Source organism: Cyprinodon tularosa, unplaced genomic scaffold, assembly GCF_016077235.1.
Source record: "Cyprinodon tularosa strain WSP-4 unplaced genomic scaffold, ASM1607723v1 ctg332, whole genome shotgun sequence".
Classification (NCBI taxonomy): Eukaryota; Metazoa; Chordata; class Actinopteri; order Cyprinodontiformes; family Cyprinodontidae; genus Cyprinodon; species Cyprinodon tularosa.
In genome coordinates, this window is record NW_024039044.1 from 2,383,593 (window position 1) to 2,527,771 (window position 144,179).

Consider the following 144,179-nt stretch of genomic DNA (forward strand, 5'->3'; position numbering starts at 1 on the left):
GACAGGCCAATCAAGACCAAAACTCCTGACCACAACGTTTGTTTTGATTCAATTAAACTCAGTCTATCTTAATTGAATTCTGGGCGAAAAAAAATATGTTCATCAAGTTAAATATATTCAAACATGATCAAAAACCATTTTAAACCGGTTAAAAAAGTTTTACATGTCCAACCCCCGCCCCCTCCAGTCCTAGCTCTGAAGCGCCTCTAGTGCTTATGACCAGTATCCCAGTTGAACGTTGCTGAAATTGAAAACTCGCGAGACTTTTTTTTATCCAATCAGAATCCAGCTGGAACCGCCGCCGATGGCTAAGTCAACACAGGAGAAAAACTTTTAGGTTGCATTGCAAGGAAAATATCCCAATTTTACCGATATTCCAAACGGTGAGTAATTTTGTTCAGTGTATTTCATTGAATGTTATATTTTAATTTTAATTACATAATTAATGTCAGCTGCTATTTTTTCTTTTTTTTGAGTTGACATTGCTTAAAGTTCTTAGCTAACTAATGACTAATATGGCGGCTAATATAATTTAGGCTAATCATCCTGGCGTTTGTCCAACGGTTTTTGTGGTTTTTAAATGTATTTTTTAACAAACTAATTTCTAAGTGCTTTTCGAGAAGATCTGCGGTAAAATGGGGAGAGAAAATTACGCTAAAGGAGATCCAGCGAAGAAGCAAAAAGCAACCAAACTGAAAAGGCTGAGTGAGAGCGCTGGTTCCGGTGCAGAGCCATTGAACAGGTGAGGGGTGTGTCGATCAATCAAAGAAAAGTACTTAAGCAACTTTTTTTTCTTTTTTAATAATTGCATTTAGATATTCAAATTGAAAGACTTGTAAATCATACGTCGGTTCAAAGTTTGAATTCAAATTAAAAAAATAATTATATGTTATCTTATGCCCTTTTTTAAATTCAAATATTTTTGCTCTAACAAGTACGAACTTGATCAAATAAGAGAATACAGGTGCATTTAAAAACATTTGGTCGTGTAAAAGCTCAGATTTTAAACGTTTTAATGTCAGGAAGGGAAACTTGTACACTAGGCTTTGTCTCCTGTAGCTTTATTGAAAATAGCCTAATCATTTAAAATACATACAAACTAACGACATTTGTTTTTGTTGAAAACCAGGATAGGGAAGATTAAAACAAACAACAACTATATTTGAACTGAAATTTGGAGATGTAGAAGGAATTTCTCAGCTTTTGGTGTGAGCTCCTTTTTTATGAAATACATCATTAGTGCAGTTTGGCCTGGATGCTGTCAGCCTTTGTGTTCTGGGATCCCTGGTTGCTTTAACAGCTGCCTATGAGTCATTGCATTGTTGTGTCATTGTGGACAATTCCCCATAGATTTGAAAAATCTTGTCGAGCATAATTTTTGTATTTATTTACTTTAAGCAGATGGAGATGGTGTTGTAGCTGTTTCATATTGCTGCCTGCTTGAGACGACCCACTAACTGTGCTGAAAGCAGAAGTTGTTGCCTTGGATATGAGGCTGTTGATAAGTGTGCACAATTCAGGCTTGTGAAAAACCTTGTGCTTAACCAGATGCTTCCTCAGATTTGAAATATTTTGGGCTCTGCTCTTGTACTTCACATATAATACAGCAAGTGTAATCTCGACTTCTATCATATGTATCTGTCTTCCTTTGCACTAATCTCGAGTATGAAAACCAACTTAAAAGCTTACTTTTCCAGAGTCCATTGTTGCTTGAGCTCTGGGGTTGGTCGGGGAACAGCAGCGAACCCGCCCTGGTGACAGTATGCTTCCCCCTGCCTGCCTTACCCGGCAAGAGGGGAAAACGTACCTTCACCAGGTCAGGTTCGGTCACTCTGTCCCCAGCCCCGGAGCTCACGGCTCGGTTCTGCTGCACTGTAGTCGACCAGATACCTGGATGATTTTGAAATTCCCCCCGGACATTTTTTTTAGGTATGAAAAGTAGGACATGCCTGGGAACAAGAGGATGTCTGGTTACCCTATTTAGAACTGAAGCAGCAAAAATGCACGAGCTATCCTTTCTATGCCTGTAACAATGGCAGCTATATTTGCAGTGGGTAAAAAGTAGTTTGAATTTATTTTGAAGTGAGAAAGTCCACCTGAAAACATCGTCAGTGCATTCAGTTCATCCAGATTACCATCCTGCCTTCAAATATTATTTCTGTCGGAGCTGCTCAGACCCCCGAACACCAGCAGTGCACTGTCACTGGGAATCCCATTCAACAGCAGCCTATGGCCCGGTCGCCTCCTCGCGGTTTGCCATGGTGGCTGGAAGGTGTTTTTCATGTATGTAATCCAAACTGCAGGCACCAGGATAATAAAAGTGAACATGTTTTACCGTCAGATTTCGGCATTTTAAGTTAATTTAGGCGTTAAACTGTTTTAGAGGAGTGATCATAGTGCTCTCCATCATCAGCGCTGCTGTTCATGTGTTTTGAAGGTGTGGTTCGAGGGGTGGTCTGAGGGGAGAGGCAAGATTTTTCCAAGATCTCCTACAGAACCCTTAAGACCACCATCAGCTGAACAAGGCAGGTGAACACGCTATAGCCCAGACAGCAGAGCAGAAGAGAAAAATAAATAAAAATAAATATCCTCCACACACAAACACACTGGCAATGCTGATAAAGCATCCTGGTGAGGATCCTGTGCTCATCCCTTTTTCTAAACTTGATAAAGCTTTCTGGAAGGCATGAATTACAAGAAACAAACATGTCAATTATATCAATCACTATTAAAAAATTCTATTCAAATGTTAATCAAACTGTTTTGTCAGATGACATGTTTGACATGGAGGCCCAACGTCACCAACGAGCCTAAATAAATCGATAGCTGTTTGAATTCTGGGTTACTATCTGTGATTAGTGTGGGTATTTTTTAACTAAACGCCCTCATGACAAGATTTCTTTTTTTTATTTTATTTTAGGAATAATAACATTGAAAATCTGAGAGCTGAGACCAAAACATAAATTGCATAATCATTGATGGTAACCTTAGAAAAGATCAGTGTGGATTATGTTGAATTGTTATTCCAACATTAGAGACTGGGGCACTATTATCAAATCAGTATCTCGGGTCATTGTAAGATGATTATGACTGTAGAGCAGCTCTCTACTAACGTATGCCTATGATGTTGCTCCAGCACATCCAACATCTGTTCTCTGTCACACATCAAGGCTAAGTTTTCATTCAGTGTTGCCTCTCATGCTGTTCAGATAGAGAGACAGATTAAATGTTTGAGTCTATGTACTTGAGAGCTGATAAATAAGATCATTTAAATGATGGCTTGTGCATGTGCTTCTAAGACACAAAGGGTAAGAGAGGAAATCCTTCACTGTTGGGGATGTCAAGAAGTCTGGTGGCATTAAGTGCTTGCATTCATTACAAACCATACAGTGTGTACTTCATCTTCATATGAATAAATTAATTCACTTTAATATCAAATGCATTTATTACCATGCATATATGAGCAGCCAAATGAAAGCAGAAGGATCTGTCATTGGCCTGTGTAATTGATGAGAGCAAAGAGATGAATAGACACCTGTATGCACCACTGGCACCACAGACTAGTCGGCATCTCGACGGCTTGCTTCACGTTATTTCACGCCACTCTGACTGAATTAGTGATGGTGATTTGTTGCAGAAATCTTTTTGAGCTTGTGTAAACTCTTTTATTGCCTTCGTCGAAGGTTTTAATTCAGCATTTAGCCAAATTTTCAAAAACTGCCCGACTAAAATGATCCAAAAAGAGAAGATGAGTCAGACATCAGTTAAAAAGATTTTTAGACCTTTTTTATTTTTAGCTAAAAAAATCAGTTAATTTTCAGTTCACTTTCTTCTAGCTTAGCATCAGATAGCAAAGTATAACCGTTGTATACTCAAAATAATGTATAATCGCTCTGCATCTGTGGCCAGCTAGAAGTTAGAGCACCAGCAAAAGCCAAAATTAGATGGGTTTTCTAATGTCTTTTAGTCAGTTACGTTATACAAACTATTTGCTTTGAGAAAGTTTCAATTAGTCAGAAAAAAACAATTCAGATTGGTTTTTGATTTCTTCTTTTTTCTTTATTTATTTACACTAAAAAAAATCTGGATTCAGTGTTGTTTCTCAAAAGGTGGGCATCTGTGGGTCAGGAGCAGTCATTATCTTGAACAAAGGTGTGTACCTTGGGGTACTTTCACACAGCAGGCTTTTTTTTAAAGTGGTTAGACGACACACAACTTTAAATTTTATAAAATCCTCTGTATTCTGTTATTTGACTGTGCAGAGCCTGCTTATAGCGGCTTACTTGCTTGAGTTGGACCATCGGTTTCGGTAGAGAGCATTTCTCCTTCAAAATAAAAGCATCTTTTTAGGAATAAAAGCAGTGTTCAGATAAGAGCAATGCAATACTGCATAGAATAACACTATGCTTGTTTCATTTACAGTTTAATTTCAGGCTAAATGAGCCCTGCGTGCCATTAAGATACCCTGGTCTGGTTTAGCGTTTGAATAACAACTTTTAATACATTACCAATTGTGTAAAAAGTAACTGCATTTTAAAAAAGAAAATTGTTTTTCTCATATTCTTCTTCTGTCTTGACATGCTGTCATGAAGCCCAAAGCCAACAAACTCCGAAGAGGACAAGAATGCCACGTCTGATAAGAAGGTAAAGCCCATTTTTTGCTCATTTCTGTTATTTGTACACTACAGTTGTGTTGATGGAGATTTCTATGTTGAGCTATTTCACCATACAGCTTTAAAGGGGGCTAGTCATGAATCATGACCTCACTCATTTCTACAGCAGTATATCCCTCTGAATACATAAGTCATCCGATTGAAATATCACAAGCTGTTGACTCGTTTCTATTTTACTTTTTGATTTTGCCTTATTAGTTGGTAAACAAAGTGCTTTGTGTAGCCGCGTACTTAGAATAGCTGCATTTCCATTGAACATCAAATTAGCCAAATTGTAATTACCTAAAAACCTAATATGCTTAATGAAAAAAAAAACAGAAAAACCAAAATTTTTTTTATTGTTTTTGCACTTTGATTGGGGGGTGTGTTCAGTTACGTGGATCTTCTTATATCTCAGACAACTGCAATGGAAACGCTTCTTTCGCATAATATGAGTCACATGATCTGCAACTGAACCTGCTGCCTTGTAAAAAGATGAAGACAGGAAGTAGTTTGAGGATGATGGTGCCCTATAAAGCAGTGGCTGAAATATGGATAAAGCTTATGTGTTACATCTGCAGCTGCCATGTTGTTTTCAGAGTTATAGCATGAACAAATGTTTTCACGTGCCATTTAGATTTTATTTATTTAAAGGTATTGTGGAGAATTTTTTTTTAAAGACCTGCCCTCTCCACTTTAAAAAAAAATGCACACGCAAACTCATGCACAAGCCCATTTCTCCTTGGGCACACCCTGTTTAAAATGTGTTGTGCTAATAGGTCATACAAGCTTACCGTGTCCACATACAGCGGGGACTATATAGTGGAACTTATAGCAAACAACAGCAGGTCCCATAGTACTTTGCGAAGGAAGCTCTCAGCAAAAAGCATTCTGGGATATCTCTGCCTCTACTGAGGCCTTTCTTTTCTTTTCATTCACTTCGTAGACACTTTTTCTCTTACGACCCTCGGCCATTTTCAAAGAACCGCTGGGAGAAAAGTGAGCCTCAATGACTGGCTGAAACCGTAGCTTGCCATATGCAGCTGAAAGTGCACATGTGCAGAAAAAGATGGCTAACGGGACGAGAACGGGACAGAGCACCGCTGGTATGTGGGGGTCTGAGCAGCTCCGACAGAAATAATATTGGAAGACAGGATGGTAATCTGGATGAACTGACTGCACTGATTAAGTTTTCAGGTGGATTTTCTCAAGTAAAAACATAATAAAACTACTTTATTCCCACTGATCACAGAAAATATCGCTGCCAGGCAAATAAAGGATAGAGTGGCTCCGACCAACGCGCATCAGAGCCACTTTTCGAAAGCTTCTTCAGCCGCGCGTCAGAAACTGCTACAAGCAGCAAAAACGAAGCAGCAGACGCGATTTTGTTGCTCCTGCTGCGTCCAGTGTGAACTCGGCATGATTCAGTCCGCTCTGGCTTTGCACTGCCCACTGGCTGCTGAGAGGAGTATGGTTGCGCGAGCTGCGGTCTGCTCTTCTTGCAGTCAAACACTGAGCAACTTTCTGGTCTTAAATTGTTTCCGTGCACGATGTATTGCATTGGCATCAGTCTTAATAAAGTGAAGCCACACTTTTGACCTGGGGGGCATTTTAAAGGGGTTCCACGACGCTCGCAACCAGTTCACAACAGATACACATGAACCCGGGCTGTAGGTGTGACCACCTATGTATTTTTCCTGGATGACGCAATCACGTTAAGTGTTACAGCCAATCACCGAAACTTGGCACCGAAAGATGAGGCATGTTTCGATACTCTGTAAAACCGAAGCATTTCGATCGGTAGCATAAAAGAACCGATGTTCGGTACCCAGCCCTAGTCATAATACTTGACTATGTCCCTTTAAAACAGCTACAACAGGGCCTCTTACTTGTTTCCACGTTTTACTCTGTATACTGCCATTAATAACTGATGAATGATTATTAGTCTGATTAATTGTTTCAACCCTAAACTCTACATCTATTTAGATCATTTTAACAAGAGTTTAATTTTTCCCTGTATGCTTCGAGTAAAAATACAGCAGTAATAAAACTGAAATGTAATAATATGGTTTGTATAGTGTTTGTCCGAAATTTGTGCACATGTAATACCTTTGTGACTTGCCTTGCAGACATCCTCTGAGCATTAATGCATTGTCTTTCTCGTAGGTCAAGACAATTAAGCTGGAAAGCCTGGAGCAAGTCTGCAGTTCCAGGTAGGGAATCATTTTTAACACTAGATGATGATATACTTTTAAAGGCCAACACAATAAGCTGCAAAGAGATCATGTTGCTGTTGTGCCAATCATCTCTTTCCCTTCTATGGTTCTTCTCCCTCCAGAGGTAAAGGAAATTGATTTTTATTTGGATGTTTAAGGACCATTTATAGATATATATATCGGCCTTTTCACTTTGTATAATGCGCTAAGCTGTCTCTACAACTTCATTTAACTCTGTGCTGAGGGAGAATATCTGTGACCTGTCACAGGGCTAATAAAAGAGAGTGCATGGTTTCAGTAGTTGAATACTCAGCAGGAATGGTGGCCCAGTGTCCGACCAGCTGAAGGCCTGCTGCGTCAAACATGACTCGCAGCAGTCCTCCTGTATAGTTGTTAATGGATAACTTGGAAGATGTTGATTTAACCCATCCCAGTCCGATAAGTGACATTTCAGATGAGATACCGGTCAGAGAAACAGTTTCCCTTCTGCTCTTTAGCACCTCAAAGGTTTGAGCTGCTAAATATTATGATTTTCTGGACTTTATTCATTAGAGGAAAGATACAATCTAGGGTTGTGATGCTGTAGAACTGATGGCTGTAAATGTCAGAATGGAAACTGTAACCCACACTACCTTCTGTAATGTTTTAGAGATGTTTGGTCAGTAGAACAGTTTGACAGAAAAATGTCACACCTTGACGATTTAGCCAGCGTATGCCTGACGTACCAGACTCTTCTAAAACTTTAGCATACGCTGAACTTTTTATGTTTTTTAGTATTCATAACGACTCTAGAACTTATGTCCAAAAACGGCCTAACGTATGCATTGCACATGGCAGCGTAATGCCCATGAAATGTAACAAGTCAGTGTCCTGAGAGGGGCAGCAAGGCACCCGGCCTGCATGAGTAGATTTCTTTGATTGCTGTATTAACCCAGCTTCTCTTTACCACCCACCAAAAAAAATGGATAAAAAGAAAGAAAAAGGGTTTGCAGTTGCAGCAAATTCAGCATCATGTCTGCCAAGGAGTTTGTTGGCCCTGGCCTTGAACGCAGTGAAGATCCATCACATTCACCTTCTCGCTCACCCTACGATGGTGTCATGGATTCTTGCTAACACCCCCTGTGTTGGGCCTTGACACAGTAAACTTGACTCCAAAATAATGAAAAAATCATGGAGGGCATGTCGACATCTTCAGGTTACGAATTTTATTTTATACCTCCCAAAAATAAGTGCAGAGCAGCAGGGAAAAATATAAAAAAAATAATATGGATACAAGTGTAGTATTTACATCCTTTCAAAAAAACAAAACACTTTTTTGTGCTGCACAGCAACGTTACCTTCTCTGTAACCAGGCCAGTCTGACCCAGCAGGGCCAGTAGCTCTTCTTTATAAATCCTAAGCCCCGCCCTAGAATTAGATCAGCAAACAATTGAGCATTGATTGTAATAATAATAAGAAAGAAAATTTAAATAAAAAAAACATCCCAAGAAAAAACAATATTGAATTCCTGCTTCCATTCTGAAGCTACTTTCTTTAGTTTTAAAAAAATACAATTAAGCTTCCCAGCGGAAAATCACTGACTTCCTTTATGGGGAAAAACGAACAAGAAAGAAAAACCCCGGAAGTACCCTGCCCACTTTCTCTCAAATGGCCCATTTGGTCGAAACAACGCTCCACGGGTAAGTGCAAACGTGTGTATTAGGGGTGGAACGATTCACAAAATCCACGGTTTGGTTCGATTCACGGTTTCTGGTCACGGTTTTCGGTTCGGTTCGATATATGTTGATTGTTACACCGAAATCCCATAAAAATTTATGAAATTAATGAAAAAATCCCCCAAAAAATAATGGATTGTAATTATTTTTAATGATCCGCGGAAACCCTAGATCATTTCCGTATGTTTTGCTGCTTTGAATTTAATCATCTCGCGCATGCTCTCTACCATCACCAAGGGACTTAGAGCGGAGCGGACAGGAGCCACAGTGGGGGCTGTATGCTTTGCTTTGAGCAGCCGGTCTGGAGCGCAGCGGGGCGGAGCGGGGGTTGCTGACGGAGTATGTGGGATTTCGGGGTTAGCATGACATGTTGGTCATGTTGCTGTTAGCATAAACAAAACGCGTTGCACAATGCTTGCACACTGTTGCACTTTTATCCACAACTTTCTTTCCGCCGTCATCGTAGGTCACTCTAAATGCAAAGCGGTCCCAAACAGCAGACCTATAAAGTGCTGCTGGCGCGTCTTCCAACTCCTGTTCTTTCCCCCTCGCCATTCAGACACAATTCTCTACAACCACTGATTTTTTTTCCCTGCTACACCCGTCTAAGCTGCTTCGCTTCTTCTTCTTCTTGTTTACTACTGATGGTTGGCTTTGGTCGCAGTACCGCCACCTTCTGCTCTGGAGTGTAAACGCTTCGCCTATGAGAAAAAGGAGCAGCGCATGAACCGAACGAAACACACGTGAATCAAACCGAGACAGTCGAACCGAACGGTTCGGACGGTTTTCATAAATCGTCCCATCCCTAGTGTGTATGTGTTTAACTGTATATGTAGGAGTTCTGATTAATGAGCATCACCAAGTGTGCATCCTTGGTCGTGCCACATCATACAAGAGGGTAATATAAGTAAGTAAAGCGATCCGGCTGTAACTGCCATACACGGAAAAGGACTCACAGATGAGTGGGTGTGTGCGCACGTGCGTTGCTCTGTGTGTGCGTGCATGCGTGTCAGCGGGGGGGACCGCGCTGCCCCGTCACAGGTGGGGATGAAGTCTGGTGGAGTACAGACAGTTTCCTCCTGTGAACCTCATTTTATTCCAAAACGCTGCCAATACACCAATATACAGTCGCTGTAAGTTAAAAACACGTTCAGCGGTCATCTGGAGCATCTCAAATATGTTGATATGCATTTAAGATAAGTTCTTTATAAGTTACGCATAAGTTATTCATATGTTTTGGATAAGCTACTTATAACTTATAAGACTTATGAGTAACTTACACTTAACGTATGTCAGCGATCAGATAACTTACATGTAACATATGCCCCACGTATGAGCATACACTGGCATACGTCGGCGCGTCAAGATTTCCCAACATACAATGTATGTCGACTTGCGCCAGCGTTTTTCCACATACTTCAGCGTGCCCATAACTTATCCAACATATGCCAGTGTTTTTTCCAGATTTTTCATACGTCAGGCATATGCTGTCTAAATCATCAAGATGAGACGGGGGCTTTAAGCAGCGCTCCCGTTTTCTTTTAATCACACTTTAGTGGAGCTGAAGTCCTTGTCATCAGAATGTACTCACTTTTAAAATGAGGTTGACAAAGGTAGAATATAGGGTGATATTTCATTTTTGTAATCCCCTGCTGAAGACTATTTGCTTTCAAGGACTCTTCTGCAAATGTTAAGAGCACTGACTTATTTGTAATTTCCTGGAGAAGAAAGGACTTATTAACACTGACACCTAATGGTGTCTTCTGGCTGCAACAGAAATCTTCGCTCATCATGGGAAGAGATGAGCAAAGGGGAGTTGCTCTTATCCACTGGACTTATATGCATTTAGCTGTTTGTTTGTAAGTCAAAACAAATCCATTTCAAATCAAGAAATGAAGGACGTGTTTTTTCAGTTTTGTTTGCTTTGAAAGTTTAATCAATCTAACTGCCCTTTTTTGGACAAAAATGATCTGGTGTTAGAGCTTCTGTCAGTAGGATCTGCTTTAACAATGATTGTGCACAAATTTTCGAATGGAAGCGATGTTTACCACTCTGCTCTGTTGCTCATCCACTATGACTGGCTTAGAAGGAAAAGGATTTGCACTAAAAAACATTTTTATTAGTCTTCAATTGTTTTTGTTTTTTTAAAACTGAGTCAGATTAGATGCATTCTCTACCTTTTTTTTCCTAGCAGGTTTATTTTTGTCTAAAAGAGTGTTATTTTCCTTGTTTTATATCTGCGCTCTTACTTTGGGTTGTGCAAACCAGATGCAGTCCAGAGAGAGGGAGAGAAAATCTGAATGGAGGCTCATTACCTTCCATCAGGAGCCCAGCTGTAGAGGTGCCATGGTTGCTGGTTTCCTCAGAAACAGTCCTGGGCAGTTCTGCCTTAGTGGCTCGTCATTTGTGTTCAGTAACCAATTTGGCGATTATTTGCGGCAGAACCTTAATATTTTCTCTCATATGACCCAATGCCTTAGCCTGGTCTGGCGTTATCATTACATATCTTCTCAACATGGGATGTCAAAGCGGGGTGACGCTGATTGTCTTTTTTTTTTTGCCCATTCCCATATGCATGGATTTGTTTTCCTTGCTTTCAAAATGTGTGATTGCAATTATTTTTAGGTAAATGCTGTAATTGTATAATTGCACAACTGTTTCCTGGTTAATCATCACAATTATGAGTAATTTACTGATTTGAAGTAAATCATTTTGTGCTTATTGTTTTTTATTTTATGCCATAATGTGCAATGAAATGTGTTTCATGGCTTGATGTCGCTAAAAGTCATGTTTTCAGATACTGATGTCAAGCAGCCATAAAGCTTTCTTTTGATATGAAAAATCAAATGTATGTGAAACGGTATCTTAGAAAGCATTTAAAACATTTTTCTAATAATAAAAAAATAGTCTCAGGGGAATAATTTTAATCACAGATAAATGGAAAACATTACTGGGCCTCCTGTTTAAAGCTAAAATGCTTTTAAAAGGTTAATGTTTTAACCCAAAGGTATAACAAATGTTAACTACAGAGTAACAATTGTAATTAGGGAGAGAAATTCCTTTTTTATCTCTGATCAGTGATGTGGTGAAACAAGACCCTCAGGATGAGGACTTTACTTCAAAGAAAAAAGGTTTGAAAAGGAAAAGGGTCAAAGATGAACCTTCAGAAGAACCTTTACAATCAGCTTCATCCCCTGTGTAAGTGATCCTCATCAAATATGATCTCTATTTAAACACGTTCATTGGTTACTGTACATGCAGTAACCTTTTTTTTTTTATCTTATTCCTTCAGCTTAAAGAGAAGCAATGGACACCTTAGTGATCAAAAAGGAAATAAAGGAGAAGCTCAGACAAAGAAATCCAAAAAGAAAACAGAAAAGGTAAACATAAGTCTTTCCTGGCAATCTTCCTCCATCTATAAACCTTAAAAAGATGAGGTGGTTGGTTGTAAGTGCAGGTCACAGCAGGAGTTTTTGAATCCACATCTTCAATGTTTATCTCTGCCCAGATGGTGAAGAAAGAGGAAGAAGAGCATCCATCCTCGAAAAAAGCCAAGAGGACAAAAGAAGAGATCGCAGAAGCGAGACAGCTGAAGATAAAAAAGAAGGAAGAGGAGGAGCAGAACCGCTGGAGATGGTTTTGAAATGCTGCCCTTTTCATCCTGCTTTGACACGTCTCCTTCCTTTTTTCATCATGTTGCTTTTTGTCAGGTGGGAGGAAGAGAAGTATGAAGATGGAGTAAAATGGAAGTTCTTGGAACACAATGGACCCTACTTCCCTCCTGAGTACCAGCCTCTTCCTGACAATGTTAACTTCTTCTACAAAGGTCAGTTCAGCGGAGAGAGTCTAAAAAGACTCAGACAGCCTTAAAGAACTTTCCCACAGGTCTTATTTTGTGACATAATACTCAATCATTTCTGAATTCACCAGTTATGATCATTACCTTCCAGTGACCTTTTCCTTTCCTAAAAGGGATCAGTAGGCCACCAATATGGGCTTTTTTACTCCAAGTGTCAGAATCAAGTGCTTTAAGTGTCTGAAATTGAGAGTTTTTCTGTCTCCTTGGTGTCTACATTTAGGAGGGGATAAGACGCCATCATAGCCTGGTGCCTAATCACAGTTGGGGGTGGGGGGTTTCATGTTTCTCCTACAGGAAGAATCAGATGTGTTTTTGGCAAAACCTTAAACTTTCTGATTTTTTTTTAAATAAATGCAGATACATTTTGAAGGAAAATCTGAAGAGCCTCTGATGTGTGTGTTGCCTTTTCTTTGGGCCTGGACCTGCAAAGGTTGTGGATGGAGTTAAGGGCAGCCCTGAAGATTCTCTGCAGATTCAATCTTCCCCAGCAGTTTTAGCAGGCCCTGTTTTTTTTTTTTTTAGAGATGAACCCAAACCATAGAGATGGTTGAACAAAAAAGGATTAAATATGATGGTGTAGGAGATGACCACCAGGTCCTGTGGAAGGTCACATTTACTGAGATCCTGCACGAAGTACAGTCTTCCTTGGATGTAAATTACAGAAGGTGTCAAGCCTTAAACGCATCCTGATGCTGGCTTTCTTCTGGAATCCTAAAATGTCTGTCGGATAGGGCAGCTTGAATCCAATAACATATCCTCCGCTTCTCTCACAATCCTCTGCAGGTTCTCCCTAATGTTAGCTACTGATTCTCTCCTGATCTCTTGTTGAATTACGTCATTGATATTTAAGCTTGCATCCTCTTCTGTTTTGGTTTCCATTATTTACATGCAGAGAGAACTTTGAGCTGTTCTCTTGCTCCATGAATAAGCCTTCTGCAGGTTAGGAGCTTCCATTTTCAGACTGATCGTGTCTCCAGGCTCCTTGATTTGTGCGCTGGTGGACTGTCATGTTAGAAGAGGAAGGGATCCTCACTTAACTGTTCACACATAGTAAGGAGCAATAGAACTCTCCCAACATGTCTTGGTCTGCTGAGGTGTTCAGGGTTCCTTGTATTAAAACTAAGGGGCTGAGCCCAGCTCCCAAAAAACAGACCCACACAATAATCCTCCCTCAAACGGTCAGAGAAGCGCTGCTCTTCTTCCAGCTGGCCTGGAACCTAAAAACTTGGGGAAAAAATGACATAACTCTAGCAATGCATTGTTCTGTCAGTATGGCTACTGTAGAAATGTGGGGCCAGAGTTGGTTAATTTGGCTTCAGAATAGATAAAGATAAAATAAAACATTAAGAAGACTAAAGACGCTTTCTGGCCTTATGAACACAAAATAAAATCCAAACTCTGTGCTGATTCTGATGTTGTACTTCATCTGGTTTGTTTAGTGAATCTCTCAGGCGATCGCTACTTCGACTTAGACTGACTTTGTCATTTTGTACACACAGAGTGTATACAAATCCTTCAGGAATCATCCTGAATCATCTGAGGGCAGATGCCTTAAGACTGTCCAACTAATACAGATAAGTCCATGGCCAATTCTGTAACAAAACATCTGGACTGTGTTCAGGCGTATTCAGCGCTGTCCAGACATCGGATCACTTATTTAGCCTGTTTGGGCCGACTGGCCACAATCGGGCAGACGGAGATGAAATTTTATCTTCTGTTTTTGTTCTGAATCTACAAAAATAAGTTTAAATCTAATAGACTTCAGAGAGTCTTTGAATATGAGACTTCAAAAAAACATTGGCTATTTTTTCCAATCTGACCCAGGCCACTTGGCTATGTGGTCCTGAATCCGATACGACTCAGATCTTTTCAAATGCGACCTGTGTCTGAACAGCCAGGTCGGATTCATCCGACCTGAACGTCATTAATACCCGTCAAGCGTCACTATTCTGTGTCTTGCTACGCAGAAGCAGCAAGAAAAACAACAACCATGGCAGATGATGATGCCAAGAGCAGTGTTTATGTTTAACCATATTGAAAAGATTGTGTTTTTATGGTTGGAAAAGATCGCTAGATCCGTTCCAGCGCTACCATCCATGTTTACTTCCGTAAACACAGAGCACGCTGGCCTGTGACACCATTGCGTCCTCTACTGCGCATGCAGGACACTTGCCTTGTATGACTGCAGTTCACACAGGAGATCACATACAAGTCGCATATATTTGGAAATATGAACAGCAACGCAAAAAAAAAAATTGGATTTCACAAAAAAATCGGAGTTGAGCATCAAGGCCTGCGGTCTGAACGTAGCCGTTGACTCTAACGTATTTCATACACCCCTAATTGTAAATACTTGAATCTTTAGGATACTGGGTGTATATGAGCTGAGACTGATTGTTTTTGCCGTGTTTAATCGTCTGACCACAATGCCATTTAATAGGAGGGTATTTGATCTGTTAATTCCTCTGTTTGTGCGTATATGGCTCCTTCCTGTTAGTAGGCCTGAGTGTCTTTAAATCTGCCTCTCTCACTCTAAAGGAGGTGAAGTAGCTGCCTCTGTATGCTGGATATTTTATTAGACCGTGAAATTCTAAAGGTTTGCATATGATTGAGAATAAAACCGGTTAAGCATATAAATGTAGCAAGAAGGTTGCAACAAACTAATCTTAAGATATTATGCATGATAATTCTTTAAAAGGTAATAAACGTACAGTTTTTATGTGTGTGCAGGTGAGAAGGTGAAGCTGAGCCCAGCAGCAGAAGAAGTGGCAGTTTTCTTTGCCCAGATGTTGGACCATGAATACACAACGAAGAAGGTGTTTCGTGAGAACTTCTTTAAGGACTGGAGGAAGGTATGGCCCAAAGATGGGACATTTATTTTGTTGTCAGTAGGTGTGTGGTTCCTGTCAGGCCCGATGGAACGTCTGCTGCTTTTAAAACAAGTTTGTTCCTAAAGTTCCTGATGAAACTCAGTGTGGTCATGGGGCATCTGAATTAAGCTATGCATTGGACACCAAAGGACATACACATGTAAATACATGACTGGAATGATTATGGAATGTCCAAGGCTTCTGTGAGGAAGTCTTCCTTATAGGGAGAATTTGGTGCCAAGCCTGGAAGCATATCATGCAGAATTAATTTTTGCGCTGCTTAGTGCTCAATGCTCTTGAAAATACGATTTATGTGAAAGCATTGATATGCTAATCCAGACAACTAGCTTCCCTGCATATGAACAAATCCAATTATAGAGTTTTATTATAGCCGGAAAAAAACCCTCCTCGCTTCACTACCCCCAGTGCCCGCCCCATTGTGGGTGTCATTCATGCTGACTGACTGCTTGTCCACACTGTCAGTATGGTTCCAGCTGGTTTTATATATGCTTAAAAAATATCAACTGCTAATCTCAGTGTAAATATATCTGAAGAGCCTTATTATGAGTATCACTGTTCATCATGGATGCTCAGATTCAAGTTCTCACATTAAAGTTTGGACTTTTCTGCAATGCCTTAACCAGTTTTGCTGTCATTTTTGCTGTGGTGCTGAATGGAGACCATTTTTATGTAACACTGCTCTCCTTTTCATTAGGTACGCTTTAATCCATTAAATCTGCCAAACTTTATTTAATGTTAAATGTTAAAACAAAAGTTTTAGTAAATTAATATTCCGCAAACAATTTACATTTTTGAGGAAAAAAAATATATCTTGCAAAAACACTAATTTAATGAGCTTCATGCTAATATCTGTTAACTGTATTATTTGCTTTTAGCTGCTTTAAAAAAATGTTAATTCATACAGTGCACTTGTTCCACCACCTTTTACATTATGGTGATGATTTATTCCCCCATTTCACCAACAGCCGGTTGAACTGGTGATAGAAGGCAGGATGGTAGAAAGATATAACCATGCTGTGTTTAAAGTCATTTAAAACCCCTTTTCCACTCTAATGTTCAGTTTGAGCATTAGCACAGTAAAATATTCTCCACTCACTTTTGATTACTTCACTGTAATCACTGTGATCTCTGAAACTATTTCTATTTAATCATAAGGATCTTTAGGAATAAACTGATGCTGTCTCTGTATTGATGGCCTGAGGTAGACCACTGTGATGTGTTGACCTACTGGGCAGAAGCCTTAAACTATGAGTCCAAACCCTTTGTCCTTAATGTTGCTCTTATTACATTTATTATTGGTCTGCATATAGACGTTAACCCTTCTGGTTATGGTCCATTTAGAGGCTTTATCATGTATAATGCTAAAGTTGCAGCTGCAGCAGTAAAATCATTTCCCATGAAGCTTATGAGGCACATTATGCATTATTACCATCAGTTAGTTTGAATGATTTAATATGGTAAAAAATTAATCAGTGCTGTTAGACCATATTCTTTATGCTGATTCTAATTTAAGAAGGAAATCACATCAGTTTAATACATTTTTGGCTGTTAGGAAATGACCCCTGAAGAGAAGTCACTGATTAAAGATCTTGAGAAGTGTGACTTCAGAGAAATCCATGCCATGCATAAAGCCAAGGTGGAAGCCAGGAAGAGCATGAGCAAAGAGGAGAAGCAGGTAACACAGATTCTTTTCACTCTTTTTCTAAAAATCTTTGAGGTTGTGTTTGAGGGGGGCCGATGGGACTCTTGGTCTCTTTACAGTTTGGACTCAATTACTTTTTTTTTTTAGGTTATAAAAGAAGCTAATCAGAAAATAGTGGAGGAATATGGCTATTGCCTGCTGGATCACCACAGGGAACGGATCGGAAATTTTAAGATTGAGCCTCCAGGTTTGTTTCGAGGAAGAGGAGAGCATCCCAAACAAGGAATGCTGAAGAAGAGAATCCAACCTGAAGATGTGATTATCAACTGTAGCAAGTGAGTCTATTTGTTTTTCCAGACAGGACAATGAAATGAAAGGTTTATAGATCAGCATTCTAAAACTATGGATTATCAGCTGCATGGTGGCACAGCTTGTAGCACTGCTGCCTTGCAGCAAGAAGGTTTGATCCACGGCCTGGTATTTGTGGGTTCTTTCCACTGTCTAAAAATGTCCCTGTTTGGGTGACTTATTGAGCCTGAATTGCCCTTAGATCTTAGTACAGTAGTAGCCAGTGAAAATTTCTCCACTTTCCTTGATGTGCCCTTAGCTGGTCCCCTACAATTCCTTTTTAAAACATCAATCTTTATACTAAAATATTCTTTCTGCCATGATTTGTGGACCTTAAGATCTAAAGATAGTCATCTCCTAGTCAGACCCCGTAATTCAGTAAAAGTGTGGATTTGAGTGAAAAAAAAAAATAGACAAGAGGGGTCACTCCAGTGTCTGAATTTTGTTGGGGGTTGGAGGGAAGTGGGCTGCCATTCAGCCGCCGTTTGACTGGGAAGGGCCATTTTGAATGGCTTTTACTGTATGTGCATGGTCATAAGTCTACCCTGTGATAAAGGGTATAGCCCTCTTTTCACACATAGACTGCTGTAGATCCTGACAGACAAGTGGTAGGTCAGTGGTTAGAGAAGCAGTTAAGGGAAAATAATCCTTTTTTTTTATTATTATTATTATTCCATGGATGTATACTGGCTGTAGTTCTTCCTGTGGATGTTTCAGCATACAGCTTTGAGGTTTTTCTGTGCTCCTGCTAGACCCCAATGGCGACTTGAGTTTTCAGCAACTTCTGTTTCCTTTCTTCTTGTCATGTTTTTAATTCAAAGCCATGGCACTAACGAGATCTACTTGATGTTATGTTGTGTTCAAACCGAAAGACATTCCAGCGACCTGAGCAAGCGATTTAAGTGTTATCCTTATGAAGAGGTGTGACCAAAACGCAGTTAAGCCACTGAGCCGCTTCTGGCGATGCAAGTAGTGTGATTATGGCGATGATAGCAAGGTGATGGAGACAGAAAACCTGCAATGAATGTGCAGCAACCGTCTTTGGAGTTGGAACTCCTGAACTTTTATGTCAAATAGTGTCACTGCTACCATTCAGCACTAGATGTGTCTATGAGCATATGTTGATATCTGGGTTGTTATTGAAGCAAGACTCAAACCTTAGCAGAAGAAACATAAACATTCTCAAAATGTTAATGCTAACACAGATGGATGGTTAATTATTTTACTGTTACCTGATATTTGTTTTTTCCCCCCCATGTCATTTAATTACTAACTGCAGTATGGAGCTTAATTGATACGCAACACTATTTAAAGGGAATTCTGTAATTGGTATTCTTATTATTAGAGATGAGGCTTTTTTTTCCTCAATCTTGCAGTTTCTTTCTCTCAAACACAAGGAATAATTGGGAGCAGAACATAATGATTAGTCTCTTTGTTTATTTCCCTTAAATTATATTTATTCACATTCCATATCTCCCCCACGTACCCCACACCCCCAATTAACCAGCACCCCTGCAGTTACTCTCCTGTGAGCAACCCAAGGGAAGCCAGCTCAGTTCAAGAATTACTCTCACTTAATGTTGTGTTTTGGCAGAGACTCTCGCACACCTGTACCACCCGCTGGTCACCACTGGAAGGAAGTTCGACATGACAACACAGTGACGTGGCTGGCCAGCTGGACTGAAAATATCCAAGGCTCCATTAAATACATTATGCTCAATGCAAACTCGAAGCTTAAGGTAGTCACCCAGCTGGAAATGATCTGTGTTATGATTCTAGATGTATGGCAGCAAGTAAACTTCTTTATTGGTTGTCAGGGAGGTCTATTTTCATACAGTTGATCACTCTTCATGAACTCTTTGGTGGATTTTAACACACCTGGATCGATTTCACTAAGCATTCTGCTCTCCACTGCTTCAACTTTACCCTGCATTTGTTTTTCTGTATTTATATCACAAATGCATCAAATTATTTTAGAATTTTTTTATAATACATACACATAGATGCATGCAAATGTACTGCATAATTCATTATTGGGAAGTTGAAGGAAAAGGATAAATTTTTATTTGTGAAGCTTTTTTTGTATCCCACCATGCTTCAAGACTTTAAAGAACCACATTTAGGTGCAGCTACAGCTGCAAGTCTTTTTTTCTTTCTCTACCAACTTTTATGTTGACAAATCTTTTCTGAAACAGGCTGAGCGCGTTAAGAAAGGATGGTATCAGATCATCATGTTACTTCATCTGTCATTTGTTACCATCATCTCCAATGAATTTAAATGTGTAGTTTGATTAGGGCATTATTTATTAACACCTAAATTGCTTTTATCTAAATGGTATCTGGCTGAATGTTTACAAAGATGGCCCTCTGCTAGTTCTCATCAGATCTGACCAACTTCGGTCTCTGCTACTTCTTCTCAGCTTCTTTCTGTCTTGGATCCTTGATTTTATTATACTGTTGGTAGATTTCATATAAAGATTTACTCTGAGGGTACAAAAGAAGCAAACGCTTCTGCTTTTTCTCCACTCCTTCATCTGAGCTGTCTTTGAAGTGGAGAAGTTGTCGCTCGGCTGTTAATCTCCATCATAATATGAACCACCCGTGGGGGCGGGGGAGATTCTTGGTCACATTTGATAAGCAGGAGCAAACTGTGCATGATAAGAATGTTATTAAAATTTTAGTCTTTGTTTCAATCTGCATTCATTCATGATATGATTATCATATAGAATGTTTTTAAGCTGCAGCTTTTTCATAACAAAGTTCTTTTTATTATCAGGGTGTCACCAGTTTTTATGTTTTCCCTCTTTCTCTATGCTGATTTCCATTTATTCTGCCGTATGGTTTAATTTTTCTCGTCCGCCTTCTGTGTCTTGCTCTCTTTTTGTGTACCGGGCCCTGTCTTCTCATTTTGTTTCTCTTCTCAACAAACCAAACGTGCAGGGAGAAAAGGACTGGGAGAAATACGAGGTTGCTCGGAAGCTAAAGTCATGTGTGGACAGCATTCGTAACCAGTACCTCCTGGATCTCAAGTCTAAAGAGATGGTCAAGAGGCAGAGGGCTGTGGCCCTGTACTTCATAGACAAGGTTTGCTTCCAGTTGCTTCACAGCAGTTGAAGAAAATTTTTCTTTGTCTGAATCACTTTAAGAACTTGTACTTGCTCTGTTCTTGATTCTTTGAAACTAGAGTAGATTAAAGTACATCAAATCTTTTGGACATACATTTCTCTGCTTGGGTTTCATGTAAATGTTGAACTTAAATCCTGTGCCCTGTAACAGCTGGCCCTGAGAGCTGGAAATGAGAAAGAGGAAGGAGAGACAGCGGATACCGTTGGCTGCTGCTCTCTTCGAGTGGAGCACATCACCCTGCACAATCAGCTGGATGGTAATGAGTGGGTGGTGGAGTTCGACTTCCTGGGTAAAGACTCCATTCGCTACTACAACAAGGTCCCAGTCATCAAGAAGGTAGATGTACACTTTACAAACGCACCCACATCCAGACATTCTTACACTCATGTGTTTGAAACTAGAATCAGGAGTAATTCTTGACATAAAACCAGATTTTGTTCTTTGAATTTGGAACAGTGTTTACAGTGACAGTTCAGTGCCAGGGTGGGCTTAAGTCCGGTTTCTGTCCTGGTTTTGTTAATGTATTTTGGAGATGGGCATTTCATTGTTCCCAAGGTTCTCTGATTGAAAGAAACTGACTGATTTTTAGAAAACTGGGTCATTATAGTGGGATAATGTTACACTCTGCCTCTTGAAATACCTTAAGTCTTTTTTTACATTGATAAGAAGTGATGAGGCTTAAACACTTCCCTGCAAAACTCAAACAATTATACGTAGAATGTAGGCCTGGGCAAAAAAAAACAATTAAATTAATTAAAATTTTTTGTTGTTGCGGGCGATTTAAAAAAAAAAATATTTTATTTTTTTTTAATAACTGTTGATTTTTGACTCCTGAGTTTCTGTAGCAGCAGTATTACTTTCAGATTGCAGTTTTGCAAGTGACGGCGTCTCACGAAACAGCAAACGACATCATAACTACAGCTGCGTGAGAAATTTGTTCTCAAAAAGGGAATAAAATAATCTTTTGTTTGAAACTACACGGCTTAAAATTCTCAGGTGTAGTGGCAAATTTTCAGTGTGCGGCAACTGTAGTTGGGTTTTTTTTTTCGGGAGTGGAAAATAAACTTGTCAACATGAGTTTCATAGCAGCGCCAGCGATAAAGCTGGATGCTCTGGTGACGTGTCTTTTGGTGCTTATCAGAATGCATTACTACCCAAACACAAGTTCAGTAGGAGGATGGGGGCAGTTGCATAAACGAGCTGCAGCCGAGGTAGCAGAAACAGCACTGAATAGAGGCTTGTAAACATTAGCAACACACAAGGTTCCCAGCAAGGGAGGGGGGATGGTGTGCTTATTTAGATGCTGTTGTATTAGAAGAAATGGGGTTGTGTATTGAAAGGCATATTTTAGGTCAGAAAAGGTTACCGGTCCAGATGGCTAACAAGCTAGCTGGTAACAGAAGAATGGCTGCCAATAGCGTGGCGCAGTAGTGAAAATGCCAGTCTCTCTGGGACGAGAAAACCCACACTAAACAACAACCCTCAGCTAAGAACCGGCTAGTTTTAGCTGAATCTTTTTTGCGCAAAGTATCGCATATGACAGGAAAGGAGCAGATTTGCTTTGCACATAGCCAAAAACATGGTGTCATGTTTGTACTTATTGCTTTCTTTAATAATTAGGGAGGAAAAAATTTGAATTAAATTGAATTAAAAAAAAAATCAGAGATTTTACTTTTGGGCCATATCCCCCAGCCCTAGCAGAATGTTATGACTAATGAGTAACAATTTCCATCACATTCCACAGAGTGTTCAGTCCCAGTTCACCTGACTGTGTCAGACTTTAAAGCTTTTGCTTTCAGCAAATCAGCAAATCAACACATTTCTAAACTTGATTTCTATAATAATTTCTGACTAGGGCTACACAACAGTTGAATATATATCACTATATAATTTTACTCAATGATGAAATGACAGTTTAACACATTTTCCTTATTTGTATAGAAGTTGAGGTCTATGAAAATGACATTTGTAACACATTTGCTACTTTATGGTGAAAATTAAACAAAGCTGGCCAAAGATAAAAGCTGCACCCTAATGTGCAGAACAAGGTGTACAGGTGTTCGAGGTCTGTAAGAACATACTGACAAAGAATACATTTTACTTTTATCCTACTTTAGAAAATGAGACCAGAAATACTGTCAGGTGAGTCCAGTCTATAGTAAAAAAGAGCTGGTGGCCAACATCCCCAAGTTTTTCTATAAAGGCTGCTTGAAGTCAACTGTGCCTCAGTTTTAATAAGGACCTTTGTTAGCCTGCCTGCAAAAGTCCTTTAAACAGGCTTGTGTTCTGGTAGCTGAGTGGTAGCCAGGCTTTTGAGCACATTATTATGACGCTAATGTAATGTTTGACACTTTCCTATAGGTCAAGGTTGGTTTGTGTAGATTTTCACACTTTTACACAAACCAGTCAGTCTTTTTTTTTTTTTTTTTCCCAGACTGACTGACCTTCATTTCTTAAAGTAATGATGGCCACTCGTTTTTCTTTACTTAGCTGCTTTTTTGTTGCCATTATAAAAATTCTAACAGTCTATTCAGTAGGACTGTCAGCTGTGTATCTCTGTGTGTGTGTGTGTGTGTGTGTGTGTGTGTGTGTGTGTGTGTGTGTGTGTGTGTGTGTGTGTGTGTGTGTGTGTGTGTGTGTGTGTGTGTGTGTGTGTGTGTGTGTGTATATATATATATATATATATATATATATACTCCATCTACATTTCCATATTTATTTTTTCTTAGGCTATTTTAATTGGTAATTTCATACTAAATTCAATTTGATGATAAAACATTTTGGTGTATCAAAAAAAGCAAAGAAATCAAAATGTATTAGGCAGCACTGTAAAGGGGTGATTAAGATGGATTTTTGTTTATGTTAAGCTCAGTTTTTTTCCTAAGGAGAAGTTAAATAGGTACATATTTGTAGCTTTACTGAGCCTGTTATGTCATCTGGTTCTGTGATGCCGTTCAGTTTTAGTAAAGTTTGTTTGCTCTATAGATATTTTCTATATCATTTTAAGTAAAATTATCCATATGGTATGAAATCCTTTAGCACTGTTATTTGATGAAAAAAATGATGTTTAGAATAAGAAGAGCAGGGGCTGCAATTACTTTAAAAAGGGCTTTTTATTATGAGTCAAGCTTCAAAAATACTCTCTCTAAGCTGACTTCAACCTGCCGTCTAAATGTCAAATCAGTCATGCAGGTTTCCACCCCCCCAAAATGATGCATGCTCCTCACAAAGAGTTAAACAGTCTTTCAGAACTATTTAGGGCTTGTTTTCACAGTGTAAGTACTAATGACAGCAAGCCTGTTCACGATTTCCCCGGTGCTTCAGATGTTTCAGAGTTCACAGAGCAAGTTAATAGCTTTTTGCTTAGCTTCATTTTACTTTACCCATCTTCCTCTTGCATTTCTTTCCATGAAAGATGGAGTAATAAGCTTTTCTGTGGCTCCATGGGAGTAAAATCACTGAAAAGTGGGAATAAAGTAATGTGGAGGCATTCATGTTTTAATCGTTTTTAGGTTCTTTACCCATTAAAACACATGCAGGTATGCAGCAAATGATCTAAGAAATTCTCTTGGCTGATTAAATTGCCTCTGTTTTGAAAATCAATAGTGTTTTCTTTAATACCTTATTTGAATAGGTTTCCTTTGCTGTTTTTACTCTTACTGAGAATAATGAATCAAACTCTGTGCAGGGAGGGGAGGTTTGATACAGAGCTGAAAACACAAACCTTGTTAACTTTATCTGCTGGAATTTTATCACGTGTTCTCTATAATTTCTTTGCTTCTTGAGAAATAGTCAATAAAAAAACATTACTCACAACTGTGGTGTTCCTGCCTGAAGAGAAAAATATGAAAAATGCTTAATTATTTTTTTAGTTTTTTTTATTTGATCCCAAACTCATAAACAGTCATCCTTTGTGTGGCTGTATGCTGCATAATGGAAATGAATAACCCCTGGTTTAGTGTCAGCCTGTGTTATCTTCTGTTCCAGAGATGGGAAAGAAATGTTAACACCTGACAGCCAAAGTGTTTTGTTTCTTGGCAGAACATATAATTATTAAAATGAGTGCATTCAGAAGCATCACATTTGCTGGAATTAATTAGTCTCTGCATATTTTAGCATCATCAATTCCCTGGTAAATCAGTGTGATTGCTGCTAAATGTCACTTGGAATAAAATGGAACAAAAATCATATGATGTAATTTCAATTTCTTACCCATCTTTCTCCTTAAAACCCTTGAAACTAATGCAGCAATCAGCCAAAATAATAAAACCACTGCTGGTAAACAAAGTAAAGTAAGAAAATAACATGGACCACCTTCTTCTTACCATGTTGTTCCTGGTAAGAAAACCTACAGTCTTTGCTTCGTGTTAACATTGTGACATATTTGATTTAACAATAGGGGGAAGATAAATTAGCTTTTTCTTATCATTAAACAACAAAAAAATAAACTAAAATATTTTATAATGCAGAGAAAATCTGCCATGCTATTTGAGAAAAACACAGAGGCTGAAAAAGAGTGTCCACTTTTTTATGACTGTACCAATATTAGGAGATTATTATAAGGTAACCCAGGAAGTGCACACAATGGACCACCAATAACATCAGGGGTGATTAATGGTTCAAATCCTGTATGGGGAAGTAACAATGGAGTGAATAATGAGCCATCAATAACTAACCGCTCTGCAGCTCAGTGAATTTGCCAGCTGAATACATATTGATATGGGCTGTGCAAGGGTTTCAAAGCAACAACCTACAGGGTTAATTACTGCATCTGAAATCATCAAATATTTGGAGGGGGGCGGGGGATCAGAACTAAAACACAGACATTTGAAGAGTGTAATGTTTCATAAGTACTGATGTAATAACTGGTATGTCTTTCTTTTGTCTGTATGACCTGAATGAAGACAGGAGGATCAATCAGGCATTTACTGGCGATTACCTCCCCCTGTCTTTGCTGGAACAGAGATCGTTAAAATCCCTTACATTTTCTTATCTTTAAGCTTGAATTTTTTAAATTTTGTTTGTACTAGTGTCTTTCATGTAAAAAGCAAGCTGACAAGAAATTGGAGTGAGGGAGGAAGACAGGTGGCAGAAGTTTTTATGCTGGGGCCAAACTATGTTGGCTGCATCTGCGACTAAAGCTACGTTCACACAGAACATGATTTTAGCAGCAAAAAAGCCTTTGCATGGGCGTACACATTAAGGTCAGATGAACCTCAACAATTGTCCAGTAAGCTGTGTAAATATACATATGATGCTTCTGCTGCTCCTGTGTTTAATGGGAGTGGCTTTTCTATATTTGCTTTGATAAGTGGGTTGATGTTTTTAAGTGAGAAAGTCCGCCTCAAAACATCGTCGGTGCAGTCAGTTCTTCAAGGTTATGATACTGCCTTAAAATATAATTTTGCTGTTGGAGCCACTCAAACCGCCGTGTGTCGGTGGTGCGCTGTCTCTGAGAATCCCCAGCAGCAGCAGCTGCTTCAGGCCAGTTGCCTCTTGGGAGTTTTCCCCCTACTGTTTGCAGGGGCTGGAAGTAGACGTTAGCATTTTTCTGGCATATGGTACAAACTGCCGGCACCAGTCAAATAAAAGTGAAAATATTTGCTGGCAGTTTTCGATATTTAAAGTCAATTTAAGGGATAATAAACAGCTTTAGTGGAGTAATCATAGTGCGCATCAGCAGTGCTGTATGTGTCACCCTGCCAGCCTCAGATCAGCTTCTGTGATTGGCTGATGTGGCGCATCGAGCTACAAAAATACAATTTTCCAACTCCAGCACCTGTTGCTTGTGAAGCACTTGACATGCATCAGAACCTCATGAGGCATTGCTTCAGCTACTCTAGACGTGCTGGAGGACTTTTTGATGCGCGTCAACCATAGACTTTGCATGTAAACCGGCTGCTCCTCCTGCTCAAATCGTGTTCGGTGTGAACGTAGCATAAGGGCTCCATACATGGCTTTCAAACTTCACCTACCTCTGCTTTACAGCTGCTCCTCAAATGCAGGAAACATTTATATTAGGAAGGACATAAATATTCACATTTTTATTTGATTAATTTATTAAAAAATTGGGGCTGCATTAATCCAAATTGTTTCACTTCAGGTCTGATTCCAATACTGGAATTTGGGAATTTATCTTCAGATGTTTGACCCAGTACCAGAACTCTCTTTGTTTTATTATCATTACTGTTCATGTTTCTTAAACTCCTTTATACAAGCAAGTATATTTGGGAATTAACACATATATAGCCTAAAAGGCAACCTTTTAATATAAGGTCAGAAAAGGAAATCATCAAAATAGTAATTGATAACAGAAAAGAGTTCCTCTTGAAAACAAAAATACAACTGTAAGGATTGAAAGCTGACTGTTATTTCGAAGACAGACTCAATGGGGTAAACGTTACTGCTCCAACTTAAATTTCTCATAGACATTGATTGAATAGATCTTTTCCTATGGATTGGACCCATTTTCGCTGATACTCTGTCCAGAATTTCCTTCACTTTGGGACTTAAACAGATATTAATATCAGATCACTGGATCTCTATTAAAAAGCCCAATGACTAAATCTATGTTTAACATTTTTTAATGAATGAAATGATCACCAGCCATCAATGAACCCGTTTTTTTTCCACCAAAACTTATCTGAGGCTCCTCTTTGTCGTCTTTCATGATTTATTTGTTCTGTGAACAACGAGGCCCACATCAGGTGTCTTTGTTCCCATTTTAGTTTTCCTGTTTTTTGATCAACAGATTAAAGGTCTAGAAAACCTGAATGTTTAATTCAATTCAGTTTATTTATATAGCGCCAATTCACAACACATGTCATCTCAAAGAACTGTACAGTTCAGCCAGATCATACAGTCAAATTGATTCAGTTTTCTATCGAAGGAAAACCAGCTGATTGCATCGACTCAATTACTCGATTGCAATCCCTCACACTAAGCATGCTTGTAGTGACAGTGGAGAGGTAAAACTCCCTTTTAACAGGAAGAAACCTCCAGCAGAACCAGACTCGGTGTGAGCAGCCATCTGCTGAGGCCTACTGGGGTTCAAGGAGACAGAAGCAGAGATACAAAAAGCAAGTGTAAAAGTCGGCCCTGTCCAGGAAAGGCAGCCAGGCAGACGAGCTCCGAGCCAGCTCCCATGCCAGAGGACGAAGAGAGAGAGTTTACTTGCCAACATGCAGACTTTCCATTTCCTCCCCCCTCTTTTCACTTAATATATGAAAAAGTTTCACTTCTTACAATGTTTCCTGTTGAAAATATGAAAATCTTTGTGTTGTTTCCCTGTTTTTATCCATTCACTCAATATGAAATTCATCAGATAAATTAAACATTTAATTTAGATGAAGACTCATAAGTTGTTTTTTTTTTTTGCTGTTTTCAGGTTTTCAAGAATGTAAACCTTTTCATGGAGAATAAGGAACCTGGAGACGAACTCTTTGATCGCCTAAATGTGAGCCTTTTCCTTGTTTTCTGTCCTTCAATCCGCTGCAGGTGTTTGGGAGTCCAAGCCTCAGTTAAAAGCTGACAGCTTCGACACTAAACACAAACTACAAGCAATAAACTGGTAAAAGAACATGTTTACCAGAAATACATTTAAATTGTTTGGAATAGTTGTTGGTTTTATATAAAGGACAAACTAAACTTCAGGACTGTTCAAGATGTGTAAAAAGTGCGAAACCTGTGAGACGTGTAAAGAGAAAATGTAAAAAGAAAAAAATGGGGAAGCAAAATAGAATTACATTTTTCTATCTTTCTATGGACAAAAAGCTGTGGTAAAGCAAAAAGCAGGGTCTAAATTGCCAGGTGCAGGAGATGAGTTTGAATGAGGATGAGCTGTTGGTGTGGAGAGATGAAAGGGCTTAAGCGAGGTAACGGGAGGTGAGGAGAAGAGCGAGAATATTAGAAGCAGAGAGACTGAAAGCAGGGAAGGAGTTTCAAAAGAGGCAGGGGATGGACTCTGGCAGATAAAAATGAAACTGTGAGGGGAAAAATTTACAGGGAACATGTTAGGTGGACGAATTTTCACACAAAATCTAACATCCTCTCTACGGCTCCTGTAGCTGCAGGCAGGTAGACCACACAGAGGGCAGTAAATGAACAGTTGGCTGAAGGTGAATGAAAGGTTCCTGAGGTTGTAGCATGTATTAAAAATCATGTCCCCATTAAAGACAAACAAATTCTGTCAACTCAAAGGTAGATTCTGGAGTTGGAGAGTTAATGTTCAGGCTTTCTTTTGCCGTTAAGATTTTATCCTGCCAAACACTTTCTTAAAAACATTTACTGACTTGATAAGATGTCAAACAGAGGAGGACCTGGAGGTCGGCTGTCTGGTTTTTAGACGGGGAGCAGCTCCATCCTGGTCAGATGAGGTTTACCATGACAGATTTTGTGATGTCAGCAATCATCTATCAAACATATCGGTGTAAATTGTAATGTGATAAAACTGGTGACTTACACTTTTTGTGAAAGCATTAAACTGTCTCAGGTCATAAACCTCCCTCTCCTTTTTGCTTAACCGCTTTGAGATCAGGAAGACCGCCCTGATCACAGAAGATCTTTCTCATTCCCTCCCTAGCTATTCTTGTCATGCAGAAGATTTAAAATCACTCTGGTATAGAAAACCACTTACAAAAAATCTTGTAGTTTTTTGCAATATAAAACATTGGCTGAAATAAAACATTGGCTGAAAGTGGGCCGCCATTCGGCTGGCGTTTGACTGGGAAGGACCATTTTGAATGTCTGCTGCTGTATTTGTATGGATATAAATTGTTATATTTTATACATTTTTGAAGTGATGTTTTAACTTTTGTATGTTTTTCTTCCTTGAAATTACCAATTCAACTTGGTAAATGAGCTACTGTAAATAAAAAATAATAGTTGGTGGAAAAACGTAGGTATCACCTTTAGCATTCAGTCAACAAGTGCAAATATTTTCCCTGTAAAGGACCTAAATAACATTTGCTTTTCACAAATCTTCTAAATTGGTTTTGCTTTACTTACTGCTAGATACATTTCTGCTACAGAGCTGAGCCACATTTACTTTGATAGATGCTGTTGTTAAAATCTGTGAGTAAAGCTTGAAGAGTAATAGTCTGTAAGCCTGGATCTATAACTGCTTTTATTAAACGTCCAGTTTCTTGCACAGATATGTGCTTCTAATAAGGTATAGTGGCTAAAAGCCTGGACAGCTCTGGGAATGATGGCGGTAGCTCCTGTGGAAACCATCTATTCTTTGCTAAACTGCAGGCGAATAAGTTCCATGTGCTGCATGCTGGACTCTTTCGTCACATCATCTGAGAAGGCTCTGCAAATAGCTGGAATGTGTCACAGTGGGTCCTGCAGATTGCCTATCAAACTGGCTGCAGGCTTAAAGTAGCAGCCACACACAGCAGCTTGACAGTTCTACCCTTTCCCACCAAAAATTTGCATTCAACAAAAATTTTTTATTTTTTTGTTGTTTTGTTTTAATATTAAAGGCTTCCTCAGTCTCGGCTTGTTACTGAAAGATTTCAGACTCACAGAGGCTTCTGATGAGCTAATCAGGACACTATAGGTTCACATTCAGAATGTTTTGCTCATCTGTTAATGCCTCCAAGGAATCCCAGCACAGGTCCATAGTGTGTTAGCCTGACGTAGTGCTACTCAATTCTAGTCAGAATATGAGTCTGATACTGCTCCATAGAGCTGTGATTATGGGGCGTGTTTCGAACCAACCAGGAAAAAAAAGGCCTCTGCACTCAATTGGATAGACCTACAACCAATAAGAGCAACGGAGTGCGTGACGTATGTTAAGCCAGGCACAGTTGTTGTCAACAAAAATCAAAGCGTGCAGTTGCACGCCTAGAATAAGAAGATGAGCCTTGATCGCGTTTCTCTGTTCATCTTTTAAAATTAATTTGCTGTCGATATCTTCTAGAACAGACCTAATAGCAGAATCTACACACCCCAACTCTCCAGCGGCAGCCATTGTTGTTGTCACCCATGCGCGCTTTGGTGACGTGGTTGATTACGTTACTGTTGATCATCTGTCCATCATCGTATAAAGCCCGCCCTGACAATTTGATTGGCCCGCCAGATATTGTGCGAGCATACTCGCGCTACTATTGAGCAATGCCAGACCGAACTTCCCGACCTCAAACGTTGTGGGCGGGACTAAGTTCGGAATGGCACCCAGGCTAATAGTGTGTTTCATGGCCAACCAAGTTACTCAGTGTCTCACCCAGCTGCTGGAATATATAAATGAAACATGAACAAAGACTCTTACCCCAACCCCTGTCAGTGGTTTAATCTGGCAGCACAGAGCTTAAGTTAAAACTTTGAGCTTTGTCTGGTAATTGTTCATGGTTGCTGTTTGACACACTTTTTAATGGCAACTTTTGTTGACGGAAATATGTTGTTGAATATGCTCTTCAGTTTTTAGAATCTCACCTTCAAGGAAGCGTTTTCCTGCTTTGGTGAGGTTTGCTGTTTTGGTTTGCACTTAATGACGTAACTTAAGTTGCACTGACAGCGCACAGGGAGAACTGTGTGCAGCGTTTAAACTCGCACACCAACACTCAGAACGTGTTTTCCACATGTTCGACTCTTAAAAGCGTGTGGTGTGTGTGAAGTCTGCTCCATCTCTGTCCTCACAACTTGAAAAGCAGTATGTAAATGAACCACACTTAAAAAAAATAGCTTTCCTACCTTGCCACACAATTTCCAGTGATGATTATGCTTAGCAGTGTGATGAACCTCAACCCCTGTTGTTTCCTGCATCTGTAAGCCCTGATTAGAGTATCGTGTCGTGTCCACTTCCCAAAAGCCGATTCTGTCAAGTTAATTCATCAAAGGCTGCCTTCTTCGCCTGACTCTCTGCAAACTTCCTGAATGCTACGGGCACCGCCATGTTGATTTGCTTGTTCACCTCTAAAGAGCAGCAGTACTGTAGATCGCCACCAGGAGGCGAGGAATCGTGCTAGCATGATGTGTAAATGGTCGTAAGGAACCAAACTCGCCACGGTTAAATGATCCAAGCTCGCCACGGTTAAATGATCCAAGCTTGGCACAGATGGGATTTCAGAGGGTCGTGTAAATGGGTCTAAAGACTTAAGACAAAGAATGTCCATTCTCGTGTGGGTGCATATTAAAAAATCTGCAGTAAAATAATAAAATGCAATATAGGCATTTCCGTAGAATTACAATTTCAGCTGTAATAAAATAAACAATAAAGTTGAACGTTTATTTTTAACGTTTTTATTTTATTTTATTATTTTTTTTAACATTTTCTGTTCGAACATATGACAATTTTTTCACCACAATTAGAATAATCACCTCCTCGCTATTAAGCTTTCACACGGCCACTGGAAATGGAAATGTAGTTCAATCCCAACTGCAGGTGACTGGGAGATCAGGATTTTACCACTCTGATCTTTGTGCCACCCACTTGAGTGCACAGTTGATGGGAAATGCTCTCTTCCTTAAGGCCAAACAATACAGTTTTTTGTACACTAGGGGAACCAAAATCAACCAAAACTGAAAGTTCTTTAAGACTGCTTTAAATGTTAATTTTATGTCTCTATTTTTTTGGTTTGATTTCGTAATCCCTGCCCCCATGTGGTACTTTCAGTATTTGCAAAAATTAACTTGATCGGATAAACAAAAAAGCCTCTTTGATTGGCCAGTTGGTGTGGTTCATGTACGTACCTTTTTTAAAAATTGTGAGCTGAGGCAAGAGGCTGAGCGAGCACAGAGACATTAGTGATCATCACATCTAGCTGCCACTTCACCCCACATCACATTCAGTTTTATTCCCGCTATAGTTGAAGCAATGTCACAAAGAGAAATGTTCAAATTTTATTTTATTTTTTTTGTTAATGAAGTGAAATTTTCTTTGCTGTATCTGCAGGTCCTCTGCACCCATTGAAATTTTGCTTTGCCCTGTTTGCAATTGGTGCGATTCGCTTCGCTGAAAATGCTTCCTTTACATCGCTGAGCATTAATTCACTCCTTTACACAAGGATAGAGTAAATCCCTCGGTTTGCTTTAACACTAAGTCTGAAAACACCATGAGGGTGTGGAGAGCATTTGAAAGTGCATCAATCAAAGATGATCTGTTGGTTGGCAGGGTTTTGACGAACTTGATCCTGTTTTATGTTTTAGTAATTTTACACACATATATTTCAATGAAGATTGTAATTGGATTGAAATATCTAAATAAATGATTTGCCTGGAGCAGTGGAGTATAACGGCTCACAAGGCTTTCCTTTTGAGTTTCATCACCATCTCTACACTCCATCTGTCTGACTGTGAACATCACACAACCATCCTGATATAAATTTGCATACTGGCAGCAGAGGAAGCCATCTTCCCTTTTTTAGATCCTCTAAACTGTGCTTGAGATTTGCACATTTGGATGGAAATTTGGCCAGTCAGTATGTTACATATTCGAATGGAAGATCAGGGTTTTTGTTGTTGTTGTTGTTTTTTTTTTTTAACTTTTCTTTGATAGCTACCTTGCGGTAAATTGTATGACGGACAAATCGGAGCAGCAGAAAATTATTTTCCTCACTAAAGGACTACTTTAATTTAATTATGTTCATATAGTAACATTTTTAAGTTTATCATCAATGATGCAGATTTATTCATCAGTCAACATTTAATTGGTTAATTTGTATAAACCTTACATAACGCTATGGTTATTATAATACAACTTTAGTTAAAGGCTTAAAAGTACATCTTATTTCCGCATCATAAAAAGGAAAAATCAAGCTCTGATATTTGCCTCATTGTAACATTTTAAAATATATTTTGTTTTTAAAAAAATCCCACATGGTTAGAAACCTGATGGAGCTTTGGAGATTTAAATGATTTGATTCTACTGCGCAAAGTCTCTGTGAAATCGTTGCTTATCAGAAAGAGGCTGCACTAATTATTAGCCATGATGTGGACGTGCAAACGGCTCATAGATGCATCCCTCTTAAAGCCAGCATTACTGACCATCACAGGACATTCTGTCAGTTTTACTTTATCCTCTACATTTTCATCAGCCACTACTTCCTTCGGCAGTTTAATCCAAATCATTCAGTTAGGATCTCTTGTTGTTTTTCCCCCCTCTGCGTGCTTTACACTTATGAGGATATTCTGTTTTTCTTATGATGGTGAATCGACGCAAACAGGATTGAAGTTTATTGGAGTAGCTTTAGAATATGAGCAGTTGATTTCTATCCAATCAACTGTTTACGTGGCCACAACAGCCCTTGTGGTACGTTGCTTAAAAGGTCCGGTGTATTTTATGCTGTACTATTGATGGGAAATGGGAATAGGAGGAAGGCCTCTGCTTACTAACGCCCTACAAGATGAAACACATGAAACACACACACTCTTTCTGCTGTGCCACACTTTTGCTGCTGTGCTTTGCACCTTGAGGACACTGTATCAGGGCAGTGGAGGCGCATGGCCTTTGGACTGGCTGACTCTCATTAGTACTGGCAGGGCAGAGTTTGGTTGCTCATTAGTGAGGCGGACATCCTGGTTAAGGTCTAGCTGTACGGACCCAGAACCTGAATGCCTCAGGATTATACAGATTACATGTAGAGATAAAAACATTTCTTGGCCAGGACATATTTATATGGACTGTATGAAATATTAGTTTTTTGTTGCATTATAACCAATTGTTCATTGTTATTTTGATTACATAAATGAAAATCAATTTTTATAATTTTTTTTTTATAGGAGTGGGAAACGTTCTTATTTTTGTTACATATCATATTTAGAACTTACAGATTAACCATGGCTTTGTGAGCTCTGATTGGTTAACTCTGAGCATTTCTGTTAGAGGCTCACCTGGGGATGTATTTTAAAGAAACGCCTCAAGACGGCTGCTTCTTTGACATCAGTGGACAATTGGAAAGGTTGTTAAGACTGTTTTCCAGGGTGCATGGAAATATCTGCTTTTGATTGATGATGCAAGTCTGTGGCCTTGGAGCTAAAAACCTACAGCCTGTCTCAAACTAACAATATTATATTTACTGCCTGAAACTTTGAATCTCATAAGAGATTGAATGGTTTGATTCAACTGATTAGTCATCTGATAGTGTTTTCTCTGATTTGGTCTATAAACCCATTTCCTGGTAAGGTTCTGCTGCATGATTTTAAATGGGCTCTGGGTCTTTGCTTTTTCCCCATCTCTCGGTTTCCCTCTTTACTTTAAAGTGTCCTTCTGAAATCCCTGATCAGAACCATCTTTACCTTCTGAAACTCCTACATATTACACATTTTATTAAGATTGTTCTTTATGTTTGTCCTCCAATAACAATGAGAGTTGTAAGCTTTATTTGCTATTAACTCAAAGCCAACACTTCTGCAGCACATGACCACATTGCCACCTAGTGGTGAACATAATTTTTGTCCAGTGGCTCTCAGATAAATGTTTGGTTCATCTCCTGTCCATTTGTCATAATTACAGACGAACCTTCTGAACAAACATCTGAGCTCTTTAATGCCAGGCCTGACTGCAAAGGTCTTTAGGACGTATAACGCCTCCATCACGCTGCAGCAGCAGCTCAAAGAGCTCACCAACAGTAAGTAGTTCATTCATTTTTGTTAAACAGGATAATCCTTCATGAAGAGCTCTATACTATAAACAGGCTCTGAAAGCATTGGCTCATATTCTCCAGGTCATTATCCCTCCAGCTCCAGCTTTCACTCAACTTCTGCACTTCAGATGTTTATTTTTAGCTTTTTTTCCTAGATATCTTACAGTCAGTCAGCGTTTTCTGCTCTGGCAGGATCATATTATCACTGCTGCCAGAACTGCACCTCAACCCGCCTCTTATCAAGGTGCCATTGACTGCCTCTTTTACTGATATCAGTTTTTAGATAGAAGTGTCACACTCATCTCACTCTGGATGGCCATGGAGCTGATATTCAGGCTGACGCCTGGGTGCACAGGAGCCCAGGAGAATTGGATGAACTTAATGGAAATACGAAGAAATAACCTCAAACGTAACACTCTCAAAACTACATGTACTGTATGCAGATACTGCGGGATGTGTTTATGTCTACTGGATTTATGTAACAATGTCAACAGTATGAGATGTAATTTGATCATAAAGCCACTTTAATTTAGTAGCTTTGATACCATCACCCTTCCTGCCTCCAGAGTCTGACAATGTGGCAGAGAAGCTGCTGTCCTACAACAGGGCAAACAGAGCAGTTGCTATTCTCTGTAACCACCAGAGGGCGCCACCGAAGACCTTTGAACAATCAATGGCTAACCTTCAGGCCAAGGTGAGTTCAACTCTGTTTTAGTTCAGTGGATATAATAAGTTTTATGCACAATATTTAAAGCCTCATTAATCAGATCCAGAAAACACATTTATTTATTAGCTTTTAAAGAGTTTAAGAAAACCAAACAGACCAACAGTCAGAAGATTTCTGTGAGATTCTGTGAGACTGAACTGTGGAATGAACAAGCTGCTCAAAATAACTGTTGATCATTAAGGCTGCTCAACCTGCTTCCTCTGGAGCATTCAGAGTAAAATGGGTCATTTCAGACGTCGTTCTTTGACTGTAGTTAGGAAAATAAATAAAGAATGAGTCTGGTTAGCTTAATATGGAAGAAATTGGAAAACTACAGTACCTTTCAAATTGTTCGAAGAGGATAAAAGAGGGTAAAGACAGCTCCAGGGTGAAAGCAAGGCAATATGTTTGTAGCACATTTCAGTTATGTACATAAAAAAGAAAGTAAAGATATGAGGCAGTGGCATAAAGGAAATACAAAAATTTAACTAATGATTTTTAGAAAGGCTACTCGAAAGAAAGAAGGAAACATTTTTAATGTTATTTGAGATTTAGAGTGGGAAGTGGGATGTTGGAGTTATTCCTGAAATGGTTAATTATGACTTTAGTTATGCATGATTGTAAGCTAAGAACATGTGCGTTCACCACAAGGGAGTCTTGATTTAAATAAGTTTCCCTACTAGAGCTACATTATTGAAATATTAGCACATATTAGCAATATTAGTTGAAGGGAACATCTTAGGCTTAAAAGTAACGTCGACTCTTACTTTGGAGTGATTAAACAAGCTACAAATAGATTTTAAGCCACAGTAGACTGGAGAGCACTGTTGCTCAGGCATTATGGTATGGCAACATTTTTCAAAAAATCACTTGCCACAGATTAGGAATCAGTTTGAGTACACAAACACTAGTGAAGTCCTCTGCAGGACAGGAAGTACTCTGGTATGTTTGTAAAGACAACATCCAATGAAACACCTTGGTTCCAGAACAAAAAACTCTTTTTTTTCCCAAGAGTTTTTAGAAAAAAGGCAGAGAAAAAAAAGACTAAAAACTCATCTAACCTCGGCTCAAATTTAATACTTTAAAAAATGCGTCTAAAGTATGCTGTGCCCAGCAGACCCAGAGACGTGCTGGGGTGAGGGTAAGGTATGATAATGCTAAAGTAATGCCTGAGACATGTAGACATCTATGTATTAAATAACAAAAAGAGCTTTTATGGGTGTTAGTTGTTCTTCAACTTAATGGTGTGGTCAGACCGATCCCTGGACTTTAATCTTGTTTGGAAATACTAAATCTGCCGTTGCTGAGACAAAACCAAGAAATAAAGAGCTGTGGAAGGAAGTCCAGTCACCCCGAGCTGGATCATGTTTACTGGAGCCTGAAGCTGGTTGATTCCGTATACCTCTGATGGGGAAAAAAAAAAAAAAAGTATCTCAGAAATGGTGCAGATGAAACTAGATATTATGCTACGTTCAGACCGGACGCTGCAAAAGCAGCAAAATCGCGTCTGCTGCTTCATTTTTGCTGCTTGTACCAGTGAGTTCTGACGCGCGGCCGAAGCAGCTTTGCTGCTCTTGCTTCGTGGTGCAAAAGTGGCTCTGACGCGCGTTGGGCGGAGCTTCACTATCCTTTCTCTGCCTTGCAGCTATATTTGCTGTGATCAGTGGGAATAAAGTAGTTTTAATATGTTTTTAAGTGAGAAAATACACCTGAAAACGTAATCAGTGCAGTCAGTTCATCCAGATTACAATCCTGCCTCCCAATGTTATTTCTGTCGGAGCCGCTCAGACCCCCACATGTATACCGGCGGTGCGCCGACAGAAGGAAGCCCTTCAACAGTAGCCTCTGGCCGGGTCGCCTCCTCGCGGTTCACCGCGGCAGCTGGTAGGTGTTTTTCATCTAAATAATCCGATCTGCAGGCACCAGAATAATAAAAGCCAACATATTCTGCCGGCAGATGTATATATTTTAAGTTAATTATGCGTTAATAAACTGTTTAAGAGGAGTAATCAGAGCGGTCTGTGTCATCAGCGCTGTGTCTCTCTCCCTGCCAGCTCCCAGATCAGCTTCTCTGATTGGTTAACGCGGCGCGTCGAGCAGCAAAAATTCAATTTTTCCATCTCGAGCAGCAGCGCGTTTGCGGCGCGTCAGATGCCAAAACGCGCCCGACGCGCTGCTTCAGCTGCTCAGACGCGCTGCACTTGCTGCTCAAAACGCGCCGCGGGACCTTTTGCTGCGCCTTGACGCGCGTCAACCATTGACTTTGCATGTAAACTCGCTGCTTCTGTCGCGCCAGCTGCCCCCGGTGTGAACGCAGCATTACTCCTCTGATTCTCAGAAGAGTTTAATGTATAAGCATTTTACAGATCTTTAAGTAATATCAGCTGTTTTAAAGCCCTCCCCCCAGGAAACAGGTGTAATCATTTTTCTGTGGCTGATTTGGACCAGAATCTGCTGAGAGTTCTTTAACTCTGCATATGAAGGATTCAAACTTAAGAATGAAGAGTTATTTTACTTATTTCAAAGACTAATCAAATTGATGGTATTTAGCAGATTTTCTGACATTACTTCCTGTTCCCCATCCAGATTGATGCTAGAAAGGAGCAGTTGGCTCTAGCCAAGACAGAATTGAAACAGGCCAAAAAGGAGGCGAAGAGCAAAGGCAACTCGGATCCAAAGCTCCAGACGTAAGACTTTGGTTTTTCTTTCTTATACAGTGATGTGGAAACATTAAAATGAAAAATACAAGGACCTGGAGGCTCTAATTGTAGAAGAAGAAACCATTTCAAACCATTTTACAGTTTTCTGCCTCAGGGTGAATGGAGGGGGGTGAAGAACCTGCAGTTAAAAATGTCTCCTAAAACTTCTCAGCATCTAAGTTAATAAGCTAATATAGTTTCTGCTGCATCTTCTCAGCAAATGTTTTAATAACTTCCTGATCTCTTCCACCTAAACATAGTTTCACATTTGTCTGTGATTTGTCATCGCTGTTTGTCTTGGTCGGTGTCTGCAGTCTGGTGGAGAGGAAGAAGGCGGCAGTCAAGCGCTGTGAAGAGCAGCTGCTTAAGATGGAGGTTCAGGCGACTGACAGAGAGGAGAACAAGCAGATCGCCCTCGGTACGTCCAAGCTCAACTACCTGGACCCTCGCATTAGTGTGGCTTGGTAAGTAATTAGTGATCGGCTTCAGGGTAAACTAGATCATTGCTCATGTTTAGCTAAGTTCTCTGGGTTTTGAAGACTCTGGTTTGATCTCAACTCTAAATAGTTCATTTTCTAAGCCAGAGATGGAAGATGTGAAATTCATTACTTGGAATAAAATGAAATTAGATTTTCTAAAAAACTAAACAGCTTTTGTAGCTGTAGCTAACCCTCCCTTGATTTTGTTGTATCAAACCTCACCGTTCATTGATTTTTTTTTTTTTGTAAAGCACAACAAATATATATCTCATGAAACTTCTATACCTGACCCATTTTAAACCAGAGTTCCCCTGATGTAGAACAGTAAAGGTTATATGTAGATCAAAAATGTAAAATCTTTAAACAATGATGCTATTATTTTAAAAAGGAAACCTTTTTGTTTTATCAGTCAGCAACAGGGAACAGACAGGCCTCGATCTCTTTGATTGAATGAGCTCACTGGTCTGTAACCTGCTGGCTGTGTTACTATTACTAGAAAAGCAAAAAACCTAATAAATGAGACTTTTCACCGGCTGCAAATCAGCTACAATTTTATAAGTATTTATCTGCTGGGGGCCTGATACGTGTTGACCTGTGGTTTCTGTGTGCATGCTAAAGCATCAGCACTTTGAGACATCTTTACAATACTTTGTTACCCTTCAAACTGCATTCAGGATTCGGTCATTAGTTTCAGAAATCAGATCAGATTGAATAGGTCTGGTCTGGTTGCGGAGTTGGGCTCTCAGCAGGCTGCTGAAACAGACCATCGGAGTTTAATGGAACTCTGAATAAAACCCAACCATGATCATTTAGGTATTTAAATGTCTGCAGTATTTGCAATGACTGCCTGATCTATAAATTTAAATCTGAATTTGGAAACAGGAAGTCAGTCTTAACTTGGACCCTAATCTGAGTGAGGGTTGTTGTCAACCTGTATGAGCTGTGTTGCCACAGTTTCAGCACTGAGGGAACCACAGATCTCAACATGAACTCCAAGACCTCATTTACTGTTGATTTGGAGTAAAAACCCATTTGGTGAGTTTGGACAGCAACCTTCTCTTCATAAAACCAGATGAAGGTCTGCAGATATTCAAACGTGAAACGGCAGTCTGCACAAACAGAACTGCCTAAATAACTTACAGTAATTTTAAAGTTTTATCCCAGGAAATTGGCTTACTTGTACTTTTTTTGACGAATGATCTCTGCTTCCCTGTCTAGTAGATTTTTTCTGCTTTGCTCTGCAGTGGAGGATTACACTAACCTTTGAACGTCTCTGTTGGTTCAGGTGTAAAAACATGGATGTGCCGATAGAAAAAATCTACAATAAAACCCAACGGGAAAAGTTTGCATGGGCCATCGACATGACAGAAGCAGACTTTGAATTCTAACTCCACACCTCTGATTCTGCCCTCAGAAGCGGGTACCAGGAACCATGACTTGATATTCGACACGGAACTTACATCTGTAGTACGTTGGTCAAGCTTTGCATTAGTGTTGATTTATTGTTGGACATTTGTTTGACTCTGGTACTTAATTTCTATGTTTTTTGTTGTACATTTTGGTTTGCATTGATTTCAATAAAGGTTCCTGCTCTACATTGAAGACTTGATAAAAATCAGTCCAAATAATCCTGTTTAAACAAACTGTTGAATGTTATTTCAATCAGATAAAACTAAGTAGAAAAACACAGATTTTGGTCCAACAGAGATGGTGTCGACATTGAGCAGGTAGTGACCAGTCAGCCTCATTTCCTTCAGATGGAAGCAACTAGATAAGCCACCATTAAAAACCCGTTTAAGCTGTTAAACATCCTATAAGACTATTTCTGCATTTGTGAATAGTTTATTTGGGAGTTTGACTAAACTTTACATATTCTGATACTCGTGCAAAAACCAGGTTAAAAGGAATTAGAACACACTCATTTGACTTCTTGGTTGTGGAATATAAAGACAAGGATAAACTCTACAAGTCATGCTGGTAAAAACATTTTAGAAAAACACAAAGCACCTTAAAGTTGGTTATATTTGTTTTCTTCGATTAAATATTGGGAAAAGAATACAAACGTCAGTGTGTTACCAGAAGAATATTAGAAGTGGAATGCTTCCCACAGCGTGGTTTAACAGTTCTGTTTCTGGTGCACAATAGGACCTGGGTCCAGTGGATGCTCTCAGAACAGGCGTGGAGAAAAGTGTCAGACTGTGCCTTCACCTCCGGGGTTGGACTGACGAAGCCAGAGCTCCAGAAACTTGACCTCTTTGCCCTAAATCCAAATAATGCATTTCTGTTTGAGCTTGTGAAGGGCACATTGAACTAGTCTAGCTCACAAACGACGTTCAGCTTTCAAGTCATCACAAGATCGCAAACCGTTTCACAATAACTATATTAAAAAACAAAAAAAGCATTTCATACAACATTACACCACATCGTTTTCAGTGGAAAAATTCTGCTCCTGGATTCAGGACCAACTCTAGATGTTCTTTAGGAGCCTGTAAATCATAAGGAAAAGAAATTACATTTAAAATTATCTTAATTCAGGCTACAAACATGTTTTGCTTTCCTCTTACCTTCATTATGACCCTTGACTCTCCTTCGGCTTTTCTGGCGCTGCCTCAATCTCCTCAACACCAGCCTGGGTCATCAGGTCAGCGATATTTTTCTCCAGGTCATCTATACGAGTGCTCATCTCATCAAGTGAAGGACTAGTTAAGGTAAACCGTACAGGCAGAAGCACCTCCAAAATCCGTAAATCAAATGACTTTAGGTAGTTTTAAGAATGATTTTATTCTATTAAAATAAACAAATGGTAATATGTCAGGATATTCCTCCCAATAATCTGGTCTGACATGGTCTGGAACTTGTCTTGCATCTGCTGCAGCAAAGTCTGGACCTGTTGGAAAAGGAGAAGTGTGAATAAGTTTAAAAATATACGCTGGCACCAAAGCACTGGGGTCAGCAAGCAGTTCTCTTTTTTAAAAAGAACTAAAAGCTGGTCATTGGCTTGTTTCCATGCCAACAGTGGAAATGGGAAGGGTAACCATGGAAATGTCTAATTCACTTTTAAAGGTGGTTTACAGGAAAGCATATTCTTGTCGTTTATGATCAGTCTATCAGTTATTTTTGAAAGATTAAAAAGTTAAACAATTTAACTAGTAGTAAAAGTTTCTACTGGTTTAATGGTAGATCAATCTGGCTAATGTTTCAAATCTGGGAAAGAAAGAGAAATTATTAAAAAAAGGTATCAATGACTCATCTTAAAGGTAGCTTTAAAGTTCAAAAATTGTCTATTGGTTGCAGTATTTATAATGAAACGTATCAGACCAAAAGTTTTAGACTGGATTCTAGTTTGCAAGAGTCAGTATTACAGGAGCATTTCCCAGTGTTTGCTAAAATGCAACATAATAGGCTGTCATGGTTACCATGGATATAAGCTTTGTGATACATAAGATCATCTGCATGAATTGTTCCTTTTACTACACCGGGAGCAGCCTAGATATTTGAAACTAAAGGAAAGTACAGGGGTCATCATGACGGAGGAAAAGAAATTGAAAAAGAAAATGTTTTAATTGTCGCAGTCTCATGTTGACTAATATCTGAACGATGTAAGCGCTTAAATGCCACTCTGGATCATCTACATGGAAACAGCAGACATTTGGACCGATAAAAATAACAGTTACAGCTGAAATTCACCAGTAAATCCAGCATTAACTCGTGCGTTCATGGAATTGTGTCATTACAACGCAGAAATGAAATGTAGAAATAGGCAAAGCTACGCTAATTGGGTCGAACAGGAGTTACATGCAGCGGTAAATTAAACCAGGGTCAGAAGATCTGAGTGCTTTGATTAAAACAGACCCAGTCCGCCTGTTAGTATTTCAGTAATCGCGCATAATTCGACATGAATGCTCCAGATGTTTTACTATAGCCTTAAAGTTTTGTACATAGCTTTTACCGTCGTTAGCATTCGTGTTAGCAATGCCAGCAAACGCTATGTAGCTAGCACTAGCTTTCCTTACGTCACGACTCACCACATTGGTAAGGTCCTGTACAGACTTGGGGTCCGTCTCAGCCATGGTGTGTAATAACCGACAAATAAAGTCTTCAGGAGGCTAAAAAAATCTGATATAAAGCCGCTAGTTAGTATTGAATCGGTCTCAACTATACCCAACCGCCCACTCAGCTGTTCCACAACAAATATAGTCTCGCGAGAAGATAGACGTGATGTACAGGCAGCATAGAAATAGAGGAGTAGAAGTTGCCCTAATGTTAATCATTTGCACGGCTTTGCGTGCCCCATATTGTTAGTGTCAGGCTCACGTTAGAAAACCCAATTTGTGCGTTTTAACTTATCACTGATTTAATGTGCATTGTTAATATACTCTTAGCACTAATACGGGGCTGTTACTAATCCCGCATGCAAGGTTTAAGGATTTCGACTAAAAATATGCCGGTTAGGGCTTAGTTTTGTTTGGGACAGCTGTCTACCATCGCTGCCCTTTTTTCTGCTTCTTCAATATACCAAAGTAGGTTTTATAAGCCATCACTTATATCATCTGGGATATTAGAAACAATCTTAGTTCAATAACTATTAACCACTGCTGGCCCTTTCTCCCATTCTAAATGTCTACAGATGTGTCTAATTAGGCTTTGCTGACCAACATCTCCCTACTTCCTATCATAAGCTGGACTGTCTCAAAGGCAACCGATGCACAACTTGCACATGTTCTGTGCTTTGTAGCAGGATGTCATGGACTCACTCGATGGCTTCCTCTAGCAGTGTGTCACTAAGCTCAGATAATCACAGACTGGTTTCTTAAGAATGATCCTGACACTAAAGCTCCCCAGACCTTGGTGCAACAGGAGACTTAAGGGATGTCGTGGAACCGGAGGTTCTCATTATTAAAGTTCAGCCTACAGCTCTATAGTAATCATGTGAAGTTTTCAAGTCAATATGAACCAAAATCTCCATGGAATGTTTCAAAAATGCTGAATAAAAAAAAAAAAAAAGTTCTGGAAAGAAATTATAACAGTAACGTTTAAGTGTAAATGTAATGACATTAGACATTTACACTATAAAGATATGCCAGTCCTGCAGTGGCAGTTCCATAATTGTGTCATAGGGGTCTAGGCAGGGACCAATGTGCAGTGAGGGGTGGCTAAAAAATCTATACTGTAGGGGCAGAAACCAATTCATGGTCAATCTACATTGATCACAATTAACCAACAGGAAGATCAATGCACAGAACATCTATATTTTCCAAATAAATCACTAAAGATAGATTAGATTTTCACGAGGCCCTTACTAGTTATGCACATATTTATACATCAGCGCTGTTAAACTAGTATATAGTTCTGCTTAATACATTCATTAAATGGGTTCAGCAGTTCTTTATTTTTAATTTAGAAGATTCATAGATGACTGAAGAGACAACTCTCCTCCATAAAACATAAAAACTAATTTTGTATCAGTCCTCTTGAATTTATTTTTGTGAATAATTCATTTTTGGTTTTAGGTTTTTGGTTAATATGCTAACTGTAAAATAGGATATTCCAAATGATGGTATCACTGGTTTAGAGGAAAACTGCTTTTCCCAGAGGTGGTGAATTAATGCTGCATTTATGTGGTATCATAATTGTAAATACCAAAAACCGACATGAAAATTGCACATGAACACCCACTTATGTTGTAATTTCAACTGAAAAGATAAAAAATAATAATAACCAAGTTACCCGAAATGAGGTCAACTTTGACCTTTCAACATGTCAGAGAGCAGAGAAAGTATTCTGTATGATAAGTACTGCGTTATTAAATGTTCTCTCTTGTTGTGTTTGTAGCCTACACCAGGGTCTTCAACGTTTTCCAGGCCAAGGACCCCCAAACTGATGGCGAGATGGAGCGGGGACCCCCTAATTATATATATTGCTTAAAATTGTGTTATATCAAACGGGCCTATAGTCACTCTATTGCAGATGGAGTAATGTAACGAAAGTAATTTCGCCCTGAGATTATTAAAGTATTTCTGATTATGATTCCTCGTTGATATGATAAGTGTTATGAATGAAACGGTGCCCAGCTTGAAAGAGCTCCTGTGTGGCCTCCATTTATCTGTTTACTACAGTGTGTAAATTCATGTAAATGTGTATTTAAAAACATTTCAATTAGTGGAAAAATTGCAGGGGGGAATATATATATATATATATATATATATATATATATATATATAAAAGAGACTAATCAACCAAAACCTTTGCGACCCCCATGCAGTACCTCCGTGGACTCCCTAGGGTACGGACCCCCTGTTGAAGACCTCTAGCCTACGCAATGCTGATGTACATTTCTTTTTTACAATATGGCCATTTAAACTGTTGTTTGATTTTATCAGATACTTGCTAGTAGTCTGTCAATGATAGCAGCCAGTAGGGTACTCTGCAATCTGTGCTCTGACACAATAATTTTCTGACTTGATTTGTAGTGTATGCCAATGAGCGCATGATTTACTGGAACCGGACATGACCCTATCTTACCCTAGTAGCTTGTGAAGATAATCTGTGGATCCACCATGTTCACCTTTTCTAACACAACTAAAGCACTTGAATACAATGCACTGGTAACATCCAGTTTAAAGTAAAAAGGATAATCTTCACCATACCAGTGGTGGCGGAGTAGCGGCCTAGTGATTAGGGCGTAGAACTTGGAATCCTGAGTTTCTGAGCCCCACTCCCACAGCCTGCTCTCTGGGTCCCTGAGCAAAACCCCTTAACCCCACACTGCTCCCCGGGTGCCGCACATTAGCAGCCCACTGCTCCCCAAAGGGATGGATCAAATGCAGAGACAGTGTAATGACAAAAAAAAAAACAAACACATGAAGGCGTTATAAATGCATACAGAAACAACAAATTACCAGGTAGAAGTGGGCACCCCCCTATATATAGATTTGGGTTCAATAAAAGAAAAGCATTAGGTATGAAAAGAAATGTATTACAAGAAAGATTCAAACCCTGAATATCACCTGTAGGGATGCTGCTGTTTGACAGAAATGGAGATGCTCATGCTGGAAATTAAAAGTGCACATTATCTCCCCCAAAGTGATGTTAAAGACACACTGACACTTATTCTAAAGGCTTGATGGTAACTGTTACTGACAAGGGTGGGATAATCAATATTGGGTGTACTTCTTTTTCAATTTAGACTAGGTTTTGATTACTTTTTTTTTCTTTAACTACTCTCCTTCCGTTCTGGGCTACTTAGTTTTGGATAGTATGTTCAATATAATGTGAAGAAGATTATTTCAGAGCCACATTTTTATCCAAAACGCTGATCTATGCTAATCTAACCTACAAAATTGCCACTCCCAATATGGCGGCAACTGACTGGCTTGTGTAGCTTCTAATCATCCAGGTATATGTGTGGAAGATGGAGTTTTGAAAAGGAACACCTACGGTCATCTAAGTTTATTGATCTGTCAAACGTTTATCCTCATATTAAGTGATTTAGTTTCATTAAAACTATTCTTAAAGGGAATTAAATGAAACAATAAAAACTGTGGTTTTCAAACCGGAAAAAAAAAGTTTGTTTGGGTTCGTGCGCGCGCACGTGTGCGCCGATGCGCGCTCTCTGTTCAGATTGAGAGAGTTGAGATTTGAAAGTTGGAGCAGAAAGGATCTTGGTTCGTTTTTAAGGCTTTTGAGACCTGCAGAGATTCCGGGATTACTGAAACAAGGTAAATAGATGAAGAGGAAAGGTGAGTAAAGCTCCTTCCTGGAAGAATGTCTCACCTGAGATGAAGTTCCCACAAACTCATCCCTGAGAATAGATCCCTGGGGTTTATTTTACCACCACCTGTTTGCACGAATCAATATTTAGAATAATTACTGATCAGACTGACCCCAATGATAGGAAATGAATTTATCCTTGTGTTAATTAATGTCTGGATGTTCTGTGCTGGAAGAAGTTTAGGCATGTTGGCCCTTCCCCTTTAAACTATGCTTTGGTTACCTAACCAAGCCTGTTCCTCTGTCAGAAGGGGCCAGCACGTCTCTGCTGCTGCTGTTATGAGTTTATTCTCAGCTCCAAGCAGAAACAGCTGCCGAGCTGTTAAATTCCTGAATAATATTTAACTTCAGTGTTTAAATCCATGCAGCAGGTTTGAAACAGTTCTGCATTGTTATCTTTTTTAATGTCCTTCTTTACAGCCAGACATTAAAATTCTTGATAACTTTAGAGATTTTTTTTCTTGCTATAAAACAAGCTCTATGCCTCCTTGCAGCTTAGGTTAAAGAACAGTTTTTATTAGATTCCTTCAAACTATAGCTGCAGTTACTGTTCTATTGAAAATACTCTGTTGTGGAAAATATAAGGACTTGAAAACAGATGATTTTTGTTACATGTCATAAAAAAACAACTTTTAAATCTGCTAATGATTTATTTTAAGCCTATGCTGGGTGATGTTGAAATCCAATATAGGCAGGCAGAGAAGCACACATGTATGCGGGTGTTGCACTTCTTAGATTTCTTCCTGGACTTTGCAGAGTTTTCATAGAATATGTAGCTCATGCTTATCTGTAAACAGCAGCTTAGTTGTTGGATAATGAACCAATGTAATGTTTAGAATCAGCATTCTCTCTGGAAAATCATGGGAAAACAAATTACTGTTGCAGCTTTAGCTTTATATGTGTGTGTTTGTGGTTGGGGGGGTTGCCAGGGGTGCATGAGACAATTGAAGTTATTGAAACACACTGTTCAGAGTATTCAGACTGGGAGTAAAAAGTATTGCAGAAGTATTTTAATATGAGGAGATTTTTCAGGGCTTTCTATCTGCAGCTAATGCTGACCCCTCCCACCCATATTACCTCAGCTGTGCCCCCCATTACCCGTCTGTTACTCCTGCCTTCATCTGACCTTTTCCTGCTGTACATGACATCTCATGTGTTCTACACCTTTAACATCTATTTCCAGACTGTCATGTTCATTCTGTTTTTGCTCAGTTATAAATGGCGTAATCACATTTCACCAGCTCATATCTGTTCTCTGCTCTATGCTTGTATTATGCCATCACCAAAAGCAGAAATGTAAACATAATGCTTTATATTTATTTATAAAAACTAGGGCTGCAACTACTGCAAATCGATTGATCTCTCTATAATTGTTTCCCATAAATCGATTAATAATCGGATAGCCAAAGGTTCCTTAAAGAAGATTTTTCACGAAATTAAACCAAGAGAAAATAAAACTTTTTGACTTGAGGAGTTCTGGATTGAGCATATTGACAGATGAAAAAGTTGAATGTTTATATATATATATATATATATATATATATATATATATATATATATATATATATATATATATATATATATATATTATTATATATATTTTTTTTTTTTTACTATGTTGGTATAATTACCGCTCTAACTGGGTCGCTCTGTCAGCTAAAGGCATATTTTATGGTCTCTATGCTCCAGTTAATGATTAAATGACTACTTAATTAGTTGATGATTGTTTCAATAACTGATTTGTCATGATTTATCCAATTAATTGCTTCAGCCATAATGTAAACATATTTTGTGAGATTGCTCTTTTCTAACTGGCTGAGAAACATTAACTCATGTCTTGACAGAATCATTATATTTCTTTACTACAGTGTGTATGTCACAATCCTAAACTGTACAAGAAAAATTAGTTTATAAGAGAGAAACTAAAACCTGAAAAAATTTGTGCTCATGAAATCTGTGATCTAAATGCATCAAAATCTCTTACTTAAGTAAAACTTTGGATTAATCTACTTACTATAACTTAAGCTATTATGCTATTTAAGATTGGCTGAAAATACATTAAACACCAGATACTGTGGCTCAGGTCTTTTTTTTAAGTTTATGTTGAACAAATTCACTTAGAAAAGTGTTTTGCCAGCTCAAATTGTTAATTTTGTAAACATGTAATGTATTTATTGTGTTTTTTATTTTTATTCTTTGGAACAACAGAATTTGCAAATAACTCCTAAACATTAAATCTGAAGTTATGCACCAACAACTACTCCATACTAGAGTGGACAATTTACCAAAAACCTTTTTATTCTTACTTGAATATTTCCTATGATTATTAGTTACAAATTTTACTTCAGTAATAATAATAAAAAAGTACAGCTACTATTACTTTAGTAAAATGTGTTGGTGCTCTGTCCATCTTTGTTCTTAACTGTTGAGAAATCAGACCAGTTCACTTTTACTGTATAAAGAAAAATTTCAATTATTTTATGTGAAAACCTGAAAGTAAAATGCTTAAAATAGTGAAGTAAAAGCCATGGTTTATAATTATTACACCTTGGCTAAAACTCTCTTCTGTGCAGGAAAAGTCGCCTTATTTAAGAAGTTCTTTTCTTTTTGTGTGGGTAAATAACATCTCAATTAGGGCTTAAACAATTAATCTGGATAAATAGATTATTAAAATAATCGGCTACTACTTTAGTAATGAATTTATCCTTAAATGGATTAAAAACTTTAACACATTAGCTGAAAGAGCAACCCACTCAAGAGTAATTATGCCAACATTTAAGATGGAAAAACTTTTTTGTCCATGAATAAGCTGTTTAGAACTCCTCAAGTGGCAATTCTGTATAAAATCTTCAAGGGACCTTTTGCTGTCTGATTTTTAATGAATTAATAGAACAAAATAATTGACAGATTGGTCAATTATCAAAATAATTATTAGCTGCAGCCCTAATCCCAAACTAATTGTGTGAGGCTAAATATAGTGCCCCATGATATTGAGAACCATAAAAAGAAACAAATCATTAGGAAAAAGTAATTTAGCTATTTGATTTTATTGGCAAAACATTAGTCTGTGTCCTCAGTGGTTTAGTCCATCAGAAACGACTGATCACATCAAATGTCATCTATTCTGAAAGTGTGTGGTCTTACAATTGGTGATGGGCTTCTTTTGGGTCAGAATTCTCCTAAACTAACAACTATTTATATTAAGAGGTTCAGAAATGACAAACTGGTAACATTTAATCTCCTTTCTGAATTTAATCTGGTTTGCCTCTGTTAAAGATTTCATCTAACACCAGTTTCAAATCCCTTGTTGATTCTCAACTATCATCTTCTCAGGTACAGTATTCTCTCAGAACCTTTGGAGACGCCTGAAGTCCTTTCAGGGTGATGGATGCAGAGGGGGTTCTCCAGGAGGAGGATATGGAGGGATCATGGACGCTGCTGTCCCTTTTGGCGTCCCTCCTCATGGTGTTTGGGGGCGCCTTGCCGTACATCCCGCAGTATCAGGAGATCCAGAGAAGCAGCAACACAGAGGGCTTCTCCACCAGAGTTTGCCTGGTTCTACTCGTAGCCAACATCTTGCGAATATTCTTTTGGTAATGATCAAAAACTAACAACATCCTGTCAGTTACTAATTATTAGAACACATTTAAATGTGCAGTACTGTTATAATATCATAGAGAAGGTTTTCAATATTGGTTTTGCTTTTGCAGGATAGGGAAACAGTTTGAGCTGACACTGTTGCTTCAGAGTGTGGTAATGATCCTGACCATGTTTGCCATGCTCCACCTCTGCTGCACGGTCCACAATAACAACCGAGTGAGCACCAAGCAGCATCGGCTTACAGGTAACCCACCTTATGGCAAAAAAGCCACTGGTCTCAACCAAAACTGCATGATGGTTTAAAATGAAATAAAATATGTAGTCCTAAAATCGTCCAGAAGAGGGTGCTGTTTGAACACTTTACACTTCAAGCACAAAGCTTAAATACTATCTCAGACCTTTTGTCTTCATTCAATTGTTTCTTGAAAAAAATTGTTTAAATGACTATTTTCATAATATTTACAAATACTCTACTATAAATATCACCACTCTGAAGTTTTTAATTTCTAAATAGCAGATCAAACGTGTTCCATGAAATCACTGATTCATCGTAACGATCCTTCATGGGAATACATTCAGCTAAATGCTGACTTACAATTTACAAAATAATTTTTTTTCATCATCTCATATTATATCAGTCTAAAATGTATTCCATTTTATGATAAATTTGACTCACTATTGCTTAATATCACAATAAGGAAATAAAAAAAAATTCCACCTGAAGTTACAATATGTAAAGTCTAAAACTATAAGGTGACCCTGCATGTTGTTCACTTGTTTAATACCTGAGGACTGGACCACTGCATCTCCCAGTCCTGCTGCATGGAACAGCCCTTTTTTCACCATCTCCAATTAGTAAAAAAAAGCTGCAGCTCGTTTGCTGAGTGGTTGGAAAACAAAATACATATTACCCCAGTGTTGGCTTCCCTTCACTGCTTTCGGTCTCTTAAAGGATCCAATTTAAAATTGTAGTTTTCATTTTCAAAACTCTGCATAGTCTTCCCCCCTCATTCCTATCTGAGCTACTTTGTATTCATGCTCTGAAAAGCACCATGAGGTCGACCGCAGAGCCGATGCTGTCTATTTTCAGGTCTAAGCTTATTTCTCTTAGATGGAGCCTTTGCTGTGGCAGGTCCTCTACTCTGGAGTAGCCTGCCTCTTAGCATTAAAGCATTTTCAATCAAATTTGAAGACTCTTCTTTTAAACTGTTTTTAGTACATGAGGATGTAAATGTGTTATTTTTTTGTTGTTGCTTTTTTATTCCACCTTACCTGATTATTCATTGTTCATTAAGCAGCATTTCAAGCCATTTCTTTTTCTGTACATGTGTTTATTTTTTCTTTTTCTATCATCTATGGAAGCGTATTGCATTCACCGAAACAAACAAAAAAATAATCAGACAGCTATCTCATAATTATGAGATTTTATCTCGTAATTATGTCTGATTTTAACTGCCATAACCTGATTACGGAAGCAATACACTTCCGTAATTATCCTTTTCTTTTAGCCTTTTGCTATTTTATTTGCTCTTTGTGTAACTAGAACTGTTGGATATATGCTAAGCAAATACTGGTAAAAATATGATCTTGACCTTGGAAAAACTTAAAGAAGTCGGAAATATTTATATTCTGTATAGCACTTCTGGATAGAGGCAAACTACATTTCGTTGCCTTGTACTTATGACAGTGTATAGACGATAAAATTGAATTCTATTCTAAATGTAGCAGGAACAGAGGTGGGGACCTTAGCAAGTCTGGTTCATCCTTGAGTCCAGTTTCAAAAAAGAATCAAACATATTTTACTGTCATGATATAAATGTATGCTGATACAAAAAAAAGTGTGGGTGGATAAAAAAAAAGGTTTATAAATATATGCTCCAGTTGACTATTATCTCTGAGTGAATCCATCAATCATTTTCCTTTACGCTTATCCCAAGCGGGGTGGCGAGGGATGCTGGTACCTATCTCCAGCAGTCTACGGGCGAGAGGCGGGGTGAACCCTGGACAGGGCACCAGTCCACCGCAGGGCAAAACAGAGACAAACAACCATTCACGCACACACAAGGAGAATTTAGATTAACCAATTACAGTCATATTTTTGGACTGTGGGAGGAAGCCAGAAAAGAACCCAAGCATGCTCAGGGAGAATATTCTAACTCCATGCAGAAATACTGGGATTTGAACCCGGAACCTTCTTGCTTGAAGGAAACAGTGCTACCCACTGTTCCACTGAGCAGCCCTTCTGAATGATTATGTTGCACAAATGAAGGTGAATCTGTTACAATGTGGTAGGTGGAAGGTAATTTAGAGGGGTTTACTGTGGAGTCGCTACATATACGACTTTGGAGTTATGTCACTTTCTCTTTGAAGAGAAAATGATTTGAATTGAATGCAGAGGGGGAATGGGTCAGTCCCCCACCTCCTGAAGGCTATGATTAGCCAGCCAGGTTGTTCTCTGGGCATCAGGTCAGTTCCACTTTGTCTCAGAGAAAAAGTTGCTCCTTTGGGATGGACTCTGCAGAAACAGTACCTGAAGTGGGGCAGGTTAATCTTTTTTTATAAACAACTATAAATTTATATATATTTTTTCTTCTAAAAAGACTTGTTCTGTGGTCTGATTAGCCTGGAACGTTTAAAGGATTTCATTACATTGAAAAACTGTCCCAACCAGAGGCTGTTAACCAGTAATAATGGTTCTGCTGAGAATAAGGAGCCAAAACTCCAGCAAGCTAAGAAGAAGGAAACCAAAACTTTGACTCAAGCAATGCAGTTAAACAACTAAATATTGAGAAAAGGTATAAACTTCTGAATAATAAGACACTTCTCTCTCTTCCTATTATTATATAATTCTGGCATTTAGCAAAGAGAAACAATTTTGTTACCTAAATCTCCTGAAACAGTAGAAGTTTAGTTTGATTTAAAGCCTGACAGAGAAAATGTTACCGTATGTGTTTTTCTATACTTTTAATGGAAATATCCAGTTTCCGCTGAAAGGCAGGAGACTGAAGCAGTTCCTTCCAATGATGTATTGTCCTAGGTTGTGGTTGTTGGTTGGAGGGAGACCTGGTTCAGCTTTGGTCTGAAGGATGCATTAATAAAAGTTTCATGTCCTCTAGGGAGGGATGCAGAGAAAGGCAGGACATTATCTATTCTTCACTGTGACTGGATTCATCTTTATTATCAGTCACGGCTGTACTGAACAATCCTTTATAAGGAATTGCTTTTTATTTATAGATGCAAACTTAATTTGTCAAGGCAAGCAAAAACCATGACAGAAATTGAATATGTGTAAGGATTTTATCAGATCGCCTGCATGTAGAAAACTATTGAATGATTAGGGCTCGTAACACAGCAACTGTTTTATTAAAATCATAAATTAGGGTTTTATATTTTGTCTGATGGATTTCAATTCTTTGTGTAGGAAATGGCTATGCCTGTGTGTGTTTTCTTTAAAAAAGGGTTTAAAATAGACATTGAACTGTCTTCAGCATCTCTGCCTCTGAAAAGAGCTGAAAAATAATTCACCAATAACATATTATTATTATACAACCCACTCTATTACATTCATATCTTCTTTTATTGTGTTGAGTAGAATAAAACGATGCATGAGGTGATGGGTCATCTATTTGCTGAAGGTCAATTGCACACCATTCTTATCTCTTCATGTTGTTTTGGGTATATGTGTGAATGATAATGTTATAATAAAATGGAAGCAAAGTAGTGGAGTGGGAATATGCAGCTTTACCTATCAGGCCCGTCTGCATAAAGGAAGAGACTGAAAATGATGCGCGTCCTCCTGAGATGTTGTATACCTGCAGCCTAATCTCCCTGAATGGAACTCAGCCAGGCTTTCAACGCTGAAGATCTTTGAACATTTGAAGATCTTTTCAACATTCAGCAGTGGCAGTGGGGAAGGCAGTGGGGAAGAAGCTGTTTTGGAATCTGCTGGACCTCCATCGGATGCTTTGAAGCCTCTACCCAGAGGGCAGCAGGGAGATCAGTCCATGGAGGGGGTTTGAGGGGTCATTTATAACATTACGCGCTTGGGACACACAGTGCTGGGGTGAAATGTCTTTTATGGAGGGAAGAGAAGCCCCTATGATTTTCTCTGCTGTTCTTACTACTCATCTCACCTTCTTCCAGTCTGAGGCGCTGCAGCCTCCACACCACACAGTGAGAAAGCTGGTCAGAACACTCTCTGTTGGGCTTCTGTAGAAGGTGGTGAGGATGGTTGGGTGCAGGTGGGCTCTCCTCAGCCTCTGCAGGAAGTACATGTGCTTTTGTTCCCTTTTGACCAGTGAGGTGGTGTTTATATTCCAGGTGAGGGTGTCTGTGATGTGCACTCCCAGGAATTTGGTGCTGCTGACAACCTCTACAGCTGAGCTGTTGATGAGCAGTGGAACATGCTTTGGCCAATCTTGCTCAAGTTTAATGATGATCTCCATTTTTTTGTCCACATTCAGGATTAGGCTGTTATCTTTGCAACAGTTCACCAGCTGCTCCACCTCCTCTCTTTAGTCGTGCTTGTCGTCTCTGATGAGGTCCACTATCGTGGAGTCGTCTGTGAATTTCACGATGTGATTGGTGGTGAACCTGGGTACGCAGTCATGTGTCATCAGGGTGAAGAGCAGGAGGCTCAAAAGGCAGCCCTGAGGGGAGCCTGTGCTTAGACGGATGACATCAGAGGTGTTCTGTCCGACCCGGATGACTGAGGTCTGTCTGTGAGGAAGTCTATCAACCAATTAGAGAGGGGTGTATTGAAGCCCAGCTGTTACAGTTTTCCTATCAGATGTTGCGGGATGATGGTGTTGAAAGCTGAACTGAAGGCCAGGCATAGCCTATGTTCTTTTCCTCCAGGTGTGCTAGGCTCAGGTGAATAGCAAAGGAGATGGCATCTCCAGTGGAGCGGTAGGCGGTCGGTAGGTGAACTGGAACAGGTGAAAATGTCTGGGGGAGACCATAGATGATGAGTTCTTTAACCGGCCTTTCGAAGCACTTCATCATGATTGGAGTCGATGCGACAGGCCGGTCTTCATTTAGTGAGGTGACCCGAGGCTTCTTTGGGACTGGAATGATGGTGGCAGACTTGAAGTATAATGGCACTATGGATTGGTCCAGCGAGGTTTTGAAAATTTCTCTGAGGACACCAGCCAGCTGATCTCCACACTTGTTGTCAGTGTTGTGCCTGAACGCGTTCATTGAACGAAAGTTCATGAACTCGTTCATATTTTGGGCAAACGTGAACTGAACGTACTGTATTACTGCCTGATGAACGTTATTGTGAACTCGTTCATTCTGGTGTCTGTGAACGGCACGCTCTCTCAGTTCAACTTCGTTCAATAGGTTGCCAAATTTCTATACAGCCCTCCAGGCGAAACCCCGGCTAAATCAAACCGTAAACAGGCCTTAATATGTAGCGGGGAAAACACCAGCTACCAGCGTCGTAGCCTACAGCCGCGTGCGTCATCAAAACAAAATACAGAGTGGAAGCCACAGCAGCATGGAGACGACCGTGGATGCGAAAAAGCAGCAGTATGATCACTTAAAACAGTTTTATGACCAGGTGGTCGGTGAGGATGATGGCAACAATCTTACATTTCTCTGCAAACTTTGCCCGCCGGCTTTCAGTAAAAAAATCCGCACTTCAGTAACCTTAAATTCCTACCTCAGCCTGGTCCCTCAGTTTGTGTTAGTAAAATGTTCTTGATGGTTTTACTATTCATGTAACTTGTTTGTTAAACCTGCCTGGTATAATTTTCCAGGATTCCAGTATTCCTTTTTAGTATGTACTGAAATGGAATTTCAAATTGAAAAAATTATTAAAATAAAAAAAACTTTTGCACCTTAAAGACTACTTTCCTGTTTTTCTTTTAATAATTCCTCATAAAAAAGACCATTCAAGCAGAACATTTTTCCTGATGTTTTTGAGAATATACTGTAGGGGTGAAAGCTGCAGCTGCTACTAGTGTGAAGTGAATGGACAGCAACAAAGCGTTAAAGCAACAATGGGGAAATGCTGTCCCCTCAATGCTAATGTAAACCCTGGTTGGATAAGGATTCAAAACTGGATATGAAGATGAAATCTGACGCACAGTTTCAGTGTTATAACTGATAAAATAATCGCTGTCTGTGGTTCTACAGTAGGCTATGATGTAATTGAGCAATATATGAAAAAAAAAAAAAAAAGAACTATGAACTAGTTCATTTTTTGGAACTGTGAACTTAGTTTAAAATTTTGAATTATGAACTATGAACTGAACTAGTTCATTTTAAAATGTGTGAACTGAACTTTGAACTAGTTCACGTAGAAAGAGAACTTTCCCAACACTGCTTGTTGTACACCCGCCCAGGTATGTTATCGGGGCCTGGGGCCTTTCTTGGGTTGACTCTCCTCAAGGTTTTCCTCATTTCAGCTAAGTAAAGGTTGAGTGCTTCCTCTCCCTGGTGTTGAACGTCTTTCACTGCTGGACTGCTGTTTAGTGCCTCAAACCTTCCAAAGAAGTTGTGTTGTTCATTTAGGAAGTCAGCATTTGCTGCATCTACCAGGGAAAGTAGTCATCTTCTTTTGGAAGATCTTTGTTTTTTTCATATTGATTCTTTAAAAATGTCAAATGTATACATAGAGTAATTCTAAAGATGAACACACATTTTGCTGTTTTATCTAACTTAACTTAGATCTTTCTACCTTAAATTTGATGAAAATCCATTGTTCACTTTCTTAGAACAGTAGCCTCATACATCAGACTGATAATAAAGGGTCTTAATTCAGAAATGTGGGCCTGTTGAAGATGGAACAGTACCTGAACTCAGTGCTCGGTCTGGGCTCTTTTTGTATGAATTACTGATCAGGTGATTTGATTGGACCAACACTTAAATGAAGGAGGATGGGAATTAACCCTTACTTCAAAAACACTCCCACTTCACCTTCTTCAGTGGTACAACTTATACCAGGACATTTCTGTGACAAAAATACCAATTTTAATCCAATATTCTCTATAAGAATCTTAGATCTGAATAGCTTTTTCTAAAATATTCACATTTACTGAGATGCCGCTGTTGACTGATGGATGATGTTATTAGCTGGAATTAATATGCCCTTAAATGGTGATTTGATCTCAACATGAGATTCTTTTTGTTTTGGTTTGCGTCGAGGCTTAGAGACAATCAGAGCAATCAGACCAGAACCTATCTGAGCAAATAGGACCCATTTTATGTATGCAGTTTATGCCCTGTTAGGCTGGTAATGTCCTTTTATGTTGTGGCCCAGTTTAGTTTCCCCTCAGTGGTTTGAGATCACATCAGCAAACAGCTAAATCCCAGCTTGTTCCAGGTGTTCTCTAGCATTGGTTGGACTGTATTCTCTGCATAAACACAAACATAGATGATAAACTGTGATTATTCGAAATGGCTTAAGCTTTTTTTTTAACGATCCCCCAAACATGACTTTCAAATCATTAAGTTTAGTGACTCCTGGACCATAAAAGCTTTAGGGTATTTCTAACGATCTTTTCACTGAGCTAACTCAGTAATGACTTTGCTGTGACTTACAGTGGCTGCCTGTGGGTCCACATTAACAGTCCTGGCCTTATAATGCAGAGAAGGGGGGATTCAAAGGCAAGTGTGACCACAGGCTCTATGCACTGAAACTGGGGAGCTACTAGTGAAAACTAAGGGTTCCTAGATGACTGAAAACAACTGGAGCATTTGAACTAGCTGGTGTACCAATAATTAAAGCCATTGCATAATTTAACTGTATTTTTAAGGATGTTTGAGCTGAGTCAGTTCATGAACTACAAGTTCCTGGAGCAACACTCGTCCTACTGGTCAAAAAAAGATGAGCACAATAGGACAGAATAAAATTGAGAAAAATATTCTTTAAACTCTTTATCCTCAGTTTTGTTTCAATAAAACCTTCAGTAATTCTACCTTTAAACCAAATTGGTGAAATTTATCAAAACAGAGCTACAGGCTTGGATAAGAGAGCACCAACAAAGTCTTGAAAGTGATTGTAATCAATACAATGCCAGGCCACCTTTATTCATCCGGCTTTAAAATAAACAAAGAATAGACAAAAAATTTATTTATTTATTTCATTCAAAAATAACTATAAAATGCATATGCACACCAATACAGACTCCCTCAAGTCAATTAATCTTCAATAAAAAGAAGCAGAAAGAAGAGCGATCTTACGATATCTGCCCCTTAATTCATTTAATAAACACTCTGCATTGGTTTTATTACAGTACTTACATCCATCTTTTCTCATTTACCCACATTTACTGTGATTACATTTGATGGTAAAGTTTAGCATGAACTCTAACTTTGACACATCCCTAAAATTGTATTTTTCTTTTTTTTTAATGCCATCATTGTTGGTAGGGTAATCCTCCTGTTCTGGGTAGATTTTGTTTTTTATGGAATGATTTGTGCAAAAGCAAACCAAGTAAATAGGCTCATGTATAGGGTTTGCTTTGCAGCACATTAAAATTAAATACCTTTAAAACCCTTTAATGTAGGTTGACAAATAATGTTTTACTTCACTGTATTCGTAAAGCACTCTTTACTCTCTAAGGACTCAGTGTGCGTTTACATATAGCTAAAGAGCTATACAGCATGATGACATTATAAAAGTATCCAGCTGTGTGTGTAGCTGTCAAGGAAGCCGTATATGAAAGGGAGGAGAGGATGGATGCAGAGGCAGCGTCTCCTCTTCCATCAGCTCTCCGTTTTGAGCCATCCACTTAAAACAAATTGGTCCCCCGCCTTGCTGGGGTTGGGTTCAGTGTGGAAAAATGGCCCCATGATGATCGGGGCGTGACGGACAGGGCAAATCAGTCGCAGTCTGGAGCCTCGACCAATGCACCGTCACAGTGTGGTTTGGAGTATAAAGATTTGAGTATCTGCAGCAGGACAAATCACCCATAAGAGCATGCACACCCTTTATTTCAATGTCCAAACAGCAAACACAAAATGTTCTTACTTTCATTGTGAAGTATTTTAATGAAACCTCCTGATAAGACATTTTCATTAGCAAGTCAAATGAAGCCGGGTAGGTTAGAGGTGCTCTGTTAACAGGCAGGCATGTTGGAAAACTTATGCAGTAAATTATCAAAAGAAATACCAAACAGCACGGCTCCGAGGGAATATTTGTTCAGATAATAATTCTACTTGTTGGTTTTCACACAGACTCCCAGAGGAGTAGCAAAGCAGTTTCTCATATAAACGTATGTTTTATAATTACCTTTCGAATGGGGAAAGTTGTTTTTCTGAGTCAGTGTTTTGCCTGCTGGGTGTGTTTGAAAAAGGTGGAAGAGATTGGTGACCTTTTGGTTTAAACACAATTAATATGCACTTTTTTTCTCCACACTAGAAATTCATTATTTATTGGGAAATATAGCTGATACCCTCATACCTGTGACAAACAGAGCAAGGTACTGAAGGGTCAAGTGTTTAACGAGGTAGTCAGCAGCACAGGAGCACCTCAGGGGACAGTACTCTCACCATTCCTTTTTACTCTTTATACCTTTGACTTTGAGTACAAGAGTTTAAATTTTAGGGGTAGTTTAGAATAGATTCTATTAGAAGTCATGCAAAGTGTTGAATTTTTCATATTTTGTCATTTTGAATTGATTAAACCTAACTATTTCATGTGAAAAACCGGATATTCCAACCCCTTAACATAGTACAGTGTACTCTGGAACATCATCTGTTTTAGGAGAATCTTACAACATGTCATGTAACTATGGAAACATAGTTTTTTTCCTAGCTGAATTCCTTATTATGAACATCTAATAGACTTTTACAAGCTTTTTCTATGTATCCTCTTAAACCAATAGAGAGATGTGCAGTAAACAACATCTTATAATTGATTAAGTTCATAGGATGGGGCAGCATGAGATCCATCAAATGTCCCCTTTAATGAAGAAATTTTCACGTTTTTAACAAGAAATGCTTTGCTAAAACATTTCCTGTCAGTTGGAGACATAAATGTCCTCTAAGTTTAACCCCTTTGGTCAAAAATGAACAGCTAATAAATGTGTTCTTGGTCCTTTGATGGGAGATTTGCCACAGATCCAATTATCCCGGTTCGTCCCTGAGGTTCTGTTCTCGATGCCTGGGGTTAACTGAGGATGTGGGTCAAAAACTTATGATGTGACCTAATTGGATCTGTCTGTGTGGACTGCTGAACACTTTTTAAGTTGATTTGGCCCATTTCTCCCAATGCCACCATTCATCACACACGTACCCACATTTAAAATCAGCACTGCCTATATTCCTTCAATTACATATTTTCATTACATTTTCTGCTTTGTTTTCACAATACTTGATATTAAATTGCCAAACCAGCTTAATCTATTGTTAGAAAAACATATCAAGCTATTGAATGTTGTTATAAATAGGTACCTCCTTTAAAATGCTTACATTTTCTTTAGGCAGTTTATTGCATGTTGATCCTTGACTTGGTGAAGTCAAGGGTTAAGCATAAAAATATTGATCCCTGAGATTTTATGCTAATTATTTCTTCTCTCTATCAATGCAAAATAAGCTTGGCCTCACTCTTCTCCTTTTACCCTCTCTGAGCTTTGTTGATGCATCTTGTAGCTCTGATCAGCCCTGATCAGACGGAATATCATGGAGTAAAGCTTTAAAACACGTTGCGCCAGCTCATTAGGAGATAAGTTCTGTATCATGTCCTTTCTAGCACTGAAAGACCCATAGAAGCATATACCAATATTAAGAAAATATAAAGAATTTATCTTTAAGTATTAGTACATTTGTGCCATTTTGGGGAACAAAATAAGCAATATTAATGTTGAAATAAGATGTGGGGTCGCCAGGTTTGAAGATAGACCAGTTGTTTGAGATGCACTGTCAGAATGTATGGTTTCCAATCAAATGTCAATAAGTTTTCAGACTGTTAAATTTAGAAATGATCCGTTTCGTAACAGACCAGTAACATACCGCTATGTTGTGTCAGTGATGTAGCAGGGTGTCTGCTCTCCCGTTGTTCTAATTGGAGAGGTGAATCTCTGCCCTGGGCACCCTGCCATTCATGAGACAGTTATCCTGCCCAGACTTCTCTGATTTGCCTCCAACATGTCACACTGTGCTTTGTGAGAACATTTGTGTTTGCAGAACTGTCCACAAACAAATACATACATTGCTAAACCAGTCAAACCAAGACTGTCTAGCCAGATGTAAATGAAATCTGGCAAGACAAACTCCAAAGTCACAGAGAACATAGGAAATCATAAGAATCAGAACCATGTAACTCCAGGAGAGTACATATGGAGGACAGTAGGGTGGCTCTAGATTAGTTTGCTACAATTTCCTGCAGTAGTAGTACCGTGTCATGAGGGATTAAAATATTTCATACAGATAACTGCATATCAGTTTTGATTAAATATGGAAATCCAATAGTAAGATGCCTCTCTTATGATTTAGCTGTATGCTAATTGCTGAATATTTTATAGTATACTGCATTATATAACCTTATTAGAAATATCATACCCGTTACATCTTTCACTTTCACACCTCTATAATCTTTTTATCTTTTTTTTTTTTTTTACTAATAGTGTATAAATAAATATAAAAAGAAAACAACAAATGTTTTTAGTTTTAGTTAATCAGGAAAGTAGGAAAAGGTAGGTTGTTATTTTTTAATAGCAACTAGAATCTGGTAGCATTGGTATCAACATATTAGAGCTTCACCTAAACTAAATGGTACAACTGCATGTTGCAAAATCTGCTTGTTAAACCATTTAAATGTCTGCAAATAACTGTTTCTCCAGCTTTAGGGCTCCATCAACCAAAATCAACTGAAGTAACTTTCATACTTGCATTGTATATAGAAGTCATCATGTGCAACAAATTACTTCTTTTGTCACATTTTGCAATAGATAAACCTTGTTATTGACTTATTTCCAACAATTATTATTATTATTATCATTAGTGGCCAGCACTAGTATTCTTGGTGCATCTAAACATTTGACATAATGTGGTTTTTGGATGAATATAGATGTATTGTATAGACTTCCCTTTCCCCACGCAGCTCCTCCAGCTGCTCTTGGGGAAGCCTGGTGACATCGTGCCTCCAGCATGTTCTGAGCTGTCCCGTGGGCCTCCTCCCAGTGGGAAGTGCCTCAGAAACAGAAGTTCAATCACCTAAGCTAACTCATCACAATGTGGAGGAGAGGCAACTCTATTCCAAACCTTTCCTGGTGGCTAAGCTCTTCGCCCTGTCTCTAAAAGAGTGCCTGGCCAGCTTACCGTAACTCAGCTGCTTGTATCTGGGATCTCATCTTTTGGTCACATCCAAAATTGCTGACCAAGCTAGGGACCGGCAGGTAAATCAAGATCTGTGCCTTTTGGCTCCCTCTTCACCACAATAGTGCAGTGGGCCCCTCTGGCCCTTGACTATATCTAGAAATCCTGTCCATTAATGTTATAAACAGGATCTGTGACAAAGGGCAGCCCTGCTAGAGTCCAACATCAGCAGAAACAGGTTTAACTTAATGCTGGCAGTGAAGACCAGACTCTCGGATGGCCCTTAGTAAAGGGCTGCTGACTTTGTTCTCCTGGAGTGCCCTCCACAGGGATCCACCGGGGAGGCCATTACATGCCCTTTCCAGGTTCACCAAGCACATGTGGACCTGTTGAGCAAACTCCTTTGATCTGTCGAACACTCTGCTAAGGGTATAGCGCTGGTCCTGTACTCCATAGCTGGGACAAAAACTACACTGCTCCTCCTGAAACTGAGGTTCCAACAATCAGATGGACTCTCCTCTACAGTTTCCTGGCATGGATCTTCCTTTGAGACTGAGAAGTGTGACCTCCCTGTAGCAGGAACAGACCCTCCAGTCCCCCTTCTCTTGATGGAGGACCACCACCCCAGTCTGCCAGTCCAGGGGCACTGTCACCCACAGCAAACCAGCAACATCTTGAGATCTAAGGTACTCAGGGCAGATCTCACCCACCCTTAAACCTTCCCACTGTGGAATGTTTTGACCACTGTGTTGATTTCAGCCTGGGTGATGAACAGGAACAAATCCTAGCATCAAGCCTCTACTTTCACTAGGGGAGGCATGTGAGGTGGCTTCTTGCAAAGGTGAATCACCACTCTATTCTGCCAGTCCACTGACCCTCACTACCTGCTTGGGCCTGCCGAGGCTGTTCGGCTTCCACTTCTATCCAACTCACCACCAGGTTGGGACTGGTGGACAGTTCTACCCTTTCTTTTCAAAACAATTAAAAGGTCAGAAGATACACTTACAAAATTGATTATTTAACTCAGGCCTAAGGTGCCCTGGTGCCAAGTGCGCTGATAAGAACACATCAATAAAAATGGGTGTAACAACCACTATTGTTTCAGTAAAAAAAGGATTTAAAGGAATATCAAAGAAAGAGAACAATGATGATGAGCAAAGAAGGTCAGTGACGATTCGATCTAAATGAGTCGCTGTTATGCTAATTGCGGTAGACATGCTGGGTAATGTGGTAATTTTAACCCCAGGGGAGCAAAGAACATTATGGGGTGTGTGTGTATTCACCACCATTTTTCTTTTTTCTTTTTTTTCCACCATTTTTCTGGATCACTCACCAATTGAAGTAATTGAGGTTCTAAGATGTTTTAAATGTATATCTTGTCTCGATCTGAAAATGAATCTGTCTCTATAATTAGCCATGACAGACCATGTAAAGTTTGTTTTCCATTGTGATATTAAACCTTTAAAGAATACTTAATACATTCCTCAAACCTCGTTAACATCAAGTGTTGCTTATGCACCTCGCTGCTCAGATTTTACCTTTCAAATTAATACTTCAGATTAGGACACTGCGTTTTTGTCCTAATAGTCTTCTGTAGATTAATTGAGAAGATTTATAATACTCTAGTAATTCCTATTAATTTTTAAACTTTAGAGGTTTCTGCTTTACTTAGTCTTTTTAAGGAAATTAGATGGCCCATTCAGCCTGTATTAACAAAGTTCCAACACAGGAAATCCGATTATTTTAGTTATCTATATGCCTTTGGTTAATTACTGACAGGGCACAGAAAGACTAGGGTTCCTTGAAGCCTGTGTGGGCTCCATAGTTTCTCCTGATTCTTTTAAAAATCACCTTATTTAGAAAGGCTTTTACTTAATTGGTGGTTTTTCTTTTTATCTTGTGGACCATTTATGGGATTTTAAAAAGGTGCTATATGATTGATAATTGCTTGCTTGGTCATGTGAATAAAGGCACCATAAATGTAAAATTTTAAGCCCATCTGTCTTAAACACCTTTTAAAAACTCAGAGATGTATTCTCACCACTGAAGTACAGCCTAATAAAATCAGTCTATGGGCTCGAACAGAACCAGTCCTATGTATTTTCTAGGTAGAGCAATTCAATTTGTTGCTTAGAAGACTTTGCTGTGACTCTGGTTATTTATGATAGAGGAATTAAACTTGAACATCTCAGACCCAGTCTTTGAGTTCCATCCAAAAGGTTAGAAACAGAACCACTGAGGAAGCTGGCCTGAGGACTTTTTTTCTTAGCTGCTCAAAGCATGTTTCCTGTTGAGAGAATACTCTTAAAGGCAGACAGAGTGTTGGTATAGTGTTTCATGAGATTAAATAATGTCATTGTGCTCTTTATGGAAAAAGTTTAACTAGAGGACATTTGTTTCTATTGTAAGCTTTATGGTTATAACTGTTTTACTGTGAATTCAACTTTTATGTATAATTTTTATTGAAGCTTTATTCCGTCTAGCCTACATTTTTACATGGTATGTTGGTTTGACTTTTAATCATGAAAGACAGAACTTAAGAATATTTAAGATTTAAGTACACAAAAGGCTGTAATAACTTGAGGGATCTCATTTACCTGTACAGTTCTAGATCTATGCTAAAAATGTATATTGGTGCAACAGGATCATCTCTTAATTATGAGTTCCTGTTGCCTCCTTTTGGACGTAGGTGTCTAATACCCATGAGTGGGAAAACTATATTTTAAATGGTAAATGGCTTGTACTTATATGGTGTTTTTTCAAGTCAGGAGGCTTGACTAAAGCGCTTTACATTACATTCAGTCATTCACCGTTTCACCGTTTCATGCATACACTGATGGTGGCATACTACATTGAGGCCACAGCTGCCCTGGGGCTCACTGACAGCAGCGAGGCTGCCGTACACTGGCGCCAACAGGCTCTCTGACCACCATCAGTAGACAATGCAGGTGAAGTGTCTTGCCCAAGGACACAACAACACTGATAGCCGGAGCTGGGGCTGGAAAACAACAAGCCCTCGATTTCAGGGCAAACTCCTATGTCCGACGTACTGCCTAGTATTGTAAAAAAAATCCTTTGTCACTGCAGTCATTACATTTCTAATGATCTTCTTAAATGATCAGATGTATTTTTCTGTCTTTATAGATGTAAGGTATTGTGTTATGTCAAGCTGACTGTGTTTTTATACCTACTGTGTTGCACTACGATTGCCCTCCCTGTGGCTTATAAAAAGGGTTGATTATTATTGGGTCATTGCTACAGCGTTTTAGATAAACATGTGTAGATACCATGCTGGTAGAATGTATGTTGCTTTATAGAGCTTTGATGCAAATGCTACAAAATTTTAAAAATGTCAAAAACTCTGTGGCTGGCAGGGCATATCTGGGGATTGAACTGTATGTGCAGTAAAGTCAAATGTACAGAAAGAAGATGATGGAGGGTTGCATCTCTACTCCATAGAAAGGGCAGGCAGATATGCAGCACTGTGGTGTTTAACCTCCTACATGTCGTATCAACAACGATAATCGAACATTAAAGCAATTCTTTCTGCAATTGTTCTTTATATTGAAATAAGGGTACTGCATAATACATACATAACATAATGATTGCACTACCTCAATGCACTTGTTCCAGGCAAATTATTCCATCACTCAGATTTATTCATTAAGCCTTTTGATCAGACCAATATATCGTTTAAATGAAAAAAATCTTAATGTACTTATTAAATCCTTTAAAATGCAGAGGGTTTAGGAATTAATATAGAATAAATCTGCCTGGTGTAATGAGGTGTTAAATGTGTGATGTGGGCGGTGAAAAGGCTTTTTTTATTCACACGGAAACAAAATGAAGGTCATTTTATACAACGAGCAGCTTTTGATGCACAAAATGCAGCATCGGCCCCTACAGCTTTATTTGCTAAACTCAAAATCTCTTTGATTTAAACCTCATTATCTCTGCAGTAAGGATGTGTTTGTCCCAGTTTATCGTAGAGGTGACCCTTTGGTCCCCCATGTTAGCATCTTTATCTGGACCTCCAGATCCCCCCATCTGGACAGAAGCTGATGTTTATCATACTGTATCAGCTTCACATAGGAGGCTTTTAGTTACGGCAGAAAATAATGGAGATAAATAGTGATGGTAGAGCCACACAATGGCACAGAAGGAGTCAAAAATTGGGCAAAAACAAGTGTGTCTGATTGGATCTCTCACTCCTCTGTCTCTTTGATGCTTTCCCAGCATATTTCAGGATGTGAGCAGCACTCCACCGATGCTTCACCTCCTCACCTCCATCCACTCTACTCCTTCATTCTCAGCTCTAAGGTCACTGCAGCCTTTCTCTCCGTTCAGTCATCATCCATTACTCACCTGACTTCATGCTCCACTACACCAATACTACCTGTCTGGACCCTTTTATATCCACTGTCTTCTGTGTAATGACAAAATGTGCTTGAGCAACAGAGCTGTCACTTTAGGACACTGAACCTAATGAAGGGGTGACTTGTTCACATTTGTTCCTCAGGTTTAGTTCAGGTGATCTGAGTAATTTGGGCTGTTTTCTACATTTCTTTAAAGCAACAGTGTGTAATAACTGGAGGAATTTTCTATCTGAAATGTGATATATTATAAATGTTATTTCTTATCATCTACGAACTGAAAATCTCAATCTTTAGGTTTGCATTGCCTTAGAAATTGCTAATTATAATTAAATAGGAGTGGGTCTCACATGTATGGAAGCAGATGTCTTTGTGCTAAAGCAGCTCAGAGCTGACAAACTAAGCCCCATTTACACTACCCTTTTGAAACCGTGCCGAGAGCGGTCCGAGCATGGTAACCTAGGTAACTGTTGAGTGTAAATGACACGCACAACTAAACCGGACCGTGCCAGACCTAATCGAACCACGCTAAACTGGTACTAGTTCATCAGTAGGGCTTGGCACAGTTAAGTTCTGGCTCGGTTCTCAGATAACAAAGAGCTCATGAGCAGACCACTTCATCTCCTTACAGTCAGCCTCTGTAATCATGAAATTTAAGACATTCATAAAAATACTAGCTTCCCTACCGTGCCATACAATTTCCACTGATGATTCTGCTTAACAGACTCAACGTCTGTCGTTGTTTCCTGCGTCTGTAAGATCTGATAAGACTATCATTTGTCGTATGCACTTCCCAGAAGCCGACTCTGTGAAGTAAATTCACCAAAGGCTACATTCTTCGCCTGACTCTCCGCAAACAATAAAATATCACAATTATAACCAAACTTTCTGAATGTTACTGATGCCAGAGGGTAGTGTAAATGGTGCTTTAGTGTCTGTAGAGATTGCCATTACACTTGAATGTGTGGCAAGTTAGGCCTATATAAAATCTATATCCTCCACTGATTAATAAAATACTCTTAATGAAATTATCATGTAAGCAAACTTCGTCACCTGACAAGATGGGCAATGTTGACGTTGCAGAAGCTATTGTGTACCATGACGGCCTCTGTATTGTTGGAGAGGGAGAAGTGTGGGGGACTGGTTCATGTCACTGCAGTCTGGCCACTAGATGTCAGTGAAAATTACACTCTGTAGCATTTAGCACTTTAAGCAGTGAGCTGCCCTGATGTCATGAATTTTTAATGATGAAGAATGTTTTAAGTTGCTTTGTGGACCTTTTCTGTTAAAGTCAAATATCAATGTGTGATTTAATGGAGAAAAAAGTAAATGGTATATATCCAGCACTAAACAACGGATTAAGAAATTATTTGGAAAGAATAGTTTTTACTATTTTGTTTATCTTCATAATTTGGGCAGAATGGAACTGAGTGCAAAGTTGATTATTTTGAATATTTAAAGGATTAAGAAAAGCAAATACCTGGGTAAACAGACTATACAACATAGACATAAAATCACTTGAAATCCCCAATGTTGCCCAAAGAGCTCCTTTAATGTTCTGACATTTTGAGAAAAAGAAAGTTTAAATCACTTTTATATGGTTTTGATCTTCAAACCATGAAGTGTACGATCTGTACTTGAATACACCATAAAAGTGCAGCTTTTAGGTAAACCTTTCTGGTAAGAGAGACCCTGTTGCTGTTTTGCATATAACTTGCTGTGCAGCATAGCAGGCTTCCTAAAGACTACGTGCAGAGGCATTTTAACTGTAGCTGATTTTTTTTTATTTTTTTAGATTGCGTTTAGCTGGTTTCAATAAAGCAGCGAAGCAAAGTCTAGAACAAGCTGTGTATCTTTTTGATGTTCAAAAGTGCTTGCATAAACCTTTTAGTCTATGTTCCTCTTTCTGTCATCATTCTAGATGAATGAGAAAGCTTAATATTCCCAAAATATCAAATCAGGAAAATAAAAGTATGTTGTTCTTGAGGTAAGGATGAGGAAGATTTATTTATGGGTTTAAGAAGAGAAGTTAACTCTTTCTGGATTTTTTTTTTTTAATGTGGACGTATTTTAAGTGACAGTTCAGTCACGGAGGGACACAGAGACTGAGTAATCGGCACAGAAAAGATTCAAGTTCTTTCAACAGGCAAACAGACGAAGGCCAGGTTCTGGATATCAATCCAAATGGTGGGGCTATCCGGACATTCAGGGTGAGGCATGAAGGTCAAAGCCAGGGAATCTGAAACTGATCTGGAAGGAATCAGGTATTGGGAGGTGGAAATTGGATTCAGTACGGTCTGGGCAGGTACCTGTCCATGAAAGAAAAAAAAAAAAAAAAAAAAGAGTCTCACATCAGTACTTGACCAAGTTTTTCAGAAGACCTGGAAGTGTTACCATGCAGGATATCCCACAGTTTGACACAATGTAACAGGAGGTCCATACCCACAGACCTACTTACAGAAGCCCTGAAAGAGAAAATAAGTTTTTTTGTTTTCTTATATTATTTTCTGCCCCGAAAGGCAAGAAAAAAAGACTTAGAAATTAACCAAAGTTTTTTTTTGTGTGTTGTGCTGGTGAAGGAAAAAAAGTCTTAGAAGTCTAAACTAAGAGTTTTTCCCCACTCTGTTGTTTGATGTCGTTTGAGGTTAAAACGTCTTTTAAGCTCCCTTATCTATGTTCCATTTAGCTGTTATAACAAAAACATAAATAAATATAATAATTAAAGGATTACTATTTAAATTGTTGCTACATTATTTCTTACACCCATGTTTACCTTAAGTTAACTTATGATTAGCATTGACTGACAGCAAGTCTAAGGTTATCTGGGAAATACAGTCTTGGCCTGAAGAAAGAGTAGTTATGATGTTGTCCTACAAATATCCCGGATCATTCCTACAAATAATTCTCAATTGCTTATAAAGATACAAGGTTGATATGATAACCACATGCCATGGCCAAAGAATACACAGTTTATGTACCTTATTTGTATCTTATTTTACTTTGCAAAAATATATAATATATTTGGGACTTTGATTCTTGAAAACCAGGTCCCTCTAAATATGCAGTTAAAGGGACACTATGCAACATTTTTCAGTTAATTAATGTGTTCCATAACGTTATGGATGACTAAATGAGTCATTTCAGGTTGAACAAAGGTATTCTCGGCCGCCCTGGTGGTCTGTGGGGGAAATACTGCACTTGCAACTGCAGGAGCACCAACCCGCACCCACAGGCTCAGAAGTCTCGTGAGAGTCAGTCTTGCTTTACGGCGAGAACTGCTACACGCCCCCAGTTAGAAGCATTCTCGTTGCTAGCACAGTGGCAATCTTTGTGCAGTTATGCTACGTTCACGCAGCAAAAGCAGCAAAATCGCATCTGCTGCTTCATTTTTGCTGCTTGTACCAGTTAGTTCTGACGCGCGGCTGAAGCAGCTTTGCTGCTCTGGCTGCAAAAGTGTGTCTGAGGCGCGTTGGGCGGAGCTTCACTATCCTTTCTCTGCCTTGCAGCTATATTTGCTGTGATCAGTGGGAATAAAGTAGTTTTAATATGTTTTTAAGTGAGAAAATACACCTGAAAACGTAATCAGTGCAGTCAGTTCATTCAGATTATTATCCTGCCTTCAATATTTTTTCTGTCGGAGCCGCTCAGACCCCCACATACCAGGGATGCGCCGACAGTATGGATCCCTTCATCAGCAGCGGTTCACCGCGGCAGCTGGTAGGTGTTTTTCATCTAAATAATCCAAACTGCATATTCTGCCGGCAGATTTCTGCATTTTAAGTTAATTTAGGCGTCAATAAACTGTTTAAGAGGAGTGATCATCAGCGCTGTGTCTCTCTCCCTGCGTTAAACGCACCCGACGCGCTGCTGCAGCCGCTCAGACGTGCTGCGCCTGCAGCTCAAAACGCGCCGCGGGACCTTTTGCTGCGCCTTGACGTGCGTCAACCATTGACTTTGCATGTAAACTCGCTGCTTCTGTCGCGCCAGCTACATCCAGTGTGAACGCAGCGTTAGTCATTCGCTGCTAAGCTCAAAACAACCGCGCCTGGCTTGACGGAGAAACCAGGAGAACAGCTGTGCATATTTACGACAGTGCACTTTTACTTTCGCCCTCTGGAGGGAGCCTCACTGGAAAATCAACACCGGTTGCATAGTGTACCTTTAAAGAATGCAGCAATGAGTGACACCTAATAAGGTATTACAAAACAAACAGAAAAATTTGCCTTTGATTAATATTCTTTTTCTCTCTTGCCTTTGAGGGCTTCCGTACCTACTGCTGCTGATCAGGGTGATGCTGTCCAGGTGTGACTGTCACTACTGTCAAAACTTGGTGATAAAAGAGCATCTGATCACTTTGTGGTTTTCTGTTGGTTGTCTGAAAACTACATTAGCATTAAATAAAAAAGCAAAAAGCAAAGATTCAAGTTTTTATCTCCCTTAGCTCTCAACAATCATTAGATAGAGGAAACCTTTTTACTTGTCTTACTGTGTAAGCCCTGGAAGATGTTTTACCCAGAAGACAACAGCTTCTTTGAAGTCACATCAAACTTTCATTTTGTTGCAGAAAGCAAATCCTGTCTAATCATTGAACTTCACTGAGAGAGCATGCTGAACTTTCTGAATGCATACACCTGCAGAAGAAAACAAAATCTATGTGATCTTGAAATGATAACACATCTTCAATGGAATTGAAATCAAGATATTAATTCACAGAGCTGCTGTAGGAGTAAGTAACAGACTGATTATGATTCTCATGTTTCTATGCACCAAGCAGAAACACATTATAGACAAATATAATAAAATAATGAAAATGGAAATAAAAAAGTAGGAAGCAAGTAAAAAAAGAAAACAGTGAGACAGTCTAACTTAACCCAGCAGGGGCTAAAAGCTTTAGCCAAGACAAGTAAAATCCACCATCATGCTGTTCCCTGTCATGCCACATATAATGGCAAAAAATAGAATTGAAAACATTTCTAGCATCAGCATCCTATTAGGAAAAGGAAAGTATGTTTGTTGTTTATGATTGTATTATATATTCTACACATGGTGAGATTTAAAACATATTTTGGCCGCTGCACATAGGCAGAATATATATATATATATTTTTTTTTCTTTATTACCTGAGGAGTGACCATTTATGGCTGAGAGTTTAATGCTCCATCCACAATCTATTAGCGTCCCCAAAGAGTCCATCAGTATATACTGAATGAGTTGGTAGTGTAAATTGAGCTTACTGTTTCATCATAATAGCCATGTTGAGTTGAGTGAATCTTCATCAGTACAGAAAAAGTTGTTGCATGGTGTAGCATATCTCTGCTTCTTTCCGTATGTCTGCTTCTGTCTCCATGAAATTCAATGGGCCTCACTGAGCCTGGTTCTGCTGGAGTTTTCTTCCTGTTAATAGGGAGTTTTTCCTCTCCTCTGTCGCTACAGGTATGCATAGTGTGAGGGATTGCCTTTGAGTCAATGAGTCGATGCAATCAACAGGTTTTGCTTAGATAGAAAACTTTGTATCAGTTTGACTGTATGATCTGGTTGAATTGTCTCTGTAAAGTGCCTTGAGATGACACGTGTTGTGAATTGGTGCTATAGCAATGAACTGAATTTAATTGTAGTATCAAGATGGCAGTTGGAGTTTTGTTATTTTTCAGTATTGTTCTAATTTACTGCTGTAAAATAAAGAGCTGTAAAGTCTCTTAAAGACTCCCTGGTATTTAACCTAACCTCACAGAACTGACATTACCCGCTTTTAACATTTTATTTCTCACTCAGAAACAGAACATTCTCCACTGTACCTGCATGCTGACCCTGATTGTGCCTCACTCGTTGTATCACTTTATGTATTTTTTAATCAAAACAGGTTATCTATAAATAACATTACAGTAGTCTTTCTGTCATTCTTTGGTTTCAGAGAAGGTTAAACTATTAAAACAACTCAATGATAAATTTCATGTCATCTATAAATAAATCAATAAAATCAATGTTGTCAAAATGTCAGCACTGGCCAGTGGATTGGTGCTTCTCTAATTTTATTGCATCAGGTCTTTTCCCTTTTTTTATGCTCTACTTATCCTGAGTCTGGACGGAAAGTAGTGATTACCATGTGATTACCATGAGCATTCAGAAAACAGTGACCAGAATGTAAATAACTGGCTGAGCTCTGTCATCTCTTCAGCTTTTTCTGGGTGTCGGAGTTTAACCAATCCTTTTTATATGCTGCTAGTCAGAATAAATTACCGTACCTTAATTGACTATGGCTATTTAGACTCTCCTACTTTATATTTATTTATTTGTTTTATTCCAAAGATGCCCCTCCCAACTTCTAAAGAGAAAGGCGGCATATTAGTCTTTTTAGTGACTAAATTCGTACTCCAGAACCTAACGCAGTTTTTTCTTCTTAAACTACTCTAATTTTCCCAGAAACTGTAAAAGCTAAACCCCTAAGTTACTTTAAATCAAGATTAAAAATTTATTTTTTAGTGACGCAGCTATAAAAACCTTATGCACTTTTGCGGTCCTACTTTTTTCTTTTATATATTAATCATTTTTTAATAATGATGTTTAATTTATATTGTCTTTAATTATTCTGGTTGTTAATTGATCAATTAAATTTCTGCCAGAGAAAATGAGTTTTCCCTTAATGTTTCCTTTTTCTTTTTGACATGTATAGCTTAATAATGTGTCCTGCTAGTAGAACATGCTCTATAAATAAACTTGCCCTACCTTATATTTTCTTGCCTATTTTCAGTTAAATAAATAGAAGAAAGTGAGAGTTAGTAGAAAGTATGAAGTTAAATTTGGTTTCTTAAAAACTCACCCTTGTCTTGCCAGAGTTATTTTAAAGGTTTCATTTCTTGAAAACTAATTTTGATACACAGAGACCTGCCCAGGGGAGCCATGGCAGGAAGTAAATCAGTGTTGCAGTTTCTTTACAGCAGGAGCTGACTCATACATTCTCATTTATCTCTAAGCTGCAGGCGTGAGCCGCTGGCTGTCCGGGACAAAAACGGACAGAAGCGCCGGTGTAAGAATGAATTTTAATAGGTAGATTTGATTGTGATGGAGTCTGGCAGTGTCCTGGCATTTTTGTGAATCCAAAGCTGAAACAAATGTTTTAGCTGTGAAGACGACTGAAGTGACGGATTTATAGTGTTCTATTAGCATTCATACAAATGCAGTGGCCCACTATCAGTCGTCCTGCATTTGCTTGTTTACTAAACTTTCAGCAAAAGTAGCTGCTTTCGTATGCAGAGTCTGAAGGTTGTCAGGAAACAGTGGATGTTCTGACTTTGACGGGAAACCCTCGGGTATCCATGTTTATCTTCATGAAATAGGGATTATTGCAGAAATCATAAATAATTTAACAAAGTCAAGTGGTTATAGAATTTTGGTTTTGGGTGCTAGATTCCAGTGGAGCTAATTAATGAAGCTTAATCTTTTTCACGCGGCTTGAAAGAATAATAGGCCCAGTTATAACAGCATTCATTGGTGTCAAAGTACAAGGGGAACACTGTGATTCACTGGCAAGGTCAAAGCTGCCCACAGTCGGATGCGCTACCGCTGCAGAAAGACAGAAAAAAAAGGATCCCAGTCTTTATCATTACCCTGTTCTTAGTCAGAAATGCTGCATGTCAAATCTGATGTATGCACCTTTATCCCTATCGCTCTGCAGATTTTTCAAATGGGGGTTTAGGAAATTAAAAATACCATTTATGAATAAAACATTTTTGATCAGAAGATAAAAATGCTATTTATTTGAGACAGGATTTAATGCAAAGGAGTACTCACATAGTATTTTTTTTTACATATACAATCCATCTGAAATTGTCTTTAAATTCATGTTTAATCATTATTAGGAGAGTAATTTTCTTAAATAGAGCTAATTTGAACCCAAACCCTTTTAACCCAAACTTGTCTGCATTTGCCTTCATTTGGTCTGCATTTATGTTAATAAAGCATATGTTTCCTATGTTTACTTATGTTTGACCAGAAAGAGACAGACAGTGGAATCCCATTGTTTCCTGCAATGCTGCGGCCCCTTATGTGCTGGCGGTCCTTTGCCCAAATACATGCACACACAGAGCAGTGTACAAACATCCATGAAGGAGAGCAACAAAGAAATTAATTCATAATAGAAATCTGCATAGTACTTGGAGATGTAGTGTTAGGAACATTAACAGTTCTGGTCGTTTTCTTCTCTGATGAGGCCCACCGTGATGTCGTCTGCCAACCACATTGTTAAGTTTACAGACGACAACACAGTGGTGGGCCTCATCCGAGACGATAACGAAAAGGACTACAAAGAGGAGGCGGAGCAGCTGGTGGACTGGTGCAAAGATAACAGAAGATGAAGGAGATCATTGTCGAATTTAGGAAGAACTGGCTCCACTGTTCAGCTGTAGAGGTGGTCAGCAGCACCAAATTCCTGGGGTTGCACATCACAGACAGCCTCAACTGGACTGTAAAAGCCACCTCACTATTCAAAAGGGCACAAAAGCATTGTACTACCTGCAGAAGATGAGGAGAGCCCATCTGCCCCCACCCATCCTAACAACCTCCTACAGAAGCACCATATAGAGCGTTCTGACCAGTTGTTTCACTCTGTGGTCTGGAGGCTGCAGCGTCTCAGACTGGAAGAATGTGAGAAGGGTAGTGAGAACAGCAGAGAGGATCAATGGGCTCCTCTTCCCTCTATAAAAAACATTTCATCCAAGTGATGCGTGTCCCGAGCCTGTGACATCGTCAATGACCCCTCACACCCCCACCATGGACTGTTCTCCCTGCTTTCCTCTGTGAAGAGGCATTCGATGCTTGTCCAGCAGAGTCTGCAACAATTTCTTCCCCACTGCCATCAGACTGCTGAACTGTTGAAAAAAAAATAAAACTAAATCATGTCAAAAACTCTGCATCACACTGATAACACCAAACCAAAAAACACGGCATATTTGTATCATATAGATTAATGCTATGAACTTCCATATCAATGTGTTTTTGCACGTTTTTTCTCTTTTTCTTCCCCCCCCCCCCCAACACTGTTTACATTCAATCACTGCTGCACTTTAAAATGAAATTTTGTTTTGTATTAACTCTGTGTATACAAAATGGCAGTAAAAGTTGTCTAGATCTGTCTATTAACAGTTTTTCTATGGTTCCATTACCATACAATCCCAGTGACTAACACAATAAATAAAAGGTAAAGCATCACCATTTACTGCCTGAACAGCAGGTTATTCCCTGATTGTTTAAAATGCACCTTTTCCAAATGCAGGCTTAATGCCATCTTTGCCTTATATTGTCCCAAGATAGTGGAACATTAAGTTGCAAAATGTGCAGCACAGACAAATAGAGCTTAATGGAGAGACACTGGAAGATTGTTGTCAAAGAAGCTGATTGGTCAACAGGCAAAATGAAAACGCTTGCTGGTTTTTGTGGCAACCAATAACGGAGCAGTTGATGTAAGCGAGATGTTTAGACATCTTTACTTTTGACGGAACGGCGACTCAACGTCACAACTTCAGGTGGTGGACGAAACACAGATGTGCCTTATGTTAATAGCCACATCCATGTCTCTTACATTTGGAGATTATTAAAGTTAGAGATTTAACAAAACCAAAAAAAAGCACACCCTGGTTGACTTTTCTGTTGTTAAGAGCCTATACGAAAGCACCAAGCCACTTTCACCCTCCAGATTTTCTGGCAGGTTTGAACTGAGGCCCTACACCCACACACGTTTGACCAAATGTCAGATTTCCGTGTGATAACTCCTTTTTTACTCAATTTGACAAGAAATAAAGACTTAAATATGTGGAATGCCTTAGGATCTTTTATGTCTTTAAGGTACATTAAAACAAAAACTAAAATATTTTAGCTTTGGAGGAAACTGCATTGGTGACATTTTTAAAAAGTCCATCCATCCATCCATGCAAATCTATGACATTTGGCCGCAACGCTCTGATGTTAAGCGTGAATAACTTTTGCAAAACACAAGACATTAAGCTAATAAATATGCAGGCTTTCTCTGTGAGTAAATATGCATGAGAGATTGCAGGCAGACCTTTTTGTTTTGGCAGACATATCCAAACAGGGATGACTGTGGCTGTAATTATAGAGCAACATTGTTGTGTGTTGCTTCCTAATTTCCTTTGTTAATTTATAGCAGACAAAGGATAAAAACAGAGAGAGGCGCTTCCCGACAATCCATACCCGGAGTTACAAAACTGGCAGGCTGGAGAGACTGTTAAAAACTCTTAATAACTAAGAAATCTGAGCCAAACTAAGAGCTGTGTTTTATTTGTTGTTTCTTAATCCTCATATGCAACAAATATAAAATCATGGAAAAGACAAGTGGGAAAAAATACAACTATTTGTGTTGTTATTAATTAATTCAATTATTTATTTACACTATATTGCCAAAAGTATTTGCTCACCCATCCAAATTATTGGAATCAGGTGTTCCAATCACTTCCATGGCCACAGGTGTATAAATTCAAGCACCTAGGCATGCAGACTGTTTTTACAAACATTTGTGAAAGAATGGGTCGCTCTCAGGAGCTCAGTGAATTCCAGCGTGGAACTGTGATAGGATGCCACCTGTGCAACAAATCCAGTCGTGAAATTTCCTCGCTCCTAAATATTCCACAGTCAACTGTCAGCTGTATTATAAGAAAATGGAAGTGTTTGGGAACGACAGCAACTCAGCCACGAAGTGGTAGGCCACGTAAACTGACGGAGCGGGGTCAGCGGATGCTGACGCGCATAGTGCGAAGAGGTCGCCAACTTTCTGCAGAGTCAATCACTACAGACCTCCAAACTTCATGTGGCCTTCAGATTAGCTCAAGAACAGTGCGCAGAGAGCTTCATGGAATGGGTTTCCATGGTCGAGCAGCTGCATCCAAGCCATACATCACCAAGTGCAATGCAAAGCGTCGGATGCGGTGGTGTAAAGCACGCCGCCACTGGACTCTAGAGCAGTGGAGACGCGTTCTCTGGAGTGACGAATCGCGCTTCTCCATCTGGCAATCTGATGGACGGGTCTGGGTTTGGCGGTTGCCAGGAGAACGGTACTTGTCTGACTGCATTGTGCCAAGTGTAAAGTTTGTTGGAGGGGGGATTATGGTGTGGGGTTGTTTTTCAGGAGCTGGGCTTGGCCCCTTAGTTCCAGTGAAAGGAACTCTGAATGCTTCAGCATACCAAGACATTTTGGACAATTCCATGCTCCCAACTTATTGGGAACAGTTTGGAGCTGGCCCCTTCCTCTTCCAACATGACTGTGCACCAGTGCACAAAGCAAGGTCCATAAAGACATGGATGACAGAGTCTGGTGTGGATGAACTTGACTGGCCTGCACAGAGTCCTGACCTCAACCCGATAGAACACCTTTGGGATGAATTAGAGCGGAGACTGAGAGCCAGGCCTTCTCGTCCAACATCAGTGTGCGACCTCACAAATGCGCTTCTGGAAGAATGGTCAAAAATTCCCATAAACACACTCCTAAACCTTGTGGACAGCCTTCCCAGAAGAGTTGAAGCTGTTCTAGCTGCAAAGGGTGGACCGACGTCATATTGAACCCTATGGATTAGGAACGGGATGTCACTTAAGCTCATATGTGAGTCAAGGCAGGTGAGCAAATACTTTTGGCAATATAGTGTATCTATTTTTTCAAATAAAAAAACTATAGTATCTGTTCTGGTTCTTAAAAAAAGAAGAAGAATTTATATATAACATATTCAACCACCCTTCTAGTTCTAAAGGCATTTTACCAACATAATGGAATAAACAGTAAAAATGTAACAATGTCCAAATTGCTACAAGCATCTCCAAGACAGAAATGTTTAGTTAAAGATGGATATAATCTTATTCCTGGCGGCTTTAAACTTTACATGCACAAGTGGACTTTTACAAACAACTACAGGAGCTTGGTTCCAGGTACTTAGAGATTCACTTCCACACAGAAAGCCCATATTGTTATCTTCAGGTAATACAGAGTACATGTCAGATAAAATAATACTACTTATATTTCAGCGATAGTATCTAGGTGTTACTTTATTGAATATCTTGTACCATGGTTGTGCTGTTCTTTTTACATCTCTTTGCAGGTGATGAAAGCAGACTGAAAATGTTTTATCATTATCTCCATTTTATCTCATCTTTCTTTCATCTTTTCTCCTTTTTGTTCTGTTTTTCCTTTCCTCTTCTACTTACATTGCAGTGTCCATATAACCTGTAAACTCCCTGCATAATTATGATAAAGCTATTTATATGCATAAATCAAGCGGAACACTATGGCGATAGCTGTACTGCTCCACTTGTGAAAGTAAAATCTGTTGGGCTCTTTTTCGCATCGAGACAATCATTCGTATTGCCACATCACCAGACAGGACACTGTAAAAATAAAAGAAAAAAATCAGATGGATATAAAAAAAACTCTGCTGCAGTGTGTTCAGTCCTCCTGTTATCTGCTGAAAATTATGTTCTCTCTCTCTCAGTCAAATCTTCTATGAAATGTAATTTATTAAAACACATCTGATTGTTAAAAAATCCTGTCTAACACTTTCCAAGTATAAATGCCTTCTTTATATTTAGAAATGTATGTTGTAAATTTTATCCCATCATATGGATAGATTCAAAGTTTGTTCAATGTACACTAATTTCATCCTAGTTGTAAAAAACCCTGGTCAAGTTTAATTTATTATTCTATTTGGTTAAAAGGCTTTTTTTAAGAAAAGGCCCAGCTGACTGCATTGACTCTGTGTTTGCAGCTCTCACCGGTCCTGACCATGCATGTGGTGACTGTGAAAAATGTTCTTTTGACTTTTGCCGGTCAAATTACAAAACAATAAAATTCGGTTCTGAATTTTAACCCATCCCAGTGTGCAGCTTGTGGTACCGAGGGAGCAATCAGATGCTAAAGGTCTTTCTCAGGAACCCGGAGTGGCAGTCAGTGGAATTTAAACAAGATACTCTCACCCCCAGAACACATACACTCTGCTCTAACCACTAGGCAACACTTCCCCCATTTTATCATCTCTGCCGTTGCTGAAGTTTATAGAGTACATTTTTGACTTCTAAGAGACAACTGTTCACCTTAGTGTATTTATCTGATCTAGACATTCTAGTGAGTATCTTCTGAATCAGTTCAAGCTAGGCAGTAAATCCAAACACTGACACCCAAGGAGCTGGTTTAAAGGCCTGTTTTTGCTTGTCCCTGTGCCACTTTAAATTCTGTCTGTCTGCAAGTATTGAACTGAACGTGAAACAGAGAGACTACAAAAAGCAACTTTCACACATCTAAAAACAAAACAAAAAAGCTAACAGAGGTGTTGTGTTTCTTTCAGGTACTGACTGTGTTGAGTCAGCATATATCTCTAAGCTCCTAGGCTGTCACTGTCAATCTCCATCTCTCCATCAGACCCTGCTCTCTTCCTTCTTACTTTCTTCACGGCATGATGAGTCATGCTTTTCAATGACTCATAACCTTTCTCCTTCCCTTTATTTGAACCTCACGTTTTCCATTTCTAGTCATCTCTTATTTCTACAGCTTGTTAGATTCTAACAGTGCTGACTTAAGGTCTAGACATTTCTACTCACTACTGAAACAGCAAAAGCTATTACAGCTCCAGACTTCCAGCAAATTGGACTTGCACAAATTCAATAACTTATCCCAGCTGGGTAACTTCCTAAACTAACTGTGTATTCAGGTATTGAATTCCTCCAGGCAGCTTCAATGGCTGCTTTAGTAATTGAATTGTTTGATTTAAAATGAGGTCCATGTAAACTGAGACCGCCTCCCTGTCGTCTCTGTGCCCCGAGTAAAAATGCTCATTGCAAAGAAAGAAAGAAGGCAATTTTGGAAAAGCCATGTGTGTCATTTCTCAAGCCACAAAAATATATAAATGCAAATTGTGAATGACCATTAGAAAGACGGAAACTGGTCGATGGAGGGCATGAGTGGGGGAGAGTAGCGCCAGGGATGCATGGCATGAATGATGCAAAGCTTTCTCTCTTCCATTATAGTCTTCCGGTCATTTTAATTATGCAGGTAAACATGCAAGGCAGAATGAGTGAGAGCTGAAACAGGATGAAACACAAAGAGAGCCTGAGGATAAAATGAAGGGATGATGGCGGCTCATGTAGGAAAATAGATCGGACAGAAGTGAGAGAACAAGGGAAGAGTGTTTCAAGGATCTCAGTGCGTTTTTGAAGGTGTCTGCTGGTAATGTTTGCAAATTGATGAGAGGAGTAAGCTAAGGCAAACCTGAAAGATGAAATTGTGGGAAAAAAAAGTTCCTGCTCTGAAAGTTTTTTAAATATTTTTTCAGAACACCTCTTCTGTCTGTGCAGCTGCTGCTGTCAGCAGGTTAATTCTTCACCACCTCAGCATCGTTCCAGTAGAAATGAATGAGCTTTTATCTGTCTGGTAAATAAAAGGCCCTTCTGGTTCTTCACCCACCCCCCACCCCTCTCTCTGCCTACTGCCAGTGCATGCATTGACTCAACTCCGATTGTAATTTGAAGTAGAGAGCCTTCAGAATAGAAGGGGAGTTCGTAAATGGCTTGTAAGAAGTCCACAGTCTTTAGCTCTTTAGTTTCAGCTCGTTTCATTATTTGTGTGAGTGCATGCATGTGTGTGTGTGTCAGGTGATAGGGATGTGTGTGTTGTTCGACCTTTTCTTCCTCAGATCATGTTCATCTTGTCAGCTGTGGGCAATGTGTCTTTTGCAGGTGATAAATCCATTAATCACATTGGCTGTTTGTTGTAAACACGCTGCTCTGCACTCGATGCAAGGTGTCTCACTCGGTGGGTCCCAGGTTGAAACCACAGCTGCAGCTCACTGGAGTGGAACAGGAAAGGCTTCAGCATGTTAACATTTTATTTTGGGGGAAAACATTGTAAGGTTGATATGATCGATGGATAAAAGGTTCTTCTTGGCTCAGAGGAACTGAGTTTTTTTTTTTTTTTTTTTTTTCATCTTAATGCTCCTGAAAGGACGGAGGCTCAGAGGGAGCCGAGTTTTCTCATCGCTGCTCCAAAATTGTGGAATGAACTCCTCCTCCTCAATGGACAATCCTCCAAAAACTATTCATTTTTACAACTAATAAAACCTATTATTATCATCCTTACATTTATTTTATATAATTTGGTTTTCTTGGTATGTACAGCACTTTGTGGCAGCTGTGGTTGATTTAAAAGGCTTTGTAAATAAAGTTGAGTTAATGTGACTAACCTTGTTAAATAAATCTTCAGATGCAAAAATAAAACAGGGCTGAGGTACAGGTTCAGTCTGGCATTCAGAGTATTTAGACACATCATATCTACCTAACTAGTTTGCTGACAAAGTGTTACCCTTCATGTAAACTGTTTTTATGGTTGTGGACTCTTTTAGCTATAAATCTCCCTGCCACAAAACAAAAATACTTCAAGAATTGTTTTAAGAGCCTATCAAGCAAATTATTTTTTTGACATGGTCTCCAAATTCAACTGAATCTTCCATGACATGAAGAATCTGCAGCTAACATCCTGGTGTCCGAAACCACAGCGAGCCTTCAGGGTCTGGTGTTAATTCCCTATTTCATATACAATTAAAGGAGGGGATGAAGCCGATGCATGTTGTACAAAACACCACAATAAACTCAGCGGTTAGTGGTTGGAGCACCACTACAGTAAATGCTGTATTGGTCTAAGTTCAGTTCTTTCCATACTGGAGTTGTGTCCCCTGATCCTGTAGGCAGTCACATCTTTTCAGCTCACTGAAGCTGGCTGGATGATTGCAAACATGAACAAGTAATCCTTCTGTGCTACTGGGAGCTAACACAATAACAGGCAATAGAAAGGTTACCCTGCAGTAGTTGTGCTGGACCTGTGTGTTCATTTTAAAAGCAGCCAGAGAAGCAAACCTGTCAGGGTCAAGAGCAGTGCATCAATAAACAGCACCACAGTTAGAATACACTTAATAAAACACACCAGAGGGAGGTTACAGGTTCAGGGTAAGTTTGGGGGATAAAGGTTCACTGTTGCATAATGGAAGCAGTTGTTAGACGTGACTTTTTCTGTTACTTTTCAGTCTTAATATAAGTTGAATGTATCTTTCAATGAAATCCATCCATCTATGTAACAGCAGACACAGCCAGAGACCAGAACTGTTGAACTCTCCCTTAATAAGTTCTGATGGAGGATTAACACATCAGATAATAAAAATCTTGCTACAACAGCATTACCAAAATGGCAAATAATGTGCTTTATGACACTTTTATATTTCCAAGAAATCAAAACATGAAATGTTTTGTTATGATTATTTTTTTCTACTGAAATAAAGCACACTTTCTCCTACTTATTCTAACCCTATTGTTATAGCCTTAATGTTTATGCTAAAACTCACACATAATCATTAACAGTTGGTGAAAAAAAATGCTGATTGCATTAATAAAAGCATGACGTTGTGTTCTTCCAGGCATTAAAATAACAGCTGCATGTGGAGCAGTCAGGTGCTTTGCAGCATTCATAGTCATGCTAGAGTCGCCACTCTAACTAATGTGCTCTTATTTAGCCATTAAATCCTTTTAGCTGATGTCAGTTGGTTTTCACAGCTCAGTGGTCGTACCCAGTCTGTCGGAGACGTTCAGTCATCTCACGCTGGGGTCCATCGATGAAATAGCTGTTGGCTGATAGAAATTTTAATGCGATAGATGTGTGATGTTTTTGTGACATCTTCTCTTCTCGGGTTTTCCTACCATCTTAAAGGAATAGTACACCCAAAACATGATTAGCCTTCATTTTCTACTCACCCCCATGCTGAACAACACTCTGGAGTACTTTTTTGATATCTCAAATGCATCTGGAGATCTGGGAGGCTTCTTGCTGTTTGCTGACATTCAAATAATGGAGGTCCATGGCGCCCGAGACAGAAAGGTCCACAAAGGTCCACAAAAACGTGTCAATATTCCTCCATACTGCTCGTCCAATGTAATCCAAGTGTCCTGAGTGGGTAGCATCCAGAATTTACTCGAAACGAAGTCATTTAGAACGTTTTAGATTCTAAACAGTAGTGTATAGGATTTCCTAATAGCGCCCCCATGCGCGCTCACGATTCTACGGAAGCCGGCAGACCAAACCGGAAGAAAGTGCGCATTCAGCGTCTGCTCTGCCGATAATGCAAGCGTAGAAGAAGAAATGTGCTGTTTACCTATGCAAAGAAAGAAACAACGAAAGAAAAATGTCTGAGGACTTCAGTGATGAGGAAGAGCATGAGTTCTTTGCCGAGCTGAATGCGCTGGTTTGGTCTGCCGGCTTCCGTAGAATCGTGAGCGCGCATGGGGGCGCTATTAGGAAATCCTATACACTACTGTTTAGGCTCTAAAACGTTCTAAATGACTTCGTTTCGAGTAAATTCTGGATGCTACCCACTCAGGACACTTGGATTACATTGGACGAGCAGTATGGAGGAATATTGACACGTTTTTGTGGACTTTTATGGACCTTTCTGTCTCGGGCGCCATAGACCTCCATTATTTGAATGTCAGCAGACAGCAAGAAGCCTCCCAGATCTCCAGATGCATTTGAGATATCAAAAAAGTACTCCAGAGTGTTGTTCAGCATGGGGGTGAGTAGAAAATGAAGGCTAATCATGTTTTGGGTGTACTATTCCTTTAATGCTTAACAGGACAACTACTGGGGCCAAGTCTTTTCATATGTACTGAGCGTTATTTTGTGAGCTTTATCTGAAGGCACCTCTCTGGTTTGGTATATGTGTTACTGGATCAGTAAATCAATTTAAACCTGAGGTATATTAAATAAATCCTGGACCTTCCTAAGGCCATCTAACTATCATAGAATAGAAATGTAACAGCTTTTCATTGCTGTATTTATCTTAGTTTCATTCGCTAATGCATTTAAACGGAAATGATTGAGGAGTGCTCGCTCTGCATCATTGTATTGCATCCATAAACAGTCCCAATACTATTTGGGTGCTTCAGTTTCTTCACATTATAAACATAATAGTCCCACAGCTCAGTCTGTGTTGCCATCAGGCTCTGCTGTTTGATGTCTATGCACTGAAAATCTTTTCAGCTTTTTCCATCTCCTCCTCTTGTCATACATTTCCATTTAGCTCGGCCTCTCAGTGATAGAGATAAATTGCTTTGATTGGAAACATAATTTTTTTTCTTCCCTCTCTCCAGATTTAAACCTTCACTACTTTTGGAGTTGGAGTGCTTTTGAGGACTACCTCCTATTCTGCTTCGGTTTTACTGTGGTGTCTGCTGTGACCACTCTGCTGCTGCTAGACTCCGTCATGTTTGTCGAGGCTCTGGGCTCCCTGGCTGTGATGTTTGAGGCAATGCTGGGCGTCCCACAGCTGCTGCAGAACTTCCAAAACCGTTCCACCAAAGGAATGAGGTACAACGCAATCTGACTCACTGTCTGGGGCAAATAAGCCTAGCTACACGTAAAATAATTAGTCACGTTAAGAACTTTTATTAGTACATTGCACACAAAATGATATTCCTGTTAACTAATTTTAGTTTATAGAAAATTAAAATCCCAAAAATCGGTTTCTCAGAAAATAAGAATATACATCAGACCAATCAAAGAGGATTTTGATCCAGAAATGTGGACCCACTAAACCTGAGGAATAAATTAATGCTTTGCAATCAGGCAGGCAAAAAAAGTTTGCATTTAGGATGCCAGTAGTGGTAACAGCTGATCTGATGTGATGTAAATGTTATCTATGCGAGAAGCTGTTTCAAAAATGTATTTAGATCTCCTTTTTAGTGCTGTTACTACTAGAAACCCTTTCAAGCACATTTTATCCATAAATTTATTATTTAGAGTTTTGTTGTTTCCATCAAGCTCTTCTTATGGTGTGTTTTTCAAACCCCTACCCACGTCACACTGCCCTGCAGGTATTTTTATTGTCTCTCTGCTTTAACACAGCTGATCCAGATGAATGAAGTGCTGCAAAGTCTGTTAATCAGCTCTTAGGAAGCTGTGATCCATCTAAAACATGCAGGGCACTGGTCTAATGTGATAATAATTGTAAAACACTAATAAAAAGACAAGACCTGGCATGAAGGATATCAGCCAGTGATTCTACTGAGATGTTTAGAAAGGCCTGGTTGCATTAATAGCAACCAACAGCTGGCCACCATTGCTAGGTCTGGTTTCTCTTCGCTTCCCATTCACAGTAGTTGCACAGAAGAATTTTTTAACAATAATTCTAAAATCCCATCCCCATTCATTATAAGTGAAAACCACTCTGGGTCTGGGCAAATTAGCTCACGGCTGTTAAACATAATAAACAACGTTATAATGCTTTGCCTAACGGTACTTTCAGAAATAAAATAATTTAGTGAAGTTATCCATTGGTCAGAGACATCACAGCCAGCACTATAAAGTAATAATGGCTGCCGTCCCAGATGGCACTGTATATTGATCGGTCCATAATGTGAACATGTTGCTTATGATGATGCTTCCTTTTGTTTGTCACTCTAAAATTACAGCTACTCAGCATATCTTTTCAACTTTCCAGCTTACTCATCAACACATCTATTTTTGTCTCAGCTAAACTGAAATGGGATTAGAGAAAGGAGGGGAGAACATTTGGCAAAGGTCACCAGGCCAAAGCCCCCCGGTCCTCGCAGGTTTTCTTAGTAACATGGGAAAATGTGAACCATTATAAGTAGTGTTGCACAGATACCGATACCAGTATCGGATGGGGCCCCGATACTGCCCTATAATGGTGGTATCGGTATCGGCGAGTACCAACAAATAGGGCACCGATACCATTTTGAGAGCCATAAGTTTATTCAACTATTGTCACCCACTCCTGGTAGGCAATAAAAAGTTCTACTGGATTCACTTTGTATTAGATTTTTTCCTGCTTCACAAAGGTAGGCAGCAGCTTGACAAAGCCATGATGGCAATTATTTTACATTATTATGGTATCGGCCGATACTGCACAGCCAGGTATCGGGTATTGATATTGGGGCCAAAAAATGGCATCAACGCAATACTAATTATAAGTATATTGAATGAGACCCCCGGTTATTTTACTCCTTAGCCCAGCTTTGTCTGTATTGACAATTTTTATGGTTTGGTATGGCCTAACAAAAGGAAGAGCAATAATCAAATCCCTTTTCTTGGAAATGTTTTGATTCAGTACTCTCTACACAACCACTGTCATTTAGTAACTTACCCTTATTGTGCACCCCTCATCACCACAGCTATTTCTTCCACTCCACTTTCCTGTTGATTACTGCAATCTGTTCATTCTTTTTGAGCTTTTTTATACAGAAAGTAAACCTTTAAAGTATTTGAGATCCCCTTTTGATGTGAACTTCTTAGATAAAGTACCTCAATGATAATATTGTACCTGTGTAGTTTATCTTAATGGGATTTGACTTTTTCAGATTGGTTTATGTATACATAAAAAACTGACACTTTATTTCCACAAAAGGACAGCAAAATCTATAAAGAAAATCAATTCAACATTTAGAGGTGATTCCTGTAACATTCATTTAATCCCTTCAAATGGAACCTCCCCATGAGGTAAAGAGAGACCACAGTGGGAAGAGCCTCTGCTGTTACAGCCATGTCAGAATGTGGAAAGGTCGGTCCAGCTCTCGCGTAGATGACTGTGAGGTTAATTTAGTCCCTAATGAGACAGAACATCATGCTAATTATCACCATTATTTCCTCATTATGCTGCTCCTCCATTGTCAGCAGAAACCGATGCTTACTTATTGTGTGTGTTTGCGAGCAGACAGTTTCATGCTCTGCTGGTTTAACATCTGAAGAAATCCAGCTGTGATTAGAAAGTTCCGATCTTTCTTTCTACCAAACAGCTGCATTGTGTCAGCTCAAGAATAGAGGTTTTTTTATTAGTTAACTGTGATAAAGTGAGAAAAGTGAATTTTTAAATAAACTTTCAGGGTTTGACTTTACATTTAGATATTTTTCTCAGATTATACTCTTTGTCTATTAAATAAAACAATACAACTTTATTTGTAAAGCAGTTATATTCAGAATCAGTCTTTTACACACACACACACACTCTGCAAAAAAACAGTAATTGAATCAAGTTGATCCAACATCATTGATTAAGTTTGTAAATTAAAAATTTAAATAAATTAGGTTGAGATAAAATGATTTGTTTACTTGTTACCATTTGTAGCAATTCAATAAGTCAAGCTGCATTTTTTTGCACAAGGAATTGACATAATAATAATAATGATATAATGTGGAATAAGCAATTCTGAGATGTTTAGGAAGATTTATTATTTATCTATTAATTCATTTATGTCATTATATTACAAATGTTTGTCTTTTTTCTTATTTCAAATATAAAACAAAGAAGAAAAAAACAGAACAAATCAGGAAAAAGAAAAGACCTTATAGTACCCGTCCCATTTCAAAAATTCTCAAACTCCTAAAAATAATATATAACAATTTCCTGTCTTATATATTTATGAATGTTTTGTCATATTTTCTGTTATGACGTATTTTTTTTGTACTGTTCCTTTAATTTACGAACACTTCTAAAATACTTGTAAGAGAATAGCGTGAAGAGCATGTGAATGATTTAATGTCTACCTAAAATAAAGCATAAAAGATAACATGCAAAATGTTCAAAAACAATAAAATCAAATAAGCAGTTGAAGCAACTAAACAGTTAAAAGCAATAAGAACAGCCAACGCCTTAAAATTAAAAGCATAAGAGAAAAAACTTTTTAGGAGATGATTTCCGACAGGAGTGAGTTTGAGTGGAAAATGAGTATTTGACTATACAATATTTCACAGCTCTTGAAAGAAATCTGTTTTCAAGTCTGTGGTTTTGATTTGAATAATTTTCCTGATGGAAGTGGAATAAACAGTTTGTGGCCTGATGGTCACTCAGTAGTAGTAATATGTTTGCCCCTTTTCTGAACCCAGGCAGCACAAACCGTCTAGATCCAAAATCCACTCTGCTGTTTTCACCACTGCCAAGTATTTCCCCTCCGGTGCTGTGGACCTCTACAACCACACAGACCCTGAGACACAGCATGCTTTCTGTTCACACCCTGTAGACGACTATGATCAGTTAGGTAAAATCCAGTGGCTTCCTAAGAAAGAAGATCCGTTGTTGGACTTTATTCACCTGGTGTCAGGAATGAAAATGCCAAGGAACTATAAACTGTGTACATAAAAATGTATGCAGAGGAGCTTTTTGGGTTTTCATATAGACCACCAATGAAGGAAATCTTAATCAAACGCCTACTGTTATGTTTAAAAAATCCCTGCCTAAATGCCCATATTTTTAGATTTTATACAAAAAAAAAAAAAGAAATACTGGAGTTAGGCCGAGTGGCTCATGAATTCTTTCAAAACTACCCATCCGCTCATGGCTTTATTACATCCTGAGTTGACGTGATGTTCTTGAGGTCAGCCAGTCCTCTGAACCTTTTCCAGTTGATGCAGCTACTTGATCCTAATTGGTGATGCTACAGTGTGATATATATGCTAAAAAGAGAAGCAGTGTGAGAAGATCTATTATTTACAATGTTGACTAAAATGACGAAAATGACAAAAGTTACTAAAATATAACTAAGACTAAAATTTATTTTCATCATTGTGACTAAGACTAAATAAAAAAAAAGCCTCCTCTAGATACATGTGTGTTTTAAGAGTTCATTTTAAAGGTCTCATATTTGTCTTTAAAGGTTTAGACGGTCTTTCCTGGTCTTACCCCTTAGAGCTGGATCAGGTCAGCTGATTAGCTGCTCCTGGAGGTGTTGAGATCTAAGATGCTCAGAGGGGACAAAACCTTTAGTGCCCCAGAATATGTGATAATCTCTGTTTCATTTTAGACGTGTTCTTTAACATTCTGCTTTTAAAAACTATAAAAAAGCATTTTTTAGTTCTTTAATTTTGCCTCTAGGTTATTGTTTTAACTCTGGCTTTTATTGTTCCATTGATTCTGTTGATGTTCTTAGTATTATTTCCTTGTTTTATCTTTATTTTTACATGTGCAGCACTCTGATGCAGCTTTGGTTGTTTTAAAATGCTATATAGGTAAAATGAAGTGAAATACCTGGCGTTTCTTCTGAACGTTTCTTTCTGTGAAGATTTTTTTCTGCTGTTTTAGTCATAGTGAGGCTTCTGGTAAAATGATAAACATGTTTGGTTCAGCGCATCATTATCTGATTCTGTTCATCCCCGCCTGTATGATTTTTCTGCACATACTGTCTTCATTTCTTTTACATCCTGCGGTCATGTTTAGGTCGCCCCCTCATGGTTTTCTCAGAATGAAACTCCTGCACACATTATTCACAGAAGAAAGATGTGAGGCGTTAGCCTAAGAGCTGACTTTCTGTTCTCTCAGTAATTTAACAAACTGAACATGTCCTCAGGGTGTGCAGATGAGCTTCCACTTCTGATGAGTGCCGGTTGAGTACAGAGTGAATATCCCGGCAAGATTAAACACGCAATAACACTATATTAGGTCATCTGCATGACAGATGCCAGGACTCAGATCATCGTTTCTTAGTTTTACATACATGAAAACAGCCATTAATCAAAGAACACGCAAATGTTCTTTGAGGTCAAACAGATTTAATTTAACTTTTATTACACAATATTGCCTGATGGCTCCTTTTAAAAGCCTGTCAGTTTTTAACCTTATTCTTTTTCTAATCTTTGAGTGATTTTAGATGATTATCCGAAAGACTTTTAATTCCCCATATATGGACATTCAACAACATTTTCTATGGTCTTTTCTTCCTAATAAAAAACATCTTCTCCAGTCAAAATCCTGCCCATTTTCACAGTAAAACATATCATACCCAGCTTTCCCAGGGAAGTTGTATGCTGCGCAAAAGCTGAGACAAGGTCTAGTCAGCTATGTCCATTTACACATAGTTTGATTACCAAAGCCTTGCTGCTATTGACTTTTTTATAAATGCACTTAGATTCGCAGTCATCTCACCACTCGTGGGAAATCAAGGAAGGAGCAGAGAGGTGATACAAAGCTGTAAGCATAGAGGTGAGACAGGATGAATTAAAGGAAAACATGACTTTGAAAAGGATGTATAGATTTAGAACGTATAGGTTTATGAAATGTATTTTCAGTAACTGCAAATATTTGCGAAATTTTTTACATGCATTTTTCATTTGTTCTATGTTAAAGTTCCCAAAAAAAGATGGCTTTAGCAAAGACTAATTAACATCAAGATTTAGAGTCAAAAACTGCTTACTGCTACTCTAATTAAGACTATAAAAGGAATAAGCTCCTTTGTTTTGAGTTAGCTGTTCACAAGTGGCATCGGGAAATGTGCAAGCAATCAAAAACTGTTAATCTGCATAAAGTTGGACGAGTTAACAAAGGAATCTCAGAGGGATTAAATGCTTATTTAAGTACAGTCTGTTAATTCTCCCCACAAATGGTTTCTGAAATGGCTGAAATGGCTAACAGCCCCACAAAGGAATTACTTTTCCCTCAACAGAGGGCTAAAAGCTTAAAGTCATGTTTGAAGATGGTTAGAAACTCCTGTTAGTTAGTCATATTCAAGTTAAGCAATTCGTGGCAGGAAGCCGCATTTCTGGTGCAAACAGCATCTATGCCAATATAATGTTTCATAAATTAAAGAAAAAAAAACAGCAGGAGGAAGAATGCAACCGTAAGCCTGTTAGAGCCTTGAAAAATACAATTAGAGGTTAAATCAGCCATAACCGTTTCTATCAGTGTTGACATCAAGGTCACCATCCAAGCATGTTGGATGAGGAAAATTTTTCCTCATTTTAAAAAAACTAAATGCAGCATCAAAATGAAGATCTAAAAAAAAATCATTGTTAATGAATAAGTCAAATAGATGGTTAAAAGCATTTAAATGGGCTTTATGTTTCAGTTTTAATATAAGTTTATATATTTTATATATATTCTTTCTTGTAGTGGATGCTGTCAATCCTTTATAAGAGGAAACATTTATCAGTATGGAATTATCTGTGAAACCAAATATGTATTTTTACAATCGTAAAGTGTGGCCTTTTTTTTTTTAAGCAGGCATTACTCATTTAGAGGGGGTATGTGTCTAGTTTTTGTCTTCTCGTTTGTCTGTTCGGTTTCCAAACCAGTCCCCCTCCTGCAGCTCTGCACCAACATGGCTGACTTCCATGTCAGTGGCAGAATGAAGGTCATGAGCCATACCTGTCTGTTAGGGACATTGACTCTAATGCATGCTGACAAATAAAGACTTGCTGCCTCTCTATGTTCAGCCTTCATTGCTATCCAACACATTCTGACATGAATGCACAGCATTTTTCCTGTTGTGCTCCATATTCATCTTTACATCCATCTTTGTTCTAGTGTCAGCCGCTGTCTACTCACACCTTCAGAGCCGACAGGTCCAGCCTAGTTTCCAGGTCAAAGTAACACCCTTCAGGCGGTAATGGTGATCCAGTTTCCATGTTCCTGCAGCCATTAGCCAGAGGCCAGTTCAGCCAGTACTTTTTACCTTCTGAGTGTTGGCCCTTGGGGATATGATCCAGGCACTCTGCTCACCTTGCAGTTTTTGTGACACCTGAACCAAAGCTGTGTCTCAGAATGGACTTCTTTCCAGTTAATGGTAGTCTGCATTGTTGTTTTTAGATTTTTGTAATGAATAAAGCTCTTAAATTAATGTACATGTCTTTCTGCATAAACAATGAATGGTTAAAGGGGCTAAGGTGCATTAAAACATCACATAAAGTGGGACTAAAACTGAAGATTTTCTGTTGTTATGATTTGATACTTCATTTTATGTATTTTTCATGAGCCTCATTCCCACAAGGCATTTTGGCTTCAGCAGATAGCTGCTGTGTCTTAATTAATCCTGTGAATAAAAAAAAAAAAAAAAAAAAAAACTCCATTAACAAATATTTGCCCGAACAGAATATTTCTCAAAACCTTAAACTTCTAGGATTAGTTGAACCAAACAAATTGCTTCATCTAATTCACATGCAGCTCTTTCTGTTTCTCCAACACTTTTCAATGAAACTGATCATAGACTCAGAGAGAAAAAAAAAAATGGGGCACTTCATTATTTTGTTCTGTCCTTGGAAAACTTGACTTCCTATGTTCCCCAGGCTCATTGAAACATTTAATCAAATTCTACTTGGTTGCATTCTTCATTAGTTTAATCTGAGAGCTAACTTCTACTGAAAACTGGTCACGTTATGAACTTAAATGGTGTCTTTAAACTTAACTAAATGTTTTACATTAATAATTGATATTAAAAATATTTTAGGAGAAAACTGGCTTCAGTGTTCTACATCAGGATACCTTAATACATTAATTGGTTCAGGTTCAAGCATAGAATCTAATGATTTATGCAGTATAATGATGCATAAATCATGATGATAATGATGATCAGATTAATGTAAGGCTGTAACTTGCAGTGTGATTCTAATCTGATCCAACTGCTATGTATCAATGGTGATTAAATCATGTTTATTTTTTGCTTCAATTAGAAATGTGTTCTGGTAACCATTGATTTTTTTTTCTGAACTTCCGCATATTTAAATGTATCAGCAGGTTCTGATACAGTAAGGTAAAAAGCAGCCTCATAGTTCATAGCTCATAAAAACATAAAAGTAGGAATTGCAAAAACATCCATTGTTCTCCAAAAAACACATAGTCATGTTTTCTTAGTGGAAACATGACTATTGGCCAAGATTTTTTGTTCAGCTCATCGTCATCCAGCATTCAATTCAAATCAAAAGTCAAGGTCATGGCGAACTTGCTCTGGATCTCATGACAAAGCTGAAGCAGGATTGTGTAAAGCCCACAGCAGACTGGCTACACATGTCCCACCAGTTTCTTAGTAAATCCACTAATGTAGCAGTGGAGAACAGCCCAGTTGCCCAGTCTGGCTGTACAACTCTCGGTACAGCTGTTTTTGCCTCCGTTATTTAGACTTACTATATTTTTTCTTCATTTTTTTTCTGCACCTGCTTTCTACAAACTCTTTTATTGTTTTTATTTTTATGTGTCGGCGCAAACTGATCACTGCAGCCCTGCATCGGAGTTCAGGGGGGTGGAAGTGTTGGTGGCTGATTCTATTTCCCTCTAAACTACCAAGGATAAAAATCAAAATGAAAGGAAATCTTCAGATAGTATTCTCTGATTAACAGCATGTAATATGTAGGGTCTTTTCTTTTGCTTAATAATCCTTTAATCACATAACTTTATTTTATTAAAAGGTTTCTCCACACTTGGTCTGTTTCTTCTACACCTGTTCAAGGTTATGCTTAACTAAAAATCCTCTCCTTCTGTGATCATCGTGATTATTACTGTAGATTATTATTGGGCGTCATGTCATTTTTCAGTTCTGATATGATACAGATCCTGACCCGATACAATAACTGTAGAAATCATATGAACTTTTTTTACTTATTTTGTATTAGTGAAATCGTAGAAAAGACCTGATCACGTAAAATTACTCAAATAAAGAGCAATAGTTAAAAACAATAGAAAAAATAACAGCAGAACATTTTATTGATAACTATTGGGTTACATACATTTTAAGTGGAAGCAGATAGAGACAGAGTTTTTATGTAAGTCATCATTTTCCCTTATATGTTTTTTGGCTGATGTTAGATTGGTTTCCATTATCTAAATCTGATCAGGACATACCTATTATATATTAATTAAACACTTTTTATAAAACCTTTACATGAACATTACATAAAGCAACCAGTGCTCGTTTTATTTCTTGAAGTATAGTAAAACTAGATTTCCAATTACCCGGTTTATCAAATATTAAATATTTGTTTATGCTTACAGATCTTTCTGCCACCAACAAACCTTCATAAATTTGTTGTTTACATGCATTACATTCAATGATAAACTGTATTTAAAATAACCTAAGGCTTATTTTGTTTAAGCCCCTGTTCTCCTTTCCTTCATTTGTGATGTAGAATCCATCTTTCCTCTGTCAGGTTGGGAACTTTTGGCTGTGTGCGATCGATCAACATGCATAATTCATAGTTAGAGGGTTAAGAGCAGCTCTGCTTCTCTCTTACTGGGGCCCTTTGATTTTCATCTCTCTATCTGCCCCCCCTGAGGGAGAACTGCAGCCCTGCTGCAAAATGGCTTCACACACAGCTCTGATGTGTGGGCATTCATTCGTGTGCTCTCATAGAGCAGCCAGCGTGGGCAAACTTCACCCCAACATATAGATGTTTGGGTAGGAAGGTACTAAAGCTCTTCATAACATAACCAAACTGTGATGTTTATGGTGCTTTATGTCAGTAGGACTTAAAAAGGAGAGTCTAATCCATCCTCTGGAGACCCTTTAGGTCCCACATGCAACCAAAACTCTGCTATAGAATCAATTTTTGAATGTTGGTGAATTTATCATCCTGGCAGTTGTAGATAATGAACTAGATCTCCCCAGAATTACCTCAAAACAATCGACAAAACATGTTTGGAATTAAAAAGCGGAAGGTTTCTGATTCCAGTTCTCCTCTTGTGTTTTGATATTGTTAAAATTTGATAGACTTCAACTTCACATCAACGTCAACTTGAATCATCAGGCAGATTAATTAATGTCCAAGTGTCTGTGCAACCAAGCATCCATCTGTGTTTGCTTGACCGTACATAGGCCGAGCAGACAAGGAGAGCATATTTGTTGGTAAAAATGGTAGGTGAACTCCCTCTCAGGGTAAAATGGAGACACTATGTTCCTTTAGCTCCTTTGAGGAGAGCCCAAGATGTCTTCGCCATCCATGCTTTGCCATCTTTTCATCAATTCTAACTGGTTACTTTTTTTCTGCTCAAATTTTTTTAATCAAAAGTGATTTAATAGACATAACAATGCAGCTATACTGTGAAATTAATATTGAGCTCTTCTCCCACAGGTGAACGTTTAGTTGGGGGATAGTATGATGCACAGAAAGATATAGTTACGTTTATCACCACAACTTTCTGATACACATAGTATTTTTCTAAGCCAAAATTTTCTATAGTGGAGCATTAACCTGCAGAACACCATCTTCCAGGTGTTTGCTGTGTCTGCTACATGACCTGTGGTCAATTCTTATTGCTTTTTGTCAAAAATAGTTTTTTACTATTCCTCCTTGAAGGTACAGGGCTACCAGCTGTCCTTCGGACAGTTTCTTCCTCTTTAGGTTATTGGTTGGACTGGATTTCCTTCTACTTCCGTCACAGTTAAGTGGGGTAAAATTTACCTTTCAGAGTTGTATTTTTAGAAACTCTAGGTCAATCAAAGGTCAATTCCCTCCCACTACTACCAGAGTTATGAACCTCTTCATGTGTGTTTTTCATATAAATGTCCAATGAAATCTGCTGGGGTTTAGTTGGAATGGGAAAAAAAATGTGAAAAACTTTAAGGAAACTTTATCTGTCCTCTTTAGTTATACCTTCTTTGATAAATCAGCCCCCTGCTGTGATTAAGATCTAGATGATATTGGTCATTTATACGCATCAGTATTACATTAACTGGAAATCTGGTATCCTGGTATCTGGTATAAGACAAGGAAATAAAATCCAGTTGAGTATTGCTTCACAATTTGGTTGGAAAACAAATCAGCACTTAAACCTGAATCAAAGCCGACCATGATTATATAAGAAACCAGTGCAGAGGCACGTGCAGTGCCTTAGTTGAACGGAGACATTCTGTATCAGAGGATTTATTCTTACCATTGCTTCTTTTGTTGTCACCATCAGAGCTGCCTGTTCACTGTCTGGCTGCCAGTGTTTGCAGATAGTGTTCAGCATGCAGCAGCAGACAGATGGGTCTATCCACCTCTACCACAATGGAGGCTGTACTTGGTGTGATATTTAAAGTCCATGACAGGAATGTTGTTCTATCTTGCTTTTTTTCTGACATCTCAGGCTCCTCGCATACAGTACTAACTCTGAATAATATTTTATTTGACAGAGATATCATTTTCATGTGACTTGTAATGAATCAGTATGTATCATGTAAAGCAATATCTGAGATCTAGAAACATAGTGGCAAATTTTAGTATTTCATCACATAAAAGACTTTGGTCATCTGTGTTTACTTAAAGATAAATTGTTTAATATATTTACCTTGAAAAATGAGTCCCTCCTAATCCCTACAGCCTGTCTGTTGTCTTTTGCTTTCCCTCATAGGCTTTAATAAATCATTCTTACACAGTTTCTTGAATCGAGAAAGTCTAACAAACTGATATATGTTTAAATAGTCATTGAAGAACAGTTTTCAAAGATTAAAATGAAAAACTATATTTGGATAAAACAGGCATGAAACACAGAAGTCTTAAAATAATCAACATAATCCGGAATCTGGTAAACCCATCTAGTTTTGAGTTTTTTAAATCAAACAACTGCTGCTTCCTAAAACAAACAATTAACATTAAAAATCAAGAGAATCAGACCAGTTCTGACTGATCCATTATCTTTCTTATGTAATACAAACTCTCTTTAAGAAGTTGACCATGTGTCTGCCCTAACTTTATACACCAATTTGTTGAATAAGCTGGTAAACTAAATATTATTTATTATCCAATGCAAAGGTTTTCCTGCCAACATGCATGTAGTGAAACATTTCTGACACTGGAGATTCAAGGTGCTGCTTACAGTCTGCAATTCCAACTGCATCCAGACCTCCATGCACACAGAAGTCACCATCTGCAGTTAGACCTGCTGTGCTCTCCATTGTCTGATTACCCAGCAGCAGTTCATGAGATTTGTTTCTCAAACGTCTCTGAATTGATCATCTTTCTACCGAACTGAATTGCTGTCTATCTCTGATCATTTTTCTGTAACTTCTGTCCTTCCATCCCCGTTGTCCTATGCTGTGCTGTTTATAAATCCATGCACATTTTCACCCTTTTCTCTTTTATCTCTGGCCTTTTTAAGCTCAGGCCAGCATGATCAATAAAGAACAAGTACAGGCTGAACCTGGCTGACTTTTTATCTGGCTGTTCCTCCTGCCTGGGGGCTTTGGTGGGAACATGAAGTAAAAGATGTGAATTCCTGGACTGTTTCAGTTCCTCCTGCCTGGGGGCTTTGGTGGGAACATGAAGTAAAAGATGTGAATTCCTGGACTGTTTCAGGAATTTACAGAACCTGGATTTGCTGGTTACTGTCTGCAGAAGATTCAGTGAGCTTTCTGAATCGATGCAGTTATCAGCTCTTCTCCCATTGTTCAGTCAGAGCTTTGTTTGTCATTCATGAAGTGTGAACAGAGCAACCAGCCTGTGCAAAGTATGTTTAGCATGTGGCTTTATGTAAGACTAGCATAGCAAACACATGGCTGATGCTTGTACCTGTCTGCAATACTGAATGACCTTAAACCTGTGCATTGGCTCAATTCCTCTGCTGAAGATGACCCTCCATTACTCCCCAACTTCCCTGTTAATGATTCAGCGTAATTAATGGTGTTTACTGTCTCCTGAGCAAAGACATTAGCATAAAGAGCGAGCAGAGATTTCATGAGGGTAAAGGGAGGATGAGGATGGGAGGTAAGGTTAGATGTGGCCAGGAACACATGCAGAAAGAATAAGAACAAGAGGCTGAAGAGAGAACAAGCTTTTATAGACTGTATAACAGCAGAAAGAACCTTCTTTAAAGATAGACCAACAGGGTTGTAGACACTTTCTATCGAATAATTCAACTTGCAAAAGATTTTGCTGCATTTTCTTACCTCCATCTTTCTGATCTATTTGCATTTCTTCTCAAATTTATGCTTCCTTTACTCCAAGCTAACTTCTTATCTGATAACTGCTAACCTAAAATAATGACAAAACCATTGTCATTAAAATGACGTACAAAATATAATGAAGTGAAAAGTATTGGTGTACTTGGAGATTTCTTTATTTCTTAATATCTAAAACATGAAGCAAGAAAAGGGTTTCATTTATAAAGCGAAAGTGTCTCTTTCTCTGGTGGTTTCTGGGCCATGATCAGGTTTCCAGTCTATCACAGATTAACACTGAAACTAAGGATCATTTAGAAGACAGTTTATCAAGTTTAGTCGAATCTATGAGAAGTTCTACTTCTAAATAAAATCTCCCTTTTTTTTTTTAAACATTATTTCTTGTCAGGATTTTTTGTGTTTACTGATAATAGATATTTTTGTATAATAAAGAAAATAAAAGAGTTAGAAGTCTGTTAGGAGAATGAAGGATATATGAGCTTCCCAGTAATGTTTCAGCTCCTCCTCTGAGTCTGGATGAAGCCCAAAGGAGTTTTATTTGCTTCTTCAAGGGGAGTTGAAGGATGGAGGAGAGCTGAAGTCCCCGCAGTCATTAGGATGCCTCCGCCCTGCTTCGTACCCTTCATCCTCTGCTCTCCCTTAGAGGTCTCCTCTCCTTCTCTTACTGCCCTGGATAAAGGCTGTCCTCTACAGAAACCTCTTGCCCCTCCCTGACACTTTAAAAATCATACAGCATGTTCTGTAGATGGATGATGTTTTGGCTCCAACCCCTGTCCCAGTCTGCTCAAATACTGTAATAAATATAATAAATTAATTTAAGAGGCTAAATACTGAATCTATCTTTCTGTCTCTCCTATGCTGCAGTGTGAAGATGGTTCTGCTCTGGACGGCAGGGGACATCTTTAAGACCACCTACTTTGTGATGAATGAAAGCCCAGCTCAGTTCTGGGTGTGTGGTTCAGTTCAGATCCTGGTGGATGTGGCCATCCTGCTCCAGGTGCTGTCTTACAACTCGGACCTGCGGCCCAAGCTTGGTTAAAGGCTGATCAGAAGAACATTGTGAGAGAAGAATCTTTTAATTAAGGGTTAGATTCTAGTTAGAAATATTTTCCTATGTAGGATATGAGAATATGTGGAAAACCAATTTAATAATTTTTTTGTATCCTCTGCTTGGTCTCTGAGACCTAATCAAAATTATTTTTAATGAAACATGATAAGATAATATTTAATCGCATTTATGGTTATTTTTCTACTATTTATTGTCACAATGTGACTTATTTTTCACACCCTTTAGTTTTATTGAGCAAGAAAACCTTTGAGGGAAACATAACTTATATTGGCAGCTCACTAACAGCAGACCTGTGCTGCTGTAATGGCCACTCCAATAACCAGTCTGTCACTGGAACTACTCCACTAGAACCAGCCTTCTGACTGATAGTTCTCCGGCTTCACTCTCGTGTCTCCTCCGGACTGTTCTTAACGTGTGCATGTAAATCTGGCTGCAGGCAGGAGCACGCGTGTTGATGTTTTTGCTGCATCTCTGTAGCTGAGATTTATTTTTGCTGTTGAAATCCAGCATCAGTCTAAGGCCAGATGATGCACATCAACTACAGCTTGGTTTGGTGGTTATACATCTGTCTGTTTCTTTGGTCCAGATGAAGAGTAATTCTGCTTTTACCTCCACATTTTGGGCATATGAAAGTTTTAAATCCCAATCACTATCTTTTTAAGAGGAAACAAGATAAATATTAGGTCTATGATTTGTGTTTTGTATTCCAAATTTCAATGTATTTTCCGGTCCTGGCAGCATAGTAATCAAGTTTGCAGAGGTAAACCACTCAGGAACAATCAAATATTTATTTCACCCATTCACTGATATGTGTGTGGTTAAGTTTCGGCCTTTTATAAACCTGGGGCAGGTGGTAATATAACTTAGAATCTCTGTCCCATTAAATTATTTTATTTGTGTCTTAACTTGATGAAATCATTGGGAAATCAATCTAAAATCAATTGATTGTTTTTCTGATATACTTTTTCTTATTTTATTTTAAAGGGTTTTAACCCATCCAAAATAAATGCTGCGAAAAAAAACAACTAATTCTTTAAATGTTGGACAAAAGTCATAAAATGTAAAAATAAAGCTTTTTTTTTTAAAGAATTTTGCCTTCAACAGGTATCAGTCAGTCTTATTATTCTCATAAGTATGAATGGTAAAGTTTAAGAAAAGATTTATAAAATACCACATACTGACAAGGGGCCTTATTTCATGTCTTACAAAAATATGCATTAGTTATCATAGTTTGCACTACTTGATCAATTTTACTGTGCTTGAATTTAGATTGTTCTCCTTTATGATAAATGGAGAAATGCATTCATCTAAGAAGCCTGAGAAATGCAGAACTTAAAGGGGTCATAGAATGCAAAACCGAGCTTACATTGTTATAAATGAATAACGATAGTTCAGTGGGTGAAATGGACGTACAGAGAAGTTCAAACCCCAGCGACACCTCCTTTCTCTGCAAATCTCACAATTCTTAACTTCGACCATGAAACCGGCAAATCCAAACGAAGCCCCGAATTGACCTCAATTTGGAGATGATGCCTTATTTGGTTCTGGCCTGCACCTTTGCAATCCCCCGAAATTTACATACAGACCTGCCCACTGGTTCGCTGGCCCAAGGGAGGGGGGGTGGGGGGTTATGACTGGACCTGACCTCAGCAGAAAGCCACGAGCCGCCCATCCTCAGCCGGAGGAGGGGGGCTGGGGGCCGGTAACAGACATCCCAAGTCTCCCAGAAGTTCTGGGAGTCTCCTTGATATACATAGCTGTTCACGGATGCCCGCAAGTCGGATAAATTATCCAGGATTTTAGACTATGCGAGGTGGTGTTTTTTTTTTTTTACAGTTTTTTTCGATTGCGCAGACATCAAGAGAGAGGGGATTGTGGAGAGGAGGTTGCTTGTGAAACCTGTGCGTATCTGTCCAAAGCGATGCTCTGTTCAACAAGCGTTCCAGGTGACTGGTTGTCAGAGCACGCTGATTGGATTGGTCAAAAAAATAAGTCAATAAGTTTGGTTTACTCTCTTACAGTCACCTAGTTACCACTCAAAGCTGTGCATCCTGTGAAATAAGTTAAATCCTCCATTGAAAAACGAAAATATAAGACTCATTTTACAGCAGAGTAAATTGAAGTATGTCCGCGTCTACTCAAGGTGAAGAATGATGAAGTGTGTATGTATGGGGCACAATGCGGGTCGGTTGTATTTGGCTGCGGCGGGCGGGGCCAGTGGTTTGCACTGTAGTCGACCAAAATCCCAGACGATTTTGAAATTCCCCCGGACATTTTGTTAGGCATGAAAAGTAGGACATGTCTGGGGAAAAAGACGACGTCTGGTCACCCTACCATACCATGTTTCAGTGAGTGAGTGCTTGTTGCTATGATGCGTCTTTGCTCAGCAGCTTCACTCATTGTAAACCAACCAATCAGCGCACAGCTCATCTAAATATTCACTAGCATACCATAAAAAGAAGTAAAGCTGTCGCTTCATTCTAGGGCTTTTAACCAGGCTTGCATTAGGGCTCATAGAACAGCAAATATGCAATTTTAAGCCCAACCAATGTTACACACCATATTCAGAGACCTTAAGCACCAGCACCAAATACCCCATATAATCATTCTATGACCCCTTTAAAGATACATTTTTATGCATGCAAGATATCTTTAAAGTAGCCTTTTTTTTTATCTCTATCCCTGCTTAGATTTTCTCTGTGAACTTCCAAGGTCCATTAAGATGACTTGGCAGTCCAATATTTACTGTAGGAGGGAGTGTTTGTCTACAAAGGACTGGCAATCCTGCCTTCAGGCTCATGAAGTGAGAGCTGAAGTACACCCTCCACCCACCCCCACCTACTCTGAATAGGACCTACCAAGTAAAAATATTTAGACTGGTCATAAAACACAGATTCTGACTAGTTATTCAGGTTAGTGTTTGGTAGAAATACTCCACTCAGAGATGTATCAGCAGAAATTAAGAATAGTGTTCATTGTTAATGCCGATATGCATTTAAATGAAACTAAAAAGAGTCCAACTTCTATGTTACAACATTTTAAAATCAAATTCCTGAGAAGTGCAGACGGTTAACAGATGCAACTGATTCAAAATCTATTTGGTAACAGACACAAAAAAAATATATCCTGACATCTAAATATGTTATTAAAAAAATGTTTTATATTGTGACAGGAACAAAGGGTGCTCGGCTTTCCTCATCCTTTTAAACCAGAAGTTTCTAGACAGTCCTTTAAATGAGATTTTATTCTTTTATGATCTGTGAAATGGCCATAATGAAACTTGAAAGTTGGAACTCCTTCATTAAAACGAGGAGTTTATATAAACAGCCTGCTGATGCATCATGTTTCCTTTATGCCGCCCCTTGAAAAGTCATTTAGGAGCTGCAGAGCATGCAAAGTAGAATGGTAACCCAAGCGAGGACGGTTGCTCTGATCATCTTACCTCCCACTTAATTATGTCATCAGCCATGTTTTCCACATACATTCATTATCTCTGCCTCTACAGTTAAACTGGAAGGCTTCAGTTATATTTTGTAACGATCCAGCATAATTTTAGTGTTCGTCTATTGGTGTTGTAGCTTATGTTCAGCTTGATAAATGTAGGGGTGAAATTAAGCCCATCCAGCAGCTAATCAGCAGTCAGGGCATGTTCCTGTTTAACCAGCCTGATGTATTCAGGTAATAAAAGTATGAGGTTATTAATTCTTTTAGACACCTTTTTAACATAGCAGCTTTGTTCCATCTGTCAGTGTGAACCTGCAAACCTAACTAAATGCCAGCAGTGTTTATTTTTCTCTTGATTAAAACAGTCACGCCAAGCAGCTGAACCGTAAGATTGTGTCCTAAATATTCCTGGGTTATGAATAAAACTATGTTAATGTGTTTTAGACGACCAGCTTCATGCTTCTTGTTTTTTTTTTCTTTTTCCTATTTTTAACTGTGCTTTAGTTTTTCTTGAAATCTGTTTTCTCAGCTCTCATTGTTCGGCAGCTGTTTTCTGCATTCTGTGCACACGTTTCAGCAGATGCGTATCTCTTATATTGTTTCACCCCCCAGCAGAGGCTCAGGTCAGCACCCTGCCTGCTGGCTTTACATGAACATTTTGATACTGTCTGGCTTTTTCTTTTCAAGGGCAGTGTGAGAGATGATTACACTTGCATTCTGGTTTAGTAAATCCGTCTGTGTTAAAGGTCACAATATGCTAGATGCGTTTTTATTTTCACAGCTAAAACTGTTATAAAAATGTGTCTGGGACTGTTCTGATGCAGAACCCTGCAGAAATATTCATACCCTTGAACTTTTACACAAGCTGTAAATATCTGTGTTTATTTGTTAGAGGTTTTTGATTTTTTTTTATATCACAGACAAAATAGTTTAATTATGAAGTGGAAAATAAATTGAAAAAAATGTTTTCTTTTCTTCCACAAAATACTTTGTAAAATTTCCTTTAGCCTCAGGTCTTAGGGTTCGTCTCTCGGTGTGTTGCACATCCACAGGCTGACTTTCTTGCCCACTCTTTTTGTACAAGAACTCAGGCTCAGTCATGCTGGATAGAAAACATAGATGAAAAACAGTTTTTAAATCTCGACTTGGTTTGTCAGTTGGATTTAGGCCTAGACTTTGACTGCTTTAAGAAAGAGATTATATTTCACCCATCTGGATTATATACTGTATATCATTTATCTGAACCTTTCGTGGTATTTTTTTATTTATTCCGAGGTATTTCATTATAAAAGGGCTGATTACATTTGTACCTGTTTCAAGGATCTATTTCAAGCATGGCATTTTTTCTTCTCAGTTATTTTGTGTTACAGGGAAGTTTGTGTTGTTAAAGAAACAGAGGGTTTGAATACTTTTGCGTGTACTTTTGATTGTAAATGTTCTTCTTTAAATGTTGAATTATTTGGCCAAAGCAAAGTACGTAAAATAAACAATATTTATTTGTTGCTGTTTTTGTTTCTACTTAATGTATTTTGTTAAAAGTTCATTTCAAATTTGTTTTGGTTTTTGTTCACCTTTTTAGATGGAAATATTTAAGTGGCTGCAAAATAAAAAATAAATTAAAAAGCCATGACATTAGTGAATACCATCAGAACCTCAATGCAGTATTGCACTCAGTGCATTTAGATGTTTTAAATACATAAAAAAAGAGAAAGTTTAATTTTATTTTTAAAATGGTAAAATCTGCTATTTAGGGTTTCTTCACTGATATAAAGTGCCAATGTCAGGGGGAACCTTGAATTCCTTTATTTGAAAGGGCAAAATATAAAATAAGTCCTGAAAATGGTTGAAGCAGAGCTGAGATGGATTTGTTTGTTGGAAACCAGAGGGAAATTAATGATTGTATGTTAATAGTGACGTCTGTCTTCAAGACTTAAGAATTCTGCACCATCTTTAGAATCACTCACCGAGAGTCACATCGTTCACAGAGAGTCACTGACATTCAGCAGTGTGCAAGAGGAGTGCAGTATAGATGGTAAAATATTAAAGTGGTTACAGTGAAGCTCACTGTGGTTTATAGATGGGTGTGATTCATACGACAGGCTGTGTGGCTGAGCTGGCTATGGCATTTATTAATTAGTTTACTACGAGTCAGGCAGTGTATCTTATTATAACCCATTGATGGTCTAATCTTTGTGACTTATGCATCTTCTCTGCATAGCTGACAAAAAGGTAATGAGTCCTCCTGTGATGAAGTTGGGCTATTTCAAAATAAATCTTGCTCATAATGGAGCTGTTTGGCTGCTGCGATCTTCTCCTTTCCTGTCCCGGTGTCCACTCATCTGTCAGCTGATCATCCCACACGTCAGCCTATACTGTGGTTTGTTTAATGATAAATGAGCCGGACTAAAATAGTCTACCTGCTTGTCCTGTCCCTGATAGGCTCCTCCATGTATTAATAATAGTCTCATTGTGGAACAATTATGCACCTTTCCTGCACACTTTGTGCACTAAATGGCACTACCAATCATACAGTACTAGTGCAATTATTTTAATTAAAGGAGTTTTTCACAAGCTGACATATTTTTAGTTTTGGTTACTGTGAGTAGGCGATTTCTCCCCTCCTCACTGTTTTTAAAAGACTAATTGCTTGTGTATGATTGTGGACATTTATGAATGTGAGTTGCCTGACGAACTATGCGCACACACACACACCTGCTCAATCGCTCTGCACAGTTTGCCCTGAGTGTGCAGCGGGACACGCGCTGCCCTCTTACGAACAGAGACAATTGTTTACCTGTCGCAGTTTACTGATTGAAACACCAGCACTGAAGTTAGCGCTGGCTGCGCTAACTGTAGCAAACCAGTCCCCACAGTTTCCCCTGAAACATCTCCTGCATGCGGGTGAGGTACCCACTCGTAATGTAGCACTACACACACCATCACCGTTCCTAGCACTGATTCATTCATTACAAACAAAACGCCAAACTTACCTCGTGTCCTTCACCTTGAGTCTCCACTTCCAAACGGAAGCATGCGCCGTTTGGAATGTTTACAATGCCATCGTGACTTTCCCAGGACAAATTGAAAAAAAAAAGATGAGCAATGGTCTGCTATAACTAAAACTAACGTGTTTGTCCACAGGTAACATGGTGGAGGGGTTTCCGTGCTTGAATGGCCCCAGGGGTTATGTTTTCAGGGGCTTGATTGGCCCTGGTAGGTCTTCCAAGATATATAGGTTCTTGGTAATGAGTCATATACAAAAAAAGGGTTCAAGAAGCCCTTATGTTGACTAAATAAAATCGAGGGAAGCGATCTTTCCTGCTGTGGCAGAACAAGAGCCTGGGGTTGGGGTTTGCCCGCAATCACCTGATGGTCAAGATCTCCCTAAAGGGATTCAGCCAGAACATAGTTGGTTTCACCTACACTCAAAGCTGGCGCTCTGTAAGCCAGCACCTTGAGAGAGACAGGACTCTTTTCTACTCTGGCCCAGCTCAGCCGTAAGGTGTTGGAGTTCACCCTGGTGGACTCAGGGGGCTGCATCACTCCACTCTCGGGTTGTGGGGGAAGTATCTGACTGTTATTTTTCCCTACATGCTGATGAATGATATTGAATACCAGGTCATCTTGCTGTTTTTGGCAGTGCTGCTGCATAGGCCTCTGTGAATGTGGCTGCTTTAGCTTTGGCCGTTAGGTCTGCTGTGCTTGTCGTGGCAGCAATCTCCAAACCTGATGGTGGACACAGGCAGTAAAGGATGATGTCAAGTTAATAAGGAGTTCTTTCGAGCCTGCTTGGCTTGTGAGACTCTGAGGGGGCAAGCAGATAACATTTAGGATCTTCTCAACCTGACTGTTCCTCTTGATGACCCTGAGAGAGGCAGAGACTTGGTCCACAGGCTTCAAAGGGTGAATGAGATCTGAGACTAGGGACTAAAATAGGTAAAATTGTGTTAATCCTAACTGAGCTAAAACAGGAAAGGTTTTCTCTCATTGTATATCATGTAATGAGAAAATGCTGTGTATACACTCACCGGCCACTTTATTAGGTACCCCATGCTAGTAACGGATGGAACCCTTTTGCCTTCAGAACTGCCTCAATTCTTCGTGGCATAGATTCAACAAGGTGCTGGAAGCATTCCTCAGGGAGTTTGGTCCATATTGACATGATGGCATCACACAGTTGCTGCAGATTTGTCGGCTGCACATCCATGATGCGAATCTCCCATTCCACCACATCCCAAAGATGCTCTATTGGATTGAGATCTGGTGACTGTGGAGGCCATTTGAGTACAGTGAACTCATTGTCATGTTCAAGAAACCAGTCTGAGATGATTCCAGCTTTATGACATGGCGCATTATCCTGCTGAAAGTAGCCATCAGAAGTTGGGTACATTGTGGTCATAAAGGGATGGACATGGTCAGCAACAATACTCAGGTAGGCTGTGGTGTTGCAACGATGCTCAATTGGTACCAAGGGGCCCAAAGAGTGCCAAGAAAATATTCCCCACATCATGACACCACCACCAACAGTCTGAACCTTTGATACAAGGCAGGATGGATCCATGCTTTCATGTTGTAGACGCCAAATTCTGACCCTACCATCCGAATGTCGCAGCAGAAATCGAGACTCATCAGACCAGGCAACGTTTTTCCAATCTTCTATTGTCCAATTTCGATGAGCTTGTGCAAATTGTAGCCTCAGTTTCCTGTTCTTAGTTGAAAGGAGTAGCACCCGGTGTGGTCTTCTGCTGCTGTAGCCCATCTGCCTCAAAATTCGACGTACTGTGCATTCAGAGATGCTCTTCTGCCCACCTTGGTTGTAACGGGTGGTTATTTGAGTCACTGTTGCCCTTCTATCAGCTCGAACCAGTCTGGCCATTCTCCTCTAAACTCTGGCATCAACAAGGCATTTCCGCCCACAGAACTGCGGCTCACTGGATGTTTTTTCTTTTTCGGGCCATTCTCTGTAAACCCTAGAGATGGTTGTGCATGAAAATCCCAGTAGATCAGCAGTTTCTGAAATACTCAGACCAGCCCTTCTGGCACCAACAATCATGCCACGTTCAAAGTCACTCAAATCACCTTTCTTCCCCAAACTGATGCTCGGTTTGAACTGCAGGAGATTGTCTTGACCATATCTACATGCCTAAATGCACTGAGTTGCCGCCATGTGATTGGCTGCTTAGAAATTAAGTGTTAACGAGCAGTTAGACAGGTGTACCTAATAAAGTGGCCAGTGAGTGTATCTTCATATATTCCATTTGTCCCTAACATCAGTTGCATACAGTATACTGTATAAATACCTTTGCTGCTCATACTAAAAACTATTGCTGTTCTATGCTTTCTAATCTTGGATACTCTGCTCCTGGTGATACCTGGTGATGCCTTTTCTTACCTGTCCACAACTTCCCAGATTTTTACTTAAACACTTAAAAAGGTACTTTCACTTACATGTTCACATATTTATAGAATTTCCATCTAATGAAAAACAAAAATAACTGAAAAATCCAGAAAGCATCCTAAAGCGATGTGCTAGTAGGACCAGTACCAAGATCTTTGGCGGCCTCTGACAAAACTGTATGTGGGGATTGTAAATATGTACACAATTCATTGGACATCAACACAGCTGTTAGACTTTATTGGGAAATCAATCCAGTTCTCTTTAGATACAGTTTATCATAAATAAAATTCCATGCTGATGTCTCTATGTTTATGTTGTTTTAAATCATTCTTAGGTGAAATATAATCTGCCTTTCAAATAATGAAACATTTTTACCAGAGTTGGACCGGGACAATAATCCAGGCTGGGACGTGGATACTTAGGCTACCACAACTCAACTGAAAACCACAAAGACTTACACTAAGAGCGTGGCGTATTCAGAACACAAGTACGCTAAAAACATTCTCACCAATGGCTCGAAATAATCTGGCACTGATGACTGGTCTGAAGGCTGGTTAAACAGAGACTAATGCAGGTAGATCAGATGAGCGGTAACAGGAACTGGGTGAAGCTAAGCAGATGTTAGACATGTGTAATCAGACGAGGCATCTGTGCTGAGATCATGATATTCTTATTTTATTTTTTTTTTACTTCTTCATAAAATCTTGTAATCCTAAACATTTAATTCAATATCTTAGTCCAAACAACACGGAGGCAGTCAGGTAAATTATGCTTTGTCCACACACAATACCTAGAGGAAAAATAATAAAAAATCATTACCAGCAGCTACTACTACCATGACCTCCCTGTATATTATATTAAGCTTGGACCCACAAAATGGTAACACTGACAACTCACCACCCAAACATTTGGTTGAGTATACAAACATTTCTATAAAATCAGGTGTCATAAAATTAGAAGCAGCATTAGAAATACCAAAAAGAGTGTTCTTTAGACATTTTTTTTCCAGAAATAAATTCTATAATAAATTTTTAAAGAGAAATTTTTTTGACATTTCTTAAATTATTCTCTGTAACATAATTCAACACATATCCCCACAACACACATTGAGATCAAAGGAATGTAATAATATGTATTTTTTGTTTGTTTTCACAGAAAAAGACTAATCTTTAACCTTTTAAACACAAGAAACTAACTTTTCCAAGCTTTTTTGTTGTCTTTTTTATTTTGTGTGAAACCAAGTTGCCTTTTTCCAGTTACCATAGCGAACTTTTAAACCCGATGAGAAAGTCAAATTGAGTGAAAAACCTCTTACTGGACTGTGCAGTATCTATTAACCCTGGAAGCTGAATTATGTATTGGAAACGATCCTGCAGAAATGCTGGGTCACTGGTTCTGCACGGAGTTGGATCAGAGGTCTTCCTCACAGGCAGCAGTTTTCTCAAGGCTTTAGAGAAGTCTCCCCCTCTCATTGATGTGTTGAAATATTTAAATCCATTAGGACACCTGAAGGTGAAAATGTTAATATAGTCTCTTTCATTTTATATTTGATGCTTAAATCTAATGAAAAAACATGTCTATTTCTTAGACCAATATGATGCTGACACATAATAGTGACTCTCCTTACTAAGGATATTTTGGCGCGCAAGTTCCCAGCTTATTTTGAAATTTATATAATAAATAAATATAGACATGGAAACTGCATTTGCAATCTATTTCAGGATTATTAATAATCACAATAATGTTGATATTTTATTTCTTGTGCCCATCTTCTTCAAATGTTATGCACCTTCTTATGATCAACATATGCTCAGCATATTCATGTCCACGCTGTTCAACTTGCTGTTTGACATGTAAAGGCTAATTTAGTAATAGGCAGTCATGGTAGTAGAACAAATTTAATAAAAACTTTAAAAATATGAACAAAATAAATGAAACACATGACTTCCAATGAACAGAGATGCCAAACTATTATTTAGAAAAAAGCTATCAGACCATTTGTTATTTTGCTTAATTTAATGGAAGCTAACTGTATCATCATTATGTTTTCAGCTGAATCCAACATTTTGGTAGGGTACATCTTGTGCTGTTCTAGCACTTTTGAACAGGTGGTTTATTTACTCTCAGAGGAATCTCAACTCCATGGAGTACATTAAAACACAATAGCCCATTTACAGCCATTTTTGTTCTTCTTCGATAATGTTGCAAGTTTTTTCCATAATGATCTCCACTTTTCTATCATGACATCATCTTTCAAGCACAGTACAGGAATTACACCACTCCATCCTCCAGCACAGCTAAGTAGGTACTATTTAGGTAATAATGTAAGAGTATGTATTTATTGTTTGTTATTAAAAACAAAGCAGGATAATGTGCATTCTCTAACCTTGTTGCCATGTAACAGAGTAAAGTCTGACCGTGACTGGCTGGATGTGCCGTCTTCATCCTCTAACATGGGAGCTGGCTCGGTGCTCGTCGGCCTGGCTGTGTGTTTCCTGGACGGGGCCGCCTTTTACAGCTGCTTTTTGTATCTCTGCTTCTGTCTCCTTGAACCCCAGTCGGCCTTGGCAGATGGCCGCTCACACTGAGCCTGGTTCTGCTGGAGGTTTCTTCCTGTTAAAAGGGAGTTTTTCGTCTCCACTCTCGCCACAAGCATGCTTAGTGTGAGGGATTGCATTTGAGATAATAGCTCAATGCAATAAACTGATTTTCCTTAGATAGAAAACTTTGAATCAATTTGACTGTTTGATCTGGTTGAACTGTAAAGTGCCTTGAGATGACATGTGTTGTGAATTGGCGCTATATAAATAAACTGAATTGAAATTTAAATAATCCCTAACCGGACTATCAATCAATGAATGTTTCTGCCCTAGCACGCCTTTCCCGTTGGGGCATTAGTTGTCTTGCATATTACATTGAGGCTTCCCTTAAGAATGTAATGCTGTGCCCTCTGGAGAATTACAGTAACATTACAATGTGAAAGAAATCCTTTTTAAGCTAAATTTATCAATTAATCAGATCAGATTTTTCATCTAATAAACCTGTCTCAATGGTCAATAATTACATTTACAAAGTTTTTACCTTTATAGTCTTTTTAGTAAAGAAAATATCAAGTAATACCTAGATTAGGCGAAGCTACATACTGTACATTGACATAAGCTATTCTTTGGAATGTTATATTAACATCATTATTCAGGGATATTATATATTTTTTTATCCATTGTAATACAATACATTGAAGCTAAGAACGTATCACCTGTGTTTTTAAATCATACTTAATGTGAAAAAATGTAATAGATGCAAGAGACCATTCAGTTAAGAATGCCAGTGTATATCATTATAAGAAATCAATTTAGTGTCATATCTTCAGTACAGGGACAATAACTGGGGAAAAGACCAATTTAGCAGGGGCACTGGCACCTGTTGGTCCCCATCCAGAACCATCCATGGTCATAGGCTCTACATAAGACCTTAGGGCATGGTCATACATTTTAAAAGCATAAAAAAAAATAAACAAACCAAAAGAACAAAACAAAAAAACTCCTAAAACTTTGAACTTAACAGCAACATCCCATTCTACTTGTGCTTTTGTTTTACCCTCTTGAAACAAAAGCACAAACGTTTCCTGCTCTGTGTCTCTAATGTTTTTTCCAGAGCCAGAAATGAACACTGACAAATCATTGCCAAAGTGTTTGAAGTGCAGTGAAGCTTTCTACATTCGCACTCTCTGATCTGCGATGTGATTGGACCATCTGAACGAGACTGTTTCCTCTATTATTGCCAGCAAGTTGATGAAATACATAATTAGTGTCTTTCAGCTGCTGTAATGGATAACTTCTCACAGCTAAAACAATGCTCTATTTACATAATCTTGTACAGTAAAATCAACATAGCCAAGGCTTGTATGGTGGGAAAAAAATCCATCCCACCAGTTTATGCAAACCCCTATAAGGAAAGGCTTGGTGGCAGACGCATTCACCCCTGAGTACATGAGCTGTACTTTGAAAATGAAGGCTACAACTGTTAGTTTGAAAAGGCTCTCCTGCCACTTCTTCTCTCTTCATTTATGAAAGTATGGGTACGGTCATTCATTTTTCTTTAGTTAGAATATAAGAAAAGTATGAAAGTCAGCCGGAGCAGAATGGTGAGAGGAAAAGAGTTCTAATTAAGATCATGTGAGAAATCTGTACCAAAGCGTGTAAAACGTTCCATATTCAAGGAAATATACACTCACCGGCCACTTTATTAGGTACACTCGTCCAACTGCTCGTTAACACTTAATTTCTAAGCAGCCAATCACATGGCGGCAACTCAGTGCATTTAGGAATGTAGACATGGTGAAGACAATATCCTGCAGTTCAAACAGAGCATCAGTATGGGGAAGAAAGGTGATTTGAGTGACTTTGAACGTGGCATGATTGTTGGTGCCAGAAGGGCTGGTCTGAGTATTTCAGAAACTGCTGATCTACTGGGATTTTCACGCACAACCATCTCTAGGGTTTACAGAGAATGGTCCGAAGAAGAAAAAACATCCAGTGAGCGGCAGTTCTGTGGGCGGAAATGTCTTGTTGATGCCAGAGTTTAGAGGAGAATGGCCAGACTGGTTCGAGCTGATAGAAGGGCAACACTGACTCAAATAACCACCCGTTACAACCAAGGTGGGCAGAAGAGCATCTCTGAACGCACAGTACGTCACACTTTGAGGCAGATGTGCTACAGCATAGATATTTTTATTGAAATTACAATTACATATATATATGTATATGTGAAGGATGTTTTAAATGTCCTGGTTACTTTTTTCTTGTCTTTATTGATTTCTTGAAAAAGCATTTGGATTGCTTATACTCATTCTTGTTTCTCATGATTCACTAAAAATTGGTCCAGGGTTAGCACGTCTCAATAATGGCGGTCAAACTCCGTTTCCCCAGACACCTCATCTGGCTTATCTGAGGAAGCCCAAGGTGGTGTCAGGCTAACCTTCCAGCCTGTGCAGGAATGTGCAGGGGGGGTGCAGGACAACGGTACAAAACCAAAGTTAAAAATCGTTTCTTGCCATAGTTAGATTCATTACCTCGTAGCTATTCATCTTTCACACATCCACTGGAAATAGAAATGTAGTTAAATCTAACTACAAGTGAACGCGAGATCAGGATTTTACCACTCTGTTCCTCAAGGGAAATGCTGTCTTCCTTCAGGCAAAACAGTTCCACTTATCTCCACTGGGGAGAGCCAAAATTGACCAAAACTGAACATTCTTTAGAACTGCAGCTTTATGACTGTAGGTATAAGTAGGAACTTACCGTAAATAGATAAATTGAGAGCTTAACTTTTTGGCTCAACCTGCAATGAACTGGTGCAGCATCTGCATTACTGCCATGGCCGCTCCAATTTGTCAATCAGCCTCCCTGCTTCTGGCTGTATTTAAGCAATTTACATAACCCCACCTTCAAGCTGTTGGTATGTGAAGATACATCCACATGTTTTATTATCTCGCTTTTATCTCCTCTTTCTTCTTTTCTCCTTTTTTTTTCCTTTCCTGTTCTACTTACATTGAAGTGTCCATATAAACTGTAATGGTCCTGCATATAAACTGTAATGGTCCATAAACTGTAATGGTCCATATAAACTGTAATGGTCCTGCATAATTATAATAAAGCAATTTATATGCATAAATCAAGTGGAACAGTATGGTGATAGTCATACTGCTCCACTTGTGAAAGTAAAATCTGTTGGGCTCTTTTTGGCATCAAGACAATCATTCTTATTGCCACATTGCCAGGGACACTGTTAAAAAAAGAAAAAAGAAGATACATCCAAATTAGTTTTGCATTATTGCAATTATTACTGCAGCTATATTTGTCAGAGTAAAATTTTTATAGGTGTTTGATTTAGATTTTTGCTTTTGTGTGTTGGAGAACTATTTATGAAATACAGAAAAATATTTTTTTTTTGTAACAATTGAAAATGAAAAAAACTGTTTAATGTGGTGTCAAATGATAATTAGAAAACCAAAGTAGTTAAAGTTAGAGGAAAGGCAAAAAGTTTGTATATTCAGGGCTTATGAAAGGATAATGTAGCGGGCAAGGACTGAACTAAGGCTGAAATAGTTTTGATCACCATTCAGTTTTTGTTTTATGCTTAAATGTATAATGGGGGATGATCTTTATCCTGGTGGATCATTAAAATAAGTGGTTCTCCTAATTATCAATAATTTTGGTGATATGTTTACCAAAGGCCATCCTACGTGCTCGTCCCCATTTTCAATTAACGGTGGTGAGTCTAACATAGTGTAAAAATTACAAATCTTATTTTGGAAAGTATGCTTGTATGAGCGATGCAAAAATCAACTTCTGAACAGAGCATGCACGAGGAGAAATGGGTTCATGCATGCTCTTGCACGCATTTAATAGACATTCCCTCTCGGGAGCGGGTACAGGGTTGTGGATGTTCACTTTTCTTTTTATTAAGTGGAGAGGGTGGGTCTTTTCAAATATTTGCGAAAATCATCCACAATACTTTTGATTTGTGAGAAGGCTAAATGTAAAAAAAAACAACAACAGAAAAGTGCACAAAGAAGCTGCAAAAATATAACAGAAAAAATAGAGAAAAAGCAAGAAACACAGAGGATAACAAATAATTAAAAGGACAAAATGGGAGGGTGAAGACAAATGATTTTTTATGGATAAATGTAACACATGCAGGGAGCTCTGGCTGCACTGGGCCTCATCGTCCCTCCGTCCTCCAGCCCTTCAGGCATGTGATGACAGCAAAGTATGGCGCGACAGGATCAAATTCTCCAGACAGATGAATAATTTTCCAGGTCATGGACTGTGGAAAAGAAGCAATGCTTTGGGACAAAGATGAGGACCAATTGCCCTGAGGGTCAAAATGTGGAGAGAATGCAGGTTTCTTTAATCAATCACTATTCTGAGAGGTATTGTTGGAAAAAAGGGGATAAATTTAAACCAATGTTAACTTATATTAAAATTTTTATAAGAATATGTAAAAAAACAAGCAAAAAAAACATCCTTCTATCTCATTTTTTTTATTATTGTCATGGCATCTGCTGTCTGATTTATCATTAGAGTTCATGCATTCCTTGTTGATGAGTGCGTAGTTTTGAAATTAATTCACCTACAAGCGCTACCATCTGTTCAATGTAACTGGACCTTTTTTCTCCCACCACACTAGATATAAGTCTAAATGCGTCCACATTTGTGACAAAGTGTTTGTGTCCACTGGTGACTCTGGTTGAATTTAGGCTTAAAGGTACATATTCAAATGATTTATCTTGAAAACAAAAACATGAATAAACATGGCTCCATACTGATAGTGTTTTATTGATCTTTTTTGAGTCTAATTGAACCTAATTCCTCCAGTTTGTGGTATTTGTTAGTTCAACCCATAACTTTATGTTCTCTCTGCTTTTTTTGGTCATAGTTGTTTAATCTGGTTTGTTCTTCTTTGGCTGTGAAAACATTCTGAGAGAAATAAAATATGTACAGCTGCCATGAACAGCTTTAATTTAAGTTGATAGAGCCTGGCTTTTTTTTAGTGTTAGCCCTGTTTCTCTCCTTGGCGGCTATGGGCTTAGTGTTTACTGCAACTAACTGTATGTGCTACTTTCGTCCATTGACATGAAACCTGGCTTAGAACGTATGTGCTTAGCTGTATCTTTCATTGATAGAGCAACCCATGGAGCTAGTTTACCATTACCGTTTGTATGTCTGCTTATCTCTCTTTGAATCCCCAGTCAGCCTCGACAGAAGGCCACTCACTTTGAGACTTTTTCTGCTGGAGATTTCTTCTTGTTAAAAAGGAGTTGTTTTTTTCCCCCTCCTTCTTGCATGCATGCTTGGTGTGAGGAATTACTGTAGAGTCAATGACAAAATGAAAGTGAATACCTTCGCCCCAAACTGATCCAGGAGGAATGTCTCTTGGAAGTCAATAAGTCGATGCAATCAGCTTGTTATCCTTGATAGAAACTTTTAGCGAATCTGATCGTAGGATCGGATTGAATTGTCTTTGTCATGTGCCTATGGATGACATGTGTTGTGAATTGAAGCATATATAAATAAGCTGAAATTAACCTGAATTGAATTGTCCTACTTAGTTCCTTGCTGCCAGCACTATTCGATTAGCCCTTATCATGATAACAACTGACAGCATCTGCTGTGGCTAAACAGTCCTTTCCAGTTTGATCAAATCAGATACTGTTGAAGCTTTTATATTGCTTGACCCTCTGGAGTCTCTATAAGCTTCAGAAATGCACAGGAGAATGGATCTCTATGATCAACTTGGAAGATGCCACTGATAAAAAGCATATGACATTTATTATGAAATGTCTTGTGGCCGATTGGCCTATAGGTTGATCTATAAGAGCAGCAAAGAGGCTGCAAAGGGAGACAATTTTAAGTATCTGAAATTAATAAGTTTCTAAGTTTGATTTTGCTTAATTTATCTTTAAAAAAGACAAATATTCTTCTGTAGTAGATCTTGTTTTGAATGTGGAAAAATCATGTTGCACAAGTTTTACTTATTACTTGTGAAAATCCTTTGGACTTTGGATAAACCTAAAAATAAAATAATTTTCCTCAAGAGTGTAGGAAAGTGTGTTCATTTAGGTTAAACCTATTTCAAGTTTGAGCAGGTAAGGGTAAATTAACTTTGCTTTTCCAGTTTTGTACTGGGTCTTCCATTAGCGCGTCTCTCTCTAGTGTTAAAGTTTTGGAGAGGTTGCTTTATTCTTTTACTTATTTGCATTTTGCATTTTTAGAATTTTAAACTTCTGTTTCACTTTGTTTCCTCTTTAGATGGATTTGTTTATATCTGATTCCTGAGCCTGCTGAGCTTGCTGTGATTATTATACATTATTAGGTAGCATTCACTACCTAAGCCATGTATTTAAGTTCATGTATTTATCTAAGCTTGTGGACTGAGTGTCTTTATAAATGTATTTTTAGTCAGTTAAAAGGGAGTCAGGCAGATGGTGTGGAGGCTCAGTGCTGTTCCACACGGCATGAAGAGGAGGGGTAACCCATCAGGACGAAGATCTAACTCCTCTGATGGATTACCTCATTTTAATCTCACGCAGGACAATAGGTCCGCTGGAAGCAGCCTGTGTTTTTACTAGGCCATGCAATAAATCCTAAACTAAATGGTAAATAACTTTTTTGTGCAGCAATTACAATATAGTATACTGGTGCAGCATGGCTGATCTTTTTTTCCACCTTCTTACAGAAAAAAAGCTCTTTCTTCACCAACTGCTCCCTGTGGAGTGCATGTTTTGCTCTGCTTTCACTGGCGTCTGTCCATCTGAAGGGAGAAACCCACAGATGGCCAAATGGCTGCTAATTTTTTTATTAGTTTTTTTTTATGATTCATTTTTATTTTGGATCATTAGCCAAGTAAACAGGACAACCTGGTTTTCTAAATACACCATAGGCAGAATTCTTTTACTTCCCTCCTGGTGTTTTATTTTTTAGATATCCTGCTACATTTACTGTACTGTACTTGTACTGAGTGTATGGACATGTGGGTGTTTGCATGCTGTCTACAATGATGGGACAACACATCTTCATGAAACAAGGACATTAGTTGAACATTTGAATTAAGAAAGCTTCCTGGAGGGGAGGCAAAAGGTCTTCAAACCTTGGAAACCAAGTCCAGTGGATTGTTTTTTAAACTTTTACGGAATTAGTTGGTGCTGTAACATCCAGTCAACTAGAAAAACATTGAGTGATGGCTGTTATCTCTGAAGGAAGGTGATGGAGGAAAGTTAATTTTATTTGTCAAACATTGATGTTTTCCTTCAGGTTGCACACAATGTAAGGTAATTTAGTACTCACAAAAAATGTGATTCAGTAATCTAAATGAAGTAACTAAATATTTTTGCATATATCCACTGGGACAGATTATTGGGAGCTCTGTAAAGTCTATTATTATGTTCCATGTTAATGACATCTAGTTGCACTTTTTTCTAGCTGTACCTGAGCTTCATAAATTGTTGATGTTAATGACTTCCTGCAGTTTTCCTTATCTTCACATCAACAACACTAGGTGTCTTATAGCTAAGGTCAATGTCAATTAAACAGAATTTGTCTCTAGTTGAAATGATTTTTAAATTTAAGGTGCTGCAATTTTTGCACTTTATAAATTTGAAAACCTTAATTCATGGGGCACACCAGTGCTCAGGTTGAGGGGGATGAGAGCGGATGGCATCCCCCTTCTTAAAAAAAATCTTAAAAATCATCCCCACATACCATCTCCTTGTGTAAATTTCTACGATATATTGACAGTAATGGCAATAATATTGCCCTTTCAACAGTTTGCAGGCTGTGCGCTTATGAGTAGCCTGACCAAATGGTAGCCCAGAGAGCACATGCGATTTCATTTTCAACCTCAGTGCCGCAACCAGCGAAGAAGGTGACGTTGTTCTGAATAGCATCACGGCCAAGCAGCTAGGACAACGCGATTTGAGGGAATGTGAAAATAAGGAGGGGAGGGAATCTTCTGCAGGTTCCAGGTTCTAAATTTAACAAATAAAGTGTCAAAAATTATCTAGAATGGTGTTGGTAGCAAAATCGGGAATTGGCATCCACTGGGCAGAGAATTTATTCATTCTAAGGCATCCATGTATAAGAAATATGAAAACGTTAAGAATATGTTTAAAATTTCCCTTTTCGTTCATATTTCAATCCGTTTTCTCATCAATGGGCGTGAATTTAGGGCGATGTGCGCTCCCGCGACAGAGGAGGTAATTCTCGGCACAACAGATGAAACCCAGGGAAGAGAATTGAAGGTTTAAAAATGGCTTTTAATTAAGCAATTTAAGACACGTGTTAAGATTATTATCTTGAAAGAACTGCTAAATGTGACGTTAATGTCTGGCCAATGGTCACAAATTAATTGAATGTTGACATCTGACTGCAAGCTCCCTTGTGTGACTTGTAGATTGCCGATCAATGTTGTCGGATTGTTGTCCGATCAATGGTAAATAGCTTAGTTCAACTGACCTGTTAAATAGTTTTAAATCATTCATTGCTGGCATGTAGCCTAGATCAATTTAAAATAGCCAATAGAAGCAATACTGATTTTCTGATAAACAGTCTTTTTTTAATCAAATAAATCATCTAAATGAATATTTGAAAGGTGAGTAAAATTATGACTTTATATATGCTTATTTGGGCTAATTCTAATGTATTTGAACTTGTAAGCAGTTTTTTAAGATTTTTGAAAAAAGTTTCAATTTAATTGATTGAATTTGAATTAAAAAAAAAACTTGAGTTGAAAGGATTCAGATATTCATTTGCAATGATTGGTCAGGTTTTCTTTCAGATCTAAATAATTTCATTGCCAAAAGATTTCCCAAAGTAAAGTCAAAGAGGTGGCCCACCATGGCTATGAAGCTGATTAGAGTGGGAAATTAGTCCCTAACTATGTAGGGGCAGTGATAGCCATGCCAGTCCAGGTACTGTCTGCAGTTCTACTGTAAGGTGTCTTGTAAGGTCAATGACATGTAACAACCATACCATGCTTATTGATTTAGGTTAATAGAATATATTGCTTAGGCTATGTATACTTCCAAAAAAAAAAATAAATTCCACCATCCTCCTTCTTTGTATTATTTTTCTTTTTACAACTCTACTACTGGGGCACACTATATTGAAACTGATCTATTTATACAAAATGATTTAAAATCAGTTACTTGTAAATGCGTTCCGTTTGATTCTAGCTCAGAAATGAGGCTGTCCAACTCAGTTTCTTACAAAAGGTTAATTCCCGTTGTTCTGAACCAGCATGCGGAGACAGTGGATTATTGCATTGTGTTGCTATTTTGCAGTAATTTATCATACTGCACATGTGTGACAGCAGTGAAAAGGAAAAGTATTCTATTTAACAAAGGGAAAGCCTTCAGCAGAACCAGAACCTGTCTCAGCATCACCAGCCATTTGCCGCAACAAACTGGGGTTTAAGAAGAAAAATTAGAGAGACAAAAAAAAACAAAAAAAAACAGGAGTACTGAATCAATGATACTTTCTATGTAAACGGACAAGTTAAGATTAATGGCTTCCACTTCTTTTATAGTTTGTCTTTGGAGAGAGTTAAACAGAAAAAAAGTAAAGTGTATCGTCTGTGGAAAGAGAACTTGCAATATAATATTCCCCTATGATTGCATCACAGCACAGGTGTTTTTTAGACACATGTACACAACCAGATAAAAAAAAATACATTTTGTCCAATGTGAAGAATGTGGCAATCCTCTCCGGTTTAAGTTTGATGTTTAGTTTGATGTGTTGACTGAGGTACCAGAAGATAGAACTTATTTAAGAGTAATCATCTGTTGTTTATCAATTAAAATTGATTTGGGATACCTTTTGTTGCTAAAATGACACCTTGTACAAGTGTCATTGGGTGTGTATAATGATCCTGTAACTGTTTGGCTTTTCAATCAAAGTGCTTCTCTTATGTCGAATTTCTAGAACAATACATTATACCCAGAGAGGAATGCTCCAGAAAAGGAATCAAGGAAATTATCCTATATAGATTTAATTTTATGCAAGCTCATTTCATTTCATCATGTCAACAGATTCTGTAGTAGAAATGTTCTAGATGTTGATTTGCTATAACTCCATTTCAGAGGTGACAAGTAACAAAGTACAAATACCTTGTTACCTTACTTAAGTAGAAATTTTGGCTCTCTGTACTTTAGTTGAGTAATTATTTGTTAGACAACGTTTTGCTTCTACTCCTTACATTTTTAATAAATAACTTATTATTTTTGTTTCATTTAAGCTCATTTTCATTATGGACTATTAGTATCTAAAAAAATAAAACTATCAAAATAATTAGCTTCATCCAGACATTTAATTTCTTTGTGGTTGGACTCGGTAATGCACCAAAAAAAATAGTTATTCAAGATGATGAAAAGTTAAATTTGACAGTGTTGCCATTAGTTATGAAACTAAGAAAAATAGCTATAATTAAGTTATTTTCCTCTAATAAGGTAGTGCAGTCTAAGGTTTAATGTATCTGTCCTTAAAATTTGATTGATGCATTACTTTTACTTTTATAATTAAAGTAGTCTTGAAAAAATGTACTTTTACACTTTTACTTGGGTAAAAATCTTAAGTAAATGCTCTAACTTTGACAAAAGTGTTTTTAAACAGACTTTTTACACCTCTGCTCTGTTCAAGCTACAGCTCAATATTCTGGGTGTAGAAATATTATTTCAGGGTTTTATCTGGTTAGCAGTGTTTGACTGATGACACAATAGTTTCTGTCCTTATAATGACTTGGTTTTCAGTTTAAAACAAATTGTAAAACTTTTACTCCCCTTGTTTCATTTTCAGTACCTCCTCTTCCTCACTGTCTTTTCTCTGCCCTTCTGAGCTGCCTTAAATGACTTCATTAGTGATTAGCTTCAGTGGAGTGGAGTCCTGGGTCACAGTGAAATATCCACCTTGTCAGAGTGCCCCAGCTGGCCCTCAAATTGAGACCAAATAGCCAGCATTTTCTCTCCTTCTGTTTTTTTGTTTGCTATGTATTCTCTGAGGCAAATCTGTTCGTGACTGTGTGTGTTTCCAGACCACAACCCCTTACACACGATTGTTTCTGCCACGCTCTGCTGCTCCCTCCTCTACTCAATCGTTGGCATGTAAGGTCGAGCATGCAGAGCATCTATACCAACCACCCCCCAACACACACAAGGTTGTTTGTTTCTGCTATTATTGCTTCCTCAGCAAAGACAACAGATAGTAAAGCTACAAAGAAAACTTTGTCTAACCCCACTTTCTCCTGTCTTTGTACCCTGTCTCCCTGCCCAGGTTTAAATGAGGACACCACGTCTCCTTTACAATCACATCCACACCGAGTTGCCCTATTCTCCACACAATTAGTTTCTGATTTGATTGAGATCAATACACTCCCCTCCACCCATCCCAGTTTAGGGAGCACTTTAATCAAATCCACTATCCTCTCAGTGCAAAATAAATCTCCTTTCCACCTTCTTTGTTGAGCTTGTTATACCCCCATTTAGATTCTAATTAAACCATGTAGAGTCTGGCTGTTAGCCTGAACACTGGACTCTGTTGAAGTCTCTTGGACTATTAATCTTTATGGGAGCTATAAGGGGATTATGATGTCCTTTTAGCAGGATGGGAGTTTATGGAGGGAATGGAAAGCTCATCACAGGCCCCTCAAACTGTCTGATGATGGACTGGTGATGCAGGAGGGGTCAATAATGATAAGGATGTGGACAGCGATGTGCACGAGGATAAGGAAGATACTGAAATGGGTCACATCCCTCAAAGCCATTAGCTCCAAACTGATTTCCTCCCACCATTTCTCAGGTGGAGGGCAGGCAGGCTTTCAACTGTAATTCACACCCCACAAGGTTTACGCTTCATTACGGTCGATGACAGGTATTGAACTCAAAGTCATTTGTATGTTATGGTTGATTCGTTAGGATGATTATCTCATGCTTTATAACACATTGCAGAGCATCTGGTTTATAGGGATTTAACAAAAGGTTTCTTTTTGAGGTGCCCAGAAAGCATCTATTTATGATAAGCTTATTGAAGTCAAATTTCCTATATGCATCATGTTTATTTGATGTAGTTGAAGCAGAAAACCAGCTTAACCTGACAATAAACTTTCCTCTGTTTAAAAAGGGGAGATGTTGACCACCGCTCCTGAAAACTGTGTTAAATACCACAGATTTTCTATTCAGTCCAACTGAACCTGTTTCCCACCCGATGTGCTTAAGTATTTTCCCTTCCTGATTTTATTAAAATCTTTTTCAATAGATTGAACTATTTTTTTAAATGTTCTAGAAAAGACAAACATAATGAAGTGTAGATTCACTAAGCAATTTTTTTTAAATTAACTTCAATTGTTTTGCTGCTTGCATAGAGTGTTTTGAAATTAGTAGGTTGACTGTGTTTGACCCTCTTCATGGGAAGAACAAAAATATATGTATGCACAGGTGTTTGAAGGTCTCTTGAGATCTTAGGGTAGAGGCTTTTCATATCTCCATTACCCTGTTGAAGATAACTGATGGAGAGGAGAGGAGAGGAGAGGAGAGAGGAGAGGAGAGGAGAGGAGAGGAGAGGAGAGGAGAGGAGAGGAGAGGAGAGGAGAGGAGAGGAGAGGAGAGGAGAGGAGAGGAGAGGAGAGGAGAGGAGAGGAGAGGAGAGGAGAGGAGAGGAGAGGAGAGGAGAGGAGAGGAGAGGAGAGGAGAGGAGAGGAGATTTGACAGGGAATAAAAGGACTTGGAAAGAGAGTCTCTGCGCCGCAGATGGGAGGACATAAAAAGTGAAAAGGATGGTAAAAATACTTCATACGTCAGCTGCCTATACCGCAAGAACATCTCCTCAATATTTCACAGCATGAGCTAAACAACACAGTAAAGAAAGTCATTATTCCAGTCCGTGTTTCCATCACTGTAAATTTTAAAGCTTAACTTTTGCGATAAAAAGATAGTGTAAAAACTCCTATGGTAGTTTCATGTGTGATATATTTTCTATTTTGAACAGCAGCTTAACTTAACTGACATTTTCTGGGTGATTTTATTTTAATTTCATCAAACTATATGTTTGACGCATGCACACTGAAAAAAGTAATGCAACAGTTTTTGGTATTTACTTAATCATATGTAGTTACTTTAACACAATTCTTTCATGTTAGCAGGGTAGGACATAAAACAATTGTGTTAAAGTAACTAAATTTGATTAAGTAAATGCCAAAGGGGGTTGAATTCTTTTTTTCAGTGCAGTCATCTTTAATGATTTACATTCAGTGAGCTTATTTCCCACAAAAAGCCACCTCAAACCCTGCCTAGAAGCCATGAAAGGAGATCAACATAAAGACAGACAGTGTTTAGATGTATTGTATTAATGACCCGGCCTTTTCCTACAAATGTTCTGTATGGTATCTGATTAACTAAGCAGCAGAAGGCTATATTATTAAAAGAAATCCAGAGAGGCCAGTGAACAGTTTTCTGAATATCTGCACCTCAAAATTAAATTTGTACAAATTTAAATTTCTGTACTTATCATAATATACTTCTTGTGAATGAAATAGTGGTTTCTGGGGAAAAAAAAGCCAACATTGCAAAGCTTTCTCTCTACATACTTTTATATCCTTGGTTAAAATCCTTCAGGTTATGCAGCAGGTAAAAAGTAAAGTAAAAAGAATTAAAACTTATCTCATCTACTCCTTTTGAAGACAGTCCACCTCAACATCTAAATATCACAAAATAATAAGTTTGCTGATATGATCCAGTATGATGGATAGTCACCATGTTCCACTTCAATAAGAATAATATCTGATTACCTGTTATGCCTTTGATTGTTTAATTATTTATGATGTTATTAAAATCATGGATATTAAGATATTTTCTTCAATGCAAATAACTGATTAACTACATCAAGCCTATGCTAACAAATTGTGCGTATTAAATCCAGACACTAAGCAGTAATGTGGGGGTTCTTCTGAAGCTGTGGACAGGACCAACAATGCGTTGACTGGGCTTCAGCCTTGATCCTGTACATATCAATATCAACAACTCTCTTTAGAGGTCTATTCAAGCATACTAATTTATTTTTTAACCATTCTAAAATTACTGTATAAAAATATGTGCTTGTAGGTTCTCTTGTGTTCCTTAGAGAAGTACCTACCGAAAATACATTAAAATAATTGAGCTGAAGCTAAGTTGTCACAGAATCTGAACCCAATTCAAATGCATAAGAAAAGGTGATTTGTTCTGTAGAACAGTCGAGAGATTGCCACTAAATGACCAAACTCTCAAAACCTCTACCAGCTAGTAACTGATTTAAAGAACCATGCATTAAATGAAATAAGAAAGAGCAGCCATGCTTCCTGCATTGGGTCTATTAAATGATGAGGTTGAAAAGTGTCCTGAGAGCAGTTGTGGTTTCCTCTAAAATTACTCAAGTACTGAGCAGTTCAAAACTAAACAACTGATTAAGTGAAAACCTATCCAGAGGCCATGTTCTCTATTGACCAAACCATTAGTTTGATTTACAGTGCAGAGACAAGCAAAGTGGGTTTCCTGCTCATATAAGGGGAAAAAACAGGTCTCCTTGGGGAGAGATGTGTTTATTGTCAGAGGATTTGAAGGGAAAATGCTTAGTCATAACTTCTCTACATGAATTGCTACCAATACAGTTTTAAAATAATCTTTACTTCATTATTATTAAGGAACAAGCAAATGCAGTTTTGACTAAAAGCATTCTTCTCATTGCTGTTCCTGTATGCTGTGATGCAAGTTCAACCATTTTATCATACTGTTTATCATAATATTTCCACAGATCCAACCTAAAGCAACTTATTAATGGAAGTGAGGAGCCATAGGTGGCATGGATTATCATTTTTATACAATAAAATTCCAGAAAGTAAGAAATAACTACAAGGATACTAAAGCATGGTATTAGAGTTGTTCTATTAAAACAAATTTTAGTGGCAAATCCCACTTTTAAAGAATGTAAAGACATATTTTTCTCTCTTGAACAAAGCACAAAGATTCTGTTATAGCTATATGAAGCTGTATTGCAGATGAAAACAGAACAAAGAGTCACTATGTAGAAAGACTGCACTCACACACAGACACACAGCATGACACAGGGGATGTTCTCTGCTGGTAAACAACTCTCCGACCTTTTTCCAGTCTCACATCCTCTGTGTGGTTTACCTGCCCACACGGAGAGCTTACACAGATACATAAACCGCACATACACATACACTCTGTTGTATAGCTATATGTAGTGAAGACTATGTTTTGACTCCAATTGACTTCCATTGATTTTTTGTCATATTCAACCCTTCCTATGCCATAACCCTGACAATAACACTAAACTGAACCATTACTAGTGCATACTCAAACCTACCCTTCGCCTATACTTCATTAACACATTAGTTCTAAATATAATCATTGACAAAAAATGAAGAAGACCAGTAAAATATCCTCTTTTTCTCAAAATGGTCCTCAATTTTATGGTGAAATTGGAAAATTGTTCTCACTCTCATACCAAGACACACATTGTCTGTCCTCTCTCACATTCACTGTCTCTGTTGATCAGATATCTGGCACAAAGAAGGCTGGAGAGAGTAGACTTTTCTCCTCCCACACACCTGGCTCTATAAGAAGCTACTCTCCTCTTCTGTATCATGGTGAGCCTTTATGGACCTCTTGTTCCTAGTGTGAATTATTAACAAGGGCTCCACTCACTCAGAGAAACTAGTGGGGAAGAGAACATTTCTCAAACACTCAGCTTTAAATGGAGGGGCTCCACATGTGTTTTAAGCAGAACTTCCCACCCACCTTCCATGCAAACACTTGCGGAATATCTGAGGGAGTAAGGGAAGCGTCAGCATACTGCTGCATAATTTTTTCAGAACAAGACCCAGCAAAGCCCATTCCCTTTGCAATTTCCATTTATTTAGCAATATCTCTGTGGAATTACTGATATGTTTTTGTTGATGGGTCAATCTCATATACCCATCTGATAGACAGTGATATTCAAAGTGAAAAACCATGATACTACCGCCTCCAGGGTTCACATTTGGTATGGATTGTCAAACTACCTCTCTTCTGTCCAAATAACTAAACATTAGACTTACTTTTTCACTAACATTATTATAGATATCCTGGTCTTCCTCAGCCTCCTGTTGGACAAGCTTCAGTTTCACTTTCATAACAGCAGTAGTAGTTCTTTTGAAGAACCTAAATCCCCTAAAAGTTTCAAATTAATACATTTTTATATATCCGATAATTATATGTAATTATTGGATCCCACCAGAGGAAGTCCAAGAGACAAATGATACAAAAGTGTATTCGCATAAGGAATGTCCTTTGGTCTTCTTCTTTGATATAGATTTATTCTTTATTCTTCTTTGATATAGATATCAGACAGGTGTTCTAAATTATTTTGTTTGCTTTCTTTCCACTTGTATTTTAACACATGAGCCATAACTTGCAACAAACCCATGAATGAAGTCCTTTTTTATTCTATTGCAAAAGATGCCCAGACGAAAGGGACAAAGCAAACTCTGACAGTATCTTCCATTACCCCAACAAATCTGCAGGGAAGTGCTGTTGGTGTTGATTCTATTCCTCACAAATAAAATTGTACAGCCCCAAATCAGACTTTGCTGAAAGCTCCATACCACCTCGGGTCCGCCATGGACCTCCGACCCCATACCTGAGGAAATCATAATTTTTTTTTAAACAAGGTCCAAGAGTGCGAAAATCAGATAATTCCTGTTTCATGTTTCAGTATATAAACGCGAACCGCATCTTTTTTAAAAACAATTATGTAGCTTAACGTATTTCTGTAACCTGCACATCTTTATCACCATTTTGCTGTGTTTACCTTATGAACTGTCTATGCAAGCCTAGTGTTTTGTCTTCATTTGGACTAGGCCTTACTCACCCTCAGTTTACTCTGTGTGTGGCTCTCCTCAGCTGAAAACTCCACAACAAACATGCAGCCATTATAATCAATGAGACCATATGCACAGTCTCACAGCACGCTTGCAACATTCGATCGAGTGTTTTTGCCGGAGGCTGCAGCGAGACTGCTGTACAGTAAATACAGAGCAATCACATCGCTCCAACAGAAAACTAAATGATCACTGCATCAAGATTTTCAATGCAATTCACTAAAGACGCAAAATTTACTTGAAGATCTCCCTATATTGGATAATTTATGAGTAGATTTATATATTTGTGTATATTAGCAGTTGAACACATTTGATGAATTACTGGACTGTATTAACATAGATAATCAAAAAATAACAGTTAAACATTAATTGTGCCCATGTAAGTATCAAATTTAGCTTTTCTGCACAGAGTGCACTCACCAGTTGCATAATATAACTTATAAAAAAAATTTTGGAAGCGACAAAAGAAATGTTAAACAGTTTAAATACCCTTAGGAGATGTTGTTGTAACCTGACTTCTACATTTTTGGCTGGCTTTTTATTGTGTGATCCACATATGTTCCTTGGTGCTCCTCTGGGCTTCGCACTAAAGCAGAGGCAGTGTAAACTAGAAGGGCAGAGAACTTGTTCTTTCCTTCACTTCAAAAGTCTTTGGTGTCAAACAAAATGTCTTTGGCTTAAGCCTGGCATACGCTGTGTGATTTTTTCAATCATTGCACGCAGCTGCAGCTCAAACTGTAGGACAAAACCCCAGTTTTTTTTTTTTTTTTAAGCCCTAAAGGAAAAGACGATGACATATTTGGACAAAGACATGGCTGAGCAAACGTGGCTACTACGGTCCGTCAATTTTACAGAAAGAACTACATTTCACTCGCAAATGTGTGAGGAAGAAGAAAAAGAAGAGTCCTTGTTTGCGCATGCCCATTGAGCAATTTGCCAAGGATGATCACGTATGATTTTCTTCTGACCTCACGATTCCTGATCGGGAGGTGGTCTTGAGAGGCTGATCGCCCCTCATTGCCCCCTGTACACTAGACGATGCATGACGCACGATCAGGCTGAAAGTTGGCCCGTTCGGAAAATTCTCGCATGACAGGAAAGTTGCCCCGAAAAGGGCAAAAAAAATCACACAGTGTAAGCCCAGCTTTAAGAAGTGTAAAGGTTCAATTTCTCTACAGTCTTATTATTTTCGCCATTATTGGAAACAAATGTGAAGGTGTCTGAATTTATCTTTCATCAGAAATATTAGATTTTATTACAATTGACTGAAGCCTTTTCTAAAGTTATTACCTGTTATTTATGTTACTTTATTAATTCGATTGATGTTATTATCTAAATTTTCACATATAAAAGTTAACAGACTTTCAGGATTTTCCACATGACTCTGTGGATGCATATGTGTGTAAGTGGGGTGTGGGGGGCTCTGGGGATTATTCTCATATCTTAGGGCTGCTGTAAACCATCAGGCTCTGATTTAATAAAATGTCCAAAACACGAACATCTGAGAACGGTAAGGAATTGGCTGAATGGCTCTGTGATCTTCCTTACTGCTTTCTGTCATGCTAATTTGACTCAGCTTTCACAGTTCAGTTAGAGGCTGGCTCATTTACAGGCAAAGGAAAGTGAGGAAGCTACCCTCAGGGAGACACCTACGCACATGATGGGGGTATGTCTCCATATATGTAAGATACTATATTTAAAAAAATAATTTTACGCATAGATTATATATTCTTGTAAATCAGGTGATGCAAATTAGTGATGGCATTAGCATTTATTGTACCTGGGATTTAATTTTGAGTGGGTCTCCAGGTGTTTGGAAAAAACAGTTTGGGGGGCGGGGCAGCTACTCTGTCTGCGCAGTAAATAAAAACAGAGGAAAATGTTTTATTATCTATTTATTAAAGGGGAGCACCGTTTTTCTTACCGTACATTGGCCCCTTAATTTTACGTTATTACATCATGTTTTACTCACCCATATGAGTTTTTTGTCATTTGGAGCTGTTCCGAAGATATTCGGTTAGGTTATATCCAAGTAACGTCTTTCTTTTGCAACGACTTGAAGGCACAAACTAAACTGTTCATAATTTATTCTTTATGGTACGCAGGCATTCATAACATGTAGGCGAATCACTGTCCCCCATTGCAAAGAAGCTGGACCCTCTGGGGATGGTGGTAGAGATAAGGACACTTAACAAACTGCTCGACATTATGAACAATGCCAGCCAACCTTTGCACACTGTCTTCACCACTCAGAGGAGCCTGATCAGTGGGAGATTGCTCCTCCCCAATTGCAGGACCAACAGACTGCTGAACCCATTTGTTCCCCAAGCCATCAAGCTGTACATCTCCACATTTGGGGAAGGATGAGATGACAGGAAGAGAGACAAGGGTCAAAACCCCCCTTCTGTGATATCTTATGCAAAACATTACCTATTGTCATTCATGTGCAATATTTGTCTCTCTCACTGTGCAATAACACATGCCAACTCTTGTGTAGCCTGTGTAATTCTTTACTTATTTATATGGTCAGTACATCTCTGCAGTGCAAGTGCAATAATCCAAGCCAACTGTGTAGTCTTCTCTTAGCTCTCTACTTTTTCTATACTTTTATGTACTATATACACTCTTTTTATATTTTCTGTCGTGTTTTTATCTTTAATGCCATCTTGCTTTAACTCTTTGTACTCTATATAAGTTACTGGAACCAGAATTCCCCCGAAGGAGTAATCCCAGGGGATAAATGAAGTTGATTATAAGTCTCTAAGTCTAAGTAAATCTGTAAAACCATTGGTCAAGGACGTAGTTTCTTCATAGCCTTTATTGGATAATTAATTTTATTATCACATTGTGGTCATTCGAGTGTAGGCTGCTATTTGTTTCTGCAGCAAACAAATTTAATAAGATCTCTGCAGTTTAATATATAACAGCCAAATGCTAAGAGGTAAATTGTAGAGAACTTAATGTTATGTATTACCTCAGGTTGTTGTTTGATGTTTATACCAGAAGTCTCAAACTCCAGAATAATTGCTGTTCTGCCTATTAAGGAAATAATCTGCTGAAATAAGATCTATGATTTACCAAGAATGTATTTTAATATTTAGTTAATTTACCTCGAAAACATGAAGAAGAAAATAAAATAAAGGTGTTGACCAGGCATTTTGTTTTCATGCTTATGTATTGCTGGATGAAACCTGATAACATTTTGCCATTACTGTCCAACAACAGAAATTATAAGTTTTTTTTTTTTTTTGCTTTTGCTTTTTTACAAAGACTCGTTTCTTATATTTTATTTTTTCAGTTCCTTCAATAAACTTTTTCTCTCAGGTTAGACGTTTCTTCCAGATAGACAGCTCATCACGATGAGTGACAAATACAGGGGCAGAAACCTGACCATGTGGGGGGATGGAGGCCAACACTATATCATATTTTCCTCCTCAAAGTGTAATATTGCAAATCACACATTTACAGAAGAGCTACATGAAATTCACACATTTTCTATGCAGCTTGTTTGATTTTTAGAAATATTTAGAAACAAGATGTCTCTGATAAAAACAGTTATTCCCCAGATGATTCAGCATGTGCAGAGTTTAACTTGTTTACAACAGTCTCAAAACACAAAGAATAAGGATGCAGCTTTAACCCAGAAAGTTACAAATGAGCCAATTACTGCACTCCACATGTTTTTCTACAAGATGTTGTTTACTTATTTGTTTGGAGGAAGAAATGGAACCTAATTCACTTTGTGAATTAGTATGAAGGGATTAGAAAAATTGGAGAAGGATTATGAAACACAGGCAGTCTCTTGAAATATTGAATAGTTAGTAAGGCGTTCCTTTGTCGGCTGGTGCTCTATCAGTTCATGAGCTTTTCCATAACATTAATCTTGGACTGAAAGCAAAATGCTGCATTCTAGCTACTTCTTTTATAGGATCTTTTCCCATAAAATAAAAGATGCATTCCAAAAATAGGGCTGCATGGTGTAGCAGTGAGTAGCAATGGGCAGCACCCTTGCAGTAAGAAGGCTCTGGGTTTGATTCCTGGCCAGGGGTCTTTCTGCATGGAGTTTGCATGTTCTACCTGTGCATGAGTGGTACTCCGGCTTCCTCCCACAATCCAGAAACATGACTGTTAGGTTAATTTGCTTCTCAAAATTCTCCTTAGGTGTGAGTGTGTGTGCATTGTTGTGTGTCTCTGTGTTCCCCTGCGACAGACTAGTGACATGTCCAGGGTGTAATCCGCCTCTCTCCCATTGAATCCCGGATGGGAACCGGCCCAACAGTGACCCTGATGAGGACTAAGCAGGAGAGGGTGGGTGGATGGCTGATTGATTGATTGATTCATTCATTCCAAAAGTACTTAATGGTACTGGAAGGTACTGTTTCCGTTTCATGCATCCCTGATTGGTGGAGCTGACTCTACACCTCTAGCTATCACCAGCCCTGCCAATCAATATGATGTGAACAATGGTTGCAGGTCGGTGTAATTCAGAAATAATTACATTGTACATATTTTAAAATAAGTGGTATATGAAGTGGAATACAGCAAATTGGTCTGAGTAAAGAATAAAAAATAAACAACAGATGATGACAACACAGCATGTGATAGAAAACACTGGTTAAAGGCTTAGTGGGGCCTTTGCAGGGTGTTCTGTGGGTTCTATTTGGACCCTAAAGGAATAGTGCACACAATGTAGTGCTGTATTGGCCTCTTTTCTGTCTCTGGGATGTTTCAACACAGTTGCCTCCGTGTTTGCCACAGATAGAGGTCATAAGGTCACACTTCAAACAGGGAAAAATTACTTTTGCACAGTATAGGTCCTGCCCAGTAAATCCACTTTGTGTAAAACATAATAATACAGAAAAAAAATCCTAAAAGTTTTAAAGGAACAGTGTAACATGGTAAAAAAAAATCCACTTATTCAGGATCAGGCTTGATGTCCAGGGATAGTGGTTCTACATAGCTCTACATTTTAATTATTATTACATATCCTAAATTTATTATGTAGTTCACACTATTGCATTGGTATGTAGATTACTTACTTCCTTGCTCCACTGAAGCATTACCTTTATTTTTCCCACTGAGTAAAATCATATTTTGTCTTTGGTTTCCTTTATTTAGCTCAATTTTTATTTTTTCTTCAAACAAAAACCTATCTAGTACAACGCACAATCTAATTTGTCAAATTTTAATAATTTCTTAACAATATATAGGGATGAATAGTAAGAAAGTTTTATTTTGTTTTTTTTAGACTCTCTCTCCTTCTATGACCCATGGGAAAATATCTCTCATGGTCAGAGAGAGTTTTTTCCAGGGGTCTCTTAATGGTCAATATCAAAGCAACATCCTTAGCAATGCACCATGATGAGAACCTTAAATGGACACATTTCAGTAGAAATATTTTTGAAATGTTTTCTTTTTCAGAATTACTATTTCTATTCAACAGGATTTCAAAATGAGAAGAACCCAAACTGTAATTCTAAGAATTTTAAAGGAAGCAACCAGGCAATTTGATAGAATAGTTTTTGAAAATTAATTTATGTCAATAACTACATTCATAAAAACATTTTATAGCTCAAAAGCCTTTATTTCTGTTTTTATATTTTTTTATTTTCATAGCTAATGAAAACATGTATAGATCATTAAGAAAGAACAAAGATTCAGATTTACTAAAAATGTCTGCATATATAAAATTGCTCAGATTGTATACAAACAGCTATTTTATAATTTTACTTCTCCATGACAAGATCACTGCTATAATTCTTATCATGTTGCTTGTCCTTTTCCAATATTGCTGTTGTAAGGTTTTTGTTAAGTTTCTCCATAAACCAAAAGTTTTTTTTTTTTTTTAAAGCAACGACCTACAAGATTAATCAGATATGACTTAGACAATCTTTGTTTCATTTATTGTTTAGTTTCCTTTAATGTCTTTTAGCGCTGTTAATCCAAATCAGTAGATCTGCTTGGTTGTAGAGAAAAGGTATGATATGTTTTTGCTGTGATTGAGAGGTGTCTTTTAACAGACAATTCACATTATACTCAAGACTCCCTCTACTGAATAACAACTGTTGTTTCAATGCAGATGGTAAATAAAAGCTGCATTTTTTTTTTTTTTGCTATTAAGGTCAAAATAATAAAGTACTTCTGTTTTTTTGTTTTTTTATATATATATATCAAAGGTCGTCACTTCTCTCCCTGCTGGGGAATCACTTAGCGCAAGGTTTAGAACTAATAAACTAACCATAAACAAATAAAATGTTGGTACTATGATTTTTTATTTGGTTTGCTCCATTTAATCAAAGAAAAGCTACAAACAAAATATTTTGTTGGTCTCAGTAAAGTTCGGTCTATAATGTATGGGCAGTGATTTCCTTATCTAACTCTTATAACGATATTGAATAATATCCACATTGCAGAATGAATTCTACCTCATCTTAAGCCCAGAGGGTTTTAAAAAGCAATTTGCACCTCAAAATAAGCAGCTGAAATAAATCAAAAGTAGATCCACAATGATAAGGTCTACATGCAATCTTATGGTACAAGTGTGAAGGTAAAAGATAAGAGAATACTTTCCCAGTGGACCTGACAGCTGTTACCATAAATTATAATAACAACCCAGGCTAAAAATATTAAAAACAATGGGAGTAAATCTTATGTTTGCTTTAATTTACCGTCTATAATTTCACAGTAGATGTTTATATTTGGTGCTGTTCTGGTTAGTTAAATAACATCTGTGTGAAATTACTGTACTTAAATTGAACCTCCCACGTTTATCATTATGAAGGTAATTTTCCAAATTGTTGAAAAAGGTCCAGCTGAATTGTTTTTTTTTTTAAAGTTGTTGCGTTGTCAAAAAAAAAAATTGTTTATCAACAATGAATATAGTTCACATAATCTGTCATGGTTATAGAATCGTGGAGAGAAAATGACAAACAGCCATTAGTTCTGTTAAACTCTCAGTTTGATTCAGCTTATGCTAATTCACAACACATGCAATATCAAGGCACTTAACAGATACAATGCAATCAGATCATACAGTAACGTGGGTTAAAAGGTTTCTATCAAAGCAAACCCATCCGATTGCCTTGAGTCGTTGACTTTGCAGGATACGCGCCTCCTGGATGACCAGATGGTGTATTTGCTATCATTGTGTCATTGACTCTACAGCAATCTCTCACAACGAGCATGTATGCCGCGACAGTGGAGAGGAAAAAAAAAAAATTTAACAAGAAAAAACCTAAAGCAGAACCAGGCTCAGTGTGAGTGGCCTTCTGCCATACAAGAGGCATACAAGAGGAACATAGAAACAACGATCTAGAAATACTTTGTCAGTAAATTAGCTCCACAGTTGACTCCATCTTGGACAGAAATTGTTCAGTGAACAGGGTCTGAGTCAGTTTAAATACCAAAGGGGATGAAAGAGAGCACATAGCGGTATTCAAAGTAAAAGCTGAGCCCACAGTCTAGCATAGAAACATAAATAAGCAGGGAAAAACAGGCCCAACTCATCTATAATTAAAGGTGTTGATGGCAGCAGCCCAGTTGATACCTGTTTAATATTGGACTTAAATGTGAAGTCAGGATCAAAAAATAATGTGGGATCAATGTAATGATATGGAGATGTAGTGATACAGCTTATTTTTCACAGACTCTAATCCAAAGACAATAACCTCTGTTTAGACCTTATTCAAAAGAAGACTGTTGAGTCATCCAGGTTATTCTGCCTTCAAGAAATGCATCTAGTCTATGTAATGATAAGTTGAATCGGAATACAGTGGAAAAGCTGGCCATAAAACAGAAAGAAAAATACTGTAACAATCTCTGCATGTAACCTCCTGTCTGATATCTCAGAAAATCCCCTGGTAATCATAAAAGACTGCCTGGCCTTGGAAAAACTGATAATACATGCTACAGCTATGGAAGTATTGAAGAGGATTTTAATCTGCCAAAAAACTTAAAGATCTCAATGTATTACAAAGCTGACTTTTTGTGCCAACTTATTGTGGGGAAGAGATTCTTTCAATACTTCTGATGATTCATGAATGACTTACACAAACATCTTTGAACTTCATTGAAAAATGTAACATTATCTAGGAGAAAAACTAGTTTTTAAGAAACACGCTTTTTTCCAAATAGGTCTGAAATGAAAGTACTCGCTTTCAACGTGTTCTATTCTGTGAATCATACACAAGTTTTCTCCTTTCACAAAGAACAAATGGTAAAAATGGTAGCACAGCCAGTGCAATACAGTCTGTAGCAGCCAAGGTCAACATAGCCAGAAAGATGGCCCAGAAAGTCGCTTGAACATTACAGAATGACTTCCCCACAGATTTAAACGGGACAAAATGTAGAGTCCCTTCTTCCCGGGCAAAAAAAATATATATATAAGAAGCACACTCCTCTCAAATGGCAACTTTATCTTCGACAGACCTGATACTTTTGCAAATTATTTCACAAAACACACAATAATTATGAGAAGCTTTACTAATTGACAGGCTGTGCTCCATATTATAGTGCTGTTGTTATCCATGTGAAATGTATTATTTTTAATCTAGAGCCTGTTTCATTTATATTCAGTTGACTCACATTTAACGTTTAAAAATTTTAACAGTTTGTTTATATGACAAAGGACGATTTACTACTGCCATCCTCTGCTAAAATCTATGGCCAAACTAACAGGATTTCATGAATTGCCCTTGAACTACTAAAGCCGTTGCTCTTTTAAATGTTGTCCATTGTAGCCAATGTAGTTGTTGGAAATCTCTTATTCAATGGCTCTGATAAAGTTCTGTAAAATGGACTGATAGGACATCAAATGTATTTAAGTTCTGTAGAATGGACTACATGGGTTACATCATATGCATTAGTTCCTGCAGAAGGGACTGGAGGAACATTATACAGTAAATATCAGTGCATTCAAAACCGACTGGAGGGTCATCCAACAGTAGGGATTGGTGCGACCTAAAAGATTTAGCTCCTGTAAAAGAGTCTGGAGTAACATTATATATATTCAGTGTTGGGAAAACTACCTCCAAAATGTGTAATATATTCCATATTACAGATTACCTTTGTTAGAAAGTAATACTTTTTTTTTTTTTACAATAATACCATGTTTGTAAATCAATAAGATACTGATTTTAGTTACTTTTGCCAAAATGAACAAGGACAAGGCATTACAAATGAAGGTGTACAATATTTTGTCATGAATAGTTGAATTCCAAAAATATAACGATATAGAGTGATTAAACAACAAAAACCTTAAGACAACATGACCCTTTTGTTTGGCAATAACGTAAAGACTAAAAAACATTTATTATTTGTATATGCATGTATATCTGTCATGATTTTGGCACTGATGATTGGCACTGATGATTGGTTTGATCACTTATTTCATTCGCCTACCTATATCCACCAAATTCTTATTATCTTTAAACTTTAAATAGAAGCTGGATCCACCTGCTCCAGCTTCTATTTACCAACCTTCAAACCGTCATCAGTGCCAGATTATTGGAGCCTTTGGCGAGAGTTCTGGATGGGACCTACCTCGTCCTCTGGGCACGGACTGAACTTTGAGACCAGATTTATGACTCACACATTCTCTCCGGGTACTCCTGCTTCCTCCCACAGTCCAAAAACATGACTCTTAGGTTAATTGTCTTCTCTAAATTCTCCTTAGGTGTGAGTGTGTGCATGAACTGCTGTTTGTCCTGTTTGTCTCTGTGTTGCCCTGTGATGGACTGGCGGCCTGTCAAGGATGTACTCAGCCTCTCGCCCGTAGACAGCTGGAGACAGGCACCAGCACCCCTCACGACCCCCACTTGGGATTAAGCATGCCGGAAATGGATGGATGGATGGATAGTGACTCACACATTCATTATCATCCTCCGGCAGATAGACGTGGTCACTAAAACTGTTCTCTCCCTGCAGAGGTTCCTACCTTAGACGCCCTCCCAGTTCTCTACAGTTCCGTTTTAAACATTCTGTGAAATGTAACTGTCTCTCCACCTAGCAAAATGTGCCCTTTTGTTTTGAGCCTGACAATATCAATTTGGCCGTCACAGGGTTAAATGAACTCATATTTTTACAGAACTTTACAAATTACTAGAGATGGTTTTTGACCTTATCACTTGGTGGAAAAGGGATTTTTTTTAAGAAGCTTTTGAAAACCCTGCCAATGAGTTGTAGAAAGAGGCAGGGGACATACTCCACAACATACTCAGCCACCTACCTTCTCTCTTTTCCTGGGTCAAACATCTTCACCTCTGCTCTGGAGAAATCCAACTTTAGTTGTTTAGATTTGCTCACGCCATCATCTCCCGACTGCTTGTTGGTAAAAGGTCCTTAGCCTCTACTTTAAGGTTGCTACCACTCGCTCCAAGTGTTTCTTGAGGTTACTTGCGCTATATCGCCGTAGACAATTCTCTTATCTGCCAGCCCGCAGTCAAAGTGCATTGTACTGCGATGTGTTTTTATCCATTTCCGTGACATAATCAAAATACTGTGAGTATAGCCACTTGGAAACATTGTAATGATTGTAGTCATACTCTTGTTGCTGTCTTCTTCTTCTTCTTCTCCTGTTGTTTTATACTCTTCTTCTTCTGTTTTAAAACATCCTCTTCTTCTTTTATTTTAAAACTTTCTTTTTCTGATATAAAACAACACCCCCGTCTTCTACTCCTGTACTTTTTAAAGTTTTGCCCGTGGTCTGTTCGGCTCAGATTGAAACGTGTTACTTACCTTAATAACTGTAATAATATTCCCGGAATGTAATTTGTAACACATTATATTACTCCGTTACTGCTGTACTCTGTTACTCTGTATATATTTAGTTCCTGCAAAATGGACTGCTGTGATATCATAAATATTTAGTTCCTGGTGAAGGGACTGGTGTGACATGATGAATGTTAAGTTGCTACAAAGGGACTGATTGACATCATATCAGTTCTTTCAGAAGATACTCATGTTACAATGTTACAACATATAAATCAGCTTTGGCTATAGGGACTGAGGTTAATTTCATAGATATCCGGCTTTACAAGATGGATTTGTGTAACATCATAGCTACCAGTTCATGAAGAAAGGACCGGCACTGTTTTACATATATTTGGTTGCTACAGGAGGGACCGGTGTGACATCTTGCATATTTTGATCCTGCTGAAAGAACTGGATCATTCAGTTGTCTCAGTAGGTTCTGATATTTAATTCCGACAAATGGATAAGACTGAATTGTTAGATACAAGTAACTGCAGAAGGGATTCGTGTGAAAGAAGGGACTTGTGTGTCATTATATATATTACACTCCCAGCAGAAGATACTGTTAGATACTGTATGGGGCTGACAGACAACATAGACATCTGTTTCTACAGGAGGGACTTGTGTTACATCATACATATCAGTTGTAGCTGTAGGGACTAGAGTTGACATCATAGTACATCATATGGACTGGTGTAACATTGTAGTAGCATCAATGCTCTCTATGGTGCTTCTATACAGTAGAAGGTTGCAAGGATGGTTGGGGCAGGTGGCCTCCTCTCATGCTCCGCAGGAAGTACAAGTGCTTTTGTGGCCTTTTGACCAGTGTGGTGGTGTTTACAGTCCAGGTGAGGTTGTCTGTGATGTGCACCAAATTCCTGGGGGTGCACATCACAGAAAACCTCACCTGGACTGTGAACTGTCAAAGTTGTCTCAATGTGTGTGGTGTGAAGGTTGCAGTATCTCAGACTGGAAAAAGTGAGAAGACTGGTGAAAACAGCAGAGAAGATCATCAGGGCTCCTCTTCCGTCCATAAAAGACATTTCATACCAGCACTGTGTGTCCCAAGCTTGTAACATTATCAATGACCCCTGACACCCCTACCATGGACTGTTCTCCCTGCTGGCCTCTGGAAAGAGGCTTTGCAGCAGTCGATGCAAGTCCAGTAGATTCCGAAACAGCTTCTTGCCCACCGCCATAAGACAGCTGAACTGAACAGTTGAACTACTCTGAACTTCTATATCAATGCGTTTTTTGCAAGTTTTTTTCCTCCCAAACTGTTTACATTTTAACACTGCTGCGCTAAGTAATGGAAATGTCTTGAACGCTGTACAAAGGCGAAATTTTTTATTTGTATACACTTTGTGTAAACAAAATGACAATAAAAGTTATCTAAGTTTAAGATGTTATACCTTAAAAATGATCATCAAACTCACCTCAAGTGCAACATATTTATTATTGCAGAAACTGCAAAGCAGAAACATACAGCAGGTTATAGGAGTTAGTGAGCACATATGTTAGTTGGTTGTAATTAATGTACACCACAAACGATGGGGCGTGTTACAGATAATCCTGGAAGCATTCACCAATACCCATCTTAATTGCCAGAAACTCTAATTTGCCTGCCAGAGTGCAGGTGGTACTTCTTCTCTGGTGGACTCAAGGTGCAGTAACCATATCCTATAAATCTAATTTTTTCTAGCCTGACCGGAGATGTGATGTAACACAAGGGGCTCGCTAAAAACGGGGTACCTAGGACAGGAGGTCTGGTACAGTAAGTGCCTCTACAAGCTGGATCAATGTCTCTTGGTGGGAGCTAGTCCACTGAATGGCTGAGAGCATCTGTAGCATTTATACTATGTGCGGCTTTCCCCCTGTTTTGGTCGGCTACAGGGGGAATTTTCAGCACAAGCCGTAAGCCGACAACATCGCAAAAGTATGTGTACGTATTGCACATACTTACTTTTTAATTGTTTTTCTTGTTTTCATGCAAGCATTTATGTCCAACTGTGCTGTGTTTGATGGAAATGTCAATTAACATGAGGAAACATCTCAAAGGGATTAATACTTTTTTTTCCTATCTACTTTTTGACGAGCCAAACTTGGGTTAAAATGTGCTGAAACATTTTTTTCACCTTAGCTTTCTTTTCAGCACCCTTCATCCTGCACCCAGCAGAGGTATTAATGCTACTTTTTCTTCCTGCTTCCAAGGCATCTGTGCCTAACAACCGGGTTGAGTCCAAATGTGTAATGTGTGCCAAGGCTCCATAAGATGAAGGAAAAAGGATCCAAACAGGTTCTGTGAAAACATTTTATCCCCTTTCTGTGTTTGCAAATATAATTTCAAAACTTTTCAGATGAATAAAATATTCATAAAACCAGTGGTCACTGAGATGAAGGAGCATTGTTAACTTCATGGTGAAGCTGCCTCTGATAAAAGACTGACTAGCTCTCACTGCTCATACAATGGAGGCGTTCGGCCTAGCTGAATCAAAATGCACACAATGTGTTAGCGGCAAGCTGTTCATTAACAACAAGACAGATAAGGCTGTCAGGAAAATAAAATACCAGCCACATTGTTGTCATAGCAAGACAAAACCAACAAGATGGTGTGTGTGATCAGTCTCATACTAACCAGCCATGAGCATATGCCTCACCGTTAGCTGCTGTGCTGTGATGGAGAGATTCAATAAACCAAATATGTGTATGTCCTTACCTCCTGTTAACAAGCTCTCAGCAGGTTCACTCATCTCATCCGTTCTGCCACAGAATCCCTGTTAGTGAAAATATGACTGTACCCCAAACCCAAGAAACACCCAGGGTCATCATGGTTAAAAAGCGGGCCTGTTAAGAGGAAAATCTATAATCACTAATGTTAGTAGCTTACCTTCTATGGAAAATTAAACCTAGATTTAAGCAGGAAAAGTGTGAACACCAGTGAGCAGACAGGGTGGACTGGACTCTCAGGCAAATATGTGCTCTACCAGATAAGCTATAAGGAATGCATACTAACAACTAAAAAGAAAAAAAAAATGATTATAGTTAATGAGCCAATTATTGAAGCCAGTAAGACTCTGAAAATTGATTATGCCAGAATGATCACTTGAATGCAAATATGAAGAGTAATCCTTATTCAATCAATTCTTAGGTCTCTGCAGAACATTGACAGTCAGTGAGGATGTGCTGGTTTCTTTCATCAAATAATGTAAGTAAACCACTGGTAAGGGCTCTTCAGGTAGGAGGATCAGTATCATTTGAGAAAAGGCAAATATCTTTCACGTGGTATTTTATAACCATAAGTATACAACCACATTTTGCACATTTAAAAAAAAGTCATGACTCAGTTATCCCTTTAAAGTTTTGATTGTGCTTTTTTTAATAACCAAAAACAGTATGTTTCCACATGTAGAGCATTTGCTCCACCTTTATGTCTACTAATATATATTTTTGTTTGTTTTAATTTTTACCCTAGATTTTATCTGAATTCCTTCAGTTAAGTCAGGCTTTGTGACTGTTGCAAGTATTATTTTATTGTCTTCCTGTGTAAACCGTTTTGCTTAACAGATCCACTGAAACTACCTCAAGATAAAAAAGAAATAACCGCTCTTTCTAGTTCAAGGCTAATTCTGAGGCCTTTTAAATGAATTTTTTTTTTCAAATATTCAATTTTAATAACTCTGCATCAGAGTACTGCATTTAGTAATGTGCTTTTTTCAGACAAAGGTGACAAAAAATGCATCTGTGTGTGGATTTTTGACATGTACCTCGATACACAAATGCATGTTTTTAAACAGGTTGATGTCACGTTTTCAAATATTTTCTTATTTGTTACTTTTTTGAAAATGCCTTTGTGGTGTAAGATAAGGCTTTCTAACTTGGGGCAGATAGTGTATATTTCAAAATATTATTCAGAGTCAGCAGAAATGCTGTAGTCAACACAATGCACAAACCAAACTTTTGCATATTTGTACACTGTACCTTTGAGTGGATAATAAAGCAAGAAAAAAAAATGCTTCCAATACCTCTCATTTTGATGGCATCCCACAATAATCACAATGGTTATTGACTATGTTTATGCAAATTAATTCAGGTACAGAAATCCAGCTTTTTACTCACTAGAGATAAAAACATTATGGATACCCTAATGTGCTTTCTTTTGAAAGCATTTGAATAGGCATGGAAGGTTTAAGCATGAGAGGCAGCACATTGTTTTGCTCACATCCTTTTAGTTTATTTAATATTGATGAAAGGGTGGCTTTAGCACACCAATAAGCTGGATAAGCTTCTTCCTCCTGCTGGTACTCTTAGCACTTTATCGAGATCTCCATCTTGAGCCCAGTACTGTGTGTTCTGTTACCTGTAACAGAAAACTGTGGTCAGGCATAAACATGAGCGTCTCATGAGAGTCCATAAGGATCACGTTTCCTATCAGTTGGCTGTTGTTTCCAAAAGGAAAGCTTGATCAGATCCAAGATCAAGGCTGGGTGGACTAAACTTACAGTAGATGATAACCTTACTGGTTATTTTACATTGATCTTACAAGATGTAGAAACCTAAACAGTTCTTAATATCACTCTTTCTCCTTCGTTTTTAGCTACTACACAGCTAAAAGTAGATACTTTGATATAGTGCAGTAAGAAGAAAACCTTTTTTCTTACCCTCGAGTCCGAATTAAGATAACTATATTTCTTTGTGGAGCCCCAGATCAAGGTGAAAATTTATTATTTGTTATTATAAACTGAAATGGTAATGGTCTTAATTTTAGGTATAAAAGGATTGTACTAATTGTATATGTGTGGAGCAACTTTGTAAAAGAATGAAACTTTTAATTAATTCCTCTAGTTTTTCCAAAATTAGTATAACCCAGATCAAGTCTTCCTCATAATGACAGTGCTTACATGAAATATTTTCCTTTTTTTGTGACAACAAAATAAAGAGATAATTTTTAATTGTTTAATTTTAATCACATTTGTTTAATTTCAGGCCTTTACAGGAAGATTATTATGCCTTTAAACTACTTTGAAAATCCCACATTAAAATTTTTTTTTTACTTTGCTAGCTTATAATGGGGTTAACCCAACATTTAGGATGTGACTTAAGGTAACACACTAAACCCATTTGGGTTCTTGGTTGAATTTTACTTCTAAGACGACTGCCATTTTTTGCTCATCACTTTAAATGCTGAACACTCCATGCAGCATTGTACTGTTTAGGGAGGTGACAAGGTTTTTGTCCCAGAGATAAACAAGCTTGGTGTGAAATGTATAATTAAACTCCTGAATGAAAACCAAAGAACTTCTTAAGATACTGTTGAATCCTTTAAGAGGGCTCATTCTGTGAAAATGTCCTGTTCTAACATGTACTGAAAGGCCCCTTGACGACAAAGAAGCCATTACTACAAAAGCAACATACTGCATGAAGCTTGCAGGCCTGAGGACATCCATCCTAACTGACAA

The 144,179-nt window shown here is 38.5% G+C and overlaps 3 protein-coding genes across 7 annotated transcripts; 2 read left to right on the forward strand and 1 right to left on the reverse strand.

Annotated features, from left to right (window-relative positions):
- Window positions 1-253: 253 nt before the first annotated feature.
- On the forward strand, window positions 254-40,501 carry zgc:173742 (DNA topoisomerase I, mitochondrial). 3 transcript variants are annotated; one of them, XM_038293980.1, is made up of 20 exons: window positions 254-383; window positions 624-742; window positions 4,593-4,644; window positions 6,819-6,865; window positions 11,662-11,781; window positions 11,876-11,963; window positions 12,092-12,219; window positions 12,294-12,409; window positions 15,173-15,294; window positions 16,886-17,008; window positions 17,123-17,310; window positions 18,918-19,062; window positions 20,264-20,407; window positions 20,600-20,785; window positions 27,837-27,905; window positions 34,902-35,016; window positions 35,598-35,725; window positions 38,324-38,424; window positions 38,751-38,900; window positions 40,201-40,501. In XM_038293980.1, the coding sequence occupies exons 2-20, from the start codon at window positions 636-638 to the stop codon at window positions 40,301-40,303; spliced, it is 2,232 nt and encodes a 743-aa protein (XP_038149908.1). In that variant the 5' UTR covers window positions 254-383; window positions 624-635; the 3' UTR covers window positions 40,304-40,501. The 3 variants fall into 3 exon arrangements, with proteins under 3 accessions (XP_038149908.1, XP_038149910.1, XP_038149909.1); XM_038293982.1 differs by having other exon boundaries at window positions 12,095-12,219; XM_038293981.1 differs by having other exon boundaries at window positions 295-383; window positions 610-742.
- A 240-nt stretch (window positions 40,502-40,741) lies between these two features.
- Window positions 40,742-43,121, reverse strand: hsbp1b (heat shock factor binding protein 1b). Its single transcript, XM_038293983.1, has 4 exons — window positions 42,941-43,121; window positions 41,736-41,802; window positions 41,480-41,606; window positions 40,742-41,401 (listed from the first exon to the last, which is right to left on the reverse strand). The coding sequence occupies exons 1-3, from the start codon at window positions 42,983-42,985 to the stop codon at window positions 41,485-41,487; spliced, it is 234 nt and encodes a 77-aa protein (XP_038149911.1). The 5' UTR covers window positions 42,986-43,121; the 3' UTR covers window positions 40,742-41,401; window positions 41,480-41,484.
- A 3,356-nt stretch (window positions 43,122-46,477) lies between these two features.
- On the forward strand, window positions 46,478-104,623 carry si:dkey-246g23.2 (solute carrier family 66 member 2). Of its 3 annotated transcripts, none has more exons than XM_038294006.1 (5): window positions 46,478-46,654; window positions 50,019-50,278; window positions 50,396-50,529; window positions 85,100-85,316; window positions 99,464-104,623. In XM_038294006.1, exons 2-5 carry the CDS (start codon window positions 50,070-50,072, stop codon window positions 99,636-99,638), a joined length of 735 nt encoding a protein of 244 aa, XP_038149934.1. In that variant the 5' UTR covers window positions 46,478-46,654; window positions 50,019-50,069; the 3' UTR covers window positions 99,639-104,623. The 3 variants fall into 3 exon arrangements, with proteins under 3 accessions (XP_038149934.1, XP_038149933.1, XP_038149932.1); XM_038294005.1 differs by having other exon boundaries at window positions 46,483-46,633; window positions 50,024-50,278; XM_038294004.1 differs by having other exon boundaries at window positions 46,486-46,633.
- Window positions 104,624-144,179: the final 39,556 nt, after the last annotated feature.

Coding starts and splice junctions, on each gene's coding strand:
- zgc:173742 (XM_038293980.1), top strand. CDS start 636: ATGGGGAGAGAAAATTACGCTAAAGGAGATCCAGCGAAGAAGCAAAAA. Junction 11,964..12,091: donor CCAAAAAGAAAACAGAAAAG/GTAAACATAAGT, acceptor ATCTCTGCCCAG/ATGGTGAAGAAAGAGGAAGA. Junction 12,410..15,172: donor TGTTAACTTCTTCTACAAAG/GTCAGTTCAGCG, acceptor ATGTGTGTGCAG/GTGAGAAGGTGAAGCTGAGC.
- hsbp1b (XM_038293983.1), bottom strand. CDS start 42,985: ATGGCTGAGACGGACCCCAAGTCTGTACAGGACCTTACCAATGTG. Junction 41,803..42,940: donor TACAGGACCTTACCAATGTG/GTGAGTCGTGAC, acceptor CTTTTCCAACAG/GTCCAGACTTTGCTGCAGCA. Junction 41,607..41,735: donor AGACCAGATTATTGGGAGGA/ATATCCTGACAT, acceptor CTAGTCCTTCAC/TTGATGAGATGAGCACTCGT.
- si:dkey-246g23.2 (XM_038294006.1), top strand. CDS start 50,070: ATGGATGCAGAGGGGGTTCTCCAGGAGGAGGATATGGAGGGATCATGG. Junction 50,279..50,395: donor ATCTTGCGAATATTCTTTTG/GTAATGATCAAA, acceptor TTGCTTTTGCAG/GATAGGGAAACAGTTTGAGC. Junction 85,317..99,463: donor CGTTCCACCAAAGGAATGAG/GTACAACGCAAT, acceptor CCTATGCTGCAG/TGTGAAGATGGTTCTGCTCT.